The sequence below is a fragment of the Salvelinus fontinalis genome, chromosome 25 (assembly GCF_029448725.1).
Source record: "Salvelinus fontinalis isolate EN_2023a chromosome 25, ASM2944872v1, whole genome shotgun sequence".
Lineage (NCBI taxonomy): Eukaryota > Metazoa > Chordata > Actinopteri > Salmoniformes > Salmonidae > Salvelinus > Salvelinus fontinalis.
The window spans coordinates 6,871,059-7,015,237 of NC_074689.1; positions in this window are offsets into that span (position 1 = coordinate 6,871,059).

A 144,179-nucleotide genomic window follows, 5' to 3' on the forward strand; every position below is an offset into this window, starting at 1 on the left:
AAATAACAGAGGACACTGAGTACCATGCAAACGAGTGAGGCCGATGTGTGAAGCAGGCTTAAAAACAGCAGCCTGGTCCCCACTCACAGGGGTCACGACAGGCTAACTTTAGGATAATGTGCAGCAAAGTCACCACACCATACTGTTCATGTGTTGTTACTGGACAGAACACACACTTGGTTAGCTTGACCGAGCCATTTGGGTTGCATGAATAAGCTGAAATGTTAGGGCTGTGGCTTTCAGATCATTATTTTGGGCCACCCGTAAGAGTAAATGTCATTCCTATTCATCAAGTTATGTTTGTACACTGGACATTTTATTTGTCCCTGAATATTTTTGCACATTACACATTTGAATACAAGATTGATAACATTATTATTTACATATCCTACAGTGAGATAGGAACTTGTACACTTCATAAAAGCTTCAAAAGTGTCAGTGTTCAACCTGACCAAATGATATAAAATACAATAGTACAGATTAACCGGAAAGACATTGACTTTAATGGTTGGCCAAGAAGAACTAACTGTAAGCCACACCTCTAGTCTTCTGAGCTGACCCGCTGGGTCATATCTTAATAACCCAGCATCAATAACCCAGCACCCAGCACCAATAACCTAGCAGTTTTTAAAGAAAATAACTACTAAGTGACCTAAGGCCTGCCACCCAGCAGTTGGGTCAACCAAACAATTGAGTTCTTTAGAGCACTTTCCCACATTTGGTTCCAATTTCTCCTGCTTGTGTGTTTGTTTTATGAATATGAAACAGATTGCACAGAGATTAAAAGTACTCCTGCCTCTTTAGACAGCTGAATCAGTTTATATCTAGCAATTGATATCCAATTTTAAGACAGCTTACTCTTCCAACTGCTGTAATACCGAAAAGCTCTTCTGAATCTGAATTTCCGATCTAGGCCCATAAACCCGTTAACCCTAATAAATTGGACAATGATTAAAGATGGAAATACCTAACTCAAAACACAGAAGGATGAGTCACTCCCTCAAGATGAATAGTGGAATGGTGTGTACTTCCTTTAACAGGGGGAGCCATGACAGTAGCTCTGTTCATCTCACTTTATCCCTGGAAGATGGCAAGTCTGTGAAACAGCTATGGTATGAGAGACTATGGCTTTTCTTGACAGCTACCTGGAGAAGACAGCTTCCTGAAGAAGAATGGAGTTGACTGATTCAATCAAACCAGCCATCTTTGTTTACAAACTCTGTCTCAAAGCATCCACCTGTGATAGGAGTCCATCTGGCATTTTGACAGTGTTCAGAACCTTTCCATTCGACCCCAGGATATAAGGCTATTTGTTAGGGATCCGATCCCGTTAGCGGGATCAAAATCGACAACATCCGGTGAAGTTGGAGCGCGCCAAACTCAAATGACAAAATGGTAATATTAAACATTCATGAACATACAAGTGTCCGACATCATTTAAAAGCTTAACTTCTTGTTAATCCAATCCGTTGTCAGATTTCAAGGAGGCTTTACGGCGAAAGCATACCATGCGATTATCTGAGGACAGCACCCAACATCAAAATACTTTTTCAAACCAGCACAGGCATCACAAAAATCACAAATAGCGATTAAATAAATCACTTACCTTTGAAGATCTTCCTCTGTTTGCAATCCCAAGGGTTCCAGCTACACAATGAATAGTCGTTTTGTTCGATAAAGTCCTTCTTTGTATCCCAAAAAAGTTTGTTTAGTTGGCGCCATTGATTTCAGTAATCCACTCGTTCAACATGCATACAAACAAATCCAAAAAGTTACTGGTAAAGTTCGTCCAAACAAGTCAAACAATGTTTCTAATTAATTCGCAGGTACTCTAATATCTAAATAAACAATCCAATTTTAGACGGAGAAGAGTATGTTCGATAGGGAAGATAAATAACGAAGAGCGCACACCTCATTCACGCGCACCACAAGACTACTTTTCTAATGAGGGACACCTTGGAAAAACTACAACTACTCATTCGTTTTTCAGGACACAAGCCTGAAACACTGTTTAAAGACTGTTGAAATCTAGGGGAAGCCATAGGAACTGCAATCTGGGTCCTTTTTTTGTATATCCCATAGGCTAGCATTGAAATGGCCTGTGACCTCCAAAAATACAATTCAGGATGGATTTTCCTCAGGTTTTTGCCTCCCATATCAGTTCTATTATCCTCACAGACATTATTTTAACAGTTTTAGAAACTTCACACAGTTCTCTGTCCTATTCTACCAATTATATGCATATCCAAGCTTTTGGACCTGAGTAACAGGCAGTTTACTTTGGGCATGTCAGACAGACGGAATTCAGGATACTGCCCCCTAGCCGAGAGGTTAAATCACTGAGCTGTTTCCAAAAACCATCGTTAATAACGTTGCACTTATAAATGCTCGTAATCTAACGCCTGCTTCAGACCACTTGTAGAACAGCTAAGTGTGTCTTAAGATGCTTTTTTGCCCTCTTGCGTCACTTTACACACAGAAGATCTCTTCTAAACATAGAATCACATGGTTTATCCTTCTATCTGTGACTGCTGATAACGTCTGAACAAAGTTGACTACAAATAAAAAGTTGCCAATGACTTTGCAATTGATACAAACAAGCAGCGTATAAAAAATATGTTATAAATAAAAACCGAGATGACTGCATTAAAATATAAACAGTAGGCTATAGGCCTATTTCAATCTTATTGAAATATGTTTTTATTTCAATCAATTAAGTACTATTCTGCTAATGTAAGGCTACTGTCTGTAATTTGTCTCAATATATTTCATGATGTGTAGCCTAACATGTGCGCAGTGATGTGCCAAATCGATGATTTAGTGCATTTTTATTGAATAGGACTTAGAATAAGCACCTCAATGTTTGCAGCCGTAGGTGGTAATATCTCTCCAGGAGCTGATCCGTCATCAGTATTGTGACATAACTATAATGTTAAGGTAAGAATTTAATGGATAAAGTTGATCTGAGAGCAGCTCTCCATTTCTTTTGATCCTGTCAGTAATGACACATGCTCCAACGACCATTCTCTCAGCGTGGTGTTTTTGGAAACAAGTTTTTATTCTTTTTTATTTCTTTCTTTTTTTTCCGATTGCCCCATCCCTCTTGGGAGAAGAAAAATGACTTGGTTTGTGCAGCTTTTTTTTGTTTTTTTTGTTACATGTACATTCTACACACATTTTACACACATGGGCCTTTTTTTTTTACACAGTAGTTACATAGCAAAATATAGTTATTTGATGTATACTACATCTGGTTGATAGTGCTTAAACACATCCGGTATACATTATATATAGTGTTTTCAGTCACAACTATTATAGATCATTGGCTTTTAAACCCACCCCTCAGCTGCTCTCAGCCCATTGCACCAATCTCCATGAACTACCCTCTTTTGATTTTCATGTGGTACGTATTTATCAACTGTGGTTTCACATAAATTCCTTTCTAATTGAATAGGATCTACAGATTGTAAATTAAAGATTCATATTTTTTACTAAGAGTATATTATAGTGTTTTTGGATTGACTGTGGCTTTCCAAATCTCCCAACAGTGCTATTTGTAAGGTTAGTTTCAGGTCAATGTTTTTTCAGCCACTCCCGAACCTGTGACCAGAAACAAGCTACATAGGGGCAATACCAGAATAAGTGATCTAATGATTCTGCCTCTTCGCAGCAAAATCTGCAGAGCTTAGATGGCTGTATGACCCATATACATAACATTCAATACTTGTGGCAATACCTTTTTTGAATAATTTTTATTGAAAAACGTTGTTTTAAATCATGCGTCGTTTTGTGTATCATTTCATTAATTATGTGCCATGGAATCGGGACATACAAAATCTCTTCCCAGCTTTTTTGCAACCTGTATGCCATCGCTTTCAACATTTTGGTCCTCAAATTAAACTGGTGTATTTAATAAAGGGCAGAAAAACATAGGTCCCTACCTCCTCCCCTTTCCACTTACATCCTCTATTTTTGTGATAATTCTGCAATCAGTTGTTTATAATTTTGGATAGGTCAAACATGTCCATATATTTTTGTTAACTGCATGTGTTATATAACTCCACCATTCCTATTCATAATATAATTAACAAAGATAATCCTTTTAGCGTTTTTTTCCCATAAATATTTCATTTATTTATCAATCAGTATATTTGAGTTTAACCCTTATATTTGTTGCAATATTGTCACGTTTCTGACCTTATTTCCTTTGTTTTGTCTTTTTTAGTTGGTCAGGGCGTGAGTTGGGTGGGTATTATCTATGTTGTCTGTTTCTATGTGGGGTTTCTAGTTTGGCCTGATATGGTTCTCAATCAGAGGCAGCTGTCATTCATTGTCTCTGATTGGGAACCATATTTAGGTAGCCTGTTTTCTGTTGGGGTTTGTGGGTGATTGTCTATGTGTAGTGTTTAGTGTCAGCACTATTTGTTATTTAGCTTCACGGTCGTCGTTTATTGTTTTTGTATTAGTTTCGCAAAGTGTTCTCTTTCTATTAAAAACAAGATGAACACATACCACGCTGCATATTGGTCCTCCGATCCTTCAAACTTTTCCTCAGACGATGAGGAAGAAGACAGCCGTGACAAATATTTGTTCTGTCTTTTCTGGGGGGTGAAACTGGAATTGAAACCAGCTTTGTATGTCTTGTTTTATTAAAAGTGTTACTTTGAACAAGGTTTCATTTTCAATTAATCAAAAGTGAGAGGTTATAATCTGGATGAAGCCAAAAAGAACATTTTTGAAAAAGGAGTGAGACATTTACTAATTGCATGTAAAACCAGTTCAGGTTTAAGGAGACATTTGTATGACTGAAGCTTTTAGTGAGAGGTTTAATGCTTTAATATCTAATAATTTTAGCCCCCCAAATTCGTATTCATTATATAAATATGGACGGTTAATTTTGTCTGGCTTACCATTCCAAATAAAGTGAAGTATTTTTCTCATATATTTTCAAAAAGGATTGGTCTAGAGTAGACTGCGCAATACGTAAATAAGTCAACATTGATATGACTAAAGAGTTAATCAGTGTGATTTTTCCTTAAAGAGACAGGTATTGACCTCCCCATGGTTCCAAGATCTAACGTTCTATTGAAATGTGTTGTTCATTTAGTTTTGGGGGGGAATTAATACCAAGTATGTCTACTTCACCATCAGCCCATTTTATTGATGAACCACAGGGGTGCGCCTTTTAATGATCCAATACATAATATGGCACACTTATCATCATTAGCTTTAAGTCCAGGGAGTCTAGAGAAATTATCTAGATCCTCAATGAGACTGTGAAGTGATAGATTTGGAGACAATGGACAACCATGTTTAACTCCTCTTGACAGATCAATACTTTCTGATTAGTAACCATCATTTACTATTTTACACCTGGGGTTACTATACATACATTTTACACATTGTATAAAATATTTTCCAAAATTAAAATAGTCCAGGCATTTATATATAAATTATAGTCGTACTTTATCAAAGGCCTTTTAAAAATCTGCTGTGAACACAAGGCCTGGTTTCTTCGACATTTCATAGTGTTCTATTGTTTCAAGTAATTGTCTTATATTATCTCCAATGTATCGTACATGTAAAAAAAAATGTAAACACGATTAATCATATCTGATAAAACCTTCTTCGTTCTATGCGTACTACTTTTTGCCAGGATTTTTGCATCACAACATTGAAGTTTAAGGGGCCTCCAGTTTTTTAAATGGCCTGGATCTTTAAACTTTTTTTTTAGGGGGTTTATACTTACCACATGGGTCCTGTTTCAATAATAGTGAAATCAGATCTTCTTGCTGCGTATCTGATAGTCTACCAATATAGGAGTAATTAATACATGCTAATAGTGGATCTTTGAGTACATTAAAAAAGGTTTGATATAACTGAACTGGTATGCCTTCAAGCCCTGATGTTTTTCTGGAGTGAAAGGAATTAATGCCATAAAGAAGTTCCTCCTCTGCAATTTGGCCTTGACATGAGTCTTTCTGTACAGTTGCTAATTTTACATTATTATAAGGAAACACATGTTACATCTTCGGCCGCTGTAGGAAAGATGCATCGTTAAAACACCCGTAAGCCTAAATTCCATCGCTATCGGGAAACCGGGCCCTGAACCTCTTGACAAAGTTGCTATAACATTGTAAACGATTAACACTTGCAAAAGCGTCATCTAGGCATGTTGTAATAATGGAAGGGAAAACTGATCAGAGAACATAAGATAAAACGGTAGCTTAAGAAAACAACCTCCAAACAGTAATCCAAGGCATTCAATCTCCAAGAGACATGACTAAGTGAGGTAGCGATAGGAAAATAAACATTACAATTCACAGCTTATCCATATGCTGATATTGAACTTGACAGCTGCCCCCTCCTTACAAGGATGTGACAGATAATCAAACAAAATCATTGAAACTACAAAGTCAGTGGAAATGAAAAGGTTTGCGAGACATGTGGGGAACAAAATCAGAGTCCGGGAGCGCGGAGCCTACGAGTGAGTATAAACTTCCCAAAGGGAATTTTTTATTTGGGCAACAACAAAGCCCCACTGGCCGGATCGACTGGCACACGAGCGCCACATGTGTCTTCCATTGCCCCTGACGCACACTTGAAACAGAGTTCACTTTACGCCTCTGTGTCTGCACGCAGTAAAAGCCCTGTTTATTTGTGTTTCCCTTTTTTTAACAGCTGCAGGGCCTGCCTCCAATGCCTCCTTTCATCCAACCAGACCTCTTTGCCTCCTCAACTGCTGCACTCTTCACAAGTGTCCGCCTTGCATCCTCTGTGGTTGCGTGGGAGGGGAGGGGAAGAAATTAATAAGGATCAACTTTGATCGATGGCTTTAATTTAAAACATCATATACAGTGGGGCAAAAAAGTATTTAGTCAGCCGCCAATTGTGCAAGTTCTCCTACTTAAAAAGACGAGAGAGGCCTGTAATTTTCATCATAGGTACTTACTTTCCACCATAATTTGCAAATAAATTCATTAAAAATCCTACAATGTGATTTTCTGGATTTTCTTTCTCATTTTGTCTGTCATAGTTGAAATGTACCTATGATGAAAATTACAGGCCTCTCTCATCTTTGTAAGTGGGAGAACTTGCACAATTGGTGGCTGACTAAATACTTTTTTGCCCCATTGTATGTACGTATGTTTTGTGCATTCAAATCTTCTATTTTTGATATACTGCCGTTCAAAAGTTTGGGGTCACTTAGAAATGTCCTTGTTTTTGAAAGAAAAGTTAATTTCTTGTCTATTAAAATAACATCAAAATGATCAGAAATACAGTGTAGATATTGTAAATGTTGTAAATGACTATTGTAGCTGGAAATGGAAGATTATTTTCTGGAATATCTACATAGACATACAGAGGTCCATCATTGGCAACCATCACTCCTGTGTTCCAGTGGCACGTTGTGTTAGCTAATCCAAGTTTATTATTTTAAAAGGCTAATTGATCATTAGAAAACCATTTTGCAATTATGTTGGCACACAGGTCCTCAACTGGCAGCTTAATTAAATAGTACCCACAAAACACCAGTCTCAACGTCAACAGTGAGGAGGCGACTCCGGGATGCTTGCCTTCTAGGCAGAGTTGCAAAAAAAAAGCCATATCTCAGACTGGCCAATAAAAATAAAAGATTAAGATGGGCAAAAGAACATTGACACTGGACAGAGGAACTGTGCCTTAGAAGGCCAGCATCCTGGAGTTGACTCTTCACTGTTGTTGTTGAGACTGTGGTTTTGCGGGTACTATTTAATGAAGTTGCAAGTTGAAGACTTGTGAGGCGTCTTTCTCAAACTAGACACTCTAATGTGCTTATCCTCTTGCTCAGTTGTGCACCGGGGCCTCCCACTCCTCTTTCTATTCTGGTTAGAGACAGTTTGCGCTGTTCTGTGAAGGGAGTAGTACCAGATCTTCAGTTTCTTGGCAATTTCTCCCATGGAATATCATTCATTTCTCAGAAGAACGGTCTTGTTTCTGGCCACCCTGGCCATCCTGTAATTGAACCCACAAATGCTGATGCTCCAGATACTCAACTAGTCTAAAGAAGGCCAGTTTTATTGCTTCTTTAATCAGCATGAATAAACAGTTTTAAGCTGTGCTAACATAATTGCAACAGTGTTTTCCAATGATCAATTAGCTTTTTCAAATGATAAACTTGGATTAGCTAACACAAAGTGCCATTGGAACACAGGAGTGATGGATGCTGATAATTGGCCTCTGTATGCCTGTGTAGAAATTCCATGAGAAAATCAGCCGTTTCCAGCTACAATAGACAATTACAACATGAACAATGTCTTCACTGTATTTCTGATCAATTTGATGTTATTTTAATGGACAAAAAATGTGCTATTCCTTCAAAAACAAGGACATTTTTAAGTGACCCCAAACTTTTGAACAGTAGTGTGTACATGTTGGAAAAACCGGTACATATGTGACAGGAAATGAATGGTAAATTAATGATAAAATACCTATTTCAGGGCCAGCAGCCATTACATGGAGTCATTAGATCCCTAGCTGTCAACGGGACATTGAGAGTAAAATTGATTGTTCTGTCTGTGCGCCAAAGAATCAGTGACACTTTGTGTTCCTGTGTAGAAACACTCATAATTACTGTATGTGTGGAAGTGTAAAAACAGAAATGCCTGCTTGAAGTCATTCTGATACTACAGAGTAATACAAATTCTGCGACATTCTTACAAATAAAAAACACAAATATAATTTGAATGTCAAACTGCTGACAAATCTGACTGTAAATAACAAAGGACATGGCTATGCCTGAGACTTGGTTATGCCCATGTATTGATAACATTTGCCCTATGCAGCGTTTCCCAAACTCGGTCCTCTGGACCCCAAAAGGGTGCACGTTTAGTTTTTTTCACTACACAGATGATTCAAATTGATTGATGATTCAAATCAGCTCTATAGTGCAAAAACCAAAACGTGCACCCCTTGGGGTCCAGCGGACCGAGTTTGGGAAACCCTGTGCTAAAGGAATAAAATCCGGCTAGCATGGAGATCCCATTGCGATGTGTATAATTTAATCGAAGTGGGACTGGAATTCTTGGGCGCAATAAGAGAGGATTTATGTCAAAGCAAACATGGCACTATCTTAAGCTCAAAAGCAAAGAAGGCACTGAATATGGAGTGGCACCAAACCACATTCCTAGCACATTGCAAGAAGAATCACCATGGAAGCCTCTGCCCATGCTTTTGGCCTTACAATGGGAGATTAAATGTATGAATTTACCATGGCTTGCTTCCCTCAGTTGTAAAGGCTAGCAAGCAGTATGCCCTATTATCTTAATGTTGAAGGCCCGTAAAAGCCTGATGTTGAGGGGGAGATTATTATGTAGTCCTTTGTGTTACTAGTTTTATCTATTAAATGTTTTTTTTATTTTTTATTAAATCCTTGTACTGTAATATTATCCACTTGGACAACAGGCCTTATATTCTCCAGACAAATTGTGGTATGTTAGTGTGACCTGGTTGTTGAGTTAGTACATATTGACAACACATGTACTACATACCATAGTGGTAATTAAATAGTTAACCAAATAGGCTTTAAGTAGAGTTTGCAATTTAGTAGATGTTGTGTTATTAAGTCATTGCTTATTAAGTCATCCAGAGAGCCTACTTTGCTATCCCAAAAACGTAATTGTTCGGAATACCCATAATCCAGTTTTACTGATGCCTGGAAGTCTTGAAACACAATAAAAGCCAACATGAAAGCGTTTAGTCAGGCTTAAACTAAACAGCCACATTGCTGGTTTCGCATTTCGCCCAAGGCAATCACGAAGCAGTAGGAGTTGTAAATGCCCTGGTAACAAGGGCAATGTCGACAAATTATCCCTGTCAGTGAACCAATACAACTACAGACGGACGGGATGGAACAAAGCAAATTATGGTTCGGAGTTAGCAGCACGTTGCCAACTAACCTTACAACCAACTAACCTTGCAACATCACCACTCACCTGAAGATTGACGTGAGATACTGCGCAAACTGCTTCCAGGATATTGTTTCCTAGAAAATGCTCTCCACTATGCAACAATTTCATTATTGACATGACCTCATTTGAATACATTTTTGTATATCTTCAGAATATGAATCACTGTAATGAATATAAGCAATAATGTTTACAACTCTGATTACCTCTAGATATGTATTATTTGGGTGAAGCAGGGGTCTAAGGCACTGCATCTCAGTGCTAGAGGCATCACTACAGACACCCTGATTCGAATCCAGACTGTATCACTACCGGCCGTGATTGGGAGTTCCATAGGGCGGTGCACAATTGGCCCAGTGTTGTTCGGGTTTGGCCGTTGTAGGCCATCATTGTAAATAAGAATTTGTTCTTAACTGACTTGCCTAGTTAAATAAAGGTTAAATGTAAAATATTTATATTTCTATAATGATAACCACCCTCATACTGCAGAGACAGTATTGAGTAGCTTGGATGAAAAGGTGCCCAGAGTAAACTGCCTGCTCCTCAGTCCCAGTTGCTAATATATGCATAGTATTATTAGTATTGGATCGAAAACACTCTGAAGTTTCTAAAACTGTTTGAATGATGTCTGTGAGTATAACAGAACTCATATGGCAGGCAAAAACCTGAGAAAAAATCCAACCAGGAAGTGGGAAATCTGAGGTTTGTAGGTTTTCAACTCATAGCCTATCGAATACACAGTGGGATATGGGTCATTTTGCACTTCCTACGGCTTCCACTAGATGTCAACAGTCTTTAGAACCTTGTCTGATGCTTCTACTGTGAAGGGGGGCCGAATGAGAGGGGATTGAGTAAGGTCTACCATGACCTGAACATGCGCTGACCATGCGCGTTCATGTGAGAGCGAGCTCTGCTCCATCGCACTTCTGAAGACAAATTCTCCGGTTGGAACTTTATTGAAGATTTATGTTAAAAACATCCTAAAGATTGATTCAATACATCATTTGACATGTTTCTACTGACTGTTACGGAACTTTTTGACATTTCGTCAGCTTTTAGTGAACGCGCTTCATGACTTTGGATTTGTTTATCAAACGCGCTAACAAAAGTAGCTATTTGGACTTAAATGATGGACATTACCGAACAAAACAAACATTTCTTGTAGAAGTGGGAGTCCTGGGAGTGCATTCCAACGAAGATCAGCAAAGGTAAGTGAAGATTTGTAATTCTGATTTTGTTGACTCCACAATTTGGCGGCTAACTGTATGGCTTGCTTTTGTGGCTGAACGCTGTTCTCAGATTATTGAATATTGTGCTTTTGCCGTAAAGCTTTTGGAAATTTGACACCGGTTGCATTAAGAACAAGTTTATCTTTAATTCTATGTAAAACATGTATCTTTCATCAAAGTTTATGGTGAGTATTTCTGTTATTTGATGTGGCTCTCTGCAATTTCTCAGGATATTTTGGAGGCATTTCTGAACATGGCGCCAATGTAAACTGAGGTTTTTGGATATAAATATGAACTTTATCGAACAAAACATATTTGTATTGTGTAACATGAAGTCCTATGAGTGTCATCTGATGAAGATCGTCAAAGGTTAGAGATTAATTTTATCTCTATTTCTGTTTTTTGTGACTCCTGTCTTTGGCTGGGAAAATGGCTATGCTTTTCTGTGATTTGGCGGTGACCTAACATAATTGTTTGTGGTGCTTTCGCTGTAAAGCCTTTTTGAAATCGGACACTGTGGTGGGATTAACAAGAAGTGTATCTTTAAAATGGTGTGAAATACTTGTAGGCTTGAGGAATTTTAATTATGAGATTTCTGTTTGATTTTGGCGCCCTGCACTTTCACTGGCTGTTGTCATATCGATCCCGTTAACGGGATTGCAGCCCTAAGAAGTTAATTATATTTACACGTGATTGCACATGGCCATACAAAGTGACATACCCCTTGACTTATTCAGATTTTCTTGTGTCACAGCCTGAATTCAAATTGGATTGAATAGGTTGTTTTATGTGGGCAAAAGACTCAATATCCTCACCTGTCTGGCATAAGTAGTATTGTGTATGGGGAAAATCTTTAAGCATTACTTTACACTGACTTCATACCATTTAAACAGTGGAGAAAGTATAAATAAAACATTAACAAGTTTGCTTGAACCCAGCACGAATCCCATGTGCTTTAATGTCTGAAGCCACTTAGCCACCCCAGTATTCTTTCCGACACAGGGCTTGATCGAAAGATAATGGAGTGATGAAAACAATATGTTCCTGTGGCTTACTCCGCCACGAACCATGGAACTCCACCTCAGAGTCTCTTTGACTCAATGTTTCCAATGTTGTCTCTCTTCCCCCTTCCTTGCTTTCATTTTTCTTCTGCACATGAGCGCCAAAATGGTATTCACTTTTCTTTTGATATGTAGTCATCTTATATAAAATTATACAATTTTGTGGTCCTGAGAGCATTAAAGCCGAATCCGATGAAATATTCATAAAGGCTAAGGCTGGTTCCTATATGTTCAAATTAAGCATGGATTCTGACAAGCGGTAAGAGAACATCAAACGCGTCACCAAAACAGGTTGGGAAGGGAGAGTGTGTGCTAACATTTGGATTTGATATGCGTAAACAGCGAAACAAAGGCTTATGACAATCTCCTTTTTCCCCTCATTATTTAAATCTGACAGGCGCAAATTCAGTGCTTTAATTCAAGCCAGTCTTCTAAACCCTTCAGCTCATTGACTTTGATGCCCGTTTGCAGGCGATCTCACACTCTGCCTTTCCGGAAGGAGCTGGTGACACCTGTGGCTACTCATGGGTCACAGAGAAGTCCGCCGTACCGTAGATGAAACCGAATAGGAGATGACGTTTTGCAGCAGCCTCACAGACTTCACTGGGGCCACACTAGCATCCTGCTGCAAGGCCCTTTGATACCCTCTCTCCCTTCCCATCTCTTTGACGAAGTCAGAGGACTGGTGTTAGCCTAATCAACCAACTCACAGGGTAGGGACTGCCCAAACCCTTCCTAACCATAATGCAGCATCACTGCACATCAAGAGGCCCTGCACAAGTGATTACACTAGGGAGAGTAGGGTTGTGTGGGATTTTTCTGTCTCTGATGTCAGTGAAGTAAATTGCGACCAAGTAAAGACGTATTTTTTATGATTACATCAACAAGGCTGAGTCTTGTTCACTATTCTCATAAAAATGTAAATGGCATTTTTCACTGCAACATTATCAGTCTGACTGAAGTATTTTCCAATTTTGCCCACTGGGTATTGATTGCCAAATCTTTCGGTTTGGAAAATGACGAAAAGAGTTGGCTAAAGAAGCTGCCCTGTTTCCTCATTGCAAGAGGATATGTACTGTGTCAAGTTGCTGTGCCTGGTTTTGTCAGTACACTCACGCCATAACCAATACTTCCCATTAAGGTCTCGGGCAGCCTGTCGACACAGGTACAGCACTGTGCAGATCTAGTAAATAGGGCTCCTAAAACCACGCTCAAATATCACCCTTGTGGATCATTATCCCAAAGACTAGACACATTCCACAGTTTTCCGTTTCAGAACGACAGCAACGCTAACTGCTCCGAGACCTCAGCCGTGACCCTTTCCGTCAAATCGCGCCTTTCCTGGTCCCCAGAGAACGAGATCGAGTGCCTCACAGCTTTCCTCCCTCGAGGACTGGAGGTGAAGTAACCAGAACAGCCTGCTCCGGTTTGGACACCTACACCGGAGCTGGCTACTGAATGTGTGTTTTGGAGCAATCCTTGGACCATATGGACAGCTGGGAGACAAAGAAGGTTAACGAACGAACCGCTGTTGCAGATCTAGCTGGGAGAAAGGGAGTAGTGACGAAGTGGTTTAAGTCCTTTGGAAGAGTCCTTTGGAAAAGGACTTAAACCAAAAATTCTGTGTAACTAAAACACATTATAAAACTCTGAAAAAAAGCTTATTCCTCAGTGTGCTGAGTAGTGACATTTCCCCCCCAAAAAACAAGCTACAAAACCTGTGAAGTTAATTTACCTCCCAGGTGATAAAACAAGTTTAGGTTGTGGATCAAAGCTGATGAAAATAAGAAATTATGACATCTAATGTGAGAGTATGATGCAAAACATGACTGCTTTGACACCATACATATATGGAAACTCTATACCAGTATATTTTAAAGATACAAATACATAATTGTGGATCCCAACCTCTATCCCAAGAACCCCACATGGATGTAGAATGTCTTTTGTGTAAATATTTGAACTCGCAGAAGCACCCTGCACCGATTAGAGTGGAAACGCCTGCAGTCCGATGGGCAGAGGCTCATCATTCAATATTGTGGTTCTCTTAAAGGGTGCCACAGGCTCAAATCAGCTTAGGCCTATCTGGAAGTAATATAACATTGATTTCCTATGGCGCAAAATCATCAAATCAGCCCAGATTCTCACCAACATGTACCGCTTGTAAAATAAAAAGCTGATATGGGTCATTCAATGTTTCCGTTGGGTTCAAAGACACCAAATTGACTGTATTTTGTGTAACAGGCAGTGTTGCGAATATGGATGACAGCCATGAACCAACAGAGCCAGGGAAAGAGGAACAAAACAAATGTGGCTCAGGGGAAGGAGAGGGAAACCCCTCAATCAGGCCGCACCTCTGGTCCACGTGCCCAAGAAAACAAAACGGCTGCGTATGGCCACGAGGCCGAGCACGGACAGAATCTACCTTATGTTTACACAGGTGGGCTTACACTCAATAGCCATACATCTGGCAGAGGGAAGCCCAGTCTGGTAAGAGAAAGATACGAGACTAAAAAGAAGAGGGAATGAGGGAAAGGAACGGAGGGGTGACAAAGGATCCTCAGTCCTCCCTGTTATGTTGGGACAGGCATAGGCTAAAAAACGAAATGAGAATCTGCCAGATATCGGGGGTTCATGGTAAATTGTGAAAACACTGACGGATCAGAATTAAAGTTGATAAGCTCATTCTCTTCCTGAACTTTCCATGATAGAATCAGAATGTCTCTCCCATTTGGTAATGGTTTTTGTCCATCCCCAAGTGGGACAGGCACTAAGGTGAACAAGAGATGAGTCACTTAATTAACTAATTAACAGTAGAGCCCAGGGCAATCAGGTGCATGAAAATGCAGAACATTTTCAAGCCGGACCAGATATCTTCCTCACTTGTATCATTCACAAAAGCCCTGCCTCCTTGTCTGTCGGTCTCTAGCAATTATTTATGTTCAGTCCTTCCCTGTCCTCATCAACAGTTTTCTGACTCAACTCAGCAATCACATGTGGCTGATGTAAGACATATGCTGTTTCGACTGCCTGAACCTAAGCCTGTGTGGAATTCTCATTTTAAATTCAGCGCTGGAGACCAAATTCTGTCGGCTAAACACTGCCCTCTGAACAAACGTGGAAAACTGATTGAATTTGAAAAAAGTCATCAAAAGTCTTCATAACTTTTATCCATTCAACTTTTTACCTAAACGAATGACATGGTGAAATGTTTTGTCGATTTCACGTTGAATAAACGTTAGTTGACAACTCAACCAAATGTAAACCAAAACTAGACATTGAAATGACGTCTGTGCCCAGTGGGTAGCTTTTGGGGGGTGTTGTCAAAACCTCAGTCACATCCTTCTGTGTGAGCGTGTGTGCATTGGCTAAGGGGAAAAGGCCGTGTGACACTAAGATCCTGGCATGTGTTGGAGTGTGAGAAAGAGACAGACTACAAGGAACGGAACCACACAGGAGAAGAGCCTCCTGTAATTCAGCCTGTCAGGCTGCCATTTGTGGTCTCCAATTATATGGGGGAGAGATTGTGGTCTCCAATTATATGGGGGAGAGATCCGTTCACATGGTAAATTACCAGAGTCTCCCCTCTGTCATTTTTCACTGTCATCCTCCAACAGCGACAATAAGACCATAATAAGTATGAATTACAAGAACAATACATGCCATCCACCTGGGCTTTCCATTTTCTGTACTTTCCAATTAAAGAGTCATGTGTCTGTTGTATAGTTAACTTTGCGAAAAGGGTTGCCCAAAATGATCTAGATTTAACGAGCATAATACAATCAATCCGTACTGTAGTCAAAAAATAATTTTTCCGAGACACCCAATGCAGGTGAACACATGAACATCATTTGAAGATGGAGTACTCATAATCAGAAAGGTCTTTTAACGGACCTCCGAACACCACACGAAAGCGATTTTATTTGATTTGTAACGTCAGCGTCATTTTGATGAGGAAGTACTTAGACCTGGGGACAGAGAGCATATGAATCCACACAAAAGAGAGAGAGTGTGTTTGGGTTAACACCGTTTCTAATTAGCAGGTGGTTAGCCGTGTTGCTCGGAGGAGTCTGTGATATTGATATCCTGTCTGATCATAAGCTCGTTAATGAAACATGCACATAACAGTAACATGGCTTATGTGCTTTGATTATAGTGTCAGTGTTGGTTTCGTGGTAGTTCGATCATATGATCCTCTGGGCTTGCGATCGAGTCTGGAATGGTATTTGTTTATGTCATGGGGTACAGTCCATAGCAAAATCACACTTAAAAAGTTACCTAATAGCCATTATTCAACCAAAACGGCTGTAAATGTCAACAAACTAACAAGTATAAATTGTTGCTGCATGCAATGTGTTTAAAACAATGACGTAAATGTAAAAGATAACAATAAATTGTATGTGAAGACTGTGCATTATGAAGTTAAAGGTACTCAGCATAACTGTTGGGTAAAATCCTGCTAACTTAACAACAACTCAATTCTAATCTGCCAAGACTGACACTTTTAGCTGTCAGTATACACTCTACAGTATACACTGTACATGAGACATCCCCACATTGGAAAGAGACAGTATACCCAGTGGACAAAACTGGTTGCAATGACATTATTATGACATCATGGTCAGGTTTTATACTGGCTGTATATATTTATTTTATTTTATTTATTTCACCTTTATTTAACCAGGTAGGCAGGTTGAGAACAAGTTCTCGTTTACAACTGCGACCTGGCCAAGATTAAGCAAAGCAGTTCGACACCTATAACAACACAGAGTTACACATGGAGTAAAACAAATATACCGTCAATGATACAGTAGAAAAATATGTCTATATACAATGTGAGCAAATGAGGTGAGATAAGGGAGGTGAAGGCAATAAATAGGTCATGGTGACAAAGTAAATACAATATAGCAATTAAAACACTGGAATGGTAGATTTGACAGTAGATGAGTGTGCAAAGTAGAAATACTGGGGTGCAAAGGAGAAAAATAAATACATAAATATAGTAGTGGAAGAGGTAGTTGTTTGCGCTATTTATAGATGGGCTATGTACAGGTGCAGTGATCTGTGAGCTGTTCTGACAGCTGTTGCTTAAAGCTAGTGTGGGAGATAAGTGTTTCCAGTTTCATAGATTTTTGTAGTTCGTTCCAGTCATTGGCAGCAGAGAACTGGAAGGAGAGGTGGCCAAAGGAGGAATTGGCTTTGGGGGTGACAAGTGAGATATACCTGCTGGAACGCGTGCTACGGGTGGGTGCAGCTATGGTGACTAGCAAGCAGAGATAAGGCGGGACTTTACCTAGCAGATGATCTGGAGCCAGTGGGTTTGGCGACGAGTATGAAGCGAGGGCCAGCCAACGAGAGCGTACAGGTCGCAGTGGTGGGTAGTATATGGGGCTTTGGTGACAAAACGGATGGCACTGTGATAGACTGCATCCAATTTGTTGAATAGGGTGTTGGAGGCTATTTTGTAAATGACATCGCCAAAGTCGAGGATCGGTAAGATGGTCAGTTTTACGAGGGTATGTTTGGCAGCATGAGTGAAGGATGCTTTGTTGCGAAATAGGAAGCCAATTCTAGATTTAACTTTGGATTGGAGATGTTTATGTGAGTCTGGAAGGAGAGTTTAAAGTCTAACCAGACACCTAGGTATTTGTAGTTGTCCACATTTTCTAAGTCAGAACCATCCAGAGTAGTGATGATGGATGGTCGGGCAGGTGCAGGCAGCGATCGGTTGAAGAACATGCATTTAGTTTTACTTGTATTTAAAGCAGTTGGAGGCCACGGAAGGAGAGTTGTAGGGCATTGAAGCTTAACTGGAGGGTTGTTAACACAGTGTCCAAAGAAGGGCCAGAAGTATACAGAATGGTGTTGTCTGCGTAGAGGTGGATCAGAGACTCACCAGCAGCAAGAGTGACATCATTGATATATACAGAGAAGAGAGTAGGCCCAAGAATTGAACCCGGTGGCACCCCCCCAGGGACTGCAGAGTCCCGAACAACAGGCCCTCAGATTTGACACACTGAACTCTGCCTGAGAAGTAGTTGGTGAACCAGGCGAGGCAATCATTTGAGAAAACAAGGCAATCATTTGAGAAACCAAGGCTATCGAGTCTGCCAATGAGGATGTGGTGATTGACAGAGTCGAAAGCCTTGGCCAGGTCAATTAATACGCCTGCACAGTATTGTTTCTTATCGATGGCGGTTAAGATATCGTTTAGAACCGTGAGTGTGGCTGAGGTGCACCCATGACCAGCTCTGAAACCAGATTGCATAGCGGAGAAGGTACGGTGGGATTCAAAATGGTCAGTGATCTGTTTGTTAACTTGGCTTTCGAAAGACCTTAGAAAGGCAGGGTAGGATAGATATAGGTCTGTAGCAGTTTTGGTCAAGAGTGTCCCCCTGTCACGCCCTGGCCTTAATATTCTTTGTTTTCTTAATTATTTTAGTTAGGTCAGGGTGTGACATGGGGAATGTATGTGTTTTTGTAGTGTCTAGGGGGGTTGTAAAGTTTAGGGGGTTTATTAGAGTAGTTGGGTTTATGTTTAGTATAGAAGTCTAGCTGTGTCTATGGTTGAGTGTAGGTATCTAGGAAAGTCTATGGTTGCCTAAATTGGGTCTCAATTAGAGACAGCTGTTTATTGTTGTCTCTGATTGGGAGCCATATTTAAGGCAACCATAGGCTTTAGCTGTTTGTGGGGAATTGTCTATGTTGAACGTAAGTAGCTTGTGTGTGCACTTTCGTTTGTAGCTTCACGGTTGTTTTGTATAGTTTGTATAAGTGTTTCGTTTCATGTTCATCTTCAAAATTTAGAGAAGATGTATTTTGCACACGCTGCGCCTTGGTCCACTCTCTTTAAAGAAGACAATCGTGACACCCCCCCCTTTGAAGCGGGGGATGACCGCAGCTGCTTTCCAATCTTTGGGAATCTCGGACGACAAGAAAGAGAGGTTGAACAGGCTATAATTTTAGAAAGAAAGGGTCCAGATTGTCTAGGCTGGCTGGTTTGTGGGGGTCCAGATTTTACTGGATTTGCGAGAAGGAGAAATCGGGAAGGCTTGGGCGAGTTGCTGTGGGGGGTGCAGTGCTGTTGACCGGGGTAGGATATATAGGATATAGAAGTTTGTTAATATCTTTTAAGCAATCAGAAAAATACTTCTTTATCTGACCAGATCTGACCAGATAACAACCAAAATATGTTTTTCTCATGACGTCTTGATAGAAGAATTAAAAAGACGCTGTTACCAAGTTGTAACAAAGACCAGTTGATTGTAATCTGGTTATACAACGTCTTCTCAACCAGAAAACCAGTTTACCTTGCTGTGTAAGATGATGCTGAATATTGATGAATTTAACACATATGATGTTGTAAGAGCTGTCCAAAAAATGTAAATTTCTCTCCCAGATCTTTTTCTGAACAGTATGTGAGCACACGACAGATTCAAAACAATCAAAACCAATATACGCCACTTCCTAATCCCAAAAATCACTGATATCCATTTGAAACCCTTTCACTTCTTTCACCAAATTATTTCTACAATTCCTGCAGCGTGACTATGGACAGGGCAAAACTCTGTCGTCAACTCAGATTAAGTCTAATTGAGCACAGAATGCTGGCCAAATGGTATGTCTCCTTTTGTCTCTACACATAAACCCTAGAAGGCCTCCCCAAAGCCTACTCCTCATATCTGGCAAACTCACAGCAAAGCATCAATCTTTCAGAGGGAACGGGTTTCACACTCAATCATTCTCTGACAGACACACACACACACACACACACACACACACACACACACACACACACACACACACACACACACACACACACACACACACACACACACACACACACACACACACACACACACACACACACACACACACACACACACATAACCAGTGTTGAGCAGCCCCGTAAACACACACAGAAACACACAATACATAAAAAAAATTCAGGTCCTGGCTCAAGTCAGTATCCCATTTAAAAGATTGACTGTGCGCGGGGGGGTGAGGCGGTTTGTGGAGGTGAGATGAGGACAGGGTAGGATAATGACCCAGATATGTTTCAGTACACTGTTTGAAGCTATAGCTCAATGTAGCTCAACTGGAGTTTCCTCCTCCTCTTCGGAGGATAACCAAATTTTGAAATGCTTAATGTTTTCACATGCCTGTAAAAAAGGTGTGTTGATTCCGTTTCCTGAGACCTGTTTCGCTAAGTTGGCTCTGAGTGACATACTCATGCTATGTTTCGCCTCAGCATTAGATGATCCTGCCAGCGTACAAGATATGTTGTAAAAAAAGTCCGGTGCACAGATCCTCATTCGGAAATAACTAATTGTTGGAAATTGTACCAGATGTAAGATCGGATTTTGAATCAGATCTAGTGGCAATACATTTCTGTTGTGTCTTTTGATGTGCAATTAACAATGATTGAATAACGACTGAGGTTTTCAGAAATCTCCAGGATCAGTAGGAGAGCAACCAAAGGGCCTGGGGGGAGATCAGTAGTTGCCAGTTGAGTTGAGACCCACATCTGTTGCACAGAACAAAGTTTGATGGAAATTATCCGCAGCTATAGCGCTAAGGCTAAATGTTATACTAGGAGCGCCTAACGTTTCAGGCCATGGATCAATTCCCAAACCTAACTTTTATCGCACAGCCAGAGTGACGAACTCTAGTGTTACCTAAAATGTTTCCCCAGCCTCTCTCTTTGAAGTGGAGTGTGTGCTTGTGGTGAAGGATTAAAGGATATGACTGTCTCAACAGATTGTTCGAGTTTAACTAAAAAGTTACTATGTGACAAGAATCCAACGTCAGGAATCCATTTGGAATTTCACGACCTTACTGGTTGTATTGCCAAGACTGCTCTGCTGTCGCTTCCATTTGGAGTGTGGAAAAAGCTTTGGATATCAGAATGGGAACACTAGAACAACCACTGATATCGAACTGGTTGTCCAGTGAAAATCGTGCCTCAGTTGCAGTGACTCACTGTGTAGTGTGTGGAATTGTGGCTTTTCATCTGTGTGTTTCTCTACCCAGACCCAGAGGAAAGGGTTAGGGTCAGAAGTAGAAGGTGACATCATTCTTTGGTATCTGTCACGTTCTGACCATAGTTCTTGTGTGTTTTGTTTGTTTTAGTGTTGGTCAGGACGTGACCTGGGTGGGCATTCTATGTTGTGTGTCTAGTTTGTCTGTTTCTATGTTTGGCCTAATATGGATCTCTATCAGAGGCAGGTGTTTTGTGTTGTCTCTGATTGGGAATCATATATAGGTGGCTTGTTTTGTGTTGGGGTTTGTGGGTGGTTGTTTCCTGTCTTTGTGTTTTCTCTGCACCAGATAGGGCTGTATCGGTTTGCCACATTTTGTTATTTTGTATTTGTAAGTGTTCACTGTTTATCGTCTTAATTAAACATGTTGAGCACTGGCTACGCTGCGTGTTGGTCTAATCCCTGCTACACCTCCTCTTCTCGTGAAGAGGAGGAAGGCTGCCGTTACAATATCGATCAATGGACTGGCATGCCAATGCCCTTCTGATAAATCCATGGGGGTCACCAACAAGAGAGCAAACTGGCACAGTGGAAGGAGGCTGCCCAGGAACAAAAAGCATGTGGCCAGAAAACCATGAAGCCAGATAACTCAATTTGATAATTAGAGCATGAACGTGCCCAAGCCCTCAGACTCCATTGGAAGTAAACTGTGTTGACCCTCTAAGGTCGAGACAGTGCTCATTTTCCCAATTTCTCTGTCCGGTATATATGAAAGCCCCCAAGTTACGTTCTATGAACAGTACCATGGCTGATAAAAGGAAGAGGGGAGACTTGGCTCTGGCTGGAATGCTGACCACACTTCTGTCACTGTTTGCTCGGGCCCCCGTTTCACTTTTCTTGTCCGCATGGAAGAGCCTGTGACAGGGGAGCCTCTGTTCTCACTCTGAAAATAGACCCAGACCTTCCACTTCTTTTCTTGTCCTGTCCCGTCATTCCGGGGGCCTCTAATTGTTTCCCTCTCAATGGCTGTCCGCCTCAGTGCCCGTGCCACGACAAGGCTCTCCACAAACCTGAGCAGAGAGAGATGCTTATGATCAAATAATACGCAATTACAATGCCACATCTTTACAGGATGCAAAAAAAAAATTATGTAATATTTTCCTTCATATCATATCTGTTCTCTTTCATTGACAGTTGTGATTTCAATTGTGATCAGAGTGATTAAGTGTTATCTAACCATGCCACACCATGTAGTTATTTGTGGTGTAAATACAGTACATGCCACTAAATAAATATCTCACCTGAAACATAATTTGGTCAACTATTTGCTATAAGGAAAAGACAAGCACTTTCAGAAGATTTAGAATTATATAGATATCATTCACAAATAGATGGTTGGTAGATCTAGATGGCTGGGAAGGTGGGAGGGCTGTGGTGCACCATGGTCAAAGGGGGAGAGCAGCCTTGGGGCTGGCAAGTAGCACAGTGTCTGGTGGATTTTCCGTCCCCGCCATCTGTGGATTTTCTGTAGTAGGACTCAAGAGAAGAAGTCTGAGCTCCGGTGACCAACAAAGTGTTGGTCGAATGTGGTAGAAGTAATTCCCTCCATTCACCTCATCAAATAGCACCAGCAACTGCATTGGCCTTCAGTCAAAATATGCAGCTGTGTCAACTTGAACTCAGAGGTACAGGAGGGGAAGCTTGTACATTGTCTGGTCAAATAATGTTGTCTGTGTTGTGCCACTGAGTAAAAGGACATCAACTTGACGGGACCTGTGAGTAGGCGAGTTGGCCTCAGTCTCTTAGAGCAGAAAGATTAAGTCCCATGGGAGGCGGCAGGCAAACATGACGGGCTTCTAAGTGCTCGGAGCTCGTGTAAGGTTCATCCCCCAGACCTCAAACATTAAGGACAGAGAGAGAGAGAGTGTGGTGAAGTCTGAAGATGAGGACAAGGAGAAATGTGGAACTATTTGGAATGTACCCGAGAAACCCAGACACATTCTAACATCACTTTACCTGTAGGATCTGTAGCTACGTTATGATTGCTTCACTGTCGTCGTACTATAATTTATTAACCAGTATGTACTCATCTGAACAGAAGTGTGCCTTTTTCTTCTATTATACATTGTTACCATTTCAGCAAGACAATGTACTGAGGTTCACTGCTGCATTATCTTTCTTATTGTTAAAATATTGTTAAAATATAGCACAGTGGATTGGAGGCCGTAGAAAAAATTCTTATTGAAATTCTCAATTATAGTGGATTTGTCGATGGTGACAGTGTTTCCTATCCTCAGTGCAGTGGGCAGCTGGGAGGAGATGTTCTTTACAGTGTCCCAGAACTTTTTTGAGTTTGTGTTGCAGGAAGCAAATTTCTGCTTGAAAAAGCTTGCCTTGGCTTTTCTAACTGCCTGTGTATATTGGTTTCTAGCTTCCCTGAAAAGTTGCATTTCACGGGGGCTGTTCGATGCTAATGCAGAACGCCATAGGATGTTTTTGTGTTGGTTAAGGGCAGTCAGGTCTGGCGAGAACCAAGGGCTATATCTGTTCCTGGTTCTAAATTTCTTGAATGGGGAATGCTTATTTAAGATGGTGAGGAAGGCCTTTAAAAAAATAAGCAGGCATCCTCTACTGACGGGATGAGGTCAATATCCTTCCAGGATAACTGGGCCAGGTCGATTAGAAAGGCCTGCTCGCTGAAGTGTTTCAGGGAGTGTTTGACAGTGATGAGTGGAGGTCGTTTGACCGCTGACCCATTACAGATGCAGGCAATGAGGCAGTGATTGCTGAGATCTTGGTTGAAAACGCAGAGGTGTATTTAGAGGGCAAGTTGGCTAGGATGATATCTTCGAGGGTGCCCGTGTTTACGGCTTTGGGGTGGTACCTGGTAGGTTCATTGATAATTTGTGTGAGATTGAGGGCATCAAGCTTAGATTGTAGGATGGCTGGGGTGTTAAGCATGTCCCAGTTTAGGTCACCTAGCAGCACGAGCTCTGAAGATGGATGGGGGGCAATCAGTTCACATATGGTGTCCAGAGCACAGCTGGGGACAGAGGGTGGTCTATAGCAAGCGGCAACGGTGAGAGACTTGTTTTTAGAGGTGGATTTTTAAAAGTTGAAGTTCAAACTGTTTAGGTACATACCTGGATAGTAGGACAGAACTCTGCAGGCTATCTCTGCAGTAGATTGCAACACTGCCCCCTTTGGCCGTTCTATCTTGTCTGAAAATGTTGTAGTTAGGGATGGCGATTTCAGAGTTTTTGGTGGTCTTCCTAAGCCAGGATTCAGACATGGCTAGGACATCCGTGTTGGCAGAGTGTGCTAAAGCAGTGAATAAAACAAACTTAGGGAGGAGGCTTCTAATGTTAACATGCATGAAATCAAGGCTATTACGGTTACAGAAGTCATCAAAAGAGAGCGCCTGGGGAAAAGGAGTGGAGCTAGGCACTGCAGGGCCTGGATTCACCTCTACATCACCAGAGGAACAGAGGAGGAGTAGGATAAGGGTATGGCTAAAAGCTATGAGAATTGGTCGTCTAGGACGTCCGGAACAGGGAGTAAAAGGAGCGGGTTTCTGGGGGCGATAAATTAGCTTCAAGGTATAATGTACAGACAAAGGTATGGTAGGATGTGAATACAGTGGAGGTAAACCTAGGCATTGAGTGATGATGAGAGAGATATTTTCTTTAGAAACATCATTGAAACCAGGTGATGTCATCGCATGTGTGGGTGGTGGAACTGAAAGGTTGGATAAGGTATAATGAGCAGGAATAGAGGCTCTTCAGTGAAATAAGCCAATAAACACTAACCAGAACAGTAATGGACAAGGCGTATTGACATTAAGGAGAGGCATGCTTAGCCGAGTGATCATAAGGGTCCAGTGAGTAGTGAGGTTGGTTGGGGTCACGGCGATTCAGACAGCTAGCCGGGCCATGGGTTGCAAGCTCGCAGAGGATGGAGGTCTGTTTTTAGCCACCTCGTGCGTTTCCGTCTGTAGATTAGTGGGGTTCCGTGTGGTAGAGGGGACCAATCCAATTGGCAAAATAGATATAGTGACACAACAAAATTGTCAGAGACCTATTCAGATAGCAGCCGATAAGACAGCTAACGATTAGCGGGCCGCAGATGGGTGTTCAGGTTACGTCGCGACGGAGGGGCCAGTTGGATAACTCCCTCAGGCACATAACGTCGGTAGTCCAGTCGTGTTTACATTTAAGTCATTTAGCAGACGCTCTTATCCAGAGAGCGTCTGCTAAATGACTTAAATGTAAATGTAAATGTGTTTGAAGGACACAATTATTTTAAAATTAAAAATCATCATTTATAACCTTGTCAATGTCTTGACTATAATTCCTATTACTTTTTCCACTCATTTCATGTATGTTTTCATGGAAAACAAGGACATTTCTAAGTGACCCCAAACTTTTGAAAGGTAGTGTATATATTTACCCATAATATATATGGGGATTGGAAATGATGCAGACAATTACAATGATTGAAGCAACAATCTATCCGCAATAGTAAAGCTGATCCATCACCTAATTTAAAAATAATAATAAAATAAATAAAACACTAAATTTAAAAAAAAATACAAAATTTAACAATAGAAAGAAACACAATTATTCGATATCCCAATGAGTCCCACCGCAGTGCCAGTGCGATTTGGACTTCTAACCCCTTTCAAGCATTGTGTTTGAGCTGCATACTGTGTCTATTTATTTAACCATTAGTCAGTGTGATTAACGAGGGCTGAGCTAGAGTGGGGTTTGTTACACAAGAGTTGTTATAGGGTAAGGGGTTATTCTACATAGATCATAGGAAATCCAAGGATATAGTGTTAATAATACTGTAATAAGCTCACATAGTTGCTGTCACAAAGTCCACACAGTTGTCACTGACTAGTTGGATATTCATTTCCCACTGAGCAAACAATATCTGTACTTACAGCATTCAGGTTTTTTATTTGGCGGACCTTTTTTTTATTGACATTTGTCAATAACAGTCATGAATGCAACTGTTTGTGTCAAAAAATTTTGTGTTTTACTTGCAGCCCTGGTTGTCCTAAAAATAAAACTGCAAAACACGTCATTGTGAGGCTAAAAGGGCTGGACATGAAAGTCAGAAAAAATAAAGATTTTGGGGGGAATTATAATATTTTTTTTGTTGGGGTCTCGGGACTTATAGGGTTAATGACCCTCAACTAACATTCACATTTCTGCAGAAAAGTCAATGTCCCCTGGAAAGTTCCCTGTCTTACACACTTGCTTTTTGTCATGAGTAGACTTGTGTTGTTTGGAGTGTTCGATCAGTCATAGAAAACAAACAGATACAATCCTTCTCCACAGACTCCTTCACCGGTTCGTGACTGAAGAGGTCCTCATCCTTATCATAAACAAAACAGTTTTATCCTATTGGCGAGCCGCTGTAGGGTGTAACCCCCTTTTAACGGCAGTTCAGAGGTTCACCAGGACGGACGGACCGAACGTGATTGGTAGAGGTCACTGTTGCCATTCGATTAAGTGGGGGCATGGATGAGCGGGCCACAGATATGTTGTCCAAAGCTCGCTGGCAGTTATGACCGTCTATGGCATCGACACAGTATCAGTCTTAATTGGACTCTGCATTCTTTCCTATTGCTCATGCCAAATTATGACCCTGGGAAAGTTTGCATCAGTGTCACCCAAACTCTATAACTGTCGATGCATCCATCTATGCATGGTCATACGATTATTGACAGCATGAACGTCATCGGTGCATTGCAAACTTTTGCTTTCACAATTACTTCTGTGATTCAAATGGTGAAATGGGCTCTGATGGAAGAGAAAAAGGACTTCACTGAGCAGTTGCACCCATTCTGATTGCAGCTCCATTGAGAAAAAGTTAATACCGCAAGAGCACAGATGACCTCTACGGACAGAAAGACAGATTACATCTAAATGTTGGGTGTATGTTTGGAAGAAAACAACCAGTTCAGTCTTTTTACATTTACCAGCAGAGTGAATTAAAATATGGGACACGGACCAGCAGTGGTCTAACATGCTGAATACTTCTGGGAGAGGGATACTTTGATGTAGAATGCATTTGATCCTGAGGGATGATAAATAAATTGAATCATTTATTGACTACCAAGAAGATTAGCTATTTATCCAGTCATATCGTACCCTAGGCTATGCTCACACTTGGACAATTTGTGTGTTCAATATTGTAATTGGGGGAGGATTCTCCTCCGGAAAATTTTTTTTTCTGGAAAAACGAAAATCACTTGTCAATGAATAATGCCTCAAACTGACCAAGAGGAGCTTCCTCAAGAGTATTCACCAAATACAGTGGTCGCTCCTTTAAAAGTTGCGTCACACTGAAGCACACCTTGCAGGCATTCTGCAGCATTCTGTGGCACGTTATCTAATTGTCAGCCAATTTTTCTGTTCATGCTACTTTGACCACCAGGGGGCATCTTTGAGAAGCATTTGACAGTCTTCCATATTGGCATTACCAGAATGTAAAATCTTTTTTCTACTAACATAATATATGGGATTGATTTTAAGAAATTTGGCTTAATTAATTGGATTAATATTATTGTGTTTCTATTCCGAGAAAAAACAAAAACTAAACCCTCAGGGTTTCCATTAGGATGGAATGAGAAATCTGGTGCTGTACGACGTGACGGTCGGCAGTACAGTACTGGGCTATTTAGCGAAAGAATCCCTGTGTCGTGCGGGCAGTGCCCGCGGGAGACCGGGGTTCAATTCTCCGACGGGGAGGAAGGAGTAGGCTGTCCTTGTAAATAAGAATTTGTTCTTAAGAACCAGTGTATCTTTCATTTGCCATACAACAAGTATTTTTATGTAAAGTTTATGATGAGTTCTTTGGTCAGATTAGGTGAGTATCCAAAATAGCTCCGGACATTCTGGGGAAATGTTGCTACATATTCACAATGTATAACCACGGTTTGCAGCTCTAAATATGCACATTTTCGAACAAAACATAAGTGTATTGTACAACCTGATGTTATAAGACTGTCATCTGATGAAGTTGTTCAAGGTTAGTATTAACTTCTACTTCCTCCCAATCCCGGGTCCGGGAGCACCCCCACCAGTAAAAAGCTGACTAGCATAGCCTAGCATAGCGTCACAAGTAAATAGTAGCATCTAAATATCATTAAATCACAAGTCCAAGACACCAGATGAAAGATACACATCTTGTGAATCCAGCCATCATTTCTGATTTTTAAAATGTTTTACAGGGAAGACACAATATGTAAATCTATTAGCTAACTACGATAGCAGAAGACACAACTTTTTTTGTCCACCATTTTTTTCCTGCATAGGTAGCTATCACAATTTCGACCAAATAAAGATATAAATAGCCACAAACCAAGAAACAACTTCCTCAGATGACAGTCTGATAACATATTTATTGTATAGCATATGTTTTGTTAGAAAAATTTGCATATTCACATGATCCTTCCTTGGACATGCATTACATAGGGTCACAGCTGGCAAGGAATACCGGGAGGCCACTCCCAATTTTTTTTGCTCACGGTAGGGAGCGTGGTACTGGTCAGGCAACGTGTTATGCGGTGAAGCGCACGGTGTCTCCAGTGTGCGTTCACAGCCCGGTGCGCTCTGAGCCAGCTCTCCGCATGTGTCGTGCTAGAGGGGGCCTCCAGCCAGGATGGATTGTGCCAGCACAGCGCTCCTGGTCTCCGGTGCGCCTCTTCGGTGCAGGATATCCTGCGCCGGCTCTGCGCACTGTGTCTCTAGTGCGCTATCACAGCCCAGTGCCTCCTGTGCCTGCGCTCCGCACGTGCGAGGCCAAAGTGGGCCTTCAGCTAGGACGAGTGGTGCCAGCTTTAAGCACCAGATCTCCAGTGCTCCCCCACAGCCCGGTTCGACCTGTGCCTGCTCCATGGACCAGGCCTCCAGTATGTCTCCCCAGCCTGGTGAGTCCGGAGCCTGCGGCGATGGTCCCCAGTCCGGACCCTGCGGCGACGGTCCACAGTCCGGGGCCTCAGGCGACGGTCCCCAGTCCGGGGCCTCAGGCGACGGTCCCCAGTCCGGGGCCTCAGGCGACGGTCCCCAGTCCGGGGCCTGCGGCGAGGGTCCCCAGTCCGGGACCTGCGGCGAGGGTCCCCAGTCCGGAGCCTGCTGAGAGGGTCCCCAGTCCGGGGTCGGCGGCGAGGGTCCCCACACCAGAGGCGCCACCAAAGTGGGGGGAGCCAGAGGTGGAGTGGGGTCTGCGGGTATGGTTCTCAATCAGGGACAGCTGTCTATCGTTGTCTCTGATTGGGAATCATAGCCGAAGTAAGCTTCACAGTAGTTTCCTTGTTCTTTGTTTTGTTGGCGACATTTATAAATAATGAAATGTATGCACAAAATGTTGCACCTTGTTCCGGTCATTTCCACGACGACAGCGATCGTGACAAGAACTGATATGGCAGGCGAAACCCCGAGAACAAACCATACCAAATAAAATAAAAAATCAGCCTACCACTATTTTCAATGGCTGTCACTTTTATTATAAGGCCAAGTCCTCCCAGATTGCAGTTCCTAGGGCTTCCACTAGATGTCAACAGTCTTTAGAAAGAGTTTCAGGCTGGTCTTAATTAGCCAGATTTTAGTTTTTCTTGGTGGCTCCCATTTTGGCTGTTTCCAAGCGCGTGAATGCGAGCGCGTTCTTTGGTATTTTTCTCCGGTAAAGACAATAACAAATTCTCTGTCTTAAATTTGATTGTTTATTTACGTATTAGGGTACCTAACGTGTGATAAATGTTGTTTGACTTGCTTGGAAAGGTTTCTTAGTAACGTTTGGGATTAATTTTGTATGCATTTTGATGGAGGGAAACTGGGTGGATTATTGACTGAAGCGCGCCAGCTAAACTGAGTTTTTATGGAAATAAAGGACATTATCGAACAAAAGGACAATTTGTAATGTAACTGGGACCTTTTGGAGTGCCAACAGAAGAAGACCATCAAAGGTAAGGCATTTTTATATCGCTATTTCTGACTTTCGTGTCGCACCTGCCTGGTTGAAATACGTTTTTCATGGTTTTGTATGTGGGGCGCTGTCCTCAGATTATCGCATTATCGAAGATTATCGAATTTGAGGCCCTGCAGTTTCACTGGCTGTTGACGAGGTGGGACGCTAGCACAATGGACGTTCGGGCCGAGGACTAGGGTTGATTTGAGCGTTCTGGCCTTACAATGGCAGTCAAGCACCCAAGCTAACGTTGGCTAGTTTGCTAGCTACTTAAACACACACATGAAAGCACTCTGACCATTTTACTCACCCTGGCAGAACTGGTTAGGCTGTTTTCGTGTTAACCAGAGCGTTGGTGACTGTAATTGTGATGATGGAAATAATTTAATTACGCTTTTTTTGCTGACGTTTACTGACACCGCCCATATTCAACGGGTGTTGAGCACTTGTAAATTCATTATTCTGCGCTCCGGTACACTCAGACGAGAGTGCTCTGAAATCGGAGAGTAGATAGCTAGAGCGAATTTATGAAAGCACAACGACTATACCATTTAGCTAAGCTAAGAATGACAGAAATAATCAAGTCAATAAATGTTGGGTAGTTAGCCTATAGTTAATATACTGTCAAGTTTGATGTATAACTACTAATGTTAGGTAGATAGCTAACATACCGGTACATACTGCTGTAATGATATGCTATGTTGTTTGTGTCACGGCCGTCAACAGAAGTAGACCAAGGTGCAGCGTGGTGAGCGTACATATTCCTTTATTATTATGACACCGACAAAAACAATAAACAATCCAAAACAACCATGAAGCTAAAGGGCTATGTGCCACAAACAAAGTTAACCTCCGACAAAGACAGGTGGGAAAAAGGGCTCCCTAAGTATGGTTCTCAATCAGAGACAACGATAGACAGCTGTCCCTGATTGAGAACCCTACCCGGCCAAAACATAGAAATACAAATAATAGAACTAAAGAACATAGAATACCCACCACAAATCACACCCTGAACAAACCAAATAGACATAAACAGGATCTCTAAGGTCAGGGCATGACAGTTCGTAAGGACAGCGTAGCTAACAAATTGTCAGCCAACATAACGTATTTCAAAAGTCATGAATTTATTACATTGAGTAGCAAGCTACTGTGAGGACATGCTCTATTGACTCTGTGGCTTGAGCATGCTTTTAGTGCACAGTTGATAGCGCACTGAACTTCGGGCAAGAAGGATGAGGGTTCGAAACCTGCTTCCTGCTCCCTGCTTGTTTCATTTGAGGTCTTGCACAATGATCAGTTTATTATTTGGTTTATATTGCCCATTCATTGTCAGTTAGAGACACAGTAGTGCATTTGGACACAAAAGCATAATCAGTGTTCTAACTCCCCCTTGGTCGTTAGTGAAAATCTGGTCTGTGATAGGATGGGGGTTTTTCACACCTAGCTCGGCTATTAGACTATTCTTTAGTAAAGGTTGAGAATTTTTTAAATTTCATTACACCAATTTGGACTATTTTGTGTATGTCCATTACATGAAAAGTTACAGGTTGTAATGCAACAAAATAGAACAAATACCAAGGCGGGCGAAAACGTTTGCAAGGCACTGTAGATGTTCTATTTGGACACAATAACAAAGCAGCAACTGCTTTTGCATACTTTATGGATGGAGTAGGCAGAAATGGATGGCCTTCAAGGTAAATATTGATATAAAATAAATATAAAAATCTTTACTTGTATTATGCATATTGTAACATCTTGTGAGGAGTTTCTTTCTGTATAAAAACCCTTGACATCTTCCTCATCAAACCTTATAAGATTGCTTTCTGTGCTGTATTGACGTATCCTGAAAATGACATCTGCTGCTTTAGATTGAACGGTCATATCTCAGTTATTGTTTTCCTATCTATAAAAAAGATGCAATTTTCTTTACTTTCAGAGTGCGAGCTGATCAAGGGGTCGAAAATGTAGATATTGCCAGATGTATGTTCACTGTCCGAGGAACAGGCTGTGAAGCTTTATTCCTGGCAAAAGTGTCCACAACCAGAGGTAAATAAACTGTTCTGTGTTCTTTTTATCCTTCTCTGTCTGTCTTGTTGTACATGGAACCTGTCTCACATGCATTCATTAAAAAACCCTTAAGATGTCTGCTGCTAATTTTAAGATTTACACCACATAAACTCTCAGCAATTTTCACTATCAAGCCCCTGTTGCTGCCAAGTCATGATTTGCTTGGGGGTTAGCCTTGCAATGACCAAGTGGTGAGACACATAGCCCTCTATATTTAAATGTTTCAGGTACACTCAGATAGGTGTCTGCGTCACATACAGTCAGTAACCACTCACAGAGGCACACACAACTTGTATTTCTATAACCTCAGACCCACCTCAGTGTTCACTATTCATGGAGGACAACCATAGATATTAGCCCCCCCCGCCCCCCCCCCCCCCCCCCCCAAAAAAAAACATTTTCTTTCCCGCTGTTAGAGTGGAACGCTTATGGAGAGATGTTTGGAGTGCTGTGACATGTCAGTGCAACTCGCTGCACAGTTTGTGCTCTAACCGAGTGCCCCTTGCGGTGGTCTGGAGCAATGAAGCCGTGACGCTGGGTACCACTAAGTCCCACGGTGTAAACTCGCAACTTTTAAAGGACTTAGTGGTACCCAGCGTCACGGCTTCATTGCTCCAGACCACCGCAAGGGGCACTCGGTTAGAGCACTCATGCATTTGAGTCCGAGGATAAAAATAACTGTATGCCTATGGATGTGTAGCTAGCTACAGTATGTAGCCGATCTGTGTACATCATGATCAAAACACAGATGCTTAAAAAATTTAATTTAATAATTATAAATATCTAATACCTTATAATTTCAGAGCACAACTGTTTGCTCATGACATGTACGTGCTATGATATATTCAAGACTTTCTGGACACACATGCATCATTGGAATCAATCATGACGATCCAAAAAGCAGTGTGATGGTTTTACAACATTGAAGTGAAATTTACTAGAAAATCCCTAATATTGCAACCGTGGCAATAACTCATGTGGGCTGAATGCAGATGTGTACTGTAAATACGTAGTGCACTTGAAGCAACCCACTAGACTGTTGCATTTCAAACTTGTCTCAAAATGCAATATTGAAAGTGAGCATATTTTTTATTTTATCCACACAAATGATTGGCATCTTACCATTCAAACAATGAATCCTGATCTAGGATAACTTTTAAAGCATGAAATTATTTGGCTTGCTCTAAAAGGATTTGGCTAAAAGCAAATCTACCTGCTAACTGGGCAGAAAAATGTTGGCTTCTTCAGAATGTCTCCCTAAAATGATGCCACCACATTTTCCTGAGAATCATATCCAAAGCAGCCCATTAAAAAAAAGTCTCAAATCAGTCTCACGGTGGAAGGTGAAAACTATGAGAACAGTAAATACAATTCCACGTCACTCCTTATCTGTTTTGATGTCTGATGTCTGAAGCCAAGGTTAACTACCTAGAGTGATTTTTTTTTCTTCCAACAGATGTTTGTTGGAGTTGCCAAATGTTTCCCAGGTGCCCCGAACAAATGCTATGAAAAATAACAAGTGATGGCAAAGAAACGCCGTCTGAAGGTTGTTCAAGGACAGCTCTCACGAACACTAGAGCTGAGAAGCCCATTTACGAACAACACTGCAGAATACACCGACGCTAAATCATTGCTTACACATGATTTGTCAAAACATCCAAGTAAAAAAAAAAGCAATATGATTAAAAACTACTTTCACATTTAACTTCATTTCAGCAGACACCTGTTGCCTGCGTGTGTGCTTGTTTGTGTGTGACAGAGAGCGAGAGAGAGCGAGAGAGAGAGATCCCACCCGTTTCCCATTTTGGACTTCCAATCTGAAATCAGTTCTGATGAGCACTACAACGTTAATGATCTTGAAACCTTAAAGAACTCGTCATTGACTGGTTTCCCTCCCACCACTGGCCATGCCAGAGAGGTCAGCCAACTGTCCTCAGTGTTCACACAGGGCTTCATTAAGCCCCCTCCGCCGTGACCATGACCATCCTGTGCGCCTATGCGTGTATGAGTGTTTGTTCTCTGCCCTTTCACTCCCTTCCCTCAGGGCCCATCTGATTTCGTTTGTCCTGTCCTGGGACCCAGCTGTAAGGGAAAGGGACACACACACACCATAAATCGATCCCGCTCCTGTCCTCCTCAAGGCAAGAGCCTCCCCTCCTTTGGGCCTCTCCCTGTCAAAACCTCTCAAAAAGATGCTTCCCACACACACCCTGGTTGCTTCGAGGAGACAAGGCGTTGATCAGGAAGTGCCTCTGTGGCTGAACTGGAGGAGAACCCATGGTATGGAGAGAAAAGGAGGGAAGCTGCCAATAGCGAGGGGAGCAACCCAGTTGAAGGCCTCCACCTGTAGCTCATGGCAAGGCCATCCCACACAGCTGTACAGGCCCCTGCCCCAGCCAGCGACCCTGGATCATTAAAGCAAAGCCTTCCTCCACTACGGGGGAGAGCTTCAAGTGTGTGTGAAAGCCATTATAGAGAGAAGGGGCATATCTCTGGGTCTTTCGATGCAGGAGTGAAAGCACTCGTAGGGCTTGCATGTGTGACTCCCACCCGAGGCCTTAGGTTTGACATTTACAGTACCGCTAAGACACACAAAGACTACTTCCAGGGCACGGTTTCACCGTTTCCCCCCTGTCCCCCAGAGGGATTCTGGGATGTTTCAGGACCACTCAGACGTATAAATGTCCTCCCACAAGAAAGTGGTTATAAATTATATCCGTATCGGAGAGCCATCACAATATATCAGGAATTGCTTTCAACTCATCTCCAGGACTCAATGTTTTCTTTTGGGGAAACAGACAGCTCCTCATAAACAAAGCCGACAGCTGACAATCAGATGCACTCGTACAAAGTGGAGAGCTGAGGAGAGGGGACAAGCTTAATCATTTTGGTATCATTGCAATGTACTGTATGTGGTCATTGTGTGAATTCCCAGTGTCCTTAATATGTAATAAAATAGAGTAATATATTGATTATATATATATAATATATAGAGTACCAGTCAAATGTTTGGACACACCTAGTCATTCAAAGGTTTTTCTATATGTTTGCTATTTTCTACATCGTAGAATAATAGTGAAGACATCAAAACTATAAAATAACACATTATGACGAGAACAGCTCAAATAAGCATCGAGAAACGACAGTCCATCATTACTTTAAGACATGAAGGTCAGTCAATTCGGAAAATTTCAAGAACTTTGAAAGTTTCTTCAAATGCAGTTGTAAAAACCATCAAGCACTATGATGAAACTGGCTCTCATGAGGACCACCACAGGAAAGGAAGACCCAGCGTTACCTCTGCCGCAGAGGATAAGTTCATTTGAGTTACCAGCCTCAGACATTGCAATCCAAATAAATTCTTCCGAGTTCAAGTAACAGACACATCTCAACACCAACTGTTCAGAGACTGCGTGAATTAGGCCTTCATGGTCAAATTACTGGAAAGAATCCACTACTAAAGGACACCAAAAAGAAGAAGAGGATTGGGCTAAGAAACAGGAGTAATGGGCATTAGACTGGTAGAAATCTGTCCTTTGGTCTGATTAGTCCAAATTTGAAATGTTTTGTTCCAACCGCTGTGTCTTTGTGAGACACAGAGTAGGTGAACGGATGATCTCCGCATGTTTGGTTCCCATCGTGAAGCATGGAGGAGGTGGTGTGATGGTGTGGGGGTGCTTTGCTGGTGACACTGTCTGTGATTTATTTAGCATTCAAGGCACACTTAAATAGCATGGCTACCACAGCATTCTGCAGAGACACGCCATCCCATCTAGTTTGAGTTTAGTGGGACTATCATTTTTTTTCAACAGGACAATGACCCAACACACCTCCAGGTGTGTATGGGCTATTTGACCAAGAAGGAGAGTGATGGAGTGCTGCTCAGATGACCTGGCCTCCACAATCACCCGACCTCAACCAAATTGTGATGGTTTGGGATAAGTTGGACCACAGAGTGAATGAAAAGCAGCCAACAAGTGCTTAGCATATGTGGGAACTCCTTTAAGAGCGTTGGAAAGCATTCCAAGTGAAGCTGATTGAGAGAATGCCACGATTATGCAATGCTGTCATCAAGGCAAAGGGTGGCTACTTTGAAGAATCTAAAATATGATTACTACATGATGTGTTCACTATTATTCTACAATTTAGAAAATAATAAAAATAAAGATAAACCCTTGAATGAGTAGGTGTGTCCAAACGTTTGACTGGTACTGTATATATAATAATATATTATAATATTTGCAGATGCTTTTTCTTCTGTATTCCTGTCTCTGTCAAGTTTGTTGCACCCATGTCTGGCCTGCCAAAATTGTAAACAAAGGCCTGCTCTGTGCTTTCAATGAAAAGCAAAGGGTCTCTCACATTGCAGACAGGGTGTTCCTGTAAACTACAAGAAGGCGGCAGCGAGCATTAAAGTTTCATCTCTTTTTTCATCTAGTGCAACATCAGACATTTTCAGTCTTTTTACTGGAGGCAGCTGCTTGGGCTAATTGAGGATGACCACAGGGTGGATTCTATTGCGATTTTAATGCTTTCATTCATTTGCTCATCATCTCTTCCTCTCCTGGAAATCCTGAGGATATATATTCCATGGAGATGTCAGGCAAATGATCTTCTCAGGGCCGGTAAGAGTCTTCCACACAGTGACTCACAGAGAGCGGGAGAGAATGGAAGGCCGGCCGAGTGGACGGTCCCTGGGCTGCAATCTAATTGCCTCCAGCTTCCAGCCACTGGAGCCAGCAGTGTTAAAGCTCAAAGCCATCACTGCAAATGTTTGGAACTGACAACGCACTCATTCACATACTCTCAGAGACCCAAGGAATAACAGAGTGTGAAACAATGAAATATGAGTTTAGCACTCCATGTTGTCAAAAACAATAAGCAAAACAATAGCTTATGAAGCCATTTCAGTGTCAGTTCCTTGGGATACAGAGTTTAACATGACGAGGTAGGATTTCTATTGCAAATGACTTCAACATATTCCCTTATTCTTATCACTATAATCCTTTGCTGATTGATTGGGGTCCTTATCTATATTTTTAAGTTAATCAAAAGTAACCTGACACAACAATATCAGTTTCAGGTGAATTCTTTATTCAGTTCTTGGGAAAATCCATTTTTGGGGGAAATTCCTGTGTAATTCACACCAGCCCCTTTCCTGATGCTCTCACTGCTTCCCCCGAAATGTCACCCCAAGTCTGTGATCCATTCCTTCAAGTGGCCAATCATGTCCAACAACAACACCGAATGCGGAGAGCCAACACCCTCTGGAGCCATGCCATTCAGATGATTTGCCTGATATCTATTGACTGTAACACATTAAAAGTAATTTGATGTTTTTTAAAATTATTATTAGCGTTTGGGTTTCATTGTTTTGGCTTCTTTTGCTGCAAGGTCTAACACTGATCTTGACAGCAAATATATCTGGTTGCTCAATGCATTGATGTCCATCAATAGTGTCACCAAGCCTGTTAGTTTCAGCTGTTAGGCTAATACCCTAATGACTCCTTGTGTTGTTCTCTCCACTTATGAACCGAAACATATGAATGTCCATCTTTCACAGCCTCATGCAGTGCCATACCAGTTTTTGTTCCTCGAAAGGCTGAACATTTTCTCTTACTGTATTGTATTATTAGGTTACGAAAGCAGAGCAACGTGAGAAAGAGGTGAAGCCAGTCCATAGCACTTATACTGAACAAAAATATAAACGCAACATGCAACAATTTTGAAAGGTTTTAACTGAGTTACAGTTCATACTGTATAATGAAATTAGTCAATTTAAATAAATTCATTAGTGCCTAACCTATGGACTTCACATGACTAGACAGGGGTGCAGCCATGTGTGGACCTTGGATGGCATAGGCTCACCCACTTGGCAGCCAGGGGTGCCAGGCCAAACCAATCAGAATGGGTTTTATCCCACAAAAGGGCTTTCTTACAGACATAAATATTCCGTTTATATGTTTTGTTCAGTGTATATCATAATGGTGAATATGCAGTACATATTGAGTTACCGAGCACACGGGTCATACTAATTTAGCGGAGAATGAGAACCATAACAATGGCACAAAGCCCTTTGTCTATGGCTAAGAGACAGAGTTGCATGGGCGCCGGATCGAAACAACACATTTTTATTTTCACAGCTCCTTTCAAAACACACCGGCCAGAAGCCCAAAAGCTCTGAAGTAATTACTCATGTGTGCTACTCAAATGAGGTAAAACTCTTCAAAACGGATCGCTGTGTACTTGTCTCCCTCGGTAAAAAGAGCCGACACAGCCCTACGGGTGCCAAGACAATACTGACGTTGCATTAGAAAAGGTCAAGTATGGGAGCTTTCAATGTAGGACCTATGCTGTTTCCCAAGGACTCTTGTGAGACTTAGCCAATTCCTCATCACTTTCATGGTATATACTAGTGATACCATTGATGTCACCTACCACCTGGGAAAATCTGCACATTTGGATGTCTAGGGGCATACAATTATTTTGCTCTACCAAAAAAGAACAGAAAGAATAAGAATTAAACCATGTCCCTTCAATAAATACATTTTCAGTAAAACTACCTCTCAAAGATAGCTGTCCAGGGTTGACAGGTCACACACAAAATGTCCCAGCCCAATGGCTACTCATACTCTAACTAGCCAGGAAAAGAGTTCAATTGTGTCCGAAAAGCTAGTGGCAACCCGTAGTTGAATCGGAGATATTGCCCAGAACACCTGCACTCACTCACAGCTTGTTCTGGAGCTCTGAGAGAAGGAAAGAGTCTTTGAAAAGAATGTTAATGGTGTGCCCCTGTGACATTGCGTTGGCGCACTACGCAGCCTCCATCAAATCAGTTATAGAGTTCTAGCAGTTTGACAATTTGTCTCAACGTTAGCCTTGCTGCCTACATGCAACATACAGACATGCTACTGTATGGTAATGGTTGAACCTGAGCCATCTCCACATGCGACCTACGGAAAATGACTAGGCAGGTGGCACAGAAGGCCGGGCCTGACGCAACCTGCAAAAGTCACTGCTCCTGGCAACATCTGTTTAACCTCCACCACTTGGATGTCTTGTTGGGGTGGATTCCAAGGTCCGCCGGGCCCAGAATATCCCCTTGCTTGTAAATGGTCGGTGGAAAAGTCTGCCTTGAGACAACACCAAGGTCGGTAATTATCTGTCATTGTGTGCAGCTGTCTGGATAACCTAGCCTAGCGTTTGCTCAAGAAAAGACAAGGGGAAGGGGAAATATAACCTCGTGCAAACATTCTGTGTCAAGAAACGTTTTCCCTGGAATCATGTGTTTATTTTCAACAAGTCATCCATTTTTAGGAACTAACTACACCCTACATATGCTGAGTAGAATATATTGAACATTGTGTGTCACCTGGCTTTATTTTCATATTTTATTAATTGCCCAGCAAAACAGGTGGCTATTAGAGGGCCGGCGCATGTAGAATACAATATGAAAATCCTGCTCCCTAGACAGTTGGATATGAGACATATTGCTACAGTACAAGGCAGCGTTGTCTGGATCTTTACTGCTAGGCTACACACGTCAACAGGAGATAGATGACTCGTGGTAACACTAGTCCAGGCAGAGCTGCTGAGAGGATAAATCCGACAAGGTTTACAGCCCAAATGAGTTAAGCCTCATTAAAAAGGTCCTGGCAAAACAAAAACCATTCATCTAGGTACATTTGGAAGCGTAATAATAAAAATGTGAGACTCCCCGTTTTGTCCACTTGCATCCATAAGAATACACCCTTGTCCATCAAGCCGCACATCGGGTAGCCATTTCGGGAACGTATAACATCTGGGCCTGCCACCTGATACGATGGAGCCAGTGCATAGGAAATATAAAATATTAATATTAATATGGCTGAGGACCAGATCCAGGTGCGGGGCCTGGCAGGGAGTCGGTCGATAACCTGCTTTGCTTTGAAACACTGTGTCTTTGGTGGAAGCACCTAATAGCCAGGCATAATACCATACCTAAACATACTGTTATATGTATGATTCATTGAGAGGGAACATTGAGCATTGTTATTTAGTGCACATGCTACATTGGGAGGAAAAAGTATGCGTGAACCGAACCCCTTTGTTTAAAGGCCAATTGCAGTCAAAAACTATATTTTTCTGTGTTATATATATATATATATATATATATACTGTATATATTTCCACACTATGAGGTTGGAATAATACTGTGAAATTGTGAAGATGATTATAATGCCCTTTTAGTGTAACAACTGTTTCAATAGACTGCCTGATATTTCAGCCTGTTTTGGTGGGATGGAGTTTTGACATGCCTGATGACATCACATGGTGGGAAATTAGTTAATAGACCAATAATAAAGAGAGTTCAAAACCTCTCTGCCAATAACAGCTAGTTTTCATTTTTCCCCTCCCCTCTCAGACCACTCTCAGACAGACCGAGCAAAATTCTTGCTTGAGAAATTGCTCTCTGCTATGAAGCTATTTTTGTTTATTTTTGACCATTTTATTGAAAACAATTACAGTAAGGTACTTAATTGTTAACCAGAAATGATTTTATATTGAGATAAAATGTCTGCATTGGACCCTTAACGTTATTGTTGGAACAAGCAAACTTAGAACTCCTAACTCACATTTTATGCTTTGGGTATCTCAGGAGCTAGATCATATTCTCTGTCTAAAGGTGAACATGACCAAGCAGAAGATGTGACAAAGTGGAAATCCACTTTGGTTCACATAGACCACAAGAGTTTGTACATAGTTGTCACGGCTTTCTTCCTGGGATGAAGGAGAGGACCAAAATGCAGCGCAGTTAGTGTTCAACATGTTTAATATGACGAACTGTGAACACTTACACCAATACAAACAACAAACGTGAAAACCGAGACAGTCCTATCTGGTGCAGAACACAAACACAGAGACAGGAAACAACCACCCACAATCCCCAACACAAAACAAGCCACCTATATATGATTCTCAATCAGGGACAACGATTGACAGCTGCCTCTGATTGAGAACCATATTAGGCTGGACACAGAAACAGACGAACTAGAAACACAACTTAGAATTCCCACCCAGCTCACGTCCTGACCAACACTAAACAAGCAAAACACATAAGAACTCTGGTCAGGACGTTACAGTACCCCCCTCCTGAGGTGCGGACTCCGAACGCACCCCTAAAACTCAAGAGGAGGGTCTGGGTGGGCATCTGTCCGAGGTGGCGGCTCCGGCGCCGGACGAGGACACCACTCCACCACTGTCTTTGTCCCCCTCCTTAGCGTCCTTTGAGTGGCGACCCTCGCCCACGACCTTGGCCTAAGAATTCTCCCCAAGGCCCCCACATGATTTAGCAGGTAGCTCAGGACAGAGAGGTAGCTCAGGACAGAGAGGGAGCTCTGGACTAATGGCAGCTCATGACTGTAGGGCAGCTCATGACTGTAGGGCAGCTCATGACTGTAGGGCAGCTCATGACTGGAGGGCAGCTCATGACTGGAGGGCAGCTCATGACTGGCGGGCAGCTCATGACTGGCGGGCAGCTCATGACTGGCGGGCAGCTCATGATTGGGGGGCAGCTCTGGCGGCTCCTGACTGGCTGGCGGCTCTGGCGGCTCCTGACTGGCTGGCGGCTCTGGCGGCTCCTGACTGGCTGGCGGCTCTGGCGACTCCTGACTGGCTGGCGGCTCTGGCGGCTCCTGACTGGCTGGCGGCTCTGGCAGATCCTGACTGGCTGGCGGCTCCTGACTGGCTGGCGGCTCTGGCGGCTCCTGACTGGCTGGCGGCTCTGGCGGCTCCTGACTTGCTGGCGGCTCTGGCGGTTCCTGACTGACGGACGGCTCTGGCAGCTCCTGACTGACGGACGGCTCTAATGGCTCGGGACCGACGGGCGGCTCTGAAGGCTCGTGGCAGACGGATGGCTCAGACGGCGCTGGGCAGACGGATGGCTCAGACGGCGCTGGGCAGGCAGGCAGCTCAGACGGTGCTGGGCAGACGGATTGCTCGGACGACACTGGGCAGACGGATGGCTCAGACGGTGCTGGGCAGGCAGGCAGCTCAGACGGTGCTGGGCAGACGAGCAGTGCAGGCAGCTCAGACGGCGCTGGGCAGACGAGCAGTGCAGTACCGGCGGTACCAGACTGAGGGCACGCACCTCAGGGCGAGTGCGGGGAGAATGAACAGTGCGTACAGGGCTCTGGAGACGCACAGGAGGCTTGGTGCGTGGTGCCGGAACTGGTGGTACTGGGCTGGAGACACGCACCACAGGGAGAGTGCGTGGAGGAGGAACAGGGCTCTGGAGACGCACAGGAAGCCTAGTGCGTGGTGTAGGCATTGATGGTACTGGGCTGGGGCGGGAAGGTGGCGCTGGATATACCGGACCGTGCAGGCGTACTGGCTCCCTTGAGTACTGAGCCTGCCCAACCTTACCTGGTTGAATGCTCCCCGTAGCCCGACCAATGCGGGGAGGTGGAATAACCCGCACTGGGCTGTGTAGGCGAACCGAGGACACCATGAGTAAGGCTGGTGCCATGTACTCCGGCCCGAGGAGACGTACTGGAGGCCAGATATGTTGAGCCGGCTTCATGGCACTTGGCTCAATGCTCAATTTAGCCCGGCCAGTGCGGGGAGGTGGAATAACCCGCACCGGGCTATGCACACGTACAGGAGACACCGTGCGCTCTTCCGCATAACACGGTGTCTGCCCATACTCCCGCTATCCACGGTAAGCATGGGAAGTGGGCGCAGGTCTCCTACCTGACTTCGCCACACTGCCCTTTAGCCCCCCCCCCCCCCCAAGACATTTTGGGGATTTCTTCTCGGGCTTCCTTGCCAGCCGTGTTCCCTCATAACACCGGTTCCCCTTCTCAGCTGCTTTCGCTCTCCTAGCTGCCTCCACCTGTTCCCATGGAAGGCGATCCTTACCAGCCAGGATCTCCTCCCATGTGTAGCAACCCTTTCCGTCCAATACGTCCTCCCAAGTCCATTTCTCCTGGTCCCGCTGCTGCTGCTGCTGCCGTTGCTGCCCGTTGCTACGCTGCTTGGTCCGGGTTTGGTGGGTGGTTCTGTCATGGCTTTCTTCCTGGGATGAAGGAGAGGACCAAAATGCAGCGCAGTTAGTGTTCAACATGTTTAATTTGACGAACTGTGAACACTTACACCAATACAAAACAACAAACGTGAAAACCGAGACAGTCCTATCTGGTGCAGAACACAAACACAGAGACAGGAAACAACCACCCACAATCCCCAACACAAAACAAGCCACCTATATATGATTCTCAATCAGGGACAACGATTGACAGCTGCCTCTGATTGAGAACCATATTAGGCTGGACACAGAAACAGACGAACTAGACACACAACATAGAATTCCCACCCAGCTCACGTCCTGACCAACACTAAACAAGCAAAACACATAAGAACTCTGGTCAGGACGTTACAATAGTTGACTTACAGTGTACAGTACATTCGGAAAGAGTTCAGACCCCTTGACATTTTCACATTTTGTTACTTTACAGCCTTATTCTAAAATGTATTAAATCGTTTTTTCCCTCACACGATACACAATAATGACAAAGCATTATAAGTATTCAGACCCTTTATGGCAGCGTTTACACCTCGTGTCTTCTTGGGTATGACGCTACAAGCTTGGCACACCTGTATTTGGGGAGTTTCTCCCATTCTTCTCTGCAGATCCTTTCAAGCTCTGTCTGGTTGCACAGCTATTTTCAGGTCTCTCCAGAGATGTTTGAATGGATTCAAGTTCGGGCTCTGGCTGGGCCACTCAAGGACATTCAGAGACATGTCCCGAAGTCACTCCTGCGTTGTCTTGGTCGTGTGCTTAGGGTCATTGTCCTGTAGGAAAATGAACCTTCAACCCAGTCTGATGTCCTGACCGCTCTGGAGCAGATGTGCACATCAAGGATCGCTCTGTACTTCGCTCAGTTAATATTTCCCTCAATCCTGTCTCCCACTGAAAATCATCTCCACAGCATGATGCTGCCACCACCGTGCTTCACCTTAAGGATGGTGCCAGGTTTCCTCTAAACGTGACGCTTGGCATTCAATCTCGGTTTCATCAGACCTGAGAATCTTGTTTCTCATGGTCTGAGAGTCTTTAGGTGTCTTTTTGCAAACTCCAAGAGGGCAGTCATGTACTTAGTATCTGTCCACTCTACCATAAAGGCATGATTGGTGGACTGCTGCAGAGATGGTTGCCCTTCTGGAAAGGTCTCCCATCTCCACAGATTAACTCTGGAGCTCTGGCAGAGTGACCACCAGGTTATTGGTCACATCCCTGACCAAGGCCCTTCTTCCCTGATTGCTCAGTTTGGCGTGGCAGCCAGCTTTAGGAAGAGTCTTGGTGGTTCCAAACTTCTTCCATTTAAGAAGGATGGAGGCCACTGTGTTCTTGGGGACCTTCAATGCTGCAGAAATGTTTTGGTACCCTTTCCCAGATCTATACCTCGACACAATCCAGTCTCGGAGCTCTACGGACAATTCCTTCGACCTCATGACTTGGATGTTGCTCTGACATGCACTGTCAACTGTGCGACCTTATATAGACAGGTGTGTGCCTTTCCAAATTGAGCACATGTGGACTCCAATCAAGTTGTGGAAACATCTCAAGGATGATCAATGGAAACAGGATGCACATGAGCTCAATTTTGAAGTCTCATAGCAAAGGGTCTAAATAGTTACGTAAATTGAATACTTATAAATTTGCAAACATTTAAAAATATATTTTCGCTTTGTCATTATGGGGTATTGGTGTGTAGATTGATGAGGGAAAAAAAATGTTTTATCCATTTTAGAATAAGGCTGTAACGTAAAGAAATTTGGAAAAAGTAAAGGGGTCTGAATACTCTCCTAATGCACTGTATATACTGTACATCACCATAACCAAGCTGCATGTCTCCTTAGCTGGGCTTATGACATTGGAGCCAAACAGGAGGTGCTGAATGACAAAAAATGTACAAAATGAAAAAGGCAATCAAGAGTTCCATTTCGTTGATGCGTTCCTAGAAATCACTCTCGGGTTACTCAGAGGAAAACTATCACTCCCCAGTGAGAGCAGCCTTTTACAATATCCTTTTCTATAAATTCTGCTCATATCATTCACATTGACAACTTGCTTATGGTTAAGGAGGAGGAAATCTTAGTGAGTGAGGTATGTGACTAAGGCTATGGCTGTTAGCAGGTGCTTACAGATTTGGTGCCATAGCATAGTGATACTCGTAAATATTAGTCCGGAGGCCAAACTAGTGACAGAATTATTCCATAATTATGCTTCCCGTACAATTCAATCACTTCACAGAACAGCATGATACAAATCAGCCTAAACAAAGCATGCTTTAATTTTTGTATATATTATAAATACGTGTATGCTGTGATTGACTGAGACTGTTACTTTTGGCCTATAACCTCAATGTTTTTTTTGTTCCCCTCTTGCTCCACTAATCAAGTATTAGTCAAATAGCTAATTGTCTTGTAAAGGCCATATGAGGAAACATATTTTTTAAATATTTTTTTTAATGTAACCTTTATTTACCTAGGAAAGTCAGTGAAGGACAAATTCTTATTTACAATGACGGCCTATCGGGGAACAGTGGGATAACTGCCTTGTTCAGGGGCAGAACGACAGATTTTTACCTTGTCAGCTCTAACCACTAGGCTACCTGCCGCCCCATATGCAAAATTCTGATGAGCCTATCAGATGCTGAGCGATTTCCAACCATACAGTACTATACGATTGAAAGAATCTACAACATCAGCGGATCTACACGTAGACTTTTTGGAGGGAGAGGGTCCGGAGCATTTGAAATGACTTCCAGATTGAGGTTTTCTTCTATTTTGATTACAAACGCAGTTAACATGCCATGGAAAGTATTTCACAGACCCTTGAAAGCAGCTTATGTCATGTCATTCAAAGCCTAGAGGATCATGAATGTCAATGTCAGTTAGAAGAGGGTGTGTCTGCCTTCTGAGCATTGTTCTTCTCTAGTTGTCTTTCTTCTAGGAGTTTTTCCTGGTCACTCTACTTCTCATTCTACTTGTTATTTGCGGTCTAGGCGGGTTACTGTAAAGCATTTTATGACAAATGCTGTTTTAAAAAAGGGCTTTATAAATACATGACTGATTAATTGTTTGATTATGCAATGCTTGTGGGCACTATGTTGACCTACATTTCTGTGGACAGATCGAGAGGACAAAGGGAGTGTCTATTGCTGGTCCTGGGCTGCCTCAGGGGATGTAGAACTCATCACTTCAGCCAATTGTTTTGTGTCTGCCCAAGACTGTCCCTTCATCAACCCCTCAGGTCGCCGCCGCCCCGAATCATCTGCTTTCCTAATTTGAACATCTTCCACTCTCATTCCATCCACTCTCACCCACTCTCTCATCCTCCTGTGTCTTCTCTTTGCATTCTCAATCTTCCACTCCATCTGTTTTTCTTTTTTTTTCTTTTTTATTCAATTGCTCTCTCTCCTTAACACTCCTCTCAAGGGTCACCTAATCGCTGTTCCTCACCCTTCCCCTTCTGACCGGGTCTTTCTGTGTTCTGAGCGGATGGCTACCACTGATTTCACAAGTGAATCAGGATGTTGGCGTTTCCTCTGAAGGGGGAGTCAGTAATAGAGATATATATCTCTCTGGCTGTTATGTGGTCCAGATGCACTAATTGGTGTCATCGGTCAATCAGCAGGTGTAAGCATGCGGTGTGTCCCTTTGTAATGGTGCTGTGGTTCCGTTTCTCTAGATTAGTCATAAGAGACACATGCTGTATTCTTATCTCTTGGCCTCTAGCCTGTATTTCTGGCACACCTGTGCTCTCTAGCAAGGCATGGTAATACACGGTAAGTCTGTAAACTGGCACAGCCAGTTCCCCGGACGGTCGTTTCGGCGGAGTCAATTCGGCTCAGCAGCATTTCAAAGCAGTCTTTGTTGTGGTGCTGAATGTTTTGAGGCATTGTCTGGGGGTTGTGGTCTCTGCGCCGGAACAAAGAGGCCTCTGGGCAGCCTGGGAAAGCCACCGCCCCGATCTCCTCGCTAAGGATGTCTAAAAGAAACTAGATGGAGACCCAGGCCAGTCGACGAGCAGCTTAGGTAACACATCAAAGCGCAAGGCACTATGACTTGATCGATGGTTCACAGCGTGCACAGCCCTCTGAGAACATGTCAATGAGTCACAATGGATGTCTCCTGAATGACATTTCATGACTCGCCAGGTGGTTACAGACCTTTGTTTTCTCTTTTGTTTCGGGCCCGCGGTGGTGGTAGGAAGGTGTATGCCGGAGCAAGTGTTGATATCTCAAACATAGAAACAGCATGCAATTCTGTTATGAACCTCAAGCTGTTAGTATTTATGCTAATGCTAAAAATATGTGTAAGCGTCAGCCCCACCCCCCAGTTACACGTACAATGACATGAAAATGCCTAATGAACCTATGACGTCCTCCATATTGGATTTTCGGCAATCTTGATTTCTTTTATATCAAATGTTCAAATATCGTCTTCTCATGAACCGTATATCTGATTAACTCGAAACTCAGAATGTACACCTAGGTGTCTGGTTAGACTGTAAACTCTCCTTCCAGACTCACATTATTAAGCTTCTCCAATCCAAATATAAATCTAGAATTGGCTTCCTATTTCACAACAAAGCATCCTTCACTCATGCTGCCAAACGTACCCTCGTAAAACTGACCGTCCTACCGATCCTCGACTTCGGCGATGTCATTTACAAAATAGCCTCCAACACTACTCAACAAATTAGATGCAGTTTATCACAGTGCCATCCGTTTTGTCAACAAAGCCCCATATACTATGCTCTCGTTGGTTGGCACTTGCTTCATACTCGTCGCCAAACCCACTGGCTCCATGGCATCTACAAGTCTTTGCTAGGTAAAGCCCCGCCTTATCTCAGCTCACTGGTCACCATAGCAGCACCCACCCCATAGCATGTGCTCCAGCGGGTATATTTCACTGGTCACCCCCAAAGCCAATTCTTCTTTTGGCCGCCTTTCCTTTTAGTTGTCTGCTGCCAATGAGTGGAACATACTGCAAAAATCACTGAAGCTGGAGACTCATTTCTCCCTTACTAACTTTAAGCATCAGCTGTCAGAGCAGCTCACAGACCATTGCACCTGTACATAGCCCATCTGTAAATAGCCCTTCCAACTACCTCATCCCCATACTGTATTTATTTATCTTGCTCCTTTGCACCCCAGGATCTCTACTTGCACCTTCATCTTCTGCACATCTATCACTCAAGTGTTTAATTGCTATATTGTAATTACTTTGCCACCATGACCTATTTTTTGCCTTACCTCCCTTATCTTACCTCATTTGCACACAATGTATATAGACTTTCTTCTACTGTATTATTGACAGTACAGTCAGCCAAAAGTTTAGAGAATGACACAAATATAAATTTTCACAAAGTCTGCTGCCTCAGTTTGTATGATGGCAATTTGCATATACTCCAGAATGTTATGAAGAGTGATCAGATGAACTGCAATTAATTGCAAAGTTTGCCATGGAAATGAACTGAATCTCCCAAAAAACATTTCCACTGCATTTCAGCCCTGCCACAAAAGGACCAGCTGACATCATGTCAGTGATTCTCTCTGACTTGGGCCTACCCCGGAGAGCAAAAATATCCCCAGCTGCTTGTTCCCGAAAGGGAAGGTAGAGCTGACAAAGCCTGACTGCGTGTACCAAACGAAGGGTAGAAACGGGACGAGGAAAAAACACCACAGCGTAGAGCACTTGCAGAAAAAACATGACTTTCACATGTGATAACGTGATCGTTTGTGTGATAACGTGACAGCATGTAAAATCAACAAGTGAAAACAAGAGCTCATGGGAAATAAATGTGACAGCATGGGAATGGAACATTTATACATGTGAAACTATAAATTAAACTTGTTTTGTAAGGGAATTAAATTATATGGGTGTTTTAAAGTAAGGAACCTCCAACCAGAAGTAAAAAATAGTGTACTGACTGTAATCTAGCTCGATAAAAATAGTTTTCTGCCAATAGAGCTGAGTTGCCATAAGATTGCAAAAAAATATCCTGAAAAATATGGTTGGTAATGGAGCCGAGAAAACATGTTCCCCTGTTAATCGTTATGAGAACAGGGGATTGTGTCAGGTCTTTTCTCTGCTTTACTCACTTAGAGTGATGGCAGCTCCTGGTGGTAGTACCGAGGAGGTGCACACATGAGCCTGTTTTTACTGTGTTGCTTGTGCAATAGATTGTTAAAAGTGATCAATTCCATAAGGGGGCCATGGAGAATGGCAAATGGCAATCTGTCATCCTGATCTGTATGTCAGAAGAGACCGAAAAGAGAGCGGACATGCAGACTTTCTTCGCTGGCTAGAACCTGAAAAGGAGCCGAGTGGAGTGTCCAAGGAAGGATGGAACTTGGGGCTAATAGTGCACATCCTCTATCTTCCCATGTGGGAAATCTTATGAAAGTGTGCTGCTACACAGGGAATATTTTTAAACACCCCCCACTGCCGCTTGAGACGGAGAGGGGGAGGGACGGCTTACGTTAAACCAGAGAGAGAGGGTAGGGCAAGGAGCTAAGATGGTAAGGCAAGCTAAAGCCTTGCGGCCTGGGCTAACTAAGTTTCAGTAGCTAGCCGTGTGACCGGAGACTGAGGAGTAGAAAATAAATTATACTTGAAACAAAACTTTGCTTTCAGTCAGTACTCAACACTATCGACAAGAGCCGAAGTCCTACGTTCGGCAGCGTTATCCTCATGGTTCACCTGAAAACAGTTCAGTAGCAAAAAGGAATCTATTTGTGTTGAGTGCTTCAGTGAGGGTTGTCTATTCTACAAGGAAGAGAGGTGAGAATGACCAGTTGGCAGGCCAGTGGCTCATTATATGGAGGAGAGGGGCTCACCTCATTTGCCACTTTGATATTTTTAACTAGGCAAGTCAGTTAAGGACAAATTATTATTTACAATGACAGCCTTCCCCAGCCAAACCCAGACAACATTGGGCCAACTGCACATTTCCCCATGGGACTCCCAATCACAGCCAGAAGCAATGCAGCCTGGATTTGAACCAGGTACTGCAGTGACCCCTTTTGCACTGAAGTGCAATGTCTTAGACCACTGCACCACCCGGGAGCCACAAGCTACTTGACCAGTCAGTCTCCAACAGCTGCTGTGTGATTGGATACTTAGAGCCAGTGTTACGTGAGTCCTATACCCTATGTGAGACATCAAAACAACTATTTAAAATACAACCATTTTGAAGATCTCTCATAATATCAGACACTTCAAACTGGTTGAGGATTTGTGGTGAGATATCAAGCAGCAAGCTAGTGCCTGTTAATGTTCACTCCTTCTGACACCTACCACATCTAAATCTGAGATAATGATAGATGGAATGTCCTTGCTTTTCCAATCAATAGTTTAGAACCCACAACCCATGGACATTACGGGGAAGAACTGAAAGACGCCCTACCTGCTGTGCTCGCCTGCAGGAAGAATCTGTTCTTATTTGACTTAACTGTATTGATTAACGTTCAATACCAAAGAGGGGATGGGTCTCAGATCAGACTGACTCAAAGGCCATGTGAGCCAAGGCACTGTGGGGACTGACCTATGGTTCGGAGAACACTTGCTCGATGCTGTTGATGGGGCCGCAGGGCACGTCTGTCCCTAAGAACGTCCTCAGTCACACATCCATCGCCTCTTCCAAGAACCTGGGAGTGGGGAAGGAAGAATTAAGGAGGGTTGTAGTTTGAAGGGACCACAAAGTGAAGCTTTCAAGGAATTGGAGGCCACAGCTGGAGCTGATCCAGAGACACAACAACTGCTGCAAAAATGTGAGACGTATGTGGTCATATGTAGGCCCTGAGCGCAGCCTCCTGCCTTGACCCCAAGCACAGAATATCCTAAGATAGCAAGAGAGAGAGAGACACTCTCGCTCTTACACTCTCTCTCTTGGTCTTTGCTCACAACACCGAGCAGACTTTCCCTCACTAACACACACACACAGACACACACAAAAGCATGTGTGCACAAACACAGATGCACTGGCATACACACATGGATGGTGGGATGAAGACACTCTCAGAGCCCCTTCATCCACTGCCAAACGCACTTGAACAATCTGCGTTTTGTGCAGACAAAGAAAAATATGCTCCCAAAACCAATGCACTGCTGCCCAATAAGGCCTAGCAGCTGACAACTGTTTTGCGTGACCTGATTTCATTCCAGCTGGCGAGGAGGATGTCCCATGTGGGACGCAACGATAGGCTGCAGGTATTTCACATACTGTTCAGACACAGTCACGTAACGAGCAACCCTCGTCCAGTGGTGTTTGATACCATCCACTTTGGATGCCTCTGATCCCATCACGCCCCTTGACCCATTCGAGAGCATAGTCGACTGGGAAACTAGGGTTTTCATCGACTCGAAACTAGGGTTTTCATCACCAAGCGACTGGGAAGGGAGGGCAGATGAAAACCTCTGTGTGCGTGGTCCCCACGTCCGTTGCAGCATCTCTGGACAAACTGTGGACTTGCCGACTTACCGAAGAATACATGAATATGGATGAGGCAAGCCAGCTACATTTGTGGTATGTTTGCCGTGACTCAGACATTTTTTGACTATGTTTACTGTGAAGGACAAGACATCGCCTCTGGGAGAAGATGTGAAGCAGCTCTTGCAGGTGCTGCACTCTGAGTGTGTTTCTCTTGTACTTGGGCTCCTCCGACAGATGATTCAGGCCCAGCACCTGGGAATACAAAGCCAATACCAAGTCAATTGGGAAGGACTCTGGGTGACAGTTCAGTGATACAATAATACTTGTTAAATAATGCTAACCCTAGTAGCAAACTTTGTTAGGAAAGATTAACTAGAAGAATTACAAGACTATGTATTTTATGTTGGAAACTTTGATAAACTCTGGGAGGATGTCAATGTGTGTGTGGGTGGTCATGCTACTTACTTTTCACACTTTGACAAATTGCTTATTGTTGCCTGCAGCCACAACCAAGTATCCATCCTTGGTTCAAAAATTCAGAAAAAATGGGAATAGTTTAATGAAACAGACAGTGGATAACATATTATCTGGTGTTTGTGATCCTGACTTCTCTGTAAATGACTGGTGAAAGTATACCCATAAATCTAGCCCTGTGTCAGGTGTGTGCATACTGGTAGCGAAGTCAGGAGCAGGAGAGCAGAGATTTGTGAACAGGCGCACACTTTATTGAGGCAAAAGTGCAAAATGCGCAAAACAGTCACAATAATAATGTTTAACAATAAACATCTTCGTGAAATACCACAGGGGAAAAAAACAGTCTGGCGCGTCAACAACAAACACGTAACACAAACAATCGTACACAAAGACATGATGGGAACAGAGGAATAAATACATGTAGATTGATTGGGGAATGAAAACCAGGTGTGCAGGGAACAAGACAAAACAAATGGATACATGAAAAATGTAGCGGCGATGGCTAGAAAGCCGGTGACGTCGACCGCCGAACGCCGCCCGAACAAGGAGAGGAGCCGACTTTGGCGGAAGTCGTGACACCCTACACCGTCTTCACATGTTGTTGCCTTAAAATTGAATCAAAGCAATGGATTAAACTGGATATTTTCCCTTAGGATCTACACAATTTACTCCACATTTTCATAGTGAAAGAAAATTATAGAAAATGTTCAAAATTCAGAAAAAATAAAGATGTATTAATTGTGAATGTTTTCACACCCCAGAGTTAATAGTTGGTGGAAGCACCTTTGGCTGCCATTACAGCTGTGAATAATTTTTTTCAAAATATATTATTTCTCTCCCTTTGCCGGATGCATTGATGACATACTTCTGATCAAATGATACACGTGTCGGCACACTGCTTCGAAATTAGCTGCTTAGCGATTATGACGCATGCCTCGGAGCTCCGGTATCAAACGTAACATCACTACTGAAAACCATACAACACACCCTAGATGTGTTAGATTATTGACCAATCACATTGCGGGTCCAAAGTCTTCTCGTGTCTATGCCAGGGCCCCACACCCTGGCCATCGACAGCATGGAGTGAGCCTCAGCTGGAGGAATACCAAACAAGAAATAAGATACATTTTCTCTTTCTGGATGAGGTGACCATTTGAGGCTAATGCTGAGTGAACACGGCAACATTTTAGACCTGATTCATGAAAAATATCATTCAAAATATAAATATATAATCTCAGTTTTCAAGAAGATAGTCTAGTTAGGCAAATGTTTACTATTATCATATTTCCCAGCATGCTCTACTACAGGTAGAAATATCGGTCTGTTTTTATTTGATTAATTGATCTTATGCTACAGAAAGATAAATAACAAACTCGGCAAAAAAAAGGAACAGCCCTTTTTCAGGACCCTGTCTTTCAAAGATCATTCATAAAAGTCCAAATAACGTCACAGATCTTCATTGTAAAGGATTTAAACACTGTTTCCCATGCTTGTTCAATGAACCATAAACAATTAATGAACATGCACCTGCAGAACGGTCGTTAAGACACTAACAGCTTACAAACAGTAGGAAACTAAGGTCACAGTTATGAAAACTTAGGACACTATAGAGGCCTTTCACCTGACTCTGAAAACACCAAAAGAAAGATGCCCAGGATCCTGCTCATCTGCGTGAACGTGCCTTAGGCATGCTGCCAGGAGGCATGAGAACTGCAGATGTGGCCAGGGCAATAAAGTGCAATGTCCGTACTGTGAGACTCCTAAGACAGTGCTACAGGGAGACAGGACGGACAGCAACAACTGCCATCCTGTACACCAGGAATGCACAATCTCTCCATCAGTGTTCAGACTGTCCACAATAGGCTGAGAGAAGCTGTACTGGGGGCTTGTAGGCCTGTTGTAAGGTAGGTCCTCACCAGACATCGCTAGCAACAACGGCGATGGGCACAAACCCACCGTCGCTGGACCAGACAGGACTGGCAAAAGTCCTCTCACTGACGAGTCACGGTTTTGTCTCACCGTGGTGCTGGTCGGATTCGCATTTTTTTGTCGAAGGAATTAGTATTACACCGAGGCCTGAACTCTGGAGCGGGATCGAGTTGGAGGTGTAGGGTCCGTCATGGTCTGGTGCGGTGTGTCATAGCATCATCGGACTGAGCTTGTTGTCATTGCAGGAAATCTCAACGCTGTGCGTTATAGAGAAGACATCCTCCTCCCTCATGTGGTACCCTTCCTGCAGGCTCATCCTGACATGACCCTCCAGCATGACAATGCCACCAGCCATACTGCTCGTTCTGTGCGTGATTTCCTGCAAGACAGAAATGTCAGTGTTCTGCCATGGCCAGCGAAGAGCCTTGATCACGTCTGGGACCTGTTGAATCGGAGTATGAGGTGTAGGGCCATGTCCCCCGGAAATGTCCGGTAACTTGCAGATGCCTAGGTGGAAGAGTGCGGTAACATCTCACAGCAAGAGAGGGCAAGTCCGGTGCAGTCCATGAGGAGGAGATGCACTGTAGTACTTAATGGAGCTGGTGGCCACACCAGATACTGACTGTTACTTTTGATTTTGACCCCCCCTTTGTTCAGGGACACATTATTCCATTTCTGTTAGTCACATGTCTGTGGAACTTGTTCAGTTTATGTCTCAGTTGTTGAATCTTGTTATGTTCATACAAATATTTACACATGTTAAGTTTGCTGAAAATAAATGCAGTTGACAGTGAGAGGACATTTCTTTTTTTGCTGAGTTTAAATGTATCCAAACTAGACCAATCAGTTAGTTACGTTTTTTGCACCGATTACTGAAATGGATGTTCTAGTTTTATTGGGTTAGGTAGTCTCACAATGTTACTAAATCTGGCAATCATTCTGAATGCAGATTGACCGGTGAATACAAATTCAAACTGTTGGATATCCTAGCACTAGTTTCTATCAAATCAAATCAAATGTATTTATATAGCCCTTCTTACATCAGCTGACATTTCAAAGTGCTGTACAGAAATCCAGCCTAAAACCCCAAACAGCAAACAATGCAGGTGTAGAAGCACGGTGGCTAGGAAAAGCTCCCTAGAAAGGCCAAAACCTAGGAAGAAACCTAGAGAGGAACCAGGCTATGAGGGGTGGCCAGTCCTCTTCTGGCTGTGCCGGGTGGAGATTATAACAGAACATGTTCAAAATGTTCATAAATGACAAGCATGGTCAAATAATAATCAGGAATAAATGTCAGTTGGCTTTTCATAGCCAATCATTAAGAGTTGAAAACAGCAGGTCTGGGACAGGTAGGGGTTCCATAACCGCAGGCAGAACAGTTGAAACTGGAACAGCAGCAGTTCCCTACATCATAGGGGTTATTCATATGGGCACAGAGGACATCAAACATATTTTTTCTTTATTTTTAAAGTATGTGTCACGATCATCGTTACGTGAAAGAGACGAGGACCAAGGCGCAGCGTGAAATGAACTCATATTTAATCCACGAAGATGAAGAACACTTACAAACTAAACAAAACAACAAACCGACAAACTTGAAGCTATATAATAACAAGTGCAGACACAGGCAACTTACACAGACATAGACAATCACCCACAAACTACCTAATGACTATGGTTGCCTAAATATGGCTCCCAATCAGAGACAACGATAGACAGCTGTCTCTAATTGAGAACCAATCTAGGCAACCATAGACATACACCTAGACTAAACACTGCCGCATAAACATACAAAAAAAACCTAGACAATACAAAACACATTCTTCCCCCATGTCACACCCTGACCTAACTAAAACAATAAAGAAAACAAAGATAACTAAGGCCAGGGCGTGACAGTGTGCCAAGCTTGTAGTTTCATTCCCAAGAATACTCAGGGTGTAATTGCTGAAAAAAGTGATTCTACAAAGTACTGAGTAAAGGGTCTGAATACTTATGTAAATATCATATTTCAGGTTTGATTTTAATAAATTAGCAAACATTTCTAAAATCCTGTTTTTGTTTTGTCATTATGGGGTATTGTGTAAAGATTGATGAGAGAAAAAACCGATGTAATCAATTTTAGAATTAGGCTATAACCTAAGACAATGTGGAAAAAGTCTAGGGATCTGAATACTTTCCGAAGGCACTGTACTGTATGTGTTGACTGAATATACACAAGTAATGTCTGCTAAATTAACAAGTTGATGGCGAAGCCATGAAGCCTCCACTACTAAGCACAGATAAAATAAGGTTTCACATTTTCAAGACCTGAGCTATTTAATGAAGAGGTTTTATTTATTACATTATCTTGTGGATTGTTACCGAACAGATAACAACAATAGAAAGAATAATCTGGTTGTATTGAGAGTCAGGCAGAGAATGGAGTGAAAGTGCAGTTCACCCATCTCTTTGCATAGCCAACCAACATGCACTGTTGTCTAACCACATCTGGATGGATTAATAACAAATTACTGTGGGAATAAATATCACTGAATGACAGAAATATTGGAATAAAGTAGGCTAATGCAATTGAAGGCAACACATTGTTGCTTACTGAAATACCCAAAGTCATCCAATTGTTAAAATAAGATTTGATGCAATTGCCTACCCGCATGTGGTCAACTATTTCAGCACTGCTTTGAGACAAGCATCGGGAATGGTCTTGATAAATCAATCAGATTTTTATTTTCATTGAATCTCAGGTTGGGTATTGGTTAGACTACAATTAGGTTGTGGAAATGTTAGGATTATTTTGCTCTTCACTCGTAGTCGCTTAGTAGCCTAGGTCAACTCCCACATTGTACAGTGCCATATTTTTCTAACGGAAACCCTCAGGCCTACATAGGCTACTGTTTTTTTCTTGGAATAGAAACACCATAAAATAAATCAGTTCAATTAAGCTAATTTTATAACAGTATAGAAAGCACAACAAATACAATAATAATTTACGAACAAATTATAATCAATCCCATATAGTCTGTTTTAAAGTCTTTAGTACAGACAATATTAAAAACAGTCAAATGCATTCGTGAATTCAATCGCTTTAGCCAACATGTTGCAGTTAATTAATTGTTTAATTATTCATGGCTCCCTTTGTTATTTTGTTTTATAACTAAAATGCTTGACTGTATTTAAAGACATGGAGGACTTTTATGCTGTGTGATAACATGCACAAATTAATGAATGATTGATTGATATACTGTATGCCAATAAGTAAGTTACACTAAAACAGCTACAGTAAACAGACTCTTAGGCTGATATGGATGTAGATTATGGCAGCCCCGCGCACCTCTCTGATTCAGAGGGGTTGGGTTAAATGCGGATGACACATTTCAGTTGAAGGCATTCAGCTGTACAACTGACCACGTATCCCACCTTTCTTTTTACAGCTCCATGTCATTTCAAAAACGTACCTTCTCAAAGATGCCCTCTGGTGGTCGAACTAGCATTAATGGCAACAATGGCTGACAGTAAATACAGTGATGTCATGCACTCCAACGTGCCATACCATTCCGCAGCATCCCGCAAGGTGTGCTGCTGTATGATGCAACTTTTAAAGGAAGAACCACTGTAAGTAACTAGCTAGCAAACCTTAAAACAGATTGGATGAAACGTCAACAGCCCTATGTAAGTCAAAAGCTGAAACTTCAAAAAAGTTAACAATCCCTTTAAGTAAGTCTGTTGTCTGGTCATTTGGCACCGAATACTTTGGCAGCTGTGACTAGATATGGTAACAGTATCTAAACAGTAATGTATGGTCCTTGCTATCCGGGATCCTTATGTCGTCCAAACTTTTACATTACCCCACTGAAGTTGAAATTTTAAATGATTAAGGTAAGGGTAGAGGTTAGGGTAAGGATATGAGTTAAGGATACGGTTGGAAGGTCCGGAGGATCCCTGATAGCACTAACCAATAAGGTATGGAGGTTTGGAGCTAAGCTGGGCCACATGGCTTCGGAAGATCACCCTGCTCGCTTTGGGTCAAGGTTGTCTTTGAGTGAACCCAAAAGCAATCTCAGTCTCTGACAAAATGGGGCACAATCGTTTAAACGTTTTTTCAGGATGCTAACGATATGAAAAACTTCTTCACGTAAGACTTAAATGACTTTGATTGGCCCTAGAGTCATGAAACATATTGAAATTAATAGAAAAGAATTGCAACCTACTGTAGATACAAGGTTTGTCCAGGACAATTTGTGTGCCACAGCTTGCCACTTACAACATAACAACATATGGGAATGTTCTGCATTAATTATCTGGTGTAAGGTGCAAATCAAAACTCAAACGATGATATAATCTTGACAATATAATCTTGAAGCACATTCAAAACAGTATGGGTGTGGATGCGGAAGTAAAGCAGAAAGGGCCATCACTTTCACATCGTATTGTTAACTGTTGCAGAGCGCCAGACCAACAGTAAGGCTACAGAAACGATTTCCTATGAGGGAGTCCTTCTGAGTTCTCCCGCTTCTGTGGAACCAGTTTAATGCCTCCTCATCCTCAAACGTCACTAGTCAATAATACACACAGCTACGTGCAAAGAGTTAAAAACATGAGTAGAGGGCAAGAACCCATCTCCTTGATCCTAAAACTGGATACCCTGTTAAGCAGGCCTCATTCCCTCATGTGTGGACCGGGGCTGGCCGCACTGCACATAAAACACAGCTCAACCATAACACAAACCAAAGCCACTCTTTCATTCCAGACCCATGGAAGAATTACATTGTGGGTAGAGTGTACACATAGGGACTGCTGCTACAACGGCCAAAGATCCATCCTCTGGCCTTAATATCCCGTTCACACAATGAGACCTAACCCAGTGAATTTACATTCTTCATCCTACCTAAAACAGATGTGCACGGACATAAACTAAACTTGTATATAAGCACTGACATTCAGAGAGAAGAATAAAGTTCAATTCAATTCTCAAACCGGCAATATATGTCACGCCCTGACCTTAGATATCTCTGTTTTTCTATATATTTTGGTTAGGTCAGGGTGTGACTAGGGTGAGTACGCTAGTTTTTGTATGTCTAGGGTTTTGTATGTCTAGGGGTTTTTGTATGTCTATGTTGGCCTGATATGGTTCCCAATCAGAGACAGCTGTTTATCATTGTCTCTGATTGGGGATCATATTGATGTAGCCATTTTCCTCATTTGTGTTGTGGGATCTTGTCTATGTATAGTTGCCTTAGTGCACATCAGTAGCGTCACGTTTCGTTTGGTTGTTTGTTGTTTTGTTAGATGAGTTTCAGTTATGTTTCAAATGATGTGGAACTCTACTCACGCTGCGCCTTGGTCTCATTATGATGAACGTGACAATATATGCATATAAGGCATTCACAGAAGTATCTGAAAACACACACATTGAAAAAGATCCATAGAATGTACATTTTAAACATACATTATCACAACCATCAGGCCTATTCCCAGACACAAACACACCACCTTGATTGAAATGTTCCTTATTTTATTATTCTATCCAAGTACGGAGGCAAAACGGTTAAGGGGTTAAAATGTGTTTTATGCTTATGGCAAATATGGAAATGTTCATTCCCATAGTAGACCTAATTGCAGCGAGTAAAGCACACAACTTGTAATTCTAACTGTTGCAGACCATCAAATTACATGTAAATATCAGATGGAAAGCGCAGATATTAATTATCTGATAAATCTAAAATCTTTCTCTTCGCAGATATGCCTTATTTTGTGAATACAGGCACAAGACCTTATTTAATTGAACTCCAATACCATAATTAATGGATATTTAAACAAATGATCCCTCTTATGCCGCAATAAATACACAGGAGACACAATTTCGCACAGAATGTCATTTTCTGGTTACAAATATGTTTTCTAGTTTAGAAGACATCATATGACCAGATTCCAACCAACTGGTCTCTGCTACAACCAGGTAAAGACATCTTTTTCACAATGAGATCAAGACAACAGGGAACGACATATTTTGGTTGTTAGAGAGAGGTTTAAGACATCTTTTTCTGGTTGTCCAACGACAACTTCATAAAACACCCCGAAATGATGCCATTGCAACACATTTTGCGCTCCTGTGTGGGTGTATATACGCCACAAAATTAACATTTTCTTTCAAAAAATGCAAAAACATATTTGTTTTCTACATTGATAGTGCATTCGGAAAGTATTCAGATCCCTTGACCTTTTCCACATTTGGTTACGTTACGGCCTTGTTCTAAAATGTATTAAATGGTTGTTTTTTTTCATCATCAATCTACACGCAGGTTTTTGGACATTTTTGCAATTAAAAAAATTAAAAGATCACATTTACATAAGTATTCAGACCCTTTACTCAGTTCTTTGTTGTAGCACCTTTGTAAGCGATTATAGCCTCGAGTCTTCTTGGGTATGACGCTACAAGCTTGGCACTCATGTATTTGGGGAGTTTCTCCCATTCTTCTCTGCAGAAACTCTCAATCTCTGTCAGGTTGGAGGGGGAGCGTTGTTTTCAGGTCTTTCCAGAGATGTAGTTGGGCTCTACCTGGGCCACTCAAGGACATTCAGAGACTTGTCCCGAAGCCACTCCTGCATTTTTATCACATGTATCAAATAAAATCAGAGCCGGAGATGTCCACTGCGTATACCGAACGCTTTTCAGAAGCCAATGTCGATGTACTTCGCGCGCCAGGGAAGACAAAGAAATTTCCAGACCTCCCACTCCAAGAGCTCTTGTTCGACCTCAGATCAAGCTAGACACCCCATTCCACCTTCCATTGCCTGTTGACATCTAGTGGAAGGCGTATGCAGTGCATGCATATCCATAAATATTAGGCAATTGAATAGGCAGGCCCTGGAACAGAGCATCGTTTTCAGATTTTTCACTTCCTGTCTGGAAGTTTGCTGCCAAATGAGTTATGTTTTACTCACAGATATAATTCAAACAGTTTTAGAACCTTGAGAGTGTTTTCTATCCAATAGTAATAATAATATGCATATTGTACGATCTAGAATAGAGTACGAGGCCGTTTAAATTGGGCACAATTTTTTCCCAAAGTGAAAACAGCGCCCCCTATTCACAAGATGCAACCGCTGTGTCAGATTTCAAAAAAACTTTACGGAAAAAGCACACCATGCAATAATCTCAGTACGGCGCTCAGACACAAAAACAAGCCATACATGTACCCGCCATGTTGTGGAGTCAACAGAAGTCAGAAATAGCATTATAAATATTCACTTACCTTTGATGATCTTCATCAGAATGCACTCCCAGGAATCACAGTTCCGCAAGAAATGTTTGTTTTGTTTGATAAAGTCCATCATTTATGTCCAAATACCTCCTTTTTGTTCGCACGTTTAGTTCAAAAATTCCAATTCATGAATCGCAGGCCAGACAAAAAGTAAATAAATTCCATTACAGTCCGTAGAAACATGTCAAACGATGTATAGAAACAATCTTTAAGATGTTTTTAACATAAATCTTCAGTAATGTTTCAACCGGAGAATTCCTTTGTCTGTAGAAACAAAAAGGAACGCAGCTACCTCTCACGGGGGCACGCCTGAATGAGCTCATGGCACTCTGCCAGACACCTGGTTGAAACAGCTCTCATTCCCTCATCCTTCACAGTAGAAGCCTGAAACAAGGTTCTAAAGACTGTTGACATCTAGTGGAAGCCTTAGGAAGTGCAATATGACCCCATAGACACTGTATATTGGATAGGCAAACCTCAGATTTCCCACTTCCTGGTTGGATTTTGTCTGGTTTTTGCCTGCACTGCATCTCAGCACTAGAGTCATCACTACAGACCCTGGTTCAATTTCAGGCTGTATCACAACCGGCCGTGATTGGGAGTCCCATATGGAGCACAATTGGCCCAGCGTCGTTTGGCTGGGGTAGGCCGTCATTGTAAATAATAATTTGTTCTTAACTGACTTGCATACTGTAGTTAAATAAGTAAGTATCAGTCATTATAACAACATTATATTTTAACTGGAACACTACCACTAAAACAACTCACAATGTAACCCAGAGTGCTCAACAAGCAGATGGAACACACAAAACAACTCTAGGAAAATAAAATAGAAATATATTAACTTAAGACTGATGTTAATGAATCATGCCTGCTTTGTGAATCCTGGTGACAAATGTTAGTCCACCCAATAACACAAATACACCCCTCTGGTCAATGTACAATTGAAATGCCAAAATGTACTTGGCTGAGGAAAAACAGTTAGAAAACTCATTTATTGCCCCTATGCTAGATGTATAAGGAGCAATCCATGTTGTAAATAGGCCTACAGTAACTGGGAATCAGGGGAAAATCTACAACTCTAGCAAAATAGCCATGTTATACCACAAAAATACTGCAAGGACTAAAGTCACACTAAGATTTTGTGATTGAACTCTATACTCAATGTTACACAAAAAAAAATGTATATATGTATATATATGACACTTCTTGTCACGGCCGTCAAAAGAAGGAGACCAAGGTGCAGCGTGGTGAGCGTACATATTCCTTTATTTAAGAATGACGCCTACAAAAACAAGAAACCATACAAAAGCAACCGTGAAGCTAAACGCTATTGTGCCAACAAACAAAGACAACTTCCCACAAAGACAGGTGGGAAAAAAGGCTACCTAAAGTATGGTTCTCAATCAGAGACAACGATAGACAGCTGTCCCTGATTGAGAACCCTACCTGGCCAAAACATAGAAATACAAATAATAGAACGAAATAACATAGAATACCCACCCCAAATTACACCCTGACCAAACCAAATAGAGACATAAAAAGGATCTCTATGGTCAGGGCATGACACTTCTGCCTAATTTATCCAATGGTAGTCTCTCCGATTGCTCTACCAATTTTGTTTCATGATATTGTCTAATAGCGTTCAAACCATAAAACAGTTCAAAATTCTATTTTTGTACGATTCTATCATGAGAGATTTTTGGGTGATTGCATAAATCTCTATAACGAGGTGCCGTGTAAAAGATAATTATTGAGATCAAAATGGAGTGCTCCTTTCCTCCCCGGGACATTGCTTATTAAAAAAGTAGCATGAGAGATTTGTGCTCACTCGAGCCCCCTCTGCAAGCACCCTGAACCAAGGCCAAGCTCCCTCTGGGACTTACTCAAACGGTTTTCTCTCCTTTATTTGAACTCAGACACTTGCCAGCTCTAACAGCTCTTACTGGGAGAGTTACTGACGTATTCCACTGTATTTCTGCCAGGTCTACAAGTCCAAGTCTCAGGAGGGATTAGTTGACAAAAAAGACAAGGCATGGTGGTGGGGCTATTTCGAGCTCAACAACAAAATAATACATCTTGATTCAGTGAGCTATGTTCTCAGGCTAATGTCAAAATAGGGTGGTGAACTAAGGAAGCTTCTTCTTTGAGAGATATTTTATATGAGGATCAAACATCAGAAGAACAAGCAATAGTGGCAGTATGTTATACTAATACTAACCAAGTGTCATGGCTGCCACGGTTGTTTATTGAATTAAGGAGTGGGCCTTTATCAGCAGCAGGAATATAAAGGAGTACCGTAATTGAGTCACAATAAACATTGTAATTGCTAGTTGCCTGTTTATGGCTCTAAACACAAAAGTGCACATACAGATGTTGGATCTTAAATTGAATCACTCTTTCGTTGCTGAGAAGTTTTCTGCAAACTTTGCATTAGCAAACCAGCACATGCTGTCAACAGACTTTTACACCACTGTTGAGCCTGCCAGGCCAAGTGTCTGCAACTTCATATGAACATTTAAGTGGGTGCAATGTATGTTAAGAACAATACATGTGACGGATATTGGATTGTATGAATAAGCTAAATGAACTGTTAATTACAACGAGGGAGGTAAATCCGACTATTTCCATGTGAGGTTGCTATTTTAGTAGCCTATGGAGGAAAGATTTCTTTCTACATAGCTAGGATAATTTCCTATTACTGCATAATTGGCATGAACACAGCATTATGTCAATTGTGTACTAGTTAAGACAGTGAAATGTGGAATGTCCTTTGGCATACACTGAGATACAGTTGCTGTATACAAAGAAGTTCACTTTTCAAGCCTTCCAAGCCCACAGTTATTGGCTTCACAGGACCCAGAGCTGAAGGAGCTAGAGCCAACAAAAAAAACATCATGCACTTCACAGAAATATGGGAGCTATTGGGACCCATCTTTCTAGTTCCCCCAAAAACCAGAGGGCAATTAAAACAAGTCAGGCCCTGCATTGCTGTAAATCTCCCCCTTTCCTGCATCCCTGTCTGCTCGTGCTAACTAGAGCTACAATCCGAGCGGAACAGCTGTTTACTGTCTCGTGTTTTCAGACCTTGCCAGGGGCTCGCGACGCGGGTTTTGAGGTCGCCTGGGAAAATATGACCATGCTGTTCTGGATGCCCGGCCGCTGACCCATATGTCGCTAGTTCTAGGAAAAGGGGCTTCGCGGGCTTCGGGACAGGGTCCACAAGTCAAACGCTAGCCAGGATCACTGACGGCTACTGGACGACTCACCTCTCTCACTCTCCTGCTTAGATGAGGACTGAGGCCCTACTCTTTAGGACACCATTCCCCGCTGCGCCTGACCTCCCAGACTCTTCCCTTATCCCCCTTGGTCATTAAAAGAAAGGGGAATCAAACAGGCGCCACACTGTGCACATCTGCTCAACAGAAGCACTCAGTAACACTACAGGCTGGCCTCCACCTCAATGTATGAAGGAAATAAAGGGAGTTGTTTAGTTCACACACCCTGACACGAAGAATATACTAACTCGGTCAAAAACAGAAAGAGAGAAAAACCTATCCCCACTACTAGAAATGGGTTTATTACCACCATGGGGGCCACTTGTAGGGTAAGCTATGTCAGCAGTAGATTGATTTGATTAAAATCTAGAAGTGTGGAAAAAGTTGGCTACTAGATTTAGAAAGTAAGGTTTAAATAAGGTTTTGTATGCTACATCAAAGTTGAATTCCAACCAATGGAATAGTCCGAAAAGTGCAAACCCCACCCATCTGGCACTCCAGACAGGCTCAGTCAGACTCAAAGTATTTAGCAGAACGCAAACAAAAGCAGAGATTCACACTTTTCCACCTTAGGGGAGATTGGGGTAAGTTCAGCCAAAGGTGTTGAGCCACCCTTCTTTCTAGGAAACCATACACAAAATATATAATTTGACCAAATATTTAGGAAGAGGTCATCATTTCATTTAGTCTTTGAAGGAAGAAACCAAATGGTAAAAGTGGTAAGCAAGGTCCAAGAAATTGATTTTCACCAAGTCAAATGAATGTATAGCGTTGGAGGTTTCATGATGCTTGTATATAAACCAAAGTACAGTTGGTCATTTTAAGGTTGTTCAATACATCAGTTGGGGTCTCTATAAGCTTCAATGTGAGGTACTAAACCTAGCGTGAAAGTGCGTCCTTGTAGCTGTGTGGGCTAACATAACATTATTGAATGAGGTAGGATGAGCCAAAGGTTGAGCCGATGGCAAGTTGAGCAAATATATGTGTGTTCTTCAAATCAAATCAAGTTTATTTTATTTTATATAGCCCTTCGTACATCAGCTAATATCTCGAAGTGCTGTACAGAAACCCAGCCTAAAACCCCAAACAGCAAGCAATGCAGATGTAGAAGCACGGTGGCTAGGAAAAACTCCCTAGAAAGGCCAAAACCTAGGAAGAAACCTAGAGAAGAACCAGGCTATGAGGGGTGGCCAGTCCTCTTCTGGCTGTGCCGGGTGGAGATTATAACAGAGATTATAACAGAACATGGCCAAGATGTTCAAAATGTTCATAAATGACAAGCATGGTCAAATAATAATCAGGAATAAATGTCAGTTGGCTTTTCATAGCCGAACATTAAGAGTTAAGAGTCTTCCCAGTGTTCTTCCCCCAAAATAAGTACAAATTGTTTGTTAGGTGTTAAGCCTGAGTTAAAATATGCTTAAAACAAAACAAATACAAAAAAATTGATTGTGGGTGTGTTGAATTGTGTTTGGGAAATAAAGATGGACAAGGCAGTGGCAATATATAATTCAATAAAGAAATGTGTAGGCGGCTTACCCCACCTCGGGGTAAGTTGTGCCAAGAGACCACTTTTTTATGTTATGATTAAGTTGTTTTCAAAACTGTAATGTTTACATGTATTCTGATTATACACAAAACCCTGAAATATATGTAGATGTCTTTGTTAGAAAGAATACTTTAATTTCCCTTAACGGATGATGCTGACTGTATTACCCCACTCTCCCCTACCAAAGTTGATAAACCAAGGACTGTCACGCCCTGGCCTTAGTATTCTTTGTGTTCTTTATTATTTTAGTTAGGTCAGGGTGTGACATGGGGAATGTTTGTGTTTTTGTCTCGTCTTGGGTGGTTATATGGTAAAGGGGGTGTTGGGTTTAGTGCATGGAATTGTGTTTAGTGAATGTGTCTAGGTATGTCTATGGTTGCCTGAGTGGTTCTCAATCAGAGACAGCTGTCTTTCATTTGTCTCTGATTGGGAGCCATATTTAAGGCAGCCATAGGCATTATGCGTTTGTGGGTAATTGTCTATGTCATTGTGTAGTGTTTAGTGTCAGCACTATTTGTTTAAATAACTTCACGATCGTCAGTTTGTTGTTTTGATTAAGTATTCGTGTTACGTCTTCGTCATCTATTAAAATATGTACTTTTCACACGCTGCGTTTTGGTCCTCTCTTCCACGTCAAGACGATCATGACAAGGACAAAAACACATCCTTAAATATTTTGAATGTTAGGCACATGAAGAGGGTTCGAACAGGAACAGAATTCAGTAAACAGCAGTGAAGGATGAATTGGCTTGAGTGAAAGAAGATAGATAAGTTAGTGTAATGTTGGGAATTCCCTGATCTGAATTGCCACTGGAGAAAAAAATGTTTTATTGATCAAACAAATCCAAATTGCACATTCTTTCAGTGGAAAATAATGACAATTTGGATAGAGAAGAGCCCTCTGCTCTACTGAAAAGTTATGGTGGTTAGAATCCAACTGAGACTGACAGGTGTTCCAGCTAGAACTTTGCCTTAGTGAGATGACACACATTATAGCCTTCAAAATAATACTGAACAATAATATAAACGCGACAAGCAAAAATGTCATTGATTTTACTTAGTAACAGTTCATATAAGGAAATCATTCAATTTAAATAAATTCATTAGGCCCTAATCTATGGATTTCACATGACTGGGTAGGGGGCGCAGCCATGGGTGGGCCTTCTCCACTGGGGAGCCAGACCCACCCACTGGGGAGCCAGGCCCAGACAGAAATAGTTCATACACCAAAAAAGGCTTTATTACAGACAGAAATAATCCTCAGTTTCATCAGCTTTTCGGGTGGCTGGTCTTACTGTAAATCAAATGGAATAATAAAAATAGCAACAAAAAAAATGTATCATGTTTGGAAGGCTGGTGAGCTAAGTTTTCAAACACTCTCCTCACAAACACTTTCTCCCAAGAATTTAACTCTGTGGCACCCCCATAGAGACTGCCAGAGGCCCGGACAACAGGCCCTCCGATTTGACACACTGAACTCTATCAGAGAAGTAGTTGGTGAACCAGGCGAGGCAATCATTTGAGAAACCAAGGCTATCAAGTCTGCCGATGAGGATGTGGTGATTGACAGAGTCGAAAGCCTTGGCCAGGTCAATGAATACGGCTGCACAGTATTGTTTATCGATGGCAGTTAGGATATCATTTAGGACCTTGAGCGTGGCTGAGGTGCACCCATGACCAGCTCTGAAAACAGATTGCATAGCGGAGAAGGTATGGTGGGATTCGAAATGGTCGGTAATCTGTTTGTTGACTTGGCTTTCGAAGACCTTAGAAAGGCAGGGTAGGATAGATATAGGTCTGTAGCAGTTTGGGTCAAGAGTGTCCTCCCCTTTGAAGAGGGGGATGACCGCAGCTGCTTTTCAATCTTTGGGAATTGCAGACGACACGAAAGAGAGGTTGAAAAGACTAGTATTAGTGTTTGCAACAATTTTGGCAGATCATTTTAGAAAGAAAGGGTCCAGATTCTCTAGCCCGGCTGATTTGTAGGGCTACAGATTTTGCAGCTCTTTCAGAACATCAGCTGACTGGATTTGGGAGAAGGAGAAATGGGGAAGGCTTGGGCGAGTTGCTGTGGGGGGTGCAGTGCTGTTGACCGGGGTAGGGGTAGCCAGGTGGAAAGCATGGCCAGCCATAGAAAAATGCTTATTGAAATTCTCAAGGTAAAGCCTCGCCTTATCTCAGCTCACTGGTCACCATAGCAGCAGCCACCCGTAGCACGCCCACCATCAGGTATATTTCACAGGCCATCCCCAAAGCCCACTCCTCCTTTGGCCGCCTTTCCTTCCAGTTCTCTGCTGCCAATGACTGGAACGAATTGCAAAAAGCACTGTAGCCGGAGTCTTATATCTCCCTCACTAACTTTCAGCATCAGCTGTTAGAGCAGCATACCGATCATTGCACCTGTACAAAACCCATCTGTAAATATCCCACCCAACTACCTCTTCCCCATATTGTTATTTATTTATTAGCTCCTTTGCACCCCAGTATCTCTACTTGCACATTCATCTTCTGCACATCTATCATTCCTGTGTTTAATATCTAAATTGTAATTATTTCGCCACTATGGCCTATTTATTGCCTAACCTCCCTAATCTTACTACATTTTCACACACTGTATATAGATTTGTCTACTGTGTTATTGACTTCCCTTGTGTAACTCTGTGTTGTTTGTGTCGCACTGCTTGCTCTACCTTGGCCAGGTCGCAGTTGTGAATGAGAACTTGTTCTCAACTGGCTTACCTGGTTAAATAAATAAGTGAATTGTTTCACCTCACAGATAGGCAAGATGCTTAGCTAGCCAGCTAAAATTGTTTACAGTAAGTTATAGGTCTGCACGAATAGTGCAAAAATCTATTTGAGATTTTGTTTTACCAAATGTTGCTATGGTGATTTGACTTGCGATATACAGTAGATAAAAACACTGTTGGACTCATAGAAATAGAATGATTTATATTATGAAGGACAGTAGGAAAGCAGCAGTGTCCTTGTTTGTAAAAATCTGTTAACTGCATTTGACCTGCCAGAACATCATGCAAACTTATAGTGAATCTAACAGCGAGGAGGCGGGGGCGGAGCTTGGTGCTTGTGGGAAGGAGACTGGGATAGAGAAGACAAACAGAGTGAACTATAAAAAACGGACATTACACCCAGCTGAGTAGCGTTTCAAACTATTTCATGCGATATGGATCTCTTGTGATCTGGATATTGCACAGTTAGATGTGAATTCGATTCATTTGACAGTTTTACTAAGCTAACAATAGCTTCTACACTATCTGTCTCCAAAAATGACCGGTGTCTCCAGTTGTGTTGACATTTTACCATTTTGTTTCCACGCGTATCCACTTTCTAAGCGTATTGGAATCCTTTGCAACCGATTAAGCAAACAACCTCAAAGACCCAGGAAAAAAGCCATTAGACTGGAGGGGTTTCATGAATGAAGGAAACCTGGATGTGAGGATAGCATGCTAGTTTCACTGCACCTGCTATTCTCATGGGCTGTTCCCCATCTCCTGGCCTCCTTCCCCGAGTTGAGGTCATTTGTAGCAATGCGTGTGAAACAAGCCACCTGAGAGAGTAAGAGAGTGAGATCATTTTTATTGTTCATTTTTATTGTTTATTTCACTTTTGTATATTATCTACCTCACTTGCTTTGGCAATGTTAACATATGGTATGTTTCCAATGCCAATAAAGCCCATTGAATTGAGAGGGAGGGGTGGGGTGGGGGGGGCGAGTTTTAAATCCATGACCTGTCAGCAAGCTCGTTACACTCTGCTTTATAGTGAGTTCAGTTAACTTACACAGCACTTAGATGTGAAAGCAAGCAACAGCTCCACCTCATCTTGCAACATGCTTCACTCAATTTTTATTTATCGCCCACTAAATAGCACCTGTCCAGTTTTAGGACCCCTTAAGGTATCAAATGAATTTACCTTAAAATGATTTGATGAAATTTTATTGAATTTGGCATTACTGCTATTAGCCCATAGAAACGCATTGAATAAAAGCTTTATAAATGAATAAACAGATAGTCCCCCCAAAAAATTAGAAGGAAGTTTGTTTCTGAAGTGTCTGTCCTATATCTGAGCTATTATAAAGACCAGGAAACTATTTTCTTCCATGGATTTAACCCTTTATTTTAAGCTCTAAACTATCTTAGCTTAACTAGGTCTTTCCTGGGGGGCGATCTGGCAGCCAAGGATGTAGCACGTATTTCCCTATCGCTCCTGAGTTAGTGACCAAATGTATATATTTAACCTTGCAAAATGTTATATATTTCTGTTTGGCCAGGCGTATGAAGAGACCCATAAACAACTCAGATCAAGTTAGAGAAATTTAAGTTTGTAATGTCGTCTACCCGGCCAAAAACTGAGTCTGCAAGAGCAGGCCGCAGCAAGCCCGCGCCCTCTCCTGATTCACCCCCGCCACCGGACGCTGCCAATGCCGGCCCCACGGAAACACTGACTGTGGAGATGCTACAATCCGTGATAAGCACCCTCAAAACCGATATTTTCGGCAAAATTTACTCTCTCTCTACCAATCTCAGGTCAGAGATATCAATGGTCAAAAACGAGCTTAAAGTCTATCGAGAGTAATCAGAATAAGCTCGACGCACACGGAGTGGCCTTATTGGATTTGGAACGAGGTGCTACAGACCACAGCACTCGCATTAGCGAGTTAGAGGCTAACGTTGGCTCATTGACAACTAAGGTGGCATACCTCGACAATAGATGCAAAGATATGGAAAGTAGAATGTGGAGGAACAACATTCGTCTACTGCGAATACCGGAGGGAGTGGAGGGCCCAAGACCCACGGAGTTCATGGCCCAGCTGCTTCAGGAGCTGCTCGGTCTGGAGAAGAAGCCACTGCTAGACCCGGCCCACCGCACTCTGCGTAGCCGACCCCGGGATGGAGAACCCCCGCGACCACTTGTCATCAGGGTGCATTTCTTTCACGTCCGCAATGACATACTGAGGAGATCGGGAGAAGTATCCCCTCTCCTCTAAAAGGGTAAAAGAGTCTCGATATTTGCGGACTACACCACAGCTGTGGTTAAGAAGCGGACTAGCTTTGGAGCTGTGAAGCGCCAGCTACGCTCCTGCCCGGGCGTGAAGTTTGGTCTCATCTACCCTGCGGTTCTGAGACTGACTTTACCGGACGGCTCCACGGACAGATTTGAGGACCCGGCTTTAGCGGCAGATTTCATCAACTAGAACGTGAAAGCGGTTGTTGTACCGCATGGTGTGGAACAAATGGTTGGTTAGCAGGCTAGTTAGCAGGCCGAATGGTTTGCTAGGGAAGCCAATTTTGCCTGGTTCGTCGACATTTGAATGTCATTCTCTTTTATTTATTTTTTAATTTCTAACCCATGTTGCCACCTCTAACGCCAATATCTGTCTGTTTTCATGGTTCAGTCGTAGTTTTACCATCTGTATCGCTGTTAAACCTCTCTTGACCGAGGTTAGTTTTCCTTAGACTCTGTTGGGGACCAATCTATGTATGTTTGGCTTACTCTAGTTAAATGGTCACAAATCTCAGGTAGCACAGAGTAAGAGTTATCATGCTTTGCTTGCATCTCAGTTGGGGAGATGCTTTGGCAAGGGAGGGTGTGAGGGAAGGGGCTTTTCCCTCTTTATTTGTATATAGTTTTTATATGTCTTTTGTGCCTCGTGGCTTGTCTTTGTTTTTTAAATTTAGGTTCAACTAAGATTTTCAGTTTACATTGTTCCTTGTCCTTTACACCTCATCTCTCTCTTAAGACATGACTCAGCCTAGTGTAGTCCATCCTGCTGGAGGGAATGGCTTTAATTTTCTCACTTGGAACTGCAGGGGCATAAATAACCTAGTTAAACGCTGTAAGGTGCTACAACACCTTCATCAATTGAAAGCTCACATCATCTTTCTCCAAGAAACTCATCTGAAGGTATCACAACACTCAAGTCTTAGGTGCAGATGGGTGGGTCAGGTGTTCCATTCCTCATTTCAGAGTAAGGCAAGAGGGGTGGCTATTTTACTTCACAGATCGGTACCTTTTACATGTTCTAATGTGATCGCAATTGTCAGTGGTAGGCTGCTAAATACAAAGGTACTTCTTGTTAATATTTGTGCTCCTAATTGGGACAATGGTGATTTTTTTCAAATCGTTTTTCTCTACACTCCCAGATATGTCTTCCCATATGTTGATCTTAGGTGGTGACTTTAACTGTTGGTTAGACCAACATTTGTATTGATCCTCCACTAAACCTACCACCGTATCAACCTCAGCTAGAGTTGTTTGAACCTTTGTCTGAATTTGCAGTTTCAGATCCTTGGAGAATGTTTAATCCAGCTGGAAAAGCAGACTCTTTTTTCTCATCGGTTCACCACACTTTTACACGCATAGACTACTTCCTTGTAGATGACAGGCTCCTCCATTCCATATCTTCATGTTCATATAATCCAATTGTTGTATCTGACCACGCCCCTGTTACTATGGAAGTAGCCTTTCAGAATGTTGACGATCTGCCACCACCTTGGCGGCAAAATACTCAACTGATCAGCAATGAACACTTTGTCAATTTTGTTTTGAGTCAAATCGTCTTTTTCATGATTACAAATAGAACCCCGAACATCTCTGCATCTACTCTCTGGGAAACTTTGAAAGCTTATATTAGAGGTGAAAATATTTCCTACACCGCACACGAGAACAAACTGAAAAGGGATATGCTATCTATGTTAACACGCTGTATTGCCCAATTAGATGGCATTTATGCCGTTTCACCATCCCCGGATATTTAGAAGGAACGTTTAACTCTGCAAGCAGAATTTGACACATTATTGAAATTCAAAAGATATTTTTTTTAAATATTTAACTTTCACACATTAACAAGTCCAAGACACCAGATGAAAGGTGCACATCTTGTGAATCAAGCCAACATGTCCGATTTTTAAAATGTTTTACAGGGAAGACACAATATGTAAATCTATTAGCTAATCACGTTAGCAAAAGACACCAATATTCTTACTCCATCAGTTTATGACTCCATCAGTAGCTATCACAAATTCGGCCAAATAAAGATAAAAATAGCCACTAACCAAGAAACAACCTCATCAGATGACAATCTGATAACATATTTATTGTATAGCATATGTTTTTTTTTTTTTTTTGCATATTTCAGGTATAATTCATAGTTTACATTTCAGCTACAATCAGAAATTGCACCGAAAGCAGCCATAATATTTACAGACACCAACGTCAAATACCTAATTACTCATCATAAAACATTTCTGAAAAATACATAGTGTACAGCAATTGAAAGACAGGCATCTTGTGATTCTAGACAATATTTCCGATTTACGACCAGTCAACATGCACGACAGATATATGAAATAACATCATAAATTGGCTCTTACTTTTGCTGATCTTTCATCAGAATGTTGAACAAGGTGTCCTCTGTCCAGATGAGTCGTTGTTTGGATTCAGAATGGCAAATTTCCCTCTTCACTTAGCATTGGCACTTGCCAAGTGACACGGATTACTCCAAAGTCAACAAAGTTAGAAAACGGAACACGGCAAAACTCCCGAAAAAGTTTCAATAATCTGATTAAACTATATTGAAAAAACATATGTTACGGTGACATGTATCAAATCAAATCTAAGACGGAGATGTTCGTCTTTCATAACCACAGCTAAACAGAAGCCATTTCCGTGTCCTCTTTCGCGCGCTCCAGAAACAGGATATGGACGGTCACGTCAAACAAAGATCTTTTATTCCACCTCAGACCAAGGTAGACACGAAATGTCTTCTCTCACCGCATCTAGACAGCCAGGGGAAGGCGTAGGAAGTGTTTGTAGACTCCTACGTCACACGCCCATGTATAGGCATGAGGTTGAACAGAGGATAGATTTCTGACATTTCACTTCCTGGTCAGGAAAAGTGCTGCAGAAGGATTTCTGTTTCACTCAGAGAAATAATTCAAACGTTTTTAGAAAATAGAGTGTTTTCTATCCAATATTAATAATAATATCCATATTGTACGAGCAAGAATTGAGTAGGAGGCCGTTTGAAATGGGCACGATTTCACTGGCTACTCAACACTTTGCCTTGCAGCCATAAGAAGTTTTTAACAGACCAGGTTACTAAACTGCTTGTCAAGTCTAGGAGCACTTATTATGAACAAGGAGATGAAGCCAGTAAATTATTAGCTCACAAGTTACGTCAACTATCATCATCATTTCAGATTCCTAAAATTCGTACATCATCTGGGATATCATTAAATCCTAGGGGGATCAATGATGAGTTTAAGAGATTTTACCAGCCTCTATATACTTCTGAAAGTAAAGCGGTTACATTGGAATTGGATGATTTCCTCCACTCACTTGCTGTCTCTTCTGTCAGCTGGGATTTGGTAAAAAAATTTGAGCAGCCGATCACTGTTGAAGAATTGTCTAATGCTGTCAAATCCCTTCATTCCGGGAGACGCTCAGGGCCTAACGGCTACTCGGCAGAGTTTTATAAAAAGTTTCTCCAAAATAGCCCCTATTCTAATTGAAATGTACAATGAAGCATTTGTAAATGGTGCTCTACTGTGGGTTTCAAACAACCTCTTCTTTGGCTCCGGTAGCCTCAAACCCAGCTTTTCCCCCCATCTATCGTGCTTTCTAAACATGGTCTAGTCTCGGTATTAAAAGATTCAGAGATCTGTATATTAAAAATCTTTGCTCAATAGGGGGGTGCTATTTCCACTTTGTAAAAAATTGTTCCCAAATTAAACTGCCTCGTACTCAATTCTTGCTCGTACAATATGCATATTATTATTACTATTAGATAGAAAACACTCTCTAGTTTCTAAAACCGTTTGAATTATATCTGTGAGTAAAACAGAACTCATTTTGCAGCAAACTTCCTGTCAGGAAGTGAGAAATCTGAAATCGAGGGCTCTGTTCCAGGGTCAGTTTAGTAATTTGCATGGAATCTATGGGTCTACATGCACTACATACGCCTTCCACTAGATGTCAGTAGGCAGTGAGAGTTGGAATGGGGTGTCTAGCTAGATCTGAGGCCGAACAAGACCTCTTGGAACCGTGGGTCTGGTCTTTTCACCGTTTGGCTTGACGCAAGAGGGACCTCTGCATTGCGTTCAGAAAAGCTTTCGTTTTAGAAGTTAGATATATTCGGCTCTGATTTTATTTGATATATGTGTTAAAAACATCATAAACTAGTTATATTAAACCGACTTATAGCAGTTTATATCAGTTGATTGCGATTTTCGGTATTTTGTTTGTTATGCGTTCTGGTGAGTTGGGCACTTCCGTGCCGCATGGCCAGCTTTGTTAGCTAAATCGACAGATGAAGACGACATTCTACAACCGAACAACGATTATTCTGGAAAAAGGACACCTTGTACAAGATTCTGATGGAAGCTCATCAAATAGTAGGAACCATTTATGATATTATTTCGTATTGCTGTCGAAAATTTTTAGACTATATTCCGCCCAAATTTCGGGCGCTGTCTCGCTATAACGTAAGCTGTATGTCGTACTAAGGTTACTTTTAGAAATCTAACACAGCGGTTGCATTAAGAACTAGTGTATCTTTCATTTGCTGTCCAACCTGTATTTTTTAGTAAAGTATATGATTAGTTATTTGATTAGATGATGTGAGTGTCAGAAATATATCCGGATTATTTTGTGCAGTTTGGCTAGTATTCACATTGTTCAACCACGAATTGTACCGCTAAATATGCACATTTTCGAACAAACCATATATGTATTGTGTAATATGATGTTATAGGACTGTCATCTGATGAAGGTTAGTGAAAAAATTAATATCTTTTGCTGGTTTATTTTGCTATCGCTAACGTGCCTTGAATGAATGCGGTTGTGTGGTAGGCTATTGTAGTAAGCTAATATAATGCTATATTGTGTTTTCACTGTAAAACACTTAAAAAATCTGAAATATTGGCTGGATTCACAAGATGGTTGTCTTTCATTTGCTGTACACCGTGTATTTTTCATAAATGTGTTATGATGAGTATTTAGGTATTTCACGTTGGTTTCTGTAGTTATTCTAGCTGCTTTGGTGAGACTTGTGAGGGTGGCTGCAATGTAAAACTATGATTTATACCTGAAATATGCACATTTTTCAAACAAAACATATGCTATACAATAAATATGTTATCAGACTGTCATCTGATGAAGTTGTTTCTTGGTTAGTGACTATTTATATCTTTATTTGGTCGAATTTGTGATAGTTACCTATGCAGTAAAGAAATGGTGAAAATATGCGGTTGGGTCTTTTGCTATCGTGGTTAGCTCATAGAAATACATATTGTGTTTTCCCTGTAAAACATTTTAAAAATCGGAAATGATGGTTGGATTCACAAGATGTGTATCTTTCATCTGGTGTCTTGGACTTGTGATTTCATGATATTTAGATGCTAGTATTTACTTGTGGCGCTATGCTAGTCAGCTTTTTTACTGATGAGGGTGCTCCCGGATCCGGGATGAGTACCAAGTAGAAGTTAACAATACATTTAGTACGTTTGAACAATTATCAGCTAAATTTGGTCTCCCCAGATATCATTTTTGTAGGTTCTTACAAGTCCGGAGTTACATCCGCAGCATAGATCCAGGATTCCCCACCCTTCCTGGTGAAACCCAGTTCGACACTTCCTACTCTTGTCCCACTTCCTACTCTGAAAGGCACCTTGTCAATAATCTAAAGTCAAATTTGCTCACTACAAACCACCTCATTAAACAATATGAAATCCTCATGGGAGGAGGAACTGGGTGAGGAAATATCAGATGAACTATGGGAAGGGGCACTCAAAAGGGTACATACCTCTTCTATTTGCGCTCGACACGGCCTCATTCAATGCAAACTCATTCATAGGGCCCACTGGACCAAAAAAAGATTATCCAAAATTTACAATGATTTGAACCCTAATTGTGTACGATGTAATCAGTCTCCTGCCAATCATGTACACATGTTTTGGTGTTGCCCATCTCTTGTTGGTTTCTGGAAAGACGTCTTTAACACACACTCAGAATTAAGCGGCACACAGATCGAGCTAGACACTTTTATTGCACTATTTGGGGTTTCCTTACCCACAATACAATTGACCAAAATGAATAAGGATGTCATTGCCTTTGTCACTTTGTTAGCGAGATGATTAATTTTACTTAGATGGAAATCCTCTGCAGCCCCTTCTCATGCTCTTTGGATTAAATCTGTTTTGAATAGCATAAAAGTTGGAAAATATTTAACACACAGTCAATGGGTCTGTAGACAAATTCTATGCAATGTGGGCTCCCTTCTTTTTTTATGTTAAATGAATACATTTCCCTGCAGTTCCAGAGTGATGTATATTTATATATTGGTGGCGTAAGAGGCCTGGTATATGCATACACGACATGTCGGATGTTAAGGACAGTATTATCTGTACTAGTTTACCCATAACAACTGTATCAAAATATATATTTATCTTTTTTTTTTTTTTTTTTGTATTTTTAATGTCTGTCTATGTTTTGCTGTATTGTTGTCTTTGATGTGTTGTTTTATACTACTACCAAATAACTTGCAAGTGCAATTATTTCCTAAATGCTGGTATTGAAAATTCAATAAACAAAGTATAAAAATAAAAAATAAAAATAGGTATTTCCTTGCAGCACTGGACCACACGACAGGACAATATTCAAGTGAAATTGCCAAGAAACTGAAGATCTCGTAGAACGCTGTGTACCACTCCCTTCACAGAACAGCGCAAACTGGCTCTAACCAGAATAGAAAGAGCAGTGGGAGGCTCGGATGCCCAACTGAGCAAGAGGACAAGTACATTATAGTGTCTATTTTGAGAAACAGAAACTTCACAAGTCCTCAACTGGTAGCTTCATTAAATAGTACCCACAAAACACCAGTCTCAACGTCAACAGTGAAGAGGCGACTCCGGGATGCTGGCCTTCTAGGCAGAGTTGCAAAGAAAAAGCTATATCTCAGACTGGCCAATAAAAATAAAAGATTAAGATGGGCAAAAGAACACAAACACTGGACAGAGGAACTCTGCCTAGAAGGTCAGCATCCCAGAGTCACCTCTTCACTGTTGACGTTGAGACTGGTGTTTAATTGTTGAGCACGAGGTGATTTAATCCTCTAACCACTAGAGAGTGTCCAAAGTTAGGGGGTATTCGATCTTGGGGGGAAATTAGCTAGGTAAACAATGAACCATAATCCCAACTCATGACACTAACATTAGGCTATAACTAGCCAAGCAAATGGCTCTGAAATATGAATGATAAGATCATACAAGTAACGTTAGCCAAAAAAAAACCGTTTTATTCAAAAAAAGATTATGTTCAAATGGCTCTCATGTGAAGTAGTGACCCGCTACATACGCCTAGTTTCCTGAAACGGGTCACATACAGTCCCACAGTTGACAGTGCAGAGCAAAAACCAAACCATGACGTTGAAGGAATTGATTTTCATCAAGCTGTCTGCTCAAGAGGAAGCGTCTTACTGTAACCAGTGCTCGTAATCTGGTTCAGGTTATTACCTACCAGGGTGTTTACAAACACTACAGGAACAAGATTATCCACATGTATCGATCACATTTTTACTAATACTGTAGAACTTTGTTCTGAAGCTGTATCCGTACCCATTGGATGCAGTGATCACAATATTGTGGCTATATCCAGGAAAGACAAAGTTCCAACAGCTGGGCTTAAAATAGTGAATAAGAGATCATACAAAAAACTTTGCTGTGACTCTTATGTGGATGATGTTAAAAATATTTGTTGGTCTGATGTGATTAATAAGAAGCATCCAGAACCTGCACTTGATTAATTTATGAAATTGCTTCTTCCAATTATTGATAAACATGCACCTATTAAGACACTGACTGTTAGAACTGTTAAGGCTCCATGGTTTGATGAGTAATTGAAAAACTGTATGAAAGAGATTGGGGAAAAGGAATGGCTAATAAGTCTAGATGTACATCTGACTTACTCACTGCAAATTGAGAAACGAATGTGACTAAACAAAACAAAAAGAAGAAGAAACTGTACTATGAAGCCAAAATCAATTATATAAGGATATTTTTTATCTATGCCTTGAGGAAAGTCTTTCTCCTCAGGCCTGGAGGGAAGCCAAAGTAATTCCACCACCCAAGAGTGGTAAAGCGGCCTTTACTGATTCTAACAGCAGACCTACAGTGCCTTGCAAAAGTATTTACACCTTTCGGCATTTTTCCTATTTGTTGCAATACAACCTTTGCTATGAAGCCCCTAAATAAGTTCTGGTACAACCAATTACCTTCAGAACTCACATAATTAGTTAGATTGCACACAGATGGACTTTATTTAAGTGTCACGTGATCTGTCACATGATCTCAGTATATATACACCTGTTCTGAAAGGCCCCAGAGTTTGCAACACCACTAAGCAAGGGACACCATTGTGCAAGTGGCACAATGAAGACCAAGGAGCTCTCCAAACCGGTCAGGGACAAAGTTGTGGAGAAGTACAGAACAGGGTTGGGTTATTAAAAATAATCAGAAACTTTGAACATTCCACGGAGCACTATTAAATCCATTATAAAAAAATTGAAAGAATATGGCAAGATTGACAATGTTCAATACAACTATTTTCCTTAGATCATTAAAACCTGTTTGGGATGCAAGCCCGAAATCGGCCGAAAATGACACCCCTGCAGGGCGCGAAATTCAAAATCTATTTTTTTTAAATATTTAACTTTTACACATTAACAAGTCCAATACAGCATTTGAAAGATAAACATCTTGTCAATCCAGCCAACATGTCCGATTTTTTTAATGTTTTACAGAGAAAACACCACATATATTTATGTTAGCTCACCACCAAATACAAAAGTGGACAGACACGTATGAATTATGATTATGAAGTATGAATTATGATTGAAGTAGCATGCACAACCAACCGAAATAAACTAAAACCAACCTAAAGAGCCCAGAAAAAACTACCTCAGATGACAGTCATATAACATGTTACACAATAAATCTATGTTTTGTTCATAAAAAGTGCATATTTTAGCTATAAATCAGTTTTACATTGATGCTACCCAAAAATGCTAACACATAGCTAGTCTGAATCCAGCCGGGAGTAGCCAGAGAAAATACATACACCAACGTCGGCTACTAATTACACCTCATAAAACATTTCAGAAAAACATATGGTGGATAACTAATGAAAGACAGATATCGTGTGAATAAAGCCAACATTTCCGATTTTTGAAGTGTTTTACAGCGAAAACACAATATATCGTTATATTAGCTAACAACATAAGCTAGCATGAGGCAGCATTGATTCTAGTCAAGCGCTAGCCTAGCACAGTTAGCAGAGTTAGCATTCAACAGTTCGACATATATATGAAAAAGCATCCCAAATTGGGTCTTATCTTTCTTGATATTCCATCAGAATGTTGTAACGGGGTCCAATGTCCAGTAGAGTCTTTAGTTGGGTTCCAGAATGAATTATTTCCCTCTTGGGTTAGCAGGCACGATAGCATTGCGGAGCTAGAAAGCGTTTCTTCAAAAAATTCTTCCGTCGTTTCACATCTAAAGTCCAGAATAAATTGCAATAATATAATTAAAGTATATTGAAAAAACATACTTTAGGATGATTTTGTGACATGTATCAAATAATATCGTAGTCAGGCATCATATTCAACGTTATCTACCTTGTTCCAGAAGCCGAGAACAAATTATCCTTTGCGCCCGGATTTTTTTTTTAACTGCGCAGGTCTCACAAGAAGGTGTGTTATTCAGTCCATGGACGAGATATTCGACTCCTTTCAATTCTCACTTCCGCATTACAGTCTGACGAACGCCTGTGACGTGTCCCTATGGTCCTAAGTCAAAGGGCCTTTTATAGAGAAGGTCTTAAAGAGACACATCGCATTTTGGAAAACTCAATTCGGCTGGGAAAATGGCTGTAAAAATATTTCTGTTCGACTTAGAGAAACAATTCAAACCTTTTTAGAAACTACAGACTGTTATCTATCCAACAGTAGTAAATATATGCATATTGGAAAATAAAAAGTTTCTTAGGAGGCCGTTTGAAAATGTGCACACATTTTCCAGTTTTTTCAATATTCGCCCTGCAGCCATAACAGGTTAAAACTATCCATAATACATATCAAGACTAGTATAAGTGATTAGGCAAACGTGTCAAGATTACACATTTTAAACATTTCCATGGACAGAACACAGCAAATATTAACAAAACCCTAAAACTTGATCTACGTGTTAGTCCGATCCGCTACTTTAGAGCATAAAAACGTCATGAAGGGAGAGTCAAGGAAACTATTTGTACAACAGAAAAGACCTACCAAGAGTGGGCTGCCCACCAACACTCACAGACCAGGCAAGGAAGGCATTCATCAGAGAGCAATAAAGAGACCAAAGATAACTCTGAAGGGGCTGCAAAGCCCCACAGCGGAGATTAGAGTATCTGTCCATAGGACCACTTTAAGCCGTACACTCCAAAGAGCTGAGCTTTACAGAAGAGTGGCCAGAAAAAAGCCATTGCTTCAAGAAATAAATAAGCAAACACATTTGGTGTTCACCAAAAGGCATGCAGGAGACTCCCCAGACAAATGGAATAAGGTACTCTGGTTAGATGAGACTAAAATGTAGCTTTTTGGCCATCAAGGAAAATGCTATGTCTGGCGCAAACCCAACACCTCTCATCACCCAGAGAACACCAGCCCACAGTGAAGCATGGTGGTGGCGGCATCATGCTGTGGGTATGTTTTTCATCGGCAGGGACTGGGAAACTGGTCAGAATTGAAGGAATGATGGATAGAGCTAAATACAAAGAAATTCTTGAGGGTAGACCTGTTTCAGTCTTCAAGAGATTTGACACTGGGATGGAGGTTCACCTTCCAGCAGGATAATGACCCTAAGCATACTGATGAAGCAACATTCGAGTGGTTTAAGGGGAAACATTTAAATGTCTCGGAATGGCCTAGTCAAAGCCCAGACCTCAATCCAATTGAGAATCTGCGATATGAATTAAAGATTTGGACTATTTTGTGTATGTCCAGTACATGAAATCCATATAAAAATCAATTTAAATTACAGGTTGTAATACAACAAAATAGGAAAAATGCCAAGGGGGATGAACACTTTTGCAAGGCACTGTATTTGGTACAAATCATTCCTTAAGTTCTAGACCTCAGCTGAATCTGGTAATGAATGGTGTGGCTGTTGAACAAGTTGAGGCGACTTGTAAACTGTCATGGTCAAAACATATAGATTCAATGATTGTAAAGATTGGGAGAGGTCTGGCCGTAATCAAGAGATGCCCTGCTTTTTTTGACACCACACTCCAAAAAGCAAGTTTTGCGGGCTCTAGTTTTGTCTAATCTTGATTATTGTCCAGTCGTGTGGTCCAGTACTGCAAGGAAATACCTCAATTAAGCTGCAGCTGGCCAAGAACAGAGCGGCACGTTCTGCTCTTCATTGTAATCACAGGGCTGATATAATTACTATGCATGCCAGTGTCTCTTGGCTAAGAGTTGAGGAGAGACTGACTGCGTCACTTCTTCTTTTTTAAGAAAAATGAATGTGTTGAAAATCCCAAATTCTACGGCCGCTCAATGAGGCGAGCTGAACTGAAGTTCCGAATGAACCGGCAATAGAAGTTGCAGAACCCAATGAAACGGAGTTCCTTAACAGTGGTGGGTTTGGGCCAGGTACTGAAGGCGGTGACTTTGTTCTCATCCATGCTGACCCCTCCAGGTGTCAGTACGAAGCCGAGGATGTTTACCGAGGCTACATGGGAGGCACTCTTTTCAGTCTTCACATAAACGATTTTGGTCAAGGAGCCATTGAAGAACCTTTTGCACCTGCTGTATGTGCTCCTTCAGGGAGTAGGAGTAAATCAGGATGTCATCAATGTAGACGATGAGAAAGCGGTTGATCATATCCTGGAAAACCTTGTTCATAAAGGTTTGGAAGATGGCAGGGGCGTTTGTAAGGCCGTAGGGCATGACCAGGTATTCGTAGCGCCCTCTAGCGGTGATAAAGGCCATCTTCCATTAGTCGCCTTCACGTATGCGGACAAGGTTATATGCACTTCGCAGGTCGAGTTTAGTATAGATGTCGCGGCCCACTTGTTCAAGTGTCGCTCGGATCAGAGGGAAATGGTTCTTTACCGTGACGTCATTCAGGAAACGATAATCGATACATTGACGGAGACCACCGTCCTTTTTTCCAACGAAGAAGCTGGATGCACCCGGGGAAAATCAAGGATGAATGAAACCGTTTGCGTGATTCATCATTGTAGTTCTCCATTGCCTCATTTTCCGGGATAGATAGGGGGTAAACACGGCCCTTCGGTGGGGAGATTCCAGGGAGTAAGTCAATAGCGCAGTCTCCTGGGCGATGTGGTGGTAGAGTGGAGGTCTTGATTTTGCTGAAGACATTGCTCTACTGGGTGTATTCAGATGGTATGGTGGGTGGCACTGCCAAGGCAGATTCCTCAATGGTGGTGGCTCTGCAGGATCGGCTGAGACAACTGGAGAAGCAGGTAGAAGACCAGTACAGTAGTTCAATTTGTTGCCACGAGATGGCAGGGTAGTGACAACAAAGCTAGGGTTGTCCGAGGATGAGTGGCAGTTAGAGGGATGAGAGTTCCATGAGTTGAATGGTTTCGGTGTGGAAGACTCCAATCTGGAGGGTGACACTGTGTTTGGTCTGTGATGAAGCTGGTGCCCAATGGCTGCCCGTCCAGGGTATTAATCCTTAAGGGAGGGGTGACAGATGTTAGATCAATGTTAAGCTCTTGTACTAGCTGGTGATCGATAAAATTACCTGCTCCTCCCGAATCTATCAAGCCTTCTACGTACTTGGTAACCCCCTTCACGATTATCAATACTGGGACGGAGAAATGCTTCTGGGAGATATTTACAAATAAGGACACGTCTACCTGCATGGCAGCGGGGGGACCCTTCTTATCTATCCGTGGGGGCGAACAGGGGCAATGAATGAGTAGATTATCTTTCCCTCCACCGTATAGGCAGAGCCCTTCTTGGATTCGCTTTTCACGTTCGATACACGGGAGAGGAGCATGGCCCAACTGCATGGGCTCTGGAAGACTCGGACGGGATGACAGAATCATGGAAAAAGAAGGTTTCGGGTTCCTGGGTGGCAGAGCTCTTTGGCGATGAGGTGGTCGATGGAGATGGACATACAAATGTATTGACTTAAATCCGGAAGGTCACCTCTACAGACCAGCTCAGCCTGAAGTACCCAGTTGAGCCCTCTTTGCTGCTTTACTTACAGTAAGTAAAGCAGCCTCATTCCATCCACTCCTTGCATCCATGGTGCGGAACTCCAGGGCATACTCGGCAGCTGAATTGCGTCCTTGATGAAGTTCTGTGAGGAGGTCTCCTATAGGACGACCAGAGGGAGAGTGATCGAATACCTCTTTGAAGAGGGTGTGGAAATGGGTCTCGGATCTGAGTTCTGTGCTGTTGGTAGTCCATATGGCGGTGGCCCATTCCAGGGCTTTGCCTGTGAGTGAAGACACAACAAAATCCACCCTGCTCTTGTCAGTGGCAAAGTTAGTGGGGTTTTGCTCAATGTATTTGCTGCATTGCATCAGAAATCCCTGACATTTCCCAGGTGAAGCGTCATATTTGACAGGCATGGGTATGAATGAAGGAGAGCTATGGGTTACGATACCTGGCATCGGAGGGGTAGGGATAGGCTGGCGGAGAACATGGCAAATTTCCTCTATATGCTCCTCTTGCTGGGTTAGGCGCCTCTGTAGCTCCGCTGAATCCATTCCGTTTTTAGGTAAGGTGTTTAGCTATTTAGCTACATATTTGCAGACATCCATTCAAGTGTATTATGTGGCTTTTGCGAATGCGTTCTAATGATATAACGTCATGGTGTTGCAACTGCCTGTAAACACACAGTCCAGTTCAAAGTGAATGATGGCAGGCCCTGCAAATGGCTTGTTTGCTGTAGGCCTACTGTAGCGTTGATTGGCTGGGTTCCGCTGGTGTACAGCACTCTAAGTAATACCACAGACTCTTAATTGGATTGAGGTCTGGGCTTTGACTAGGCCATTCCAAGACATTTAAATGTTTCCCCTTAAACCATTCAAGTGTTGATTTAGCAGTATGCTTAGGGTCATTGTCCTGCTGGAAGGTGAACCTCCGTCCCAGTCTCAAATCTCTGTAAGACTGAAACAGGTATTCAGTTATTCCCTTCAGAAGTCAGGCCCACCTCAGCACAGCTCTACCAGACTCAGCACACCTCAGCATAGCTCAACTAGACCCGGCCCATCACAACACAGCACAACCAGATCCAGCCCATCATAGCACAGCTCTACTAGACCCGGCCTGCCTCAGCACAGCACTACCAGACCTGGCACATGATAGCAGAGCTCAACCAGACCCGGTCTATCACAGCACATGTCTACCAGACCCGTCCCATCACATTGCAGCTCATCCAAACCCGGCCCACCTCAACTCAGCCCAGCTCTACACAGCACCGACCACTACCCTAGGGTCTGGCAAAACACTGTTGTGGGTAGCGCACCACATGATGCAGTCCACACCATATATCAGTCACATCATCAGCCTACATAAACTGAGAGTTTGGAGCTTCACCAGCCACACTTCCCCCACACCACCCTCCTCAATTCCCCTGACAACCTCATTCCTGTGCTAGTTTTGGTTAACCTCCCTACTCCTATCCCCAGGACTAGCATGGGACACCTCTGGCACCCCAATCCCAGAAACAGGAGCCACACCAAGAACTCCTGTGCACACCCAGAATGGAGCATTGGCAGCCACCATGGTCCCCTGCATCAGCCCCACTCTTTTGGCGGGAGCTCCATCCGGGTGGACTGAGCTCTGCTCCAGTTCTCGCCCCAGCCCCTGCATCCAGCGACTTGAGGGAGGCCTGTCAAATGTTCAGTCTGCTCTGCTTTCACGTGGTTGGCCAAGGACCTTGGCAAAGTCTCAGCTCACCCAACAAATAGCTGCAGATGACCCTATGCCTGTTAGCTCCTATGGGAATGAGCTTGTGTGGCTTACCACTTGGCGGCTGAGCCTTTGTTGCTCCTAGACATTTCCACTTCACAATAACAGCACTTACAGTTGACCAAGGCAGCTCTAGCAGGGCAGAAATTTGACAAACTGAGTTGTTGGAAAGGTGGCATCCTGTGATGGTGCCACATTGAAAGTCACTGAGCTCTTCAGCAAGGCCATTCTATTGCCAATGTTTCTCTACAGAGATTGCGTGGCGATGTTCTCGATTTTATACACCTGTCAGCAACGGGTGTGCCTGAAATAGCCGACTCTACTAATTTCAAGGTGTGTCCACATACTTTTGTATATACAGTGTATCTCAATTAAGAAAGCAAATCAAGCTACTTTTTAAGCTCTATCTCTGACTCTGATCTTTCAAAAATGTGGAAAACATTAAATGCACTAAAGCGTAGACATTCCTCTTCTCCCCTGGTTAAACAAGTTCTGTCTGACTCTGCCATCATAACTAAGAAGAATAGGATAAGCTTTTTATCATAATTTTATCATCTCAGCAGGATTTTTATTTGAATGAAACGGTGGTGTATTTGACCCTGGTCAGTCAATTCACTGCTCTCCCAGCCTCTAGCAGACTCGACGGTTAACCCATCAACTTCTAGTGTATCTTTATTTTTATTTCAACAATTTACTATTGATGATATGCTAGATGCCTTGCTTAAGATAGATTTTTATTAAATCCACTGGAGCTAATATGCGTGATCCGTTGTTGCTGTAGCTCTCTGCCCCTCGGATTGCTGAATAATTAACACATATTTTTAACCCAACAATTATATCTGGTACTATCCCCAAGGTTTGGAATGTGGCTCATGTACTTAACAAAATGTGGTGACCCTTACCCTTAAATAATATAAACATTGACCTATTTCTAAACCTTCTTGCCTAGCTAAAATATTAGAATCCTTGATTCATTCTCAGCTATGAAATGTTGTATAATGATTTTTTGTATTTTTAGACACAAAAAAAGATGCAATTTTAGGCTTGATTGTAATCTGGTTTTTACCTGGTTGTTAAAGAGATCTGTTGGATTTAATCTGGTAATATGACCTCTTTGAAAGTGTGAAAATGTATGCACACACTACTTACTGCAAGTTGCTCTCTGGATAAGAGCATCTGCTAAATTACGTAAATGTTCTCAACGTGTTTATAACCATACAATCATTAAGACGTCACGTGACAAATTCTGCCCACTGATGTATACGCATTGATCTTTAACAGCCAACTGCAGAAACGTCTCATTTCAAATTAAAATGTGTCCATCACATCACTCATGGAAATACCTAAAATGCATAAATATTAAAATAACAATTATTTTAGCCATAATTTTGATCTCTTTGTCTGTTTTTTTAAGGACTGCTTAGGAACACATGAAATGTCTTAGTACTAGTACAAGCACATTTTCAGCACCACGCTGCGTTCTAAAATGTTCTCTCATGTATTTATTTCCCTTTGCTACTACTGGTATGTAATTTACATTGGGAGCTAGTTGCAGGTGTAAATGTAACTTACTATTAGCTAATGACTGTATTGTACGTTCTGAATCAGGCAACCCGTCTCCAAGGAATGGGGTGGCAGAAAGGTTGCTAGATCAAATCCCCGAGCTGACAAGGTACACATCTGTTCTGCCCCTGAACAAGGCAGTTGTTCCTAGGCTGTCATTGTAAATAAGAATTTGTTCTTAACTGACTTGCCTAGTTAAATAAAGGAAAATATGTGATTTTATATTAGTCTGATAATTTTGCATCTGGTAACTCTTTTTGCCAAAGTACTGGGAAGAAAAGATCATCTGAATTGGCCATCTCATGACTTTATGCTCTTGTTTGTATCCAGCCACCATCAAATTGCTCTGGGGTTAGATAACTGTGGCCACAATAGATCAGGGAGGAATGCATACTGGGACATGGAGGGGAGGGGTACTCAGGGTGAACATATTCATCTCAGGCAGCCCAGGGGTCAACCACAGCGACCATGACCTAAAAGCCTCAGATGTGACATTATGCACCGACCACAAGCCACACATAACACCGCCCCAAGATATCAGGGGACAGGGACACAAACATGCCACAACTCTCTGTCTTTTGGAAGAATAACAGTACATCAAAATACCACAGTGAGAGAAATGAGCATAGGAATGTACGAGGGTTAGAAAAAAAATTGTTCAAAGGAAGAATTCCCTGAATCACAACCAAGGGATATAAACAATTGTGTAATTGGAGCTACCTCCCAAAACCACATCCTATGTGCGAATTGGTATCATCCAAGGGACACAGGGTCTAAGACTGGGCAGTAGACCATATTTTACTATATACGGGTATTGATGCACAGACCAGTTTAGATTTTTACTAATAATATTTCCATGTTTGGTTTATTAAAATGTAATATAAATGTAATACCTGAGTGATGAAACTCAAAAATGTATGTATGACAGTATGACAATCATCTGCTCTTACCGCCAGTAAGAGACTACTAACAGCTGAGAGCTGCTAATTACCTAGCAAGAGCTTGTTCACATGTCCTTTTGTGCCATGAACAGTTCCTGTGAGGCTGTGTTGGTGCCAAAAGCCCCTTAGAAATCGGTACGAGGGCCCTTGTGGTGAAAGTGAGAACTGCCATTGATTCCACTGAAAATGCATGGTCATAAAGCAGAATAATTAAACTGATAAAGGAAAAGTGACTTTTTCACAAAATTAGGCATACAAAGACAAAACAATTGTGGTACAGTGTGGAAATGACAACAAATGAGTGAAGGAAATTCAGAAATGGATGAAAATGCTGGAAAAACTGTTTTGTTGAAGTTTGATTGTTTAAACTTTTCAATCAGAAGAGAAGGTTCCATTAAAACCACTTTGAATTTTATTTTTACCCCTTATTCCACATTTTTTTGTGTTACAACCTGAATACAAAATGGATTAAATATATTTAATGAAATGAAATGAAAGTTCCAGAGGGATCCATGACATATTCACATCCCTGAGTCAACTTTGTAGAAGCACATTTGGCAGTGATTACAGCTGTAAGTATTTTTGGGTACCTCTAATAACTTTGCACACCTTGATTGTACAATAGCATTTACCTTGTGTTTTAGGTTATTGTACTGCTGAAAGGTGAGTTAGTCTCCCAGTGTCTGTTGGAAAGCAGAATGAACCATGTTTCCTCTAGGGTTTTGCCTGTGCTTATAGCTGTATTTCGTTTCTTTTATCCTAAAAAAATCCCTAGTTTTTGCCGACAACAAGAATACCCATAACATGATGTAGAGTAGTACTCTATGTGTTGTGTTGGATTTGTCCCAAACATAACAAACACTATGTATTCAGGACAAAAAATAAATAATTCTTTGCCCATTTTTTAAAAAAGTAATTAAGTGCCTTGTTGCAAAAAGGATGCATGTTTTTTGAATACTTTTCAAAATTCTGTACAGACTTCCTTCTTTTCACTCTGTCATTTAGGTTAGTAAGGTGGAGTAACTAAAATGTTGTTGCTCCATTCTCATCACAACTCAATTCTATAACTGTTTTAAAATCACCATTGGCCCGGTGAAATCCCTGAGCAGTTTCTTTCCTCTCTGGCCACTGAGTTAGGAAGTATGCCTGTATCTTTGTAGTGACTGTGTGTATTGATACGCTATCCAAAGCTTTGTTAACAACTTCACCATGTTCAAAGGAATATTCCTTTGAACATATTTGTATTTGTACACATATACCAATCTGCCCTTCTTTGTGAGGCATTTAAAAACTCCCTGGTCTTTGTGCTTGAAATTCCCTACTCGATTGAGGGACCTTACAGATAATTCTAAGTGTAGAATACAGAAATGGAGTACTCATTCAAGAATCATGTTAAACACTATTATTGAACATACAATGAGTCCATGCAACTTATTGTGCGATAAGTTAAGCACAATTTTACCACTGAACTTATTTAGGCTTGCCATAACAAAGGGGTTGAATCAAATCAAACGTTATTTGTCACATGTGCCGAATACAACATGTGTAGACCTTAGCTTACAAGCCCTTAACCAACAGTACAGTTCAAGAAGAGTTAAGTAAATATTTACCAGATAAACTGATGTAAAAAATTATAAAAAGTAACACAATAACAATAACGAGGCTTTATAAAAGGGGTACCGTTACAAAGTCAGTGTGCGGGGGTACAGGTTAGAGGTCATTTGTACATTTACAGTGGCTCAAAAAAGTACTTAGTCAGCTACCAATTGTGCAAGTTCTCCCACTTAAAAAGATGAGGCCTGTAATTTTCATCATAGGTACACTTCAACTGTCACGTTCCTGACCTATTTTTATGTTATTTTGATTATGTTTAGTTGGTCAGGGCGTGAGTTGGGGTGGGCATTGTATGTTGTGTGTGTTTGGTTAGTCCATGGGTGTTGTATGTGTATGGGATAGTGTTTGTTAGGTTGTCTAGTTATGTCTATGGCTGCCTAGATTGGGTCTCAATCAGAGACAGCTGTCATTCATTTGTCTCTGATTGGGAGCCAGATTTAAGGTAGCTATAGGCAGTAGGCTTTTGTGGGTGTTTGTTCCTGTGTCCTCACAGGACAGTTGAAGGTTAGTCACGTTTGTTGTTTTGTAGTTTGTAGTGTCTTGTTTGCTGTTTTTCATTAAAAGATGGCTTATTTCCCTCAATCCGCATCTTGGTCCTATCCATGCTCCTTCTCGTCTAAGGGGGAGAACAACATTGACTGCCTTTACAGAAACACCCACCACAACAGGACCAAGCGGATTGAGGAGAGAGAGAAAGAACTAAGGCACTGGACACAGGAGGAATGGTCTTGGGAGATCATGGACGGAAAAGGACCCTGGGGAAGGGTTGGAGAGAATCGCCGCTCTCGGGAGGTGAAGAAGGCAGCCACAGCCCAGGAGCGGTGGATTGAGGAGGCAGCACGTATGAGAGGCTGGAAGCCCGAGAGGCTCACCCAAGAATTTCTTGGGGGGGGGGCTAAAGGGGAGTGTGGCGAAGCCGGGTTGGATACCTGAGCCAACTCCCCGGGCTTGCCGTGGAGTAAGAGGGCGTCGTACTGGTCAGACACCGTGTTATGCGGTAAAGCGCACGGTGTCCCCAGTACGCGTGCTTAGCCCAGTGCGGGCTATTCCACCTTGCCGCACTGGGAGGGCTAGGTTGGGCATCGAGCCGAGTGCCATGAAGCCGGCCCAACGTATCTGGTCTCCAGTACGTCTCCTCGGGCCGGCGTAAATGGCACCAGCCTTACAGGTGGTGTCCCCGGTTCGCCTGCATAGGCCAGCGCGGGCTATTCCACCTCGCCGCACTGGCAGGGCTACGGGGACCATTCAACCTGGTAGGGTTGGGGAGGCTCGGTGCTCAAGAGCACGTGTCCTCCTTCACGGTCCGGTATATCCGGCGCCACCTTCCCACCCCAGCTCAGTACCACCAGTGCCTACACCACGCACCAGGCTTCCAGTGCATCTCCAGAGCCCTGTTCCTCTTCCACGCACTCTCCCTATGGTACGGGTCTCCAGCCCGGTGCCTCCAGTTCCGGTACCACGCACCAGGCCTGGAGTGCGCCACGAGAGTCCAGTGTGCCCAGTTCCTGTTCCCCGCACTCGCTCTGAGGTGCGTCCCCACGGCCCGGTGCCTCCAGTTCCGGTACCACGCACCAGGCCTATAGTGCGTCTCAGCCGGCCAAAGTTTGCCGTCCTGCCATGACCAGCCAGAGCCGTCCTGCCATGACCAGCCAGAGCCGTCCTGCCATGACCAGCCAGAGCCGTCCTGCCATGACCTGCCAGAGCCGTCCTGCCATGACCTGCCAGAGCCGTCCAGCCAGGACCTGCCAGAGCCGTCCAGCCAGGACCTGCCAGAGCCGTCCAGCCAGGACCTGCCAGAGCCGTCCAGCCAGGACCTGCCAGAGCCGTCCAGCCAGGACCTGCCAGAGCCGTCCAGCCAGGACCTGCCGGAGTCCCTCAGCCAGGACCTGCCGGAGTCCCTCAGCCAGGACCTGCCGGAGTCCCTCAGCCAGGACCTGCCGGAGTCCCTCAGCCAGGACCTGCCGGAGTCCCTCAGCCAGGACCTGCCGGAGTCCCTCAGCCAGGACCTGCCGGAGTCCCTACGCCCGGACCGGTCGGAGTCCCTCAGCCCGGACCTGCCGGAGTCCCTCAGCCCGGACCTGCCGGAGTCCCTCAGCCCGGACCTGCCGGAGTCCCTCAGCCCGGACCTGCCGGAGTCCCTCAGCCAGGACCTGCCGGAGTCCCTCAGCCAGGACCTGCCGGAGTCCCTCAGCCAGGACCTGCCGGAGTCCCTCAGCCAGGACCTGCCGGAGTCCCTCAGCCAGGACCTGCCGGAGTCCCTCAGCCAGGACCTGCCGGAGTCCCTCAGCCAGGACCTGCCGGAGTCCCTCAGCCAGGACCTGCCGGAGTCCCTCAGCCAGGACCTGCCGGAGTCCCTCAGCCAGGACCTGCCGGAGTCCCTCAGCCAGGACCTGCCGGAGTCCCTCAGCCAGGACCTGCCGGAGTCCCTCAGCCAGGACCTGCCGCCCCTTGTCCCGGTGCTGCCCCTTGTCCCGGTGCTGCCCCTTGTCCCGGTGCTGCCCCTTGTCCCGGTGCTGCCCCTTGTCCCGGTGCTGCCCCTTGTCCCGGTGCTGCCCCTTATCCCGGTGCTGCCCCTTATCCCGGTGCTGCCCCTTATCCCGGTGCTGCCCCTTATCCCGGTGCTGCCCCTTATCCCGGTGCTGCCCCTTATCCCGGTGCTGCCCATTCAGTTAGGTGGGTTTAGTTGGAGGGTGGTCATTGGGTGGGGGATACGGAAGCGGGGAGTGACTATGGTGGTGGGGGGACAGCGTCCAGAGCCGGAGCCACCACCGTGGACAGATGCCCACCCAGACCCTCCCCTAGACTTTTGGTGGTGCGTTCGGAGTACGCACCTTGAGGGGGGGGTTATGTCACGTTCCTGACCTATTTTTATGTTATTTTGATTATGTTTAGTTGGTCAGGGCGTGAGTTGGGGTGGGCATTGTATGTTGTGTGTGTTTGGTTAGTCCATGGGTGTTGTATGTGTATGGGATAGTGTTTGTTAGGTTGTCTAGTTATGTCTATGGCTGCCTAGATTGGGTCTCAATCAGAGACAGCTGTCATTCATTTGTCTCTGATTGGGAGCCAGATTTAAGGTAGCCATAGGCAGTAGGCTTTTGTGGGTGTTTGTTCCTGTGTCCTCACAGGACACTTGAAGGTTAGTCACGTTTGTTGTTTTGTAGTTTGTAGTGTCTTGTTTGCTGTTTTTCATTAAAAGATGGCTTATTTCCCTCAATCCGCATCTTGGTCCTATCCATGCTCCTTCTCGTCTAAGGGGGAGAACAACATTGACTGCCTTTACATCAACAATGACAGACAAAATGAGAAAAAATCTAGAAAATCACATTGTACGATTTTTAATGAATTTATTGGCAAATTACGGTGGAAAATAAGTATTTGGTCAATAACAAAAGTTTCTCAATACTTTGTTATATACCCTTTGTTGGCAATGACAGAGGTCAAATGTCTCTGACAATTTTATGGGCTTTCCTCTGACACCGCCTACTATATACAGTGCCTTGCAAAACTATTCATCCCCCTTGGTGTTTTTCCTATTTTGTTGCATTACAACCTGTAATTTAAATTTAATTTAATTTGAATTTCATATAACGGACATACACAAAATAGTCCAAATTGGTGAATTTAATGAAAGAAATAACTTGTCTCAAAAAATTCTGAAAAATAAAAAATGGAAAAGTGGTGCGTGCATATGTATTCACCCCCTTTGCCATGAAACCCCTAAAATAGATATTGTGCAACTAATTACCTTCAGAAGTTGCAAGACTAGTTTACCGGAAAAGCGTCCCTCTAGCAGGACAGCTGTGGACAACTTCCGGTGAAATTGGAGGGTGCGCAATTCAAATAAATAATCATACAATTTTGGTATATTAAACATTTAGGTACATACAAGTGTCTTATATCAGTTAAAAGCTTAAATTCTTGTTAATCTAACTGCACTGTCCGATTTACAGTAGGCTTTACAACAGAAGCATGCCATGCGATTGTTTGAGGACGGCGCCCCACACATGTAACGGCGTTCCTCCTCCTCTTCATACGAAGAGGAGGAGTAGTGATTCGACCAACGTGCAGCGGGTTGAATACATAATGATTTATTAGACAAACGACGAGACACGAAAACAAACACTTGGAAAGATTTACAAAATAACAAAACAACGTAGACTGACCTGAACTTAAGAACTTACATGTAACACGAAGAACGCAAGAACAGGGAAAAACAGACTACACAAAAACCGAACGAACAAACATACCGAAACAGTCCCGTGTGGCGCAACATACACAGACACGGAAGACAACCACCCACAACAAACAATGTGAAACAACCTACCTTAATATGACTCTCAATTAGAGGAAACGCCAAACACCTGCCTCTAATTGAGAGCCATACCAGGCAACCCATTAACCCAACATAGAAAACACATAACATAGACTACCCACCCAAATTCACGCCCTGACCAATTAAACACATACCAAAACAACAGCAAACAGGTCAGGAACGTGACAGAACCCCCCCCTCAAGGTGCGAACTCCGGGCGCACCCCTAAAACTCAAGGGGAGGGTCTGGGTGGGCATCTGTCCGCGGTGGCTGCTCCGGTGGTGGGCGAGGACACCACTCCACCACTGTCTTTGTCCCCCTCCTTAGCGTCCTTTGAGTGGCGACCCTCGCCCCCGACCATGGTCCAGGAACCCTCACTAAGGCCCCTCCACAATAGAGGAGACAACTCAGGACAAAGAGGTAGCTAAGGGCAAAGAGGTAGCTCAGGACAGAGAGGTAGCTCAGGACAGAGGGACAACTCTGGACTAGTGGCAGGTCCGGACTCAGTGGCAGCTCCGGACTGAGTGGCAGCTCCGGACTCAGTGGCAGCTCCGGACTGAGTGGCAGCTCCGGACTCAGTGGCAGCTCCGGACTGAGTGGCAGCTCCGGACTGAGTGGCAGCTCCGGACTGAGTGGCAGGTCCGGACTGAGTGGCAGCTCCGGACTGAGTGGCAGCTCCGGACTGAGTGGCAGCTCCGGACTGGAGGGCAGCTCATGACTGGAGGGCGGCTCCTGACTGGAGGGCGGCTCCTGACTGTAGGGCGGCTCCTGACTGTAGGGCGGCTCCTGACTGTAGGCCGGCTCCTGACTGTAGGGCGGCTCCTGACTGTAGGGCGGCTCCTGACTGTAGGGCGGCTCCTGACTGTAGGGCGGCTCCTGACTGGCTGGCGGCTCCTGACTGGCTGGCGGCTCTGGCGGCTCCTGACTGGCTGGCGGCTCTGGCGGCTCCTGACTGGCTGGCGACTCTGGCGGCTCCTGACTGGCTGGCGGCTCTGGCGGCTCCTGACTGGCTGGCGGCTCTGGCGGCTCCTGACTGGCTGGCGGCTCTGGCGGATCCTGACTGGCTGGCGGCTCTGGCGGCTCCTGACTGGCTGGCGGCTCTGGCGGCTCCTGACTGGCTGGCGGCTCTGGCGGCTCCTGACTGGCTGGCGGCTCTGGCGGCTCCTGACTGGCTGGCGGCTCTGGCGGCTCCTGACTGGCTGGCGGCTCTGGCGGCTCCTGACTGACGGACGGCTCTGGCGGCTCCTGACTGACGGACGGCTCTAATGGCTCGTGGCAGACGGGCGGCTCAGAAGGCGCTGGGCAGACGGATTGCTCAGAAGGCGCTGGGCAGACGGATTGCTCAGACGGCGCTGGGCAGACAGATGGTTCAAACGGCGCTGGGCAGACGGATGGCTCAGACGGCGCTGGGCAGACGGATGGCTCAGACGGCGCTGGGCAGACGGATGGCTCAGACGGCGCTGGGCAGACGGATGGCTCAGACGGCGCTGGGCAGACGGATGGCTCAGACGGCGCTCGGCAGACGGATGGCTCAGACGGCGCTGGGCAGACGGATGGCTCAGACGGCGCTGGGCAGACGAGCAGTGCAGGCGGCGTTGGGCAGACAGCCGACTCTGACCTGCTGAGGCGCACAGTAGGCCTGGTGCGTGGTGCCGGAACTGGTGGTACCGGACTGGAGACACGCACCTCAAAGCTAGTACGGGGAGCAGGAACAGGGCACACTGGACTCTCGATGCGCACTATAGGCCTGGTGCGTGGTGTAGGCACTGGTGGTACTGACCTGGAGACACACACCTCAAAGCTAGTACGGGGAGCAGGAACAGTGCGTACAGGGCTCTGGAGACGCACAGGAGGCTTGATGCGTGGTGCCAAAACTGGAGGCACTGAGCTTGAGACACGCACCACAGGGAGAGTGCGTGGAGGAGGAACAGGGCTCTGGAGACGCACTGGAAGCCTGGTGCGTGGTGTAGGCACTGGTGGTACTGAGCTGGGGCGGGAAGGTGGCCCCGGATATACCGGACCGGTATATGGCTCCCTTGAGCACTGAGCCTGCCCAACCTTACCTGGTTGAATGCTCCCCGTCGCCCGACCGGTGCGGGTTATTCTACCTCCCCGCACCTATGTAGGCGAACCGGGGACACCATACGTAAGGCTGGTGCCATGTAAGCCGGCCCGAGGAGACGTACTGGTGGCCAGATATGTAGGGCCGGCTTCATGACATTTGGCTCAATTCTCAATCTAGCCCTACCAGTGCGGGGAGGTGGAATAACCCGCACCGGGCTATGAACACGTACAGGAGACACCGTGCACTCTACTGCGTAACACGGTGTCTGCCCGTACTCCCGCTCTCCACGGTTAGCCTGGGAAGTGGGCGCAGGTCTCCTACCTGCCCTCGGCCCACTACCTCTTAGACCCCCCCCCAAGAAATTTTTGGGTAGTACTCACGGGCTTTTCGGGCTTCCGTGCTAGATGCGTCCCCTCATAACGCAGGTTCCTCTCTCCGGTTTCCCCCGCTCTCCGAGCTGCCTCCAGCTGTTCCCATGGGAGGCGATCCTTTCCAGCCAGGATCTCCTCCCATGTGTAGCAACCCTTACCGTCCAAAACATCCTCCCATGTCCATTCCTCCTTCTTGCGCTGTCGTTGCTGTCCGTTAACCCGCTGCTTGATCTAGGTTTGGTGGGTGGTTCTGTCACTATCGTCAAAGGGACTGAGAGAGGACCAAGGCGCAGCGCGTGGAAAGTACATCTTCCTTTTATTTAAAGAAGGGAAAAACAAAACAACAAACAAAACAGACGACCGTGAAGCTATCAAACATAAGTGCTGACACAAAACACTTCGACATAGACATACCTAAACAGTCCCGTGTGGCGCAACATACACAGACACGGAAGACAACCACCCACAACAAACAATGTGAAACAACCTACCTTAATATGACTCTCAATTAGAGGAAACGCCAAACACCTGCCTCTAATTGAGAGCCATACCAGGCAACCCATTAACCCAACATAGAAAACACTTAACATAGACTACCCACCCAAATTCACGCCCTGACCAATTAAACACATACCAAAACAACAGCAAACAGGTCAGGAACGTGACAACACAAAAATATTTTTCCACTGGCACAGGTTCATAAATTCACAAATAGCGATTAAATATTCACTACTATTAAAAAATCTTCCTCTGGTTTCTCCTACCATATATTTTATGTTATAGCCTCCTACATTATTTTTTAACATTTCTACAAACTTCAGAGTGTCTTCTTTCCAACGGTACCAATTATATGCATATCCTGGCTTCAAGGCCTGAGCAACAGGCAGTTTACTTTGGGAACGTCAGTCAGACAGGAAGTGGAGAAAAATAGACCCTAGCCAGAATAGGTTTAAATAAAGTCCATCTGTGTGCAATCTAAGTGTCACATGATCTGTCACGTGATCGCAGTATATATACACCTGTTCTGAAAGGCCCCAGAGTCTGCAACACAACTAAGCAAGGTGCACCACCAAGCAAGCGGCGCCATGAAGACCAAGGAGCTCTCCAAACAGGTCAGGGACGAAGTTGTGGAGAAGTACAGAAGTACAGATGGGTTATAAAAAAATATCAGAAACTTTGAACATCCCACAAAGCACCATTTCAATCCATTATTAAAATATGGAAAGAATATGGCAGCACAACAAACCTGCCAAGAGAGGGCCGCCCACCAACACTCACAGACCAGGCAAGGAGGGCATTAATCAGAGGCAACAAAGAGACCAAAGATAACCATAAAGGAGCTGCAAAGCTCCACAGCGGAGATTGATGTATGTGTCCAGGTGTACACTCCACAGAGCTGGGCTTTACGGAAGAGTGGCCAGAAAAAAAGCCATTGCTTAAAAGAAAGAAATAAGCCATGTGGGGGACTCCCCAAACATATGGAAGGTACTCTGGTCAGATGAGACTAAAATGTAGCTTATTGGACATCAATGAAAACGCTATGTCTGATGCAAACCCAACACCTCTCATAACCCCGAGAACACCATCCCATCCACAGTGAAGCATGTTGGTGGCAGAATCATGCTGTGGGGATGTATTTCATCGGCAGGCACTGGGAAACTGGTCAGAATTGAAGGAATGATGGATGGCGCTAAATACAGGGAAATTCTTGAGGGAAACCTGTTTCAGTCTTCCAGAGATTTGAGACAGGGATGGGGGTTCACCCTCCAGCAGGACAATGACCCTAAGCATACTGCTAAAGCAACACTCGAGTGGTTTAAGAGGAAAACTGTAAATGTCTTGAAATGGCCTAGGCAAAGCCCAGACCTCAATCCAATTGAGAATCTGTGGTGTGACTTAGATTGCTGTACAAAAGCGGAACCCATCCAACATGAAGGAGCTGGAGCAGTTTTGCCTTGTTTGGGTAAAAATCCCAGTGGCTAGATGTGCCAAGCTTATAGAGACATATCCCAAGAGACTTGCAACGTTAATTGCTGTTAAAGGTGGCTCCACAAAGTATTGACTTGGGCGGGTGAATAGTTAATCACCCTCAAGTTTTCAGTTTTTTTTGTCTTATTTCTTCTTTGTTTGACAATAACAAATATTTTACATCTTCAAAGGGGTAGGCATGTTGCTCACATTGGCTACCGAGAGCGTTATAACATTGTCATCCAGAACAGCTAGTGCTCTCGTGCATGCTTCAGTGTTGCAAGCCTCGAAGCGAGCATATAAGGCATTTAGCTCGTCTGGTAGGCTCGCGTCACTGGGGAGGTCGTGTCTGGGTTTCCCTTTGTAGTCCGTAATAGTTTTCAAGCCCTGCCACATGCGACGAGCGTCAGAGCAGGTGTTGTAGGATTTAATCTTAATCCTGTATTGACACTTTCCTTGATTGATGGTTCGTCTGAGGGTATAGCGGGATTTCTTACAAGAGTCCGGATTAGTGTCCCGCTCCTTGAAAGTGGCAGCTCTAGCCTTTAGCTCAGTGCAGATGTTGCCTGTAATCCATGGCTTCTGGTTGGGACACATACGGTCGCTGTGAAACCACGTTGTCGATGCACTTATCGATGAAGACGATGAATGAGGTGGTATACTCCTCAATGCCATTGGATGAATCCCGGAACATATTCCAGTCTGTGTTAGCAAAACGGCGTAGCATCCGCGTCATCTGACCACTGCTGTATTGAGCGAGTCACTGGTACTTCCTGCTTTAGTTTTTGCTTGTAAGCAGTAATCAGGAGGATAGGATTATGGTCAGATTTGACAAACGGAGGGCGGGGAAGAGCTTTGCGTGTGGAGTAAAGTGTTTTCCCCCTCTGGTTGCACATGTGACATGCTGGTAAAAATTGTCAAACTGATTTAAGTTTGCCTGCATTAAAGTCCCCAGCCACTAGGAGCGCTGCTTCTGGGTGAGCATTTTCTCATTTGTTTATGGCCTTAGACAGTTGGTTGAGTGCGGGCTTAGTGCCAGCATCGGTCTGTGGTGGTAAATAGACGGCTACAAATAATATAGATGAGAACTCTTTTGGTAGATAGTGTGGTCTACAGCTTATCATAAGGTATTCTACCTCAGGCGAGCAATACCTTGAGACCTCTTTAGTATTAGACATCGCGCACCAGCTGTTATTGACAAAAAGACCCACCCCTCGTCTTACCAGACGTAGCTTCTCTGTTCTGCTTAATTGAAAATCCCTCCATCTTTATATTATCCGCGTCGTCGGTCAGCCACGACTCAGTAAAACACAAGATATTACAGTTCTTAATGTCCCGTTGGTAGGATAATCGTAATCATAGGTCACCAATTTAATTTCCCAGTGATTGCATGTTAGCAAGTAGAATTGATGGTAATGGTAGTTTACTCGCTCGCCTACGGATTCTCAAAAGGCAGCCCGATCTGCGTGCTCTTTTCCTCCGTCTTTTCTTCAAGCAAATGACAGGGATCCGGTGAGAGCAGTAGATCTTGCTCGTCGGACTCGTTAAAGGAAAAAGCTTCTTCCAGTTCGTGATGAGTAATCCCAATTCTGAATTCCAGAAGTTTTTTTAGGTCATAAGAGACAGTATCAGCAAAATGAAGTACAAAATATGTTACAAACAACACAAAAAACAGCACAGTTGGTTATGGGCATGTAAAACGTCAGCAATCCTCTTCGGCGCCATCTTAACAAAAATCGAAATGTCTTGACTCAAGACATTTCAATTTTAAAAAATTTCTACAAACAAAATTCCACTTTGACGTTATGCAATATTGTGTGTAAAATAAATAAAATTAAATATTTATAAAGCAGAAATATTTTATAAAATAATACTATACATTTTAATGACCTGTTACACAGATGAGGCATATTGCAGTTTTTAGACTTTGTGTAGATCATACATTGGCTCTAGCATCTGATCGTTTCAAAGCGTTCCAACATACATTTATTAACATAATGTGATACGTGCCTTCCATGTTTATACCCCATCTCTTACCTCTGATAAGTGTTTGTGGAAAACCTACCGTTGATGTAGAGATGTAGGACTTAACAGTTTATGGCCAAGTACTGTTTGACACAGAACGAGGGCATCAGATCTGGTGTGATAAAGGGGTGAATTAGGGTCGGTTCATATAAAGAGATTTTGAAGGACCCCTTAAGTTTGTATTTTGGTTCAATCCATCTCCAATCAGCAGATAATATTTGTTGAGCTTTACTTTTACCTTGACGTGCCACGATAAGACAATAGAAATGTTACACTGGAATGTGTCAGGCGTTGGTGGGAGGAAAAGGGGTCTATTTCTTAAAGATGAAGGGATGTGGCTCCTGCACTCTTTCAGGAGGACATTTATTTGTGGAGCTTTAGTGAATCTCAAATGTCCTCTTTTCCTCAAAGTGCAAGAGAGGCTACTCACATTCAAATGATTGGGGTCCTTAAGTTCAGTGGGGCCTCCTGAGTTCAGGAACTATTGCCATCAAAATGTGTCTTGTAACGATGCCCTGAGGCAATGGCAAGCCAGTTGAATAATTAGTTCAATGAGTCCCTGTCAGTTAGGCCTAAATTGAATCCACCCTTCTTGTGGAATTTAAAAAAAGAACCACGTTCTATTTAAACAAGGCCTGCGTCTAAGACACATTACTCTGCATGCCTTATCAATTTACCCAAGTGGGGCTTCATTGTCACATGTTACGACGTAAGCGAAACGAAGAGCATGACATAAACCATTCTCCAAAAGCAACAGTGTCATCCCTCGATTGATACGCAGCCAAAGAGCCTAACGTGATCCAGCTTTGAACTCGCCCTGTCTGAGGGAACATGGCAACATGATGTCAGGAGAGACGAAAGTGCCGGGCCGATATGTAAACGTGCCCGTTCTTCGCACTGGAATTACGTTCTTGGCGCCGCAACTGTCTGGTCTCCGCTCTTAAAAGGAGACAGAATCACTATTGATAGCCCCTGAATCAGGTCTCGTGTATGCAGAGTGTATTCAAGTCTCAGGCACTGTGGCGACTGGGTCTAATGGAGTGTGCTCCTAAAAGCAAAACCAAGTTCTGCTCAGCAACTATAAGAACAGAAAGCTTGTTGGCGCTAAAAAAACACAGTTGACCAATGGTTGGTCAAGGCCAATTCTTACCGATTAGCTGCATAAGAGTTGACTGTGGGGAGAAATAGGTCATTAATTTTCTATAAAACATGAAATATTATGGATTTATTAACTACAACAACAACAAAAAAACATTCTTACAAAATATGGCATACACCATAATTTCATAACTGAAAAGTTTAACTGAAGGTTAAGAACAACCAACAGTTTGGCAAATAGAAAGTGTTGAGAACTCTTAAACATCCAAGGAAATAAAGCAATGGGGTCAGATGGTAAACACTTATAAAAAAGCATTTCTTACTCACGGAGAGATTATTTCTCTATGTTCTCAAGTATCACTTCTTTGTTTGGATCTTGAGGATTGTACGGCTCAAATTATACGCTTAGAGGGAATGGGTTCTTTCCGCCATGAGAAACCAACAGTTCAATTGGAAACACTGTTGTCTTAGTTCTAAGAGAACATCCAGTACAATAACACCATACAAAAGTCAACCACTGATGTCAGCAATATTCATTGGGCTCGCGCTCTTGAACAGATTAGCGTCAACATAGTTCATGCTATAGCTCCGAAAGCTAGCATTTTGGGGCTGATCGTTTAACACAGCGTTGTTTTGAGCACCTTGACATTTCCAGGGGAAAAGGATCAATTACAATTAAGGGACCGGATTCAAGTGGAAAGCAGGTTGAAGTCGATGTGAACACCTCTCCTTGTCCTGTGTCTCTGCAGCAGGGCTGCCACTCTGTGGGTTCTAGAGTCCTGTGGCCAGGTCGGTCATTGTTACACCCGGCCTGACTGGGTCCCCATCCTGGACAACAAAGCAGGTAAAAAAAGAAGGAAACTTAAGACATTTTTGACAACTTTACCGACATCTTTAACTGTTTATTTCAAGTCCAGCAATCATTAGTATAATTCAGAAGTCATAGAAATTATATATTATATGCATTTAGCAGACACTTTTATACAAAGAAACTTACAATAGTGCATACACATTTTCGTATGGGTGAACCCAGCGGGAATCAAACCCTACTAACTGAGCCCCACAGGACCACACAGGTCCAATTAATGAGAGAACATAGACAATTCACATCCTTAGAAGCTTTATTTGTGGTATTTATATGATTACTTCGTGATTCAGACATGAAAAGATGATTGTTTAACACATGGCTTGAGAAGTTTGATGTAGAAGGCCCTAATCATGAGTCTAATAATGAATTGTGATCTCATGTGTACATTTTGGCACAAATTATGTATCTTCATTAACCTGTGAAGCTGTATATCTTGGGGAGAGAAAACATACTAACCTCAGGGCCAGTGATGTGCATTATGCCAGAGACAGCAGAGGCGATGGAGTCATACCCTGGTCGCTGGGATAGTGGCCCAGTGTGTGTGTGTGTGTGTGTGTGTGTGTGTGTGTGTGTGTGTGTGTGCACGTGAGAGAATATAAGTCAGAAGCACACTAACATGTGATGGGGATATTCACTCTGTCATCTCAGCACAAAACATTTCCGTCTCTATACCATGGCAACAGAAAATGTACTCCAACATGAGACACACACAAACCATCCAACCCCACTGTACTATGCAATAGCAGCATTAAATTAACCCACAAAACCATTGACCACAGCTGCAACTGTTGTGCATGTCAGCACTGGGCCAATTGAATAATAACAACGTCCCACCTCATGCAGAAAGAGTTATTTTAAGGAATAAATTGAAAACATATGTTCCATAACTCTGCACTAACTAACTAAAACAGAGAAAATTAATACTGGTTTTGTTTGATTAAGCCCAAAATGAGGTCATTGCAGCAGAAACTCTGAATTGAAAACTGTTTTCTGCCCCTCCCAAAAGATAGAATTTGTAGATAATTGGCCCTCTTTCTGGGACTCACCCACAAACAGGACCAAGCCTGACCTGCTGAGGAGTGACGGACTCCATCCTACCTGGAGGGGTGCTCTCATCTTATCTACCAACATAGATAGGGCTCTAACTCCTTTAGCCCCACAATGAAATAGGGTGCAGGCCAGGCAGCAGGCTGTTAGCCAACCTGCCAGCTTAGTGGAGTCTGCCAATAGCACAGTCAGTGTAGTCAGCTCAGCCATACCCATACCCATTGAGACTGTGTCTGTGCCTCGACCTAGGTTGGGCAAAACTAAACATGGCGGTGTTCGCCTTAGCAATCTTATTAGGATAAAGACCTCCTCCATTCCTGCCATTATTGTAAGAGATCGTGATACCTCACATCTCAAAATAGGGTTACTTAATGTTAGATCCCTCACTTCAAAGGCAGTCATAGTCAATGAACTAATCACTGATCATAATCTTGATGTGATTGGCCTGACTGAAACATGGCTTAAGCCTGATGAATTTACTGTGTTAAATGAGGCCTCACCTCCTGGTTACACTAGTGACCATATCCCCCGTGCATCCCGCAAAGGCGGAGGTGTTGCTAACATTTACGATAGCAAATTTCAATTTACAAAAAAAAAAATGGCGTTTTCGTCTTTTGAGCTTCTAGTCATGAAATCTATGCAGCCTACTCAATCATTTTTATAGCTACTGTTTACAGGCCTCCTGGGCCATATACAGCGTTCCTCTCTGAGTTTCCTGAATTCCTATCAGACCTTGTAGTCATAGCAGATCATATTCTAATTTTTGGTGATTTTAATATTCACATGGAGAAGTCCACAGACCCACTCCAAAAGTCTTTCGGAGCCATCATCGACTCAGTGGGTTTTGTCCAACATGTCTCTGGACCTACTCACTGCCACAGTCATACTCTGGACCTAGTTTTGTCCCATGGAATAAATGTTGTAGATCTTAATGTTTTTCCACATAATCCTGGACTATCGGACCACCATTTTATTACGTTTGCAATCGCAACAAATAATCTGCTCAGACCCCAACCAAGGAGCATCAAAAGTCGTGCTATAAATTCTCAGACAACACAAAAATTCCTTGATGCCCTTCCAGACTCCTTCTGCCTACCCAAGGACGTCAGAGGACAAAAATCAGTTAACCACTTAACTGAGGAACTCAATTTAACCTTGCGCAATACCCTAGATGCAGTTGCACCCCTAAAAACGAAAAACATTTGTCATAAGAAACTAGCTCCCTGGTATACAGAAAATACCCGAGCTTTGAAGCAAGCTTCCAGGAAATTGGAACGGAAATGGCGCCACACCAAACTGGAAGTCTTCCGACTAGCTTGGAAAGACAGTACCGTGCAGTACCGAAGAGCCCTCACTGCTGCTCGATCATCCTACTTTTCCAACTTAATCGAGGAAAATAAGAACAATCCAAAATTTATTTTTGATACTGTTGCAAAGCTAACTAAAAAGCAGCATTCCCCAAGAGAGGATGGCTTTCACTTCAGCAGTAATAAATTCATGAACTTCTTTGAGGAAAAGATCATGACCATTAGAAAGCAAATTACGGACTCCTCTTTGAATCTGCGCATTCCTCCAGGGCTTAGCTGTCCTGGATCTGCACAGCTCTGCGAGGGCCTGGGATCGGGAGAGACACTTAAGTGTTTTAGTACTATATCTCTTGACACAATGATGAAAATAATCATGGCCTCTAAACCTTCAAGCTGCATACTGGATCCTATTCCTACTAAACTGCTGAAGGAGCTGCTTCCTGTGCTTGGCCCTCCTATGTTGAACATAATAAACAGCTCTCTGTCCACCGGATGTGTACCAAACTCACTAAAAGTGGCAGTGATAAAGCCTCTCTTGAAAAAGCCAAACCTTGACCTGGAAAATATAAAAAACTATCGGCCCATATCGAATCTTCCATTCCTCTCAAAAATTTTAGAAAAAGCTGTTGCGCAGCAACTCACTGCCTTTCTGAAGACAAACAATGTATACGAAATGCTTCAGTCTGGTTTTAGACCCCATCATAGCACTGAGACTGCACTTGTGAAGGTGGTAAATGACCTTTTAATGGCGTCAGACCGAGGCTCTGCATCTGTCCTCGTGCTACTAGACCTTAGTGCTGCCTTTGATACCATCGATCACCACATTCTTTTGGAGAGACTGGAAACCCAAATTGGTCTACACGGACAAGTTCTGGCCTGGTTTAGATCTTACCTGTCGGAAAGATATCAGTTTGTCTCTGTGAATGGTCTGTCCTCTGACAAATCAACTGTACATTTCGGTGTTCCTCAAGGTTCCGTTTTACGGCCCCCTATTGTTTTCACTATATATTTTACCTCTTGGGGATGTTATTCGAAAACATAATGTTAACTTTCACTGCTATGCGGATGACACACAGCTGTACATTTCAATGAAACATGGTGAAGCCCCAAAATTGCCCTCACTAGAAGCCTGTGTTTCAGACATAAGGAAGTGGATGGCTGAAAACTTTCTACTTTTAAACTCGGACAAAACAGAGATGCTTGTTCTAGGTCCCAAGAAACAAAGAGATCTTCTGTTAAATCTGACAATTCATCTTGATGGTTGTAAAGTCGTCTCGAATTAAACTGTGAAGGACCTCGGCGTTACTCTTGACCCTGATCTCTCTTTTGACGAACATATCAAGACTGTTTCAAGGACAGCTTTTTTCCATCTACGTAACATTGCAAAAATCAGAAATTTTCTGTCCAAAAATGATGCAGAAAAATTTATCCATGCATTTGTTACTTCTAGGTTAGACTACTGCAATGCTCTACTTTCCGGCTACCCGGATAAAGCACTAAATAAACTTCAGTTAGTGCTAAATACGGCTGCTAGAATCCTGACTAGAACCAAGAATTTTGATCATATTACTCCAGTGCTAGCTTCCCTACACTGGCTTCCTGTTAAGGCAAGGGCTGATTTCAAGGTTTTACTGTTAACCTATAAAGCGTTACATGGGCTTGCTCCTACCTATCTTTCCGAGTTGGTCCTGCCGTACATACCAATACGTACGCTACGGTCACAAGACGCAGGCCTCCTAATTGTCCCTAAAATTTCTAAGCAAACAGCGGGAGGCAGGGCTTTCTCCTATAGATCTCCATTTTTATGGAACAGTCTGCCTACCCATGTGAGAGACGCAGACTCGGTCTCAACCTTTAAGTCTTTACTGAAGACTTATCTCTTCAGTGGGTCATGTGATTGTGTGTAGTCTGGCCCAGGAGTGTGAAGGTGAACGGAAAGGCTCTGGAGCAACGAACCGCCCTTGCTGTCTCTGCCGGGCCGGTTCCCCTCTCTCCACTGGGATTCTCTGCCTCTAACCCTGTTACTGGGGCTGAGTCACTGGCTTGCTGGTGCTCTTTCATGCCGTCCCTAGGAGGGGTGCGTCACTTGAGTGGGTTGAGTTACTGACGTGAACTTCCTGTCTGGGTTGGCGCCCCCCCTTGGTTGTGCTGTGGTGGAGACCTTTGTGGGCTATACTCGGCCTTGTCTCAGGATTGTAAGTTGGTGGTTGAGGATATCCCTCTAGTGGTGTGGGGGCTGTGCTTTGGCAGAGTGGGTGGGGTTATATCCTTCCTGTTTGGCCCTGTCAGGGGGTTTCTTCGGATGGGGCCACAGTGTCTCCTGACCGCTCCTGTCTCAGCCTCCAGTATTTATGCTGCAGTAGTTTATGTGTCGGGGGGCTAGGGTCAGTTGGTTATACCTGGAGTACTTCTCCTGTCTTATCCAGTGTCCTGTGTGAATTTAAGTATGCTCTCTCTAATTCTCTCGTTCTCTCTTTCTCTCTGAGAACTTGAGCCCTAGGACCATACGTCAGGACTACCGGGCATGCTGACACCTTGCTGTCCCCAGTCCGCCCGGCCTTGCTGCTATTCCAGTTTCAACTGTTCTGCCTGCGGTTACGAAACCCCTACCTGTCCCAGACCTGCTGTTTTCAACTCTTAATGATCGGCTATGAAAAGCCAACTGAGATTTATTCCTGATTATTATTTGACCATGCTTGTCATTTATGAACATTTTGAAAATCTTGGCTCTCTCTAATTTTCTCCTTCTCTCTTTCTCTCGGAGGACCTGAGCCCTAGGACCATACGTCGGGACTACCGGCCGTGGTGACTCCTTGCTGTCCCCAGTCCGCCTGGCCTTGCTGCTATTCCAGTTTCAGCTGTTCTGCCTGCGGTTATGGAACCGCCACCTGTCCCAGACCTGTTGTTTTTCAACTCTTAATGATCAGCTATGAAAAGCCAACTGAAAATTATTCATGATTATTATTTGACCATGCTTGTCACTTATGAACATTTTTGAACATCTTGGCATAGTTCTGTTGTAATCTCCACCCGGCACAGCCAGAAGAGGACTGGCCACCCCTCATAGCCTGGTTCCTCTCTAGGTTTCTTCCTAGGTTTTGGCCTTTCTAGGGAGTTTTTCCTAGCCACCGTGCTTCTACACCTGCATTACTAGCTGTTTGGGGTTTTAGGCTGGGTTTCTGTACAGCACTTCGAGATATTAGCTGATGTACGAAGGGCTATATAAAATAAAATTGATTGATTGAATTGTTAATGTGTACTAAGCTATAGCCACTGCAGCCCAATCAAAATAAGCACTCCAGGAAAAAATGTTACTATATTTCACACTTCAAATTAGCTTGGGTAACTTCAACACAACAAGAATGAAATTTTCCTAGAAACCTCAACACTTTCAGTACGGAGGGCCCTACTAATGAAGGGCACATGTTGACGATTACTTGCCTTCTCATATGGCACTTAAAATCAGCTTTCATTTGCTGCAAAGAAATTAAGCCCCAATGATAACATTTTAAATGTTTAATCCTTCTGTGGAGCAAGGACCCTAGTCCCTCTGTACCTCAAATGTTCTAAAATCCTCCCTTGGTGCCTAAGTGCATCTGCTTTTCATTCCTGCCCAAAACTTACATTCCACAAATTCTCTGGTAACTTTACGTGTTAAAGAAGGTTGTTTAGTTCCAAGTTAATACGTCTTGGTGGTGTGCGTCTCTCCCATATGCCTTCCTTATAAATCTAAAGAGGCAATACCAGATGGGTGTACTGTATCTGTAAAGCAGTGTGAAATCAAAACCATCTTCCCAGGCTGGTGTGTACAAATAGCCATAGACTCAAATATGTGTCACAGCAGAAGAAATACATACAAAAACCTACCAAAATATAAGAGCAACAAAAAATGAGTGACTCTCCTCACTCCTCAGATTAATGCTCTAACTACTATCATCACTCCTCAGATTAATGCTCTAACTACTATCATCACTCCTCAGATTAATGCTCTAACTACTATCATCACTCCTTAGATTAATGCTCTAACTACTATCATCACTCCTTAGATTAATGCTCTAACTACTATCATCACTCCTCAGATTAATTATCTAACTACTATCCTCACTCCTCAGATTAATGCTCTAACTACTATCTTCACTCCTCAGATTAATTATCTAACTACTATCCTCACTCCTCAGATTAATGCTCTAACTACTATCATCACTCCTCAGATTAATGCTCAACACTGCATTAAGTGCTCTTTAATAACCACAGGGTGTGTGGGGAGAGGCCCACAACAACCAAACCCACTCACTCTATATAGAGCTCAAGGAGAAGGGCATGCCGTCAGCTGAAGAACAACGACAGACTCATTTTTTATCCTTCCTCACCTTGTGCGGAAATGGATTTAAAAACTCAGCAAGTTAAAAAAATGGACTGTGGCTAACTGAAACAGAGTTTATTGGTCTCATGCACAGGATACATGGTGTGAACAGTACAGTGACATGCTTACTTGCAAGCTCTCCTCACCAGTGCAATACACATATACAGTATATATATATTTTTGGGGGATATCCAATTGGTAGTTACAGTCTTGTCCCATCGCTGCAACTCCCATACGGACTCAGGAGAGGTGACGGTCAAGAGCCATGCGTCTCTCCCGAAACACGACCCCGCCAAGCCGCACTGCTTCTTGACACAACGGTTGCTTAACCCGGAAGCCAGCCGCACCAATGTGTCAGAGGAAACACCGTACACCTGGCTACCGTGTCAGCGTGCACTGCGCCTGGACCCCCACAGGAGTCGCTAGAGAGTGATGGGACAAGGACAACCCGGATGGCCAAACCCTCCCCTAACCCAGACAACGCTGGGCCAATTGTGTGCCGCCTCATAGGTCTCCCGGGCGCGGCCAGCTGCGACACAGCCTGGGATCAAATCAGGCTCTGTAGTGATGCAGCTAGCACTGTGATGCAGTGCCTTAGACCGCTGCACCACTCGGGAGGCCGCAATACATTTGTAAAAAAAAAAAAAAAAGACAATCAGTAATAAGAGTAGAACTCAGTGTTGAATGAGCTGCAGATAATGGCAACTACTTTGGATTATTCAACCCATGAGAATGATGGAAGCTATAGAAAAGTGGGCTTTTTATGCCCCATCTCTTAAATTGTTTCTGTGTGTGTGACTGCCAATATGCGCCCCCACTAGGATCTGAAAGAATGCTCTGTGCATTATTGCTTAGTAAAAAACATTGGGTCAGAATAAAACGTCTCCTCAAAATCCCCGCAAGGTCACTGAATTTGCCCGCAAGTCCAAGGCAATTAACCAATAAGCAAATATAAATCACATGACCTTCTTGTGAAGCCAACTTAAAACACAAATCAAGCAGCCTCATTACTTGAGCTAAAATGTCTTTCAAACTGTCACAGGCATATCAATGGTTTCCTTTTCCACTTGTTTGCAGCATAAAGCTAAAATAAATCTAAAATAGCTTTGGATTAAAGTTATATTTTCCTGGAAGTGTGTCCTGGAGCTTACGTTTCTTAATAGCTAGGTGGTCAGCTGAGACTAAAGATGAGAGAACTTTAAAAACAATGTAATTGAACTGTATATGAATAAAAAGGTTGAAAAGGCTATTCTATAAATATCAGGACATAAAAATAAAAAAAAATGGTTTGAGGCAAAGACCACATGAAGCTAATCAAATCACATTACTTACAGGTTCACACAAGGAAGCTGTCAAAATCCAGCAAAATCTCAGCATGAGCTGTTTACCATCCACAATTTACTAAGGCCTCGTGGGCAATACCTCTTGCATTTTAAAAGAAAGCAAGGTTGGGAATTAAGCAACAGAGGTAATCTTCCAAAAAGACTTTGGGAAATGAAAACTGTCTGCAATTCATTGGTTTCCTTACCATTGGGAATGCAATGGCAAACCTGAAACCAACCCACCACATCTGATGTATCGAGGTACGAAAACAAGAGGTATAAACTCATGGTTGACACTTTATTTAGACATGAGATGCTTCTCAAAACTTAAAAAGATGCACACCCGTTTTTTTTAAAATCAGGCTGGTATTTATTTATTGAATGTATATATCCTTATTTACACAGGGAATTAACATTGAGACCCAGGTCTCTTATTCAAGTGAGCCCTGTAAACAAAATAACAAAATGCATATAATAAAGAAAACCCTGTTAATTAATTGATTGATAGTTTAGCATCACTGGTTTCTTGACTCTGGCGGTTGAAGAAACAAGGAATCCAGGGGTATACACATGCATGTTCACTCGGGTGTTAGCCGCCCTCTAGTGACCATTTATGAGAACTTTAGGCCTGTGCTTTGGACAGGGGTAGGTAGCGTAGGCACCAGGAAAAAGTCAAGCGATGGCGTGGCCAACGTTCCCTCTAAACTGCGCGCGTACGCCGCACAACTCACCCAGGACTGCCGCGTAGAAGAAATGCCATGCCCCGCAAAGACGCAAGAGATTGAACTTCATTGAGTTCGCCCCATTAGTTGGCACTATATAGATCAACGTTTTTTTCTGTGATCGAATCAACATTATATCAGCCCTTTTTCAATGCAACAAACCAAAACAATTCTAACTTTGCAGATTGAGTCTGGTTTTGTTGTAGGCAGAGCCAGAGCACAACAGAGTAGAATTCAATTGGCGTGTGTTGCCAACAAGCAATCTTTCAATCACCCGCGAGTGAACGCGCTTTTCAGATCAATTTACATGAGCGCGCAGAGCAAGCACTTGTGCACATTTGTTGATATTCTTTGCTATAGTTAGCGAGTTATTAGTACAGTTATAGTATAGGTCAGCTATTGCGAGTTACTGCTTCCTACAAGTGCACAAAATGTGTAAGCTACATTTCAAGCTGTCTTTGAAAAGCCAGTCAGGTAAAAAGCTTAGGTCTTAATTAAAGGGTCAATGTTGTATTTTGAGGCAGGCTTGAACATGTAAATAAGCCAAGTGAGACAGGTAGGCTAGATTGTCGAATTCTCTGTATGGTAATAATAATTAATTGTATTTTGTCAAGTGGTTCATTGCATCATACAATGCAATTCACAGTCACCCATTTGGCCCAAGTAAAAAAGACCAAGTAAAAAAATATGAATTCATATCAAGCCCTTCATAATGTAGAAAACGTTTTAAGAGTCTCATGTAATGTAGGCACATTGAACATCACATTGAACATCACAAATAGGCTACATCATAGAAAACAAAAGCTACTATTTCCATGTGAAAATGTTATGGGATTTGCTCCATTGGGTTTGTTTGTAGGCCTACATTATGCTCAAATCGCCTATTGGCTGCTGTCTAAAACTGTCAGTGTTCACTGTAAATGTGCGCCGGAAGTTGCACAAAATTCTCACATTGTTCAAGTTTCCGCTCACAATACCTAAAATTTGATAAGTGCCCCAAAATATTAGAGGGAACATTGGGCGTGGCCCTGTGATGTGCAATAATTATTGATTTATTAGTAAATATAGCTCAAAAGAGGGGCTATAGAATGAACATACAGTATATTTAATTATTGCAAGCCACACGTTGCTTTTCATAGAAAATGGCAATGGCAGTTTCCTGAATTGAACATGGTTAGGATTATGTTGGAGATTTCATTGTTCATGACAAGGTGGACAATGAGAGTTAACGATGAAGTCAACAAAAACGGATCTGTTTTAATGCAAAGGCCCGTGACAACATAAAGTAATATCAATATCAATACCAATATCACGTCAACATAGACAGGTATGCCAAAATGACACGATATCACTTCACAGGAAACAGTGACGTGGGCTTTTGGACGGAGCTTGACACGATTACAGAATTTACAGCTTGCCAACACGTGAAACCAATCTCGGAGAGCCAGCGTGGGGACATGAGCCATCCGTTAAAGATTAGTGTGGCGATGGAGTCATTTTTGTATAAATCCCCACTTCCTTTACTAGTGAATAATGCAATGTGCCTTTTCACAAAAGTCCTGAAATGAATTGAAAACATGGATGGAAAAGATTGACAACATGCATAGCCAAGCAAAACTGTCTCAGTCATTACATCTCCTTAATTAAAGATTTGCAAGCCATAAACTACAGCTCTCCGCCACCATGCACACGTACTTTGACAGAGTTGGGGTCAATTTCCCTTACCTACTTTAAATTCAGGGAGTGAAAATGGAATCCTAATCAAAACAAAATCACTTTACATTATGTTCCCCCTATTACACATTAATAACTGTAGTAACACATATGTATTACTATATAATTACATGTAATAGGATTGTAGCTGTACCGATAATTACACAATTGGAACAAGGACTATGTAATTACACATCTACTTGAAGGTTCTTTCACATGTGTAGTTACTAATGTTAAGATTTTCTAGTTCCAGTATGTAACTAATGTTTTGTAATTACATATTTGAAAGTCACCTGTGAGGGACCTCCCGAGTGGCGCAGCGGTCTAAGGCACTGCATCGCAGTGCTAGAGGCATCACTACAGATCTGGGTTCGATCCAGGGCTGTGTTGCAGCCGGCCGCGCCCGGGAGACTCATGAGGTGGCGCACAATTGGCTGAGCGTCATCCGGGTTAGGGGAGGGTTTGGCCGACCGGAATTTCCTTGTCCCATTGCTTTCTTGTGGCGGATGCACGTTGACTTCAGTCACCAGTTGAAGGTGTTTCTTCCGACACATTGGTGTGGCTGACGTCGTTAAGCAAGCAGTGCAGCTTGGCAGGGTCGTCTTTTGGAGGACGTATGGCTCTCAACCTTGGCCTCTCCCGAGTCCCATCGCTGCAACTCCCATACGGGGACAAGACTGTAAATTGGATATCACAAAATTGGGGATATCACCTTTTTTTTTTACAAATTAAAAAACATGTGAAAGTCACCTGTGAATTACCATGTTAAGTAACTCAAACCAAGGTTCCACTACCATGTAATTTCAGGGTTGATAACTAGCAATAAGACCTGTCCTTAACTCCCAGTAATTTTCAATTAGTTTATTTCTGTGTCATAACCTGGCTAGGTAACACCATGGCCAAGGTAGACTCAGCAAATTGACGTTGACACAAGCAGTACTGTAGATATTGAGATAGGCAAGTTGTAAGACTTCTCTCTCACACAGTATCTGAGCATATGCACAGGTTCGCTTCACGCTGTGACAGTGTGGTGGCCACGGGACCAAAAGCCTTGTGCTTCACACTTTTAGTTGTTGCGGACATTGACCCACTATGCTGTTTACTTTCTGCATTAAACTTTACAGCTCATGTAAAGTGTTGGTCCCATATTTCATGAGCTGTATGTTCCATATGCACAAACAACTTTTTTCTCTCAAATTTTGTGAACAAATTTGTTTCCATCCCTGTAAATGAACATTTCACCTTTGCCAAGATAATCCATCCACATGACAGATAAAGAAGCTGATTAATTAGCATGATAATTACACAAGTGCACCTTGTGCTGGGGACAATAAACGGCCTCTTTTCAATGTGCAGTTTTGTCAGACAACACAATGCCACAGATCTCTCAAGTTTTGAGGGAGCGTGCATTTGGAATGCTGACTGCATGAATGTCCACCAGACCTGCTGCCAGAAAATAATCTTCCTCCAATGTCTTTTTATAAATTTGGCAGTACGTCCAACTGGCCTCACAACTGCAAACCATATGTAACCACGCCAGCTAGGACCTCCATATCCGGCTTCTTTACCTGCAGGATCGTCTGAGGGGGGAGGGGTGTTTTTGTCTGTAATAAAGCCTTTTTGTGAGGAAAAACTAATTCTGATTGGCTGGGCTTGGCTCCGCAGTAGGTGAGTCTGGCTGCCAAGTGGCTGCCATGTTTGCACCTCTGCTCAGTCACATGAAATCCATGGATTATGGCCTAATTCATTTCTTTCAAATGACTGATTTCTTTATTTGAGCTGTACATTTTTCTTGAGCGGATGGTCAAGGGACCTGAACATAATTACAAATAATTTGTAGACTGAAAATTGACCACAAGAAGCCCAAACAGATATACAGTAATATTTGAGTAGAACATAATAATTTTAAACATTACATTTGTATACAATCACCCTCTATGGAAAGATGACTCTCACAAACACAATGTTGTTCTACGTTTTGCTGTATGACCCCCACAAGCATCGCGGGACTTGGTTTGAGTTAAGTCGGTTTGGTTTGAGTTAACAACATGGTAATTCACAGGTATTTTCTATTTATTAAGGATCCCCTTAAGCTGCTTCCAAGGCAGCAGCTACTCTTCCTGGGGTCCAGCAACATTAAGGCAGTTATGGTCCCGTGTGGCTCAGTTGGTAGAGCATGGCACTTGCAACGCCAGGGTTGTGGGTTCAATTCCCACGGGGGGACCAGGATGAATATGTATGAACTTTCCAATTTGTAAGTCGCTCTGGATAAGAGCGTCTGTTAAATGACTTAAATGTAAATGTATATACAGTTAAAGACATTACAAGACATTACATTTCCTAACACTTTTCACAACACATTGAGTATGTTCCCTCAGGAAACTACTCTACTATTACATATCTACAATACAACATCCATGTGTACGTGTGTGTGGAGTGCTTGTCTTATCATGTGTATGTGTTCCTGTGCCTATGTGTATGTGTCTTCGCAGTCCCCGCTGTTCCATAAGTTGTATTTTTACCTGTTTTTAAATCTGATTATACTGTTTGCATCAGTTACCTGATGTGGAATAGAGTTCCATGTAGCAATGGCTCTATGTAGTACTGTGCTCCTCCCATAGTCTGTTTTTGACTTGGGGATTGTGAAGAGACCTTTGGTGACATGTCTTGTGGGGTATGCATGGGTGTCCGAGCTGTGTGCTAGTAGTTTAAAACAGACACCTTGTTGCATTCAGCATGTCAACACTTCTTACAAAAACAAGTAGTGATGAAGTCAATCTGTTTACAAGCATATTATAAATGTTAGCTCTCCATGTACATTTAAGGGCCAGCCATGCTGCCCTGTTCTGAGCCAATTGTAATTTTCCGAGGTCGCTCTGTGGCACCTGACCACACGACTGAACAGTAGTCCAAGTGAGACAGAACTAGAGCCTGTAGGACCTGCTTTGTTGATAGTGTTGTTAAGTTGGCAGAGCGGCACTTTATTATGGACAGACTTGGACCAATTTATTCCTTGCCCCCCATTCTGAAACTAACTGCAACTCTTTGTTAAGTGTCGCTTTAGTAGCTGACGTGTATAGTGTTGAGTCATCCGCATACATAGACAGACTGGCTTTACTCAAGGCAAGTGGCATATCTTTGGTACATTTTGAAGAAAGTAAGGGGCCTAGACAGCTGCCTTGGGGAATTCCTGATTCTACCGGGATTATGTTGGGGAGGCTTAGACAGGTAACTCTTTATCCACAATATAGCAGGGTAAAGCGATAACACATACGTTTTTACATCAGTAGACTGTATTACTTTGTTAGTTACAGCGAGCAAGGGCAACCATCACCATCAATCATAGTTATCAAATTTTAATGTTATTCCGCAATTACCACACATATTCCACAGGTGTTGTAAACTCAGGACCCCATCAATACATCTTCCTTTTAAACACATACTGTATATATAAACTCACCAAAAAGTTTTTTTCAGGACCCTCTCTTTCAGAGATAAGTCATTAACCTCTAGGGTATGTGGGACGGTAGCGTCTCACCTCGTCATCAGCCAGTGAAACTGCAGGGCGCCAAATTCAAAACAACAGAAATCCCATAATTAAAATTCCTCAAACATGCATGTATTTTACAACATTTTAAAGATAGACTTGTTGTAAATCCAGCCACAGTGTCCGATTTCAAAAAGGCTTTACGACGAAAGCAAACCAACAATTATGTTAGGTCAGAGCCAAGTCACAGAAAAACACTGCCATTTTTCCAGCCAAAGAGAGGAGTTACAAAAAACAGAAAGAGATAAAAATTAATCACTAACCTTTCATGATCTTCATCAGATGACACTCATAGGACTTCATGTTACACAATAAATGTATGTTTTGTTCGGTAAAGTTTATATTTATATCCAAAAATCTGAGTTTACATTGCCGCGTTATGTTCAGTAGTTCCAACACATACGGTAATTTTGCAGAGAGCCACATCAATATACAGCAATACTCATAATAAACATTGCTAAAAGATACAACTGTTATGCATGGAATTTTAGATCAACTTCTCCTTAATGCAGCCGCTGTGTCAGATTTCAAAAAAACTTTACGGAAAAGCAAACCATGCAATAATCTGAGTACGGCGCTCAGACGACAAATTAACCCAAAGAGATATCCGCCATGTTGTGCAGTCAACAGAAGTCAGAAATAATGAACATTCACTTACCTTTGATGATCTTCATCAGAATGCACTCCCAGGAATCCCAGTTCCACAATAAATGTTGTTTTGTTTGATAATGTCCATCATTGTTGTTTGCACGTTCAGTGCACAATCTAAACTCACGACGCAAGGCAAGTCCAACGGAAAGTACGGACAAAAAGTCCAAAAAGTTCCGTTACAGTCCGTAGAAACATGTCAAACGATGTATAGAATCAATCTTTAGGATGTTTTTAACATAAATCTTCAATAATGTTCCAACCGGAGAATTCCTTTGTCTCCAGAAATGCGATGGAACGCAGCTAACTCTCACATGAACGTGCATGGTCAGAGCATGGTCAGCTCATGGCACTCTGGGAGAGACCTTACTCAATCTCCTCTCATTCGCCCCCACTTCACAGTAGAAGCATCAAACAAGGTTCTAAAGACTTTTGACATCTAGTGGAAGCCTTAGGAAGTGCAACATGACCCCATTTCCACTGTATCTTGGATAAGCAAAGAGTTGAAAACCTACAAACCTCAGATTTCCCACTTCCTGTTTGGATTTTTTCTCAGGTTTTTGATTGCCAAATGTGTTCTGTTATACTCACAGACATCATTCAAACAGTTTTAGAAACGTCAGAGTGTTTTCTATCCAAATCTACTAATAATATGCATATCCTAGGACATGGGCCTGAGTAGCAGGCAGTTTACACTGGGCACACTTTTCATCCGGACGTGAAAATACTGTCCCCTACCCCAAAGAAGTTCAAATCCAAATAACTTCACATATCTTCATTGTAAAGGGTTTAAAAACTGTTTCCCATGACTGTTCAATGAACCATGAACATGCACCTGTGGAACAGTCGTTAAGACACTAACAGCTTACAGACGGTACGCCATTAAGGTCACAGTTATGAAAACTTAGTACACTAAAGAGGCCTTTCACCTGACTCTGAAAAACACCAAAAGAAAGATGCCCAGGGTCCCTGCTCATCTGCGTAAACGTGCCTTAGGCATGCTGCAAGAAGGTATGAGGACTGCAGATGTGGCCAGGGAAATAAATTGCAATGTCCATACTGTGAGACGCCAAAGACAGTGCTACAGGGAGACAGGATGGACAGCTGATCGTCCTCGCAGTGGCAGACCACGTGTAACAACACCTGCACAGGGTCGGTACATCCGAACATCACACCTGCGGGACAGGTACAGGATGGCAACAACAACTGCCCGAGTTACAGCAGAAACGCACAATCTCTCCATCAGAATTCAGACTGTCCGCAATAGGCTGAGAGAGGCTGTACTGAGGACTTATAGGCCTGTTGTAAAGGCAGGTCCTCACCAGACATCACCGGCAACAACACCGCCTATGGGCACTAACCCACTAACCCACCGCTGGACCAGACCAGACAGTACTTGATAAAAATGCTCTTCTCTGACGAGTCGCAGTTTTGTCTCACCAGGGGTGTTGTTTGGATTTGCGTTTATTGTCGAAGGAATGAGTGTTACAACGGAGGTCTGTACTCTGGATCGGGATTGATTTGGAGGTGGAGGTGTTCTGCCATGGCCAGCGAAGAGCCCAGATCTCAATCCCATTGAGCACGTCTGGGACCTGTTGGATCGGAGGGTGAGGCTAGGGATATTCCTCCCCAGAAATGTTCGTAAACTTGCAGGTGCCTTGGTGGAAGAGTAGGGTAACATCTCACAGCAAGAACTGGCAAATCTGGTGCAGTCCATCAGGAGGAGATGCACAGCAGTACTTAATGCAGCTAGTGGCCACACCAGATACTGACTGTTACTTTTGATTTTGACCCCCCCCCCCCCTTTGTTCAGGGACACATTAAATTTCTGTTAGTCACATGTCTGTGGAACTTGTTGAGTTTATGTCTCTGTTGTTGACTCTTGTTATGTTCATACACATATTTACACATGTTAGGTTTGCTGAAAATAAACGCAGTTGACAGGGAGAGGACATTTCTTTTTTTGCTGAGTTTACATACACTACCGTTCAAAAGTTAGGGGTCACTTAGAAATGTCTTCTTTTTTTTTTGAAAATCACATTTTTGTCCATTAAAATAACATCATATTGATCAGAAATATAGTGTAGACATTGTTATTGTTGTAAATGCCTATTGTAGCTGGAAACGGCAGATTTTGGGGGGGAATATCTACATAGGCGTACAGAGGCCCTTTATCAGCAACCATCACTCCTGTGTTCCAATGTCACGTTGTGTTAGCTAATCCAAGTTTATCATTTCAAAAGCCTAATTGATCATTAGAAAACAATTTTGCAATTATGTTAGCATAACCGAAAACTGTTGTTCTGATTAAAGAAGCAATAAAACTGGCCTTCTTTAGACTAGTTGAGTATCTGGAGCATCAGCATTTGTGGGTTTGATTACAGGCTCAAAATGGCTAGAAACAAATAAGTTTCTTCTGAACTTGTCAGTCTATTCTTGTTCTGAGAAATGAAGGCTATTCCATGTGTAAAATTGCCAAGAAACTGAAGATCTGGTTCAACGCTGTGAACTACTCCCTTCACATAACAGTGCAAACTGGCTCTAACCCGAATAGAAAGAGGATTTGGGAGGCCCCGATGCACAACTTAGCAAGAGGTCAAGTACATTAGAGTGTCTAGTTTGAGAAACAGACGCCTCACAAGTCCTCAACTGGCAGCTTCATTAAATTGTGCCCACAAAACACCAGTCTCAACGTCATCAGTGAAGAGGCGATCCTGGGATGCTGGCACAACTTAAGGATCCGCCCCTTTAATTCAATTTTCGCCTAAAATAACATACCGAAATCTAACTGCCTGTAGCTCAGGCCCTGAAGCAAGGATATGCATTTTCTTGGTGCCATTTGAAAGGAAACACTGAAGTTTGTTGAAATTTGAAAGGAATGTAGGAGAATTTAACACAATTGATCTGGTAAAAGATAATAGAAAAAAATAACCTTTTTTGTACCATCATCTTTGACATGCAAGAGAAAGGCCATAATGTATTATTCCAGCCCAGGTGCAATATAGATTTTGGCCACTAGATGGCAGTAGTGCATGTGCAAAGTTTTACTGATTTCTGTTCAAAATGTTGTATCAAGACTGCCCAAATGTGCCTAATTTGTTTATTAACTTTTCATGTTCAAAATCGTGTACTCTCCTCAAACAATAGCATGGTATTCTTTCACTGTTAACCTGTTGGGGATGGGGGCGCTGTTTAGACTATTTATGCTAATGTGGCTAATTTTTTAAACGGCTTCCCACAAAATCCTTGATCGTACAATATGCATATTATTATTATTATTGGATAGAAAACAGTCTATAGTTTCTATAGGAGTTGAAATTTTGTCTCTAAGTGGAACAGAGCCCATTCTACAGCAATTTCCCTGACATGGAGTCAGATTTGAGAAACGTTGGCCACTTTTCTGAAGTCATTTAAAAGGGCACTGTCGTTGCTATGACTATACGGACACTTCTTACGTCTTCCCCTGGATGCCTTTACGTGATGACGATTCCAACGGGCTCGATTGCTCGTTCACAGGCCCTACAAATGAAAAAAACCTTTAGCTAGCAAGTCTTTTCTTGCTGCGTAACGCGCGTGGAAGACACCGACCCTCTCCTGTTCCAAGCGTTAGTTTAGCCTGTTATATTTCTCCGGTCATCTTTTCACTCGTTATAGGAGTTACAAACATCACAAAGTAGTTAATTTAAAGCGTTTTATAGCAATTTATATCCGTTTAGTGCGATTTTGGGACATTTATTTTTGCAACGATGTGAAAAGTTGGGCACGCTTTTCAGTTCATCCCGAACGTAGTTGACATTTCCACATGGCAAGAGGACAGCTTTCCACCAAAAGACGATTTCTCCCAAGAAAGGATCCTTTGCCCAAGATACTGATGGAAGAACAGCTCAAGGTAGGACATTTTTATTATGATAAATCGTGTTTCTGTCGAAACATTTTAGTGGCTTAGGACGCCATGTTTTTTGACGTAGCTTCGCTTGGCGCAAACTGTATTGAAAAGTAAGGATAAATTAAAAAATGTAATAGCGCAATTGTATTAAGAATTAAATTGTCTATCAATCCCTGTCCACCCTATATTTTTTAGTCACGTTTATGAGTATTTATGTATAAGAGTAGATCACTGTCTAAGTGGCGCAAGGACGTTTTCTTTACCAGCTTGTCTACATTTCACATTGTCTAACCATGATTTTGGTGGCTAAATATAAACATTTTCGATCAAACTGTATATGCATGTTGTAATGTGATGTTACAGGAGTGTCATCGGAAGAATTCTGAGAAGGTTAGTGAAAAAATTTATATCTTTTGGCGATGTTGACTTTTATCGCTCACTTTGGCTAGAATCAATGCTGGGCTGCTAATTGCTATGTGCTAAGCTAATATAACGATTTATTGTGTTTTCGCTGTAAGACACTTAGAAAATCTGAAATATTGTCTGTATTCACAGGATCTGTGTCTTTCGATTCGTGTATGCTGTGTATTTTTACGAAATGTTTGATGATTAGTAGTTAGGTAAACACGTTGCTCATTGTAATTATTCTAGTCCATTTGTGATGGTGGGTGCAATTGTAAACTATGCCATATACCTGAAATATGCACTTTTTTCTAACAAAACCTATCCCATACCATAAATATGTTATCAGACTGTCATCTAATGAGTTTTTTTGTTGGTTAGGGGCTATAAATATCTTAGTTTAGCCGAATTGGTGATGGCTACTGGTGTTGGTGGACAAATAAAAGATGGTGGATTATGCTAATGTGTTTTTAGGTAATAGATGTACATCTTTACATATTGTGTCTTCCCTGTAAAACATTTTAAAAATCGGAAATGTTGACTGGATTCATAAGATCTGTGTCTTTCATTAGCTGTATTGGACTTTAATGTGTGAAAGTTAAATATTTAAAAAAAATATTTTTTTTGAATTTCGCGGCACTGGTTTTTCAGTGGGGGGGGGGGGGGGGGGGTGCCGCTAGCGCCACGCTGATCCTAGACAGGTTAAAGCTACTGTATATTGGACAGTGCAGTTAGATTAACAAGAATTTAAGCTTTCTGCCAATATCAGATATGTCTATGTCCTGGGAAATGTTCTTGTTAGTTCAACCTCATGCTAATTGCATTAGCCTATGTTAGCTCAACCATTCTGTGGAAGGGACACCGATCCCGAAGAAGTTTTAAACTAACTGCACTATCAGAAGCAACCACTAGGGGGAATCCCATGCCTAGCAAAAAATGATTTCAAGTGCAAAATGAAAGTCTTTGCTGTTGTACTGGACAAGAGTGCAATTTCAGGGTAATTTGGCAAGTAGTTGATTGTCAAGAAATAGTCCTTACCATTGCAGTGAAACAAGTCCTTTCCCATAACCATGGGCTCCTTGGGCTGTCTATAATGAAATTTGAGACGTGTCACAATTTCCCACCATATGCTCAACATCAGAATTTATATTTGGCCAATGAAGGCTCTCTGGCCACTCTCTTACATTTCTCAGTTCCGAGATGTCCTTCATGCACTCTCTGTAGCATCTCCTTCTGCATTGAAGTAGGTATATGTTAGGCGGGCGGAGGAGGTGAACACAAGTGCAGACTCAGACATGGAGACAGTGATAAGGTAACTAATGTATTTACTGAAAAGCGGGACAGAGATGGGGTGCAGGCAAGGGGAACCAGGAACTGAGGCTGAGGCTGGGGCAAAGGGAGTAGGGGCAGGGTAAGCAGGTCCGGAGCGGAATCCAAGGAAGCAGTCGAGCGGGGGTCCAGGGCAGGGAAGCAGGAATTGTGACAGGGACCAGAGTCAGAGCAGACATAATGCGCAGAGGCTACGATCTGGCAGTGTGGAAGGGGCAAGGCTGAGTACTTGTAGAGGTCTTGATTATAGAACAGGTTGCAGCTGCTCTGCCACCAGCACACCTGTCTCCACTCACACAATCACATACACCCACACAGAGAGAGGGGGAGAGAGCACTGGGGGAGTGGTGGCAGATTAGGGAGAAGTAGAGGGTGTGGCAGGAGCAGATGTAACATTATCACCATGTTGTTGTTCTTCAACAGCACACAATTGACCACTGACAGCACTGCACTTAGTGGGAAGGACGCATACAAGAGCCTTTTTGCCAGCCATTTTCCAGATTATGGATCACCTTGCAAAGAATGGGATCTGTTGTGGTCTCTTCAGCTATTCTCCTTAGTTGCTGCTCAGAAATAGGAAGTGACTCTATAACCATACCCACAAACAAGGCAACCTCCTCCATAGACCCCTGACTGAGGCTGATTTGGGCCACCACTGATGGAGCCCTTGAGAGGGCATCTGCTAACACTAAATTTGACCCAGGCACATAGGTTAGAACAAAATCATAGCATTGCAACCTTATCATCATCCTTTGAAGATGAGGAGGCATGTCATTCAGTTTTTTTTTATAGAGATTGGAATAAGGGGTTTATGGTCTGTTTCTAGGATCACCTTTGGTGAGCCATAAATCGTCACTCAATGCCTAGGTTTACTCATACTGTAATAGCATCCTACCGTACCCTTGTCTGTACACTATGCTCTGAATCTATCCTACCACGCCCAGAAATCTGCTCCTTTTATTCTCTGTTCCCAAAGTACTAGACAACCAGTTCTTATAGCCTTTAGCTGTACCCTCATCCTACTCCTCCTCTGTTCCTCTGGTGATGTAGAGGTTAACCCAGGCCCTGTGTGTCCCCAGGCGCTCTCATTTGTTGACTTCTGCAACCGTAAAAGCCTTGGGTTCATGCATATTAACATCAGAATCCTCCTCTCTAAGTTTGCTTTATTCACTGCTTTAGCACACTCCGCCAACCCTGATGTCCTAGCCGTGTCTGAATCCTGGCTTAGGAAGGCCACCAAAAATTCAGAAATTTCCATCCCCAATTACAACCTTTTCCGTCAAGACAGAACTGCTAAAGGGGCAGGAAATGCAATCTACTGTAGAGATAGCCTGCAGCGTTCTGTCATACTATCCAGGTCTACGCCCAAACAGTTCGAGCTTCTACTTTTAAAGATCCATCTCTCCAGAAATAAGGCACTCACTGTTGCCACTTGTTATAGACCCCCCTCAGCTTCCAGCTGTGCCCTGGACACCATATGTGAATTGATTGCCCCCCATCGCTCGTACTGCTAGGTGCCCTAAGTTGGGTTATGCTTAACACCCCGGCCGTCCTACAATCTAAGCTAGATGCCCTAAATCTCACACAAATTATCAAGGAACCTACCGGGTACATCCCCAAATCCGTAAACATGGGCACCCTCATAGATATCATCCTGACCCACTTGCCCTCTAAATACACCTCTGCTGTTTTCAACCAGGATCTCAGCGATCACTGCCTCATTGCCTGCTTGCGTTATGCATCCGCGGTCAAACAACAACCCTTCATAACTGTCCCTGGAAGGATATTGACCTCATCCCGTCAGTAGAGGATGCCTAGTTGTTCTTTAAAAGTGCTTTCTGAGCCTCCCGGGTGGAGTAGTGGTCTAAGTGCCTGCTGTGCCACAAGAGATTCTGGAAGCCGGCCACGACCGGGAGGCCCATGGGGCGGCGCACAATTTGCCCAGCGTTGTCTGGGTTAGGGAGGGTTTGGCCGGCAGGGATATCCTTGTCTCATTGCGCACTAGCAACACCAGTGGCGGGCTGGGCGCAGTGCACGCGGACCAGGTCGCCAGGTGTTACGGTGTTTCCTCTGACACATTGGCGTGGCTGGCTTCTGGGTTGGATGTGCATTGTGTCAAGAAGCAGTGCGGCTTGGTTGGGTTGTGTTTCAGAGGACGCATGGCTCTTGACCTTTGTCTCTACCGAGTCCGTACAGGAGCTGCAGCGATGAGACAAGACTGTAACTACTACCAATTGGATACCACGAAATTGGGGTAAAATTATCATTTTAAAAAATGTATTAAAAAGTGCTTTCCTCCACAATCTCATCCTTTTCAAAAAATGTATAACTAAGAACAGATGTAGCCCTTGGTTCACTCCAGACCTGACTGCCCTTGACCAGCACAAACACCCTGTGGCGTACTGCACTAGCTTTGAATAGTCCCCGTGACATGCACATTTTCAGGGAAGACGGGAAACTGACACACAACACATTCAGTTAGGAAAGCGAAGGCTAGCTTTTTCAAACAGAAATTTGCATCCTGCAGCAATAATTCCAAAAAGTTTTGGGACACTGTAAAGTCCATGGAGAATAAATGTACCTCCTCCCAGCTGCTCACTGCACTGAGACTAAGAAACACTGTCACCACTGATAAATCCACGATAATCGAGAATTTCAATAAACATTTCTCTATGGGTGGCCATGCTTTCCACCTGGCTACCCCGACCCCAGCCAACAGCTCTGCACCCCCCGCAGCAACTGGCCCAAGACTCCCACATTTCTCCTTCACCCAAATCCAGACAGCTGATGTTCTGAAAGAGCTGCAAAATCTGGATCCCTACAAATCAGCTGGGCTAGACAATTTGGACCCTCTCTTCCTAAAATTATCCGGCGCCATTGTTGCAACCCCTATTACTAGTCTTTTCAACCTCTGTTTTGTCTCTTCTGAGATTCCTAAAGATGGAAAGCGGCCGTGGTCATCCCCTTATTCAAAGGGGAGACACTCTAGACCCAAACTGTTACAGACCTATATCTATCCTGCCCTGCTTTTTAACCTGTCTAGGATGAGAGTGCCGCTAGCGGCACTCCCCCCCCACCCCCACTGAAAAACCAGTGCCGCGAAATTCAAAAAAAATATTTTTTTAGAATATTTAACTTTCACACATTAAAGTCCAATACAGCTAATGAAAGACACAGATCTTGTGAATCCAGTCAACATGTCCGATTTTTAAAATGTTTTACAGGGAAGACACAATATGTAAAGATGTACATCTATTACCTAAAAACACATTAGCATAATCCACCATCTTTTATTTGTCCACCAACACCAGTAGCTATCACCAATTCGGCTAAACTAAGATATTTATAGCCCCTAACCAACAAAAAAACTCATCAGATGACAGTCTGATAACATATTTATGGTATGGGATAGGTTTTGTTAGAAAAAAGTGCATATTTCAGGTAGATGGCATAGGTTACAATTGCACCCACCGTCACAAATGGAATAGAAAAACTACTTAGAGCAACGTGTTTACCTACTTACTAATCATCAAACATTTCGTAAAAATACACAGCATACACGAATCGAAAGACACAGATCCTGTGAATACAGACAATATTTCAGATTTTCTAAGTGTCTTACAGCGAAAACACAATAAATCGTTATATTAGCATAGCACATAGCACATGGCAGCCCAGCATTGATTCTAGCCAAAGTGAGCGATAAAAGTCAACATCGCCAAAATATATTAATTTTTTCACTAACCTTCTCAGAATTCTTCAGATGACACTCCTGTAACATCATATTACACAATCCATATAGAGTTTGATCGAAAATGTTTATATTTAGCCACCAAAATCATGGTTAGACAATGTGAAATGTAGCTCAGCTGGTCAGAAAATGTCCATGCGCCACTTAGACAGTGATCTACTCTTATACATAAATACTCATAAACGTGACTAAAAAATATAGGGTGGACAGGGATTGATAGACAATTTAATTCTTAATACAATCGCGGAATTACATTTTTTAAATTATCCTTACTTTTCAATACAGTTTGCGCCAAGCGAAGCTACGTCAAAAAACATGGCGTCCTAAGCCACTAACATTTTTCGACAGAAACACGATTTATCATAATAAAAATGTCCTACTTTGAGCTGTTCTTCCATCAGTATCTTGGGCAAAGGATCCTTTCTTGGGTCCAATCGTCTTTTGGTGGAAAGCTGTCCTCTTGCCATGTGGAAATGCCAACTGCGTTCAGCATGAACTGGAAGCGTGCCCAGCAATTTACAGCGTTTCAGAAATAAATGTCCCAAAATCGCACTAAACGGATATAAATTGCTATAAAACGCTTTAAATTAACTACCTTATGATGTTTTTAACTCCTATAACGAGTCTTAACATGACCGGAGAAAGATTACTCCCAACACTAACGCTTGGAACAGGAGCGGGTCGGTGTCCTCCACGCGCGTTACGCACCAAGAAAAGACTTGCTAGCTACAGGGTTTTTTAATTTATAGTGCCTGTGAACGCGCAATCGACCCCATTCAAATCGTCATCACGTAAAGGCATCCAGGGGAAGACGTAAGCAGTGTCCGTATAGTCATAGCAATAACAGTGCCCTTTTAACTGACTCCAGAACAGTGGCCAAAATTTCTGAAATCTGACTCCATGTCAGGGAAATTGCTGTAGAATGGGCTCTGTTCCACTTAGAGACAAAATTTCAACTCCTATAGAAACTATAGACTGTTTTCTATCCAATAATAATAATAATATGCATATTGTACGATCAAGAACTTTGTGGGAAGCCGTTTCAAAAATTACACGATTAGCATAAATAGTCACAACAGCGCCCCCATCCTCAACAGGCTAAAGTCTTTGAAAGCCAAGTGAACAAACAGATCACCGACCATTTCGAATCCCTCTGTACCTTCTCTGCTATGCAATCTGGTTTCCGCTGGACACAGGTGCACCTCAGCCATGCTCAAGGTCCTAAACGATATCATAACCGCCATCAATAAAAGACAATACTGTGCAGCCGCCGTCATCGACCTGGCCAAGGCTTTCGACTCTGTCAATCACTGTATTTTTATTGGCAGACTCAACAGCCTTGGTTTCCGTAATGATTGCCTCGCCTGGTTCACCAACTACCTCTCCGACAGAGTTCAGTGTGTCAAATCTGAGGGCCTGTTGTCCGGGACTCTGGCAGTCTCTATGGGGGTGCCACAGGGTTCAATTCTTGGGCCAACTCTCTTCTCTGTATATATCAATGATGTCGCTTTTGCTGCTGGTGAGCCTCTGATCCACTTCTACGCAGACGACACCATTCTGTATACTTCTGGCACTTCTTTGGACACTGTGTTAACAACCCTCCAGACGTGCTTCAATGCCATACAACTCTCCTTCCGTGGCCTCCAACTGCTCTTAAATACAAGTAAAACTAAATGCATGCTCTTCAACCGATCGCTGCCTGCACTTGCCCTCCCGTCCAGCATCACTACTCTGGACGGTTCTGACTTAGAATATGTGGACAACTACAAATACCTAGGTGTCTGGTTAGACTGTAAACTCTCCTTCCAGACTCACATAAAACATCTCCAATCCAAAGTTAAATTTAGAATTGGCTTCCTATTTCGCAACAAAGCATCCTTCACTCATGCTGCCAAACATACCCTCGTAAAACTGACCATCTTATCGGTCCTCGACTTTGGCGATGTCATTTACAAAATAGCCTCCAACACCCTACTCAACAAATTGGATGCAGTCTATCACAGTGCCATCCGTTTTGTCACCAAAGCCCCATATACTACCCACCACTGCGACCTGTACGCTCTCGTTGGCTGGCCCTCGCTTCATACTCGTCGCCAAACCCACTGGCTCCAGGTCATCTACAAGACCCTGCTAGGTAAAGTCCCGCCTTATCTCTGCTCGCTGGTCACCATAGCTGCACCCACCCGTAGCACGCGTTCCAGCAGGTATATTTCACTTGTCACCCCCAAAGCCAATTCCTCCTTTGGCCACCTCTCTTTCCAGTTCTCTGCTGCCAATGACTGGAACAAACTACAAAAATCTCTGAAACTGGAAACACTTATCTCCCTCACTAGCTTTAAGAACCAGCTGAGAGCAGCTCACAGATCACTGCATCTGTACATAGCCCATGTATAAATAGCCCAAACAACTACCTCTTCCCCTACTGTAATTATTTATTTTGCTCCTTTGCACCCCAGTATTTCTACTTTGCACACTCATCTACTGTCAAATGTACCATTCCAGTGTTCTAATTGCTATATTGTATTTACTTCGCCACCATGGCCTCTTTGTTGCCTTTTACCCCCCTTATCTCACCTCATTTGCTCACATTGTATATAGACTTATTTTTCTACTGTATTATTGACTGTATGTTTGTTTTACTCCATGTGTAACTCTGTCTTGTTGTATGTGTCGAACTGCTTTGCTTTATCTTGGCCAGGTCGCAGTTGTAAATGAGAACTTGTTCTCAACTTGCCTACCCGGTTAAATAAAGGTGAAATAAAAAATATATAAAAAAATATGAATGTGCTTTCTTTATTAATGCAACGTGATGAAGTTATCTGTAATCTAGAAATGTTCTGTAGATACCAATAACATTAAACCCAGTGAAAGCAATATTGGTCTAAACATAAGATGGAATTATCGTATTTTGAGTTTACATTGCAGTTTACAAACTGTTTGTATGCATAACATTGCATACACGAGAGAAAACAAATTGACAATGATGAATTTGGCTTAGAGAGATTAGCAAACAGTGAAGGGGATACACTAACAAACGGAAAATCTTTTAACAAAGATAATCCATTATTTTAGTTGTCAATATAGTAGCTTATTTTCTTGCCTATTCAGTCTCAGATGGTTCAATTATTGCAAAAAATCACATATAGTATATCCCGTTGAGCAAAACTGGTTCAAAATATGTTCTTTCCACAGGAAATCTTTTTTGAAAAAATGTCTTTTCAACCAGTTTTGCCCACTAGGATGTGATAATAAACTCAGCAAAAAAATAAACGTCCTCTCACTGTCAACTGCGTTTATTTTCAGCAAACTTAACATGTGTAAATATTTGTATGAACATAACATGATTCAACAACTGAGACATAAATTGAAGTTTCCACAGACATGTGACTAACAGAAATTGAATAATGTGTCCCTGAACAAAGGGGGGTCAAAATCAAAAGTAAGAGTCAGTATCTGGTGTGGCCACCAGCTGCAATAGGTACTGCAGTGCATCTCCTCCTGATGGACTGCACCAGATTTGCCAGTTCTTGCTGTGAGATGTTACCCCACTCTTCCACCAAGGCACCTGCAAGTTCCCGGACATTTCTGGGGGGAAAGGGCCCTAGCCCTCACCCTTCGATCCAACAGGTGGATTGGGATTGAGATCCTGGCTCTTCGCTGGCCATGGCAGAACACTGACATTCCTGTCTTGCAGGAAATCACGCAAAGAACGAGCAGTATGGCTGGTGGCATTGTCATGCTGGAGGGTCATGACTGGATGAGCCTGCAGGAAAGGTACCACATGAGGGAGGAGAATGTCTTCCCTGTAATGCACAGCGTTGAGATTGCATGCAATGACAAATAGCTCAGTCCGATGATGCTGTGACACACCGCCCCAGATCATGATGGACCCTCCACCTCCAAATCAATCCTGCTCCAGAGTACAGGCCTCGGTGTAACGCTCATTCCTTTTACGATAAACGCAAATCTGACCATCACCCCTAGTGAGACAAAACCGTGACTCGTCAGAGAAGAGCACTTTTTGCAAGTCCTGTCTGGTCCAGCAACGATGGGTTTGTGCCCATAGGCGACGATATTGCCGGTGATGTCTGGTGATTACCTACAACAGGCCTACAAGCCCTCAGTCCAGCTTCTCTCAGCCTATTGCGGACAGTCTGAGCACTGATGGAGAGATTGTGCGTTCCTGGTGTAACTCGGGCAGTTGTTGTTGCCATCCTGTACCTGTCCTGCAGGTGTGATGTTCGGATGCACCGATCCTGTGCAGGTGTTGTTACACGTGGTCTGCCACTACGAAGACGATCAGCTGTTCGTCCTGTCTTCCTGTAGCGCTGTCTTAGGCGTCTCACAGTATGGACATTGCAATTTATTGCCCTGGCCACATCTGCGGTCCTCATGCCTCCTTGCAGCATGCCTAAGGCACGTTCACGCAGATGAGCAGGGACCCTGGGCATCTTTCTTTTTGTGTTTTTCAGAGTCAGTAGAAAGGCCTCTTTAGTGTCCTAAGTTTTCATAACTGTGACCTTAATTGCCTACCGTCTATAAGCTGTTAGTGTCTTAACAACCGTTCCACAGGTGCATGTTCATTAATTGTTTATGGTTAATTGAACAAGCATGGGAAACAGTGTTTAAACCCTTTACAATGAAGATATGTGAAGTCATTTTGATTTTTACGAATTATCTTTGAAAGACGGGGTCCTGAAAAAGGTACGTTTCTTTTTTTGCTGAGTTTATAACAAATCACTTATGGTACAAGTATGGCAACAACAAAAAATTAAAAACGATTTATAAGAAAACAACTTCAATGTGGTGATGCACATACTGTATGCTTCATGTGCTAGAGCATGACTCTCCAACCCTGTTCCTGGAGAGCTAACGTCTTGGGAATTTTCACTCAAACCCTAATCGAGCGAATCTGATTTGAATAATTAGTTGGTTGATCAAGTGAATCAGGTTAGTTACAACTGGGGTTGGATTGAAAACCTAGGTAGCACTACAGGAACATGGTTGGATAATTCTGTGACTGAGATATGTTTTACCATTGCCAGTCAAAGGGTAAGCACCGTACAGCAATGGTAAGGTAACAATTCTGAAGAAAATAAATAGTTTGACATTTTTAATGATCGATCTTATAGTGGAGAAGAAACTTACAGATGGTTTTACAGAGTAGAGATATTGATTATTCTGAGAATATCATTCACATGCTATTTTGCTTTGGTCAATATAAAATCTTAAACCCCTATTCTGTTCAGTTGATCAGAAGTGAAAAAAAACTGGATGTTTTTCAGATATACATGTTACTGTATTATACAGAGAAAACAAGCAAACAGATAACACATAAAAATATATATTTAGATGTTCCCTATATGATTAAGAAGCATAAAAACTGTATCAAACATTGAAAACTGACCATTTGTACAGAGTTCACAACCCCTTTACATGTTTTCCTACATCTGCATTGTTTGGGGTTTTAGTCATGGTTTCTGTATAGCACTTTGTGACATCTGCTGACGTACAAAAGGACTTTAAAAATACATTTGATTGAATTTGATTGAAAGGAGTTGTTGTACACCGAAAGTGATTTAATAAATAAAGTGTGTCCCTACATCACACGGTGTGCTGAATTTCACCACCTGTTGACCATTTAACTATTTACATTTGTCAAGTTCCACGACTGATTTGCATATAGAATAAGTGGAGTACTGTGTATATACAGTTGAAGTCAGAAGTTTACATACACCATAGCCAAATACATTTAAACTCAGTTTTTCACAATTCCTGACATGTAATGCTAGTAAAAATTCCCTGGCTTAGGTCAGTTAGATAACCATTTAATTTTAAGAATGCGAAATGTAAGAAAAATAGTAGAGAGAATGATTTACTTGAGCTTTTATTTCTTTCATCACATTCCCAGTGGGTCAGAAGTTTACATACACTCAATTAGTATTTGGTAGCATTGCCTTTAAATTGTACAACTTGGGTAAAACGTTTTGGGTAGCCTTCCATAAGCTTCCCACAATAAGTTGGGTGAATTTTGGCCCATTCCTCCTAACAGAGCTGGTGTAACTGAATCAGGTTGGCAGGCCTCCTTGCTTGCACACACTTTTTCAGTTCTGCCGACACATTTTCTATAGGATTGAGGTCAGGGCTTTGTGATGGTCACTCCAATACCTTGACTTTGTTGTCCTTAAGCAATTTTGACACAACTTTGGAAGTAAACTTGGGGTCATTGTCCATTTGGAAGACCCATTTGCGACCAAGCTTTGACTTCCTGAGTAATGTCTTGAGATGTTGCTTCAATATATCCACATAATTGTCCTTCCTCATGATGCCATTTTATTTTTTGAAGTACACCAGTCCCTTCTGCAGCAAAGTACCCCCACAACATGATGCTGCCACCCCCGTGCTTCATGGCTTGTAAGCCTCCCCCTTTTTCCTCCAAACATAACGATGGTCATCATGGCCAAACAGTTATATTTTTGTTTCATCAGATCAGAGGACCTTTCTCCAAAAAGTACGATCTTTGTCCCCATGTGCAGTTGCAAACCATAGTCTGGCTTTTTTATGGCGGTTTTGGAGCAGTGGTTCCTTCCTTGCTGAGTGGCCTTTCAGGTTATGTCGATATAGGACTTGTTTTACTGTGGATATGGATACTTTTGTACCTGTTTCCTCCAGCATCTTCACAAAGTCCTTGCTGTTGCTGTTGTTCTGGGATTGATTTGCACTTTTCTCACCATCTCTAGGACACAGAACACGTCTCCTTCCTGAGCGGTAGGATGGTTGCATGGTCCCATGGTGTTTATACTTGAGCACTATTGTTCTCACAGATGAACGTGGTACCTTCAGGCATTTGGAATTTGCTCCCAAGGATGAACCAGACTTGTGGAGGTCTACAGTTTGTTCTGAGGTCTTGCCTGATTTCTTTTGATTTTCCCATGATGTCAAGCAAAGAGGCACTGAGTTTGAAGGTAGGCTTTGAAATACATCCACAGGTACACCTCAAATGGACTCAAACTATGTCAATTAGCCTATCAGAAGTTTCTAAAGCCATGATATCATTTTATGCAATTTTCCAAGCTTTTTAAAGGTACAGTCAACTTAGTGTATGTAAACTTCTGACCCACTAGAATTGTGATACAGTGAATGATAAGTGAAATAATCTGTCTGTAAACAATTGTTGGAAAAATTACTTGTGTCATGCACAAAGTAGATGTCCTAACCAATTTGCCAAAACTATAGTTTGTTAACAAGAAACGCGTGGAGTAGTTGAAAAACGAGTTTTAATGACTCCAACCTAAGTGTATGTAAACTTCTGACTTCAATTGTATCTTTTTTTTATTGAAAGGAGAGACTGTACTACGATAAATACACCAGTTTTCTTCTCCCCCTCCTCCTCTTTAATGATGACGTTCAGCCCCAAGGTTTGACTGTAGGCTTCCAGATTCACTGGTGCCATCTCTGGATCCTGCAGTGCACACTGGGCTCCACTGACAGTCAGGACCCAGTAACTCTGTAGGTTTGGGCTCAGTGTTGGTGGAGAGCGGCAGGCAGGTTTTTTCCTCACTGTCCTAAAATAAAGTTAAACCGTTTTCATGTCAGAACATTTTAGGCAGAGTTTTAACATGTCCTGTGGATCAGTATTACTTTCAAATAATTATGTTCAGACAGTTATTCTTGAAGAATATACTTGAAGAATATATACTCTTCTTCAAAATTGAGGGTGGTTGCATTTCCCCAGCCCCCTCCCTCAATTTACCAAACAGTACCAGAGTCATGCTGTCAATATTACAGATTGAGCCTTTAAAACAGACTGAAAAACATCATGCATGCATGAATGAATAGTATGATGTGCTTATTTTTGTTAAAATAAACAGTAACATCAACAAAAACAAATTAATAAAGACAGCTGACATAAAAACACATCCGCTGTCCCATAACTCATCAACTTGGCTGATTTCTGACAGATTTTCATGAAATGTCCTCAGCTTCTTGAAAACCAAGCTGATGCTCTTGAAAACCAATCAGATGATCCTCTGTGTTTCAAAAAACAATGGAATTAAACTCAAGTCCACTGCACTTGAAGTTGTTTGCTGGCTAGAGCAAGTTAAATTGCATTTTAGTGTCTAGACAGGATGGGATCCAAGTCAACCACCTGGTCCTCCTCCTGTGCACGCCACACCCCCTCCCATTGTACTGTATGTTTGAGCACATTTGAAACAATGACTGCCTAAAATGATGGTTCTTACAAACACTTTAGGAAAGGCTGTGGTAGACGTGATCCATCACCGGTGAGTTCACAGCTCTTTCACTCTGAGCATTCATATCAATGACTTACCCTGAAAACATTCGCACTCCAAACAAAATCAACTGGGCCATTGATTTGCCAATGGTGTCAGGGTCTCTTTGAGGCTGGAGAACGCCTTCTGTTGAGATTTCTCCTAGATCACAGAGACAAAAAAAATCCAGTGTGAGTTCAGGGTATGTGTCTTTATTATCATAGTCTACTGAATACTTTATATAACTATACTTTGTTATGGAATTTAAAGTTCATACAACCATCATCATAGAAGTCTTCTGACTCCTACAGTTCATGCGTTATTTTATCGAAGAGGACAAATGTCCAAACTAAACAGCTTTACATTTCCATCAGCTTTTTATTAGCTTTTAAAAACCTAAATTCACACGTTTCAAGATAATCATTCCCTCTCTTGCCAGCATTGAACAATGTTTATAAACACCCAACCAAATGTAAAATCACTTTTTTTCTTTCTATTGAAGTCTTAAGTCTACATTATTTTGTCTTTCCAACATGAGAAAAAAATGTATGTAGACTACTTTCCCCCGCCTCATTCCTCAGTTGACCAAACAGTAGTCAGCATCAGACAGCATAGAGGTCAGCAGGGTTTGTATCAAAAACCTATTCTACACATTTAAAAAATGTCTGTTTTCTTCCTTAGGAATTAACAGAAAAGACACAAGATGCTGATTTTCACAAGAGCACATTCAACAAGTGAAGTGAATGCACTTTTATTTATTATCTCCTACATATTAATAAATCAACTCTTAAAAGGGGCAATCCGGGATTTGAAAAACAACAAAGTGACCACCCCACCAGCCTTTTTGGTCAACAGTTGTGTCACGTTCGTCATAATAACTGGACCAAAGTGCAGCGTGATCTGGGTTCCACATCTTTTATTTGCTCGGTGAAACTCACAGCAAAACAAAACAATAAATCGCAAAACGAAACGTGAAGCTGCACTATTGTAAAGTGGCTGTTCCACTGGATGTCATTAGGTGAATGCACCAATTTGTAAGTCGCTCTGGATAAGGGCGTCTGCTAAATGACTTAAATGTAATGTAAATGTAAGCTGCTATAGTGCTCACAGGCAACTATACATAGTCAAAATCCCACAAAGCACAAAGGGGAAATGGCTGGCTAAATATGATCTCCAATCAGAGACAACGACAAACAGCTGCCTCTGATTAGGAACCATACCTGGCCAACATAGAAACATAATCACCTAGATGACCCACCCTAGTCACACCCCGACCTAACCAACATAGAGAATAAAAACCTCTATATGGTCAGGGCGTGAAAGTAGCCCCCTCCAAAGGTGCGGACTCCGACTTCAAAACCTGACTCAATAGGGGAGGGTCCAGGTGGGCATTTACCGTCGGGGGCGGCTCCGGGGTGAATCACCCACTCCGCTCGCGGACACGTTATCCTCAATGGCGGCTCCGGTGCAGGGATCGTCGCCGAAAGCTCCGGACCGTGGATCGTCGCCGGAGGAACCGGACCGTGGCTCGTCGCCGGAGGACCCGGACCTTGGGTCGACGCCGGATGCTCTGGACCGTGGGTCGTCGCCGGAGGCTCCGGGCCGCGGACCGTCGTAGGAGGTTCTGGACCGCGGACCGTCGTAGGAGGTTCTGGACCGCGGACCGTCGTAGGAGGTTCCGGACTGCGAAACATCGCCGGAAGCTCTGGACTGAGAACTGTCGCTGGAAGCTCTGGACTGTGGAAGCGCACTGGAGGCCTGATGCGTGGGGCCGGTACAGGTGGCACCGGGCTGGTGACATGCACCTCAGGGCGAGTGCGGGGAGGAAGCACAGGACGTACTGGACTGTGGAGGCGCACTGGAGGCCTGATGCTTGGGGCCGGTACAGGTGCCACTGGACTAGTGACATGCACTTCAGGGTGAGTGCGATGAGCAGGAACAGGACGTCCCGGGCTGTGGAGGCGCACTGGAGACACGGTGCGTAGAACCGGCACACATTGTACCGGAACGATGACCCTCTTTACAGGGTGAGTACGAGGAGTTGGCACAGGACGTACTGGGCTGGGAAGGCGTAATGGAGACCTGGTGCGTATAGCCGGCATCACTTTTACCGGAACTTTAACTCTTGGCATTCTCTCAACCAGCTTCACCAGGAATGCCTTGAAGCTGGTTGAGAGAATGACAGTGTGCAGAGCTGTCATCAAGGCAAAGGGTCGCTACTTTGAAGAATCTCAAATATAAAATATATTTTCATTTGTTTTACACTTTTTTGCTTACTACATGTTTCCATATGTGTTATTTCATAGTTATCTCTTCACTATTACTCTACAATGTAGAAAATTGTAAAAATAAAGAAAAGCCCTTGATTGAGTAGGTGTTTCCAAACGTTTGACTGGTACTGTGCTTGTGTACAATAAATAAACACTTGACTACAGTGATTGGTGAGGAGCTTGTATTTGTTTTCTTGTTGATGGTGACACTCAAGGGCCTAGATGTATGTGTGTGAATTGGAAAGCAAGAGTGATTGAATCCAAATGCGAACTGCTAACATCTTCTCTCAGATCCCACAGGTGTCTCTTTTCTCTTTATCGGCCTGTATGGAGTCTTGCTCTTAGTAATAATAATAATTACATTTGTAAAGCAGAATAATCAGAAAGCGCATAAAAATGGAAAATAAACAGAGCAACGACACAAAGAACACAGCTGACTCTACAAGGGACAAGTACACAGCTATCAACAGAAAGCCTTCCTAAAGAGAAAGGTCTTTAGGCCCATTTTAAAGGAACGCAGACTCTGTGGTCCCTTCAGGTGGTCCGTGAGGGCATTCCAGAGACTGGGGGCAGTCAAACTGAAAGCCCGATCCCCCAAGGGGCTTGGTCCTGGGGGCTATGGAGCTGCAGGCCATCGCATGACCTGAGGGTGTGGGTGGGGTTATGGAGGGAGAACAGTTATTTTCGATAAGGAGGGGCATTTCCATGAATACACTGGAAAGTCAGCAGGAGGGTTTTGAATTCAATCCAGAATTTACATTTACATCATATACATTTAAGTCATTTAGCAGACGCTCTTATCCAGAGCGACTTACAAATTGGTGCATTCACCTTATGACATCCAGTGGAACAGCCACTTTACAATAGTGCATCTAAATCTTTTAAGGGGGGGGGGGGATCAGAAGAATTACTTCATCCTATCCTAGGTATTCCTTAAAGTGGTGGGGTTTCAGGTGTCTCCGGAAGGTGGTGATTGACTCCGCTGTCCTGGCGTCGTGAGGGAGTTTGTTCCCGTCTCAGAATGAGAAGGGGAGATAGTGCAAAATGCTAGGGTGGGGGGTGATGTGATGGTGTTTCCACACTCTCATCAGGATCCTGGCAGCGCCATTCTGGATGCATTGGACCTTCTGGAGACTCCTGCCAGGGATCAAGTCAAAGTTTCCAATCAAATCAAATTTTATTTGTCACATGCGGAGAATACAACAGCTAACCTTAATGTGAAATGCTTACGTTCAAGCCTTTAACCAACAATGCAGTTCAAGTAATAGAGTTAAGAAACTATTTACTAAATGTAAAATCACATAACAATAACGAGGCTATATACAGGGGACACTGGTACTGAGTCAACATGTGGCGGTACAGGTTTATCTAGGTAATTTGTACATATATTTTTTTATTTATCCATTATTTTACCAGGTAATTTGACTGAGAACACATTCTGATTTACAGCAACAACCTGGGGAATAGTTACAGTGGAGAGGAGGGGGATGAATGAGCCAATTGTAAACTGGGGATTATTAGGTGACCGTGATGGTTTGAGGGCCAGTTTGTGAAATTAGCCAGGACACCGGAGTTAACACCCCTACTCTTACAATAAGTGCCATGGGAGCTTTAATGACCTCAGAGAGTCAGGACACCTTATGGCTGCAGCCCGGCGTCGGTACACTTATGACAACAGCCACTTCAAGTGCAGGGCGCGAAATTCAAAATATATATATTTTTAATATTTAACTTTCACACATTAACAAGTCCAATACAGCATATGAAAGGTACACATCTTGTGAATCCAGCCAACATGTCCGATTTTTAAAATGTTTTACAGGGAAGACACAATATCTATATCTATTAGCTAACCACGTTAGCAAAAGACACCACTTTTTTTACTCCACCAGTTTTTTACTCCATCAGTAGCTATCACAATTTCGACCAAATAAAGATATAAATAGCCACTAACCAAGAAACAACTTCATCAGATGACAGTCTGATAACATATTTATTGTATAGCATATGTTTTGTTAGAAAAATGTGCATATTTCAGGTATAAATCATAGTTTACATTGCAGCTACAATCATAAATTGCACCGAAAGCAGCCATAATAATTACAGGCACCAACATCAAATACCTAATTACTCATCATAAAACATTTCTGAAAAATACATAGTGTACAGCAAATGAAAGACAGGCATCTTGTGATTCCAGACAATATTTCCGATTTATGAAGTGTTTTACAGCAAAAAAAAAATTTGGCGTTATATTAGCTTAGCACAATAGCCAGAAACACTTGGGCGCCGACAACTACGACAGATATATGAAATAGCATCATAAAATGTTTCTTACTTTTGCTGATCTTCCATCAGAATGTTGGACAAGGTGTCCTTTGTCCAGAACAGTCGTTGTTTGGATTTAGAACGGCAACTTTCCCTCTTCATTTAGCAAGCGCGCTAGCCTAGTGGCACAAAGCTCTCCATGTCAACAAACGGAAGAGAACGGAACACGGCAAAACTTCCGAAAAAAATTCAATAATCTGATGAAACTATATTGAAAAAAGATACTTTACGATGATATGGTGACATGTATAAAAATAAAATCAAAGCCGGAGATAATAGTCACCTATAACGGCAGCTAAACTAAAGGCAATCCCACTGTCCACCTCGCGCTCTTCAGAGTACCGAAAATGGGGGACACGTCATTCCAAGATGATGTGTTCCATCTCAGACCAAGATAATCACCTAATTTCTTCTCTCACAGCCTCTTGACACCCAGGGGAAGGTGTATGACGTGCATGTATACTAATAGGTCTCGTTCCCATTTATAGGCAGGAAGAAGAACAGAGCATCGATTTCAGACTTTCCACTTCCTGGTCAGGAAATGTGCTACAGAATGAGTTCTGTTTCACTCAGAGAAATAATTCAAACGGTTTTAGAAACTAGATAGTGTTTTCTATCCAATAGTAATAATAATATGCATATTGTACGAGGAAGAATTGAGTACGAGGCCGTTTGAAATGGGCACCTTTTATCTGGCTACTCAATACTGCCCCTTGCAGCCCAAACAGGTTAACTTACTTACTTACTTACTTACTTTATTGTCCCCATGGGGAAATTTTGTTGCAGTGTCATGTACACATTTAAAGTGGGGTTAAATACAAAACAAGATTGACAAGACAACTTTCAATAACAGTCACGCACCAATAAAAAATAAAAATAATAATAATAATAATAGTAAGAAATAAGAAATAAAACATTTAAAACATTAAAAAATGTTAAAAACATTTAAATACAAAAAAAAAAAAAAAAAAGAAAAGAAAAAAAAAAAGAAGAAAAAAAAAGAAGAAAAGACTAACCTGCTGGCCTTACGGGGTCAATGGGAACATTTGCCCGAGCTATTTAAGAGGGATATCACACCTGGCACAAATGACTGTCTCGTTCTATTTTTCCTGCTGAGGGGTGTGCTATACCTGCGCCCAGAGGGGAGTAATTCAAAGTCCAGGTACAGGGGGTGACTTGGGTCTAAAATGATTTTGTGAGCCTTATGGAGGGCCCTGACCTTAAATATCTCATCCAGGCCTTTCTGTTTGACTCCAAGTACCTTACTTGCTGTGGTAATAATCCTTCTCAGCATGTTTCTCTGACTGACAGTGGCATTGCCAAACCAACAAACAATACAAAAAGTTAAAATACTCTCAATAAAGGATTTGTAAAACAGAGTCAATATAGTACAGTCTATATTAAAAGAACCCAACTTTTTTAGAAAGTACAGTCTCTGTTGGCTCTTTTTGTAGATCTGGTCTGTACATTTACTCCACTGAAGCTTACTGTCCAAAAAGACACCCAGATATTTATATTCCTCTACAATTTCTATATTCTGGCTTCTGATAGATGTTGCAGAGGTAGGTGTTGTACGCTTCCTGAAGTCTATGCACATCTCTTTGGTCTTGTTAGTATTGAGGACCAAGTGTGATTCCTCACACCACTCTACAAAGTCATCTAGGACCGGGCCATGATGTTCCTCGTCATCATGCAACAGGCTGATCAAGGCAGTGTCATCAGCGAACTTAACGAGGTGTCTGTCAGTATAGGAACTAGTACAGCTATTAGTGTACAAGATGTACAGAAGTGGGGACAAAACACATCCCTGAGGAGAGCCTGTGTTGGTGTTGCGTATGTCCGACACATGGGGACCTATTTTGACTCGCTGTGAGCGTTGGCTCAGGAAGTCCAACAGCCACAAAACCAGCCCCCCATCTAAGGAAAAGTCCCGAATGAGTCTCTGTGCCAGAATGTAGGGCTGGATTGTGTTGAAGGCAGAAGAAAAGTCAACAAACAGAACCCTGACATGGGATTTGGCACCTTCTAGATGTCTATAGACCATGTTAAGGAGGGTAAGAATGGCATCATCAACTCCTCTGCTGGTCTGATAGGCAAACTGAAATGGGTCGAGGAGCTTCTGGGTGACACTGAGAATATGACTTTTCACAATTTTCTCAAGGCATTTCATAACTAAGGATGTCAAAGCGACAGGGTGATAGTCATTCAGCACAGAGGGATTCGATACTTTAGGAATTGGTATAATTATTGATTTTTTCCACAATACTGGAACGTGTTGCTGGTTGAGTGAGGATTGGAAAATGTCTGGAAAAACACCAGCCAGTTGTTCAGCACAGTGCTTTAACACATGCCCACTTATTTTGTCTGGGCCTGGGCTTTTGTATGTGTTACATCCCCTGAACAACTTTAGAACATCAGACTGTTGAACAACAACTCTCTCAAACATTTGTAATGATGCTTCCATTTGTTTTACCTCTGACACGAAGTTGTCTGATTCAAATCTTGAGAAGAAAACATTCAGTTCATTAGCCATGTTCTGGCCCTCATATCCCCCAAGGTCAGCACTGATCTTTCCCCTGCCTATATGGGGGGCACTAGCCATGGATTTAATCCCTTGCCAGGCCACCCTTGCGTTTCCTGAGGAGAGGGTCCTCTCCACCCTTTGCTTGTATGCCTCCTTGTCCACCAGTATCTGTCTTTTTATCTCACGTTGTACATCTCTTAAAGCCTGTCTATCACCTCCAGCATAAACTGCCTTCTTCCTATCAAGTAGTGATTTTAGATGTTTTGATACGCAAGGCTTGTTGTTAGGGAAGATTTTGTAGGTCTTAGTAGGCACAACTGACTCAACACAGAAGTTTACATAGTCTGAAATAACCTCTGTGAGTTCATCCAGATCAGAGCTGCTGTCCTCAAATACCTCCCACATTGTACAGTCAAAACACCCCTGGAGACAAGTGATACTGTTGTCATTCCAGATCTGGACAGTTTTAACTGTGGGTTTCTCCCTCTTCAGGAGGCGACAGTAAGTTGGCCTGAGGTAGACCACATTGTGGTCTGATGTCCCCAGAGCAGGTCTGGTGGTGGCAGAGAACGCCTTTGGTATTGTCCCATAGCACAAATCAAGAGTCCTATTTTTCCTAGTGTGACATTTCACATACTGATGGTATGTGCGCAAGACTTTGCGCAAGGTACAGTTGTTAAAATCCCCTAAAATAAATTTGGGTGCGTCGGGGGAGATGGATTCCAGTTTCTGTGACAGATTATAAATAATCTCTGATGCCTTTGTTATATTAGCTTTTGGTTGAATGTACACAACGGTAACAAACAATTGGGGGAACTCACGGGGCAGATAGTAAGGCCGCAGTGACACAGAAAGCAGTTCAATGTCGGGGGTACAGAGTCGCTCTCTTACCAGGATCGATTTACACCACTGGTCTCTGACAAGCAGGCAGACGCCCCCGCCGGGAAGTTTCCCTGTGACTGTCAGATCGCGTTCAGCTCTGACTAGGGTGAAGCCGGCCGGCTCCACTTCTCTGTCTGGGACTCTGTCATCCAGCCAAGTCTCAGTAAATGCCAGCAAACAGGCCTCCCGATATTCGTGTTGGAAGCGCAGATTTGCTGACAACTCATCCGCTTTCCCCCTTAGTGACTGGGCATTAATCAGCAAGGTGGTGGGTAAGGGAAGTTTGTTCTTAATTTTTTTAAGTCGTTGTCTGATTCCCCCGCGTTTTCCACGTTTGCATTTGGGTTTGTAATCCACTCGCAGACAATCAGGTATTAGATGGGCCATTGGGATATCCATCGCGTTCGTATTTGAGTTGCATTGTAGTAAAAACTCCCTGCTGTATTGGATTCCGCTGCCAGCAGCGTTTTCATTATTTAGTCCGTTCGTAGCGGGTATGTACACGATCAACAAGATCAGTCCAACACCCCACCACTGGAAATCCATGGTTGGCAGAATGTTTGTAAACTAAGTGTACAAATTAAAAACATAAAATAACGCCACTAAGTGTACAAATTAAGAACATAAGATAACGCCACACCAAACGTCACACACACTGCAGGTCGCAACAGAGCCGCGCCCCTAACATCCCACCCGAAAGACAGCACCCTACACAGGGCAGTGTCCACAATCACTGCCCTGGGGAATTGGGATATTTTTTAGACCAGAGTAAAGAGTGCCTCCTACTGGC